The sequence below is a fragment of the Myiozetetes cayanensis genome, unplaced genomic scaffold (assembly GCF_022539395.1).
Source record: "Myiozetetes cayanensis isolate MyiCay16 unplaced genomic scaffold, myiCay2020 scf1, whole genome shotgun sequence".
Taxonomy (NCBI): domain Eukaryota; kingdom Metazoa; phylum Chordata; class Aves; order Passeriformes; family Tyrannidae; genus Myiozetetes; species Myiozetetes cayanensis.
In genome coordinates, this window is record NW_026086604.1 from 147,000,018 (window position 1) to 147,144,196 (window position 144,179).

Below are 144,179 nucleotides of genomic sequence, written 5' to 3' on the forward strand. Positions count from 1 at the left end.
CTAATATCTGATCTAACCCTGCCCTCAGTCAGCTTGAAGCCATTCCCCCTTGCCCTGTCACTCCAAGCCCTCGTCAAAAGTCCCTCTCCTGCTCTCTTGTCTTTAGGCACTGGAGAGAGCTCTAAGGTCTCCCTGGAGCCTTCTCTTCTCCAGGCTGCACATCCCCATCTCTCCCAGCCTGTCTGCACAGCAGAGCTTCTCCATCCCTTGGAGCATCTTCGTGGCCACCTCTGGACTCGCTCCAACAGCTCCACGTCCTCCTTGTGCTGGGGTCCCAGAGGTGGGCACAGCACTGCAGGTGGGGTCTGACAGGGGCAGAGGGGGAGAATTCCCCTCCCTCGACCTGCTGGTCACACTTCTTGTGATGCAGCCCAGGCTTGCTGGAGGATGAGCTGCTGCTCTCTTGATTTGTGGAGCTTCATAACCATCTAATTGCTGCTCCCTTCTCAGGAGGTATCTGCTCCAAAACAGAAGATATTAGGGAAAAGATCCCACTATTATGACTAATTAGTCACTCTGCTTCAACACTTGTAGCTGTCTCCAGGACGGAGCCGATACCTATTTTGGTGGTGAGATCCCTAAAAATGGGTGACAGCACACAAACCCAGTGCCTGTGAGATCCAGCCTGTCAGCAAGCACATCAAATTCATTATTTAAAAAAAAAAAATCACAACAAAGTGTCACAGCTGACAACCTGGTTACCAAGAAGTTAAAAGAAGAGCTTGATTTTTCTGTAAAGTTGAAATTTAGAAAATCTGAAGCAGCCAGAAAATCTGGTTCCCTTTGCTGCCTGTAGCTGACTCACTGCAGGCAGATAAAAAAGCATTTATCTCCCAGCTCCCAGAGATTTTCAGGAAAGGCAGAGTGATGTGGAATCAAATGAGGCAAGGCTGCAGCCTTTAGAGAAGATACAAGAAAAAATACTATTTGTGGAATTGTTTTACCCCGTGACGATGGGGTAATTTCCTTCCTTATCATCAGAGTGAAGGTGAGAAGTGCCTGTGCCCCAACAGCATCCAAGAAACTGAAAGGATTCCAGGAGAAACAGGATCTTGGAGAGATCAGAGCCACATTTAACATCAAGCCATTAACTGGAGTCTTTAACTGGAGCCTGACCTTTTCCCTGATACACAATGTGTCACTGTAAAGGTTGGGAGATGCCTGTCAAGGAATCTTTCTCCTTTTAATTTAAATTCTCCATATTGGCTGGGTTCCATTAATCCAGTTACACCTTCATTCTGCATCTCATGGGGAATAGGTGTTTGCAGATAATGTGATTTTTGCAGCAGAGAATGTCTGTGTTTTGCTAACAGAGATGCAGGTGTTCCTTTCAGCAGCACCCCTCAGCTCCAGCACCCCCAGGGCCCTGTGTGCTGGAGCTGCCTGTGACAGGCAAAGCTGTCACCTAGAAAAGCCAGGAATTTGGCCCAGCCTGGGATTTAACTTTCAAGGCAGCCTCCCCCTCATAAATTAACCTTCAGGTTAAACACAGGCCATTCACCCCACAGTGCATCACGTTCCCTGGTGCAGCCAGACGGGGTTTGCCTCTCCCATACACGTCTGGAAACACCCATCAGCATCTCCTGGCCCCACATTGTGTCACTGGAGAGCACCCATCTTCCCTTCCAGTCACACTGCTTTGCTGAGCAAATGGAAAAATGTGTAAAATAAAAATGGCAATACACGCAGAGTAAAAATATTCTGAGTGAGAAGAGCGGTTTTTGCTCCCCAGCACTAACAAGGAGTGGGATTTCAAGGGGTTTAGTGGGACCTCCCATCCAGATGTTTTGCACTCAGAGGAGTAAAACAATCAGCACGCAGGGAGATCTGCTCATTCCTCTAAAGGAAGGGGCAAAAGAGGGGAGAACATCTGAGGCAGAAGGAAATAGCCTGTCCAAGGCTGGATGACTCTGTGGAGCCCTCCTCCTTTACCAGGACAGATGGTCACCCCATTCCTGGGGACAGCGAGCCAGGAGGTGGAAAAAAGGTACATGGGAATCGTAGAATCAAAGAGAACAGCCCAGGTTGGAAGAGATCTGGAAAGATCACCTGGTCCAGCCTTCCCTGGGAAAGGAGCCCAGATGAGGTTATCCATCACCCTGTCCAGTCACATCTTGAAATCCTGCAGTGATGGGGACTCCACCACATCCCTGGGGAAGTTGTTTCCATGACTGACTGTTCTCCCTGTAAAAGAGTTTCTGTCTTATGCCAAGTCAAAACCTCTTCTGGTACTACTTGTACCTGTTCCCTGTTGTTTTCTGCATGACCCTTGTGTGAAGAGGGAGCCCCTGCACTCCTCAGCTGTGATGAGGTCCTGCCTGGGCCTTTTCTTCCCAGGAAAAAGGGACCTGCCTCCTTCAGTCTTTCCTCACAGGACAGGTGCCTCCTGCAGAAAGCCAAGGAGATGGGCTGCAAAGGGAGCTGGCAGCTTGGAAAAACACTTCTCTTCAAAAAACAAGAGCATGTTGGGCACATGAAACCAGGTGATGCCCTCACCAACAGGGAGGAGCAGCCCTGAAAAGAGTGGTCCATTCCCAGGTGGATGCAGCCCTTCTGGTCCAGCTTGACCCTCCCCTCACCCCCGTGCTCTGGCCCAGGTCTCACACGGCTCAGCACACGCGGCAGGGGAGCGGAATTGGCCTTGTTACACACCTGCCAGCTTGGCACCACACTGCCTTCTTCTTGCTGTTCCTCCCCCTCCTGGAGACTCAACATTTGTCCACAGTCCTCCTGATGTACTTCAGCCAAATCCCAGCTTAAAACGATGTTGCTTTAGAAAGAGAGGAAAAGGTGAGCAGCAGAGCCCTTGGAGCGAAAAAAGATTTACCACACTAGGGAAGATGTAAAGGACATAATTTAGAACTCAACTATTTGAGAAATGCTGATTTTCCTCCCTATTTTTTTCAAGTGCTGATCACATTTCTGCATTTTTGTGGAAGAAAAAAAAAATCAAGAGACTAAAATTATCAAGAATACTTACCTGTATTCAGGTGTGGGGCCACAGGTTGCTTTTGCAAAGGAAACTCAGCATTCACTGGGCAAATGAAGAAATTGCCTCTGAAAGATTTCTGCCTGAAGGAAGATGTTATCTGTGGACCCGTGGAGTGCAGCCCTGGCAGGGGATTCAGATATTCAAAGCTGTGGTGATGCTTTCACTCGAGATAACGCCTTTTAAAAACCCTCTACGGTGCCTTTAAAAGCCAGCGCTGCACAGCTGCACCATCTCGTGGCGTGACACAGCCCTGCATGGCCCGAGCCTTTAAAACCCTCCTCATTTTCCTGAAACTTGGATCATGGATGCACCAAAGCCCAGTGCACCCACTGCCCGACCATGCCATGGCTTGGCCCACCACAGTGCAGAGCCAGAAAGTCCCCTCCAGACCTCCCCCACCTCCTGCCCTTCCTGCCTTGCTCCTCCCTCTCTCCGGGGTGCAACAGGCCAACCATTTCCCAACCGCAGCCATCATCATTCCTAATATTTGCCTGATCCCTCCCGTTGCTATTTCGAGATCTATCCGGCAGATCAGAGATCAGGCCAGTGGGTGATTATTCATCTGAACCTGCTCCACCTGAGTTACAAAGATGTGTTACAGATGATGGCTGGCACACTGTTACAGATGATTCCAATTATATCAAGGCTCTGCTATGCAGAGAAAATTTTAAAAGGAGTATTAAGGGTCACAGAGCTACAGCCCCGTGATACAAAGCCAAGGGCAAGACCTGTATGTGCTCAGTCTCAGCCCTACTCCTACACAGCACCTGGCCCAACTCAGCTGTCTTTTCCAACATAAATGATTCTGTAATTCTGTGACTAAACAGGCTCAGGTCTTGACAAAAATCTTCCTCTCTTCTTCTAATTGCATTTGCTTGTGAAGGAACAAAATGGCCCAAGACATCAGGCTTTATGCCTGAACATTTCAGAGGCATAAAAACTGCCGCAGATAAATTTTGCACGAGTCTGTGGTTCTCAGCCTCAGGGTACAGCACGAAGTAGAGGCTAGGAAAAAATACTAAAGGCATTTTATAAAATCATTTTCCTGTTAAAAACACACATGAAAACGTCAGACTTCTGTATTTCTGTGAGTCTGTCTTCCAGCAAATGCTTTACTTACACCCAGCTTCTTCAGCATGACCCTTGAATGCAGAATAACTTGGCAGACACGTGCCAGATGAAAAGCACCTTGAACCAATCCAACTCAAACACAGAATGGCTCCCCCAGGTCCTCCCAATCCCTTAGGGGATGAACATTGTTTGCCCACAGACTGGTTGACCCAAAACCCGTGCCAGGTCACCAGCTCACCACCACCACGGATGGATCAGCACTCCCAACAGGCACTGCCAAAATTACGGAGACAGATGCCACTGCAGCCCGGAGGAAAGGCAGGGATGTGCCTCCTGATCCACTCTCAGGCCCCTTTATCCCTACAAACCCAGGACAGGCAGGTGAGGAACCAACCCACTGCCTCATGGGTGCTGTGAGCACCACAAGAGGGGTGCTGCACACAGGAACTGACAGGGGGTTGTGCAGGAAACCCCACCAGCCCCCAAGAGTTTTCTCCCACTTCCTTACCCGCTCCCAGAATCCGGGATCTTGCTCCTTTCTCAGCTCCCGCTTATGCACAGGCTTTAGTGGCTTTGGGAGCAGCAAGATGGCTTTATTCAAACCTCAGCAGGTTAACCCAAAAGAACAGGAACTGAACCCACCTGCCAAATAGGCTGCTAGAGGAAGGAGCCCTTGATTCTCAGCAGTCAGGGGCTTTCATCTTTACTAAAGCCCAGAAAGTCCAGAGAGTTGTGAGAGGAATGGAATGAGGAGAACTCTCTGGCCTGATTCTCTTAAGTCTTTGCTTCCCCCTCCCAGTGTTTCCCCCATGTGGGCACAGAGGGGGATTCCTGGGAGCAGCCCTCAACTATATTACCAGCCCTCAACTACGCATTATCAGACATGAAGAGGATGAAAAAAATAACACAGATAGTTTATTGTCAAACTGAATCAAAGCATGAAAAAAAAAATAAAATCACAAGGTTACACTGTAAAGAAATTTGGTTTTCATCACAAAAGCTCATTAAAATCAGACAAAAGAAAACAACCCATTGTCAAGCCAGCAACTCCTCCGAGCCTCCGAGTGCAACATTTATTGAGACGCCGGGAATTCTGAGGTGGTGACATCGCAGTTTGTAGGGACAAAACGATCCACCCTCGTTATCTGGGAGAACAGAGGTTCTGTGGGGGGGTGACGTGTTTCTGGCTGAGCGGTGACTCCTCCGTCCGCCTTCAAGCAGCAGCAGCAGCCTCGTCCTTGCTGGAGTCCAGCCCGAGACGATGGCCAAGGCTGGCGGGTGCCAGCTGCTCTGCCTGCCTTTGTCCAGCATTTTCCTGCAATTTCCATCCTGATCAAGCGTGTTTACATCCCTGAATCAAAGGGCTGTTGCAAAATTAAAGGCTGTCGGGTGCGCACACAAGAGCGGTGGGAGCTACGACGGGTCCACCGAGGACACGGACACAGGGCCTCCCAAATCCAGTTTGCTGCTGATCCAAGCAATGACCAAGTCTAACCCTTTTAACTGCTTTTGAATCTGGGAAGGTGTGTAACTGCAGGTGCAGAGACCTGCCCTGCAGAGTCAAACCCATCTGTGCGTGTCCTATGCTTCAGAGATGCCTAGTGAAGTGGGGTCAGGCAATTACGGACAACCCCGCTCCTCAGCACAGCCCCTTCCCAACACCACCCTCCTGGGAAGCTTCCCAAGTCTGAGCCTGCCAACCTGTCCAAACCAATGCATTACCTACAGATCATTTATTCACCAGTAGCTGCAGCAGAACCAGAGCAGTCCAAGGGAGCTCTGCCTGGTCTCCTGCCAGCGTAGCTGGGCTGAGGGGGAGTCTGGATGGCGAGGGTCGCTTGCCAGGAAAACTGCTGGAGACTGCAGGATCCCCTGGAGCGCAGCCCACCTGGAAGAGGCCCTTCCCCCAACCCTGCAGGGGATTTCAGAGTGGTTGGCTCTCCTTCTGAGTCAAAAACACAATGAAATGGGGGGAAAAACATGGGAGGGTTTTTAGTGTTTAAGTATGTAGGCCATGGTGTGCTCGGTTTTAATCAGCCAGGACAGGACAACAAGGATCTTTCTCACCGCTATAAATGAGCTGTTTTATGAATTTTGAGACACTTGTTTTACTGAGTGGAAAAAAAAGAAAGGCATCTTTATCCTAAGTAGCAGCTAAGGAGACTGGTACAACTAAAAAACAATCCCCAAAATAACCCCCTCCCCCCTAAAACAAACCTAAAATAAAATTTTTAAAAATCAACCCCCTGACTCACCAGTACAAAGTAAAGGCAGTCTAGTCATTCCAACTGATCACAGGACTAACTAAAAAATAATTTTAATTGAAAAACTAGTGTGCTATCTTGAGCCAGCTGCTTATTCCAACAGGCCTGAGGTTTTCTGCTCATAAAGCATCAATAATATGTGCCTTTTCCTAGAAAGGAAGGCTCTGCCTAAGTCTTATTGTGTCAGATAAAAAGTCCCAAAATAGATTTTCCAACCAAATAAAGTGTTTTATTCAGATATTCATGTGGATATGGCAGTGATGTTAAGAACAGCTATTCAAGTAGCTGAAGTAAGCCCTTCAAAAGAAGTCACACAGCTTTGAGACTTGAACAAATTATTGTATGATCTCATCCGAGAGATCTAAATAGCTGGAACATCTGTAAGAGTCGCCACCAATTTATTTAGCAGAGTTCATCAGTAGTTCATCAGCTCTGTTTGCACAAGCAGGTGCCAGGGCAGGCACTGAGGAGTCCTGCACACGACTTAAAAAGAGGAGAGGGGGAAGAGGATTGGACAGAGATGGATGATTTTATGATTTAACACGGATGTGCATCAGCAGGAATAAAGTCCCTGACAAATTAGGGTAGTGCCTTTTACTGAAGAAGTGCAGAATATTTCTTTTTCCCAGAGAAGTATTACATGCACAAGTAACTATATTGTTAAAATTTTTTATTTGTGACAGTAAAGAAACCATTCAATACCTGATTGACAACACTTCTCTCTCCTGCAAACACTCATATGGTATCTGTAGTGTTTCTCAAGTATTGCTGGATTGTTCATTGCATCAAAGTGTAAACAGCTCCATCATAAGGAAAAAAAAAAAAAGAAGGAAAAAAGAAAGAAAGAAACATTTCCATTGCTTACTCCTCTGTTAAGGAGTTCCCAGTAGACCTTTAACAAGGAAATAAAAGAGAGTCAGCTGGGATTTTACAATTCCATGTGAAACAGAAAACTGACAGCTGGTTTTGCATAGTTACCCAGAGATTCTGAAGCAATTGCCCCACGCCAGTCTCACCTGCCCCCTCCTCGCCCCACAAAGGCAAAACATCACAGCACCTTGGAAATCAGAGGCACAAACTTGTTTCTGTTTTACAAATAGGGCTGTGCGGTACTGTGGTTTATTAGGTTAAAAACAACCTGTAAAACAGAGGATTTACGTCTCCAGAACTTGTAATACCTACTATATATTTTTTTTTTTTTTTTCTCTTTTTGGATACACTGAAATTTCAAAAGCTGCAACATCAGCACACACCGGTGTCATTTAGATACTTTATTGTCCCCAACCAGTCTAATCAAAATCATGCTGTAAGAAAGTGATTTGCGAACACCGACAACCAAAACGTCTCCAGGTGTTGAGCTTCTTCCACGTAGAACTTCGCTGTTTAATAAAGGTCCAAAGGGCAAAACAAAGAGACAAATTACTCTTCCAAAGCCACCTAAATGAACACAGCAATATTGTACATTTTGCTACCACCTCCCATTCCGAGCCTGCCGCGCTTCCTGGTGGTTGTTAACAAGGACTCTGCGCACAGCCCTGGTTTACAAATGGCAATTTAATCGTTAACACCTCAGCTGAATTTATAGGATCTAAGGCAATCCTGCCTTACAGCTTAATTCAAAAAATACCTATACAGGCAAAAGAACCGTTTTTAACCCGACATAAAAAGGACAACAGAACTTCAGGCCAGGCAGCATCTCTTTAGCTGAACAGGATGGCCAACTGGAAAAAGACTTTTTAGTTAACTTCTATAATATCCAGGAATAAAATTGAAACCCAGGGTTTACAACAGCCCTGGTGACCTGCATGCACTAACTGCACTTCAAAAAATATGCAAAAGAGATTTAGGAAACAAGTATTTTTTTTTTTTCTTTCCTATTTTTAGTTTTTAAACTCTTGTATTTAAAATACAATCAAATACCCGTATTGCAAATTTTACAGACATTCCATTATCTGACTTTATGGACAGAACTATATTGCTTTGTTACAATCTAGAAACTAAATATAGAGCGTATGTGTATCCACGCAAACTCCACACTTGAAATTTCAAGTACGATGATAAGTGTCAAAATAACCAACTAGGACAGTCTGATCCCTCTGGCCAAATCTGAATAACACAGGGGAGTCCAAACTTGATTGCAGAGCACTCCAAGTGGGTTAAAAAATAAAAATAAAAAAAATTACTGAAATCTTACAGAAAATACTCTTAATACTAAGAGATCAAAGCTGTGGCTAAGTTTTTTGCCTTTGTCACAAAATGTTATTTTAATGCTGTACTAAAACTAACTTATTTTAATAAGTTGGTTTTGTTTTTGTTTTTTTTTTTTAAATTTTTTAAATTTGTGGGTTTTAAGAGCCAAAATAATACAGTTTAAGTACGGCTGTACAGAACACCATCAGAACCCTTCCTCCAGAAGCTGGTGCAGAAGTTCAGTTGCCCCTTCTATGTGGATTTTTGGAACAATACAAGACACTTTTTTTAATAGTCAACATTCATTCACAGTCTTAAGGCAACTGGTTCATGAAATCGCTGCTTTCAGAGATGCAAACGGATGCCATGGTTTGTCTCACGTACAACAGGTCACCACAGTGGGTTATTTATTGTCTGTTTGGTCTAACGCTTGCGAGAAAAGTCTTTGAGTTTTGTGTTTTGTTTTTTTTTTTCAGCCATTCCTCTCATACCTGCACGACTAACTACAACCTGAATACTTCCCTGCAAAACTGCATTTGAAGCCCAAGAAGCAGCCACAAAACGCAGTTGAAAATACTGCTCAGAGAACAACTTCTTTTTTTTTTTTTTTTTTTTTTTGGCAGCTTACGGTTTTCGTTACTCTGATAGTCAAATACAAAAATTAAACAATCTTAAACCGAAAAGTGAACGTTAATGGACTAACCAGAATCCATACGTCTCTCTTTTTCTTTTTTTTTTTTGTCTTTTCCTTTTTTTTTTTTTTTTTAAACAAAGTAGGCTTTTTTTGTTGGGTTTTTTGTTTGTTTTTCAGATTTTAGGTTTGACAGTTTCGTCTTTTGTTGTGGCACAGAATTGTACAGTACTAAGGTAATGCCAGCTGGTTAAGAAACAAAACGGTGATGCCGTACAGACTCACACAGAGTGTGATGGGACTGCCTCCAAACACCCCTGGGAGCAGCCCCAGCTGGAGCACAGCTGCTCACTTTTACACTGTACCTACAACCTACTCACTGCCTGCCCTTCTGGGAACGTTGTTAAGCTGCTTCACCAATGGTTTTAGACGAGGATCACGAGCCGAGTCCATCGCCAAAAAAAGTTGGTTTTGTCTTTTTTTTTTTTCTTTTTTTTCCCCCCCCAAGTCTTCAAGACTTTTCGAGAGAAATAGAAAAGGCAAAGGGGGATCTACAATTCAGAATTTAGCACGAGGCTAATTAGAAGCACCAAATAGTCCATTTAGTCTTCTCTGATGACAGCCAAACGCAGCTGCACTTTTTATGTTGGCAGATTTCTGGGGTGGAGGATAATTAAAAGGTGACACTGGAAAGGGGGAGAAAAAGTAAAAAAGAAAAGGTGTGCCTTTTTCTTCAAAGGCTTAAAATATTTAAAAGTTATTCAATTGAAAAAGCACCTCTGACACTGCAGAAGATGCTGAGCAGGTTCTCAGACTCAAGAGATCAATCTAACTCAACTCCAGAGCCAGAGGAGAGATTTTAGTCTAGGCTAGTAACTTGTGCCCTTCTAGCAAAGCTTGATACACCTCCCAGTCTGTACCTTACAGCCTGGGAGAAAAAGAAATACAAATCAGAGATGTGAGCAAAATGCTTTTTTTGCATTTTTATATACCAAAGAGAGGAGAAGGTTTCATCCCAATTGAAAAAAAAAAAAAAAATTAAAAAAATATATCCTTTACAGGTCACCTTTAACTGAGCTCTCTGGTATTTCAGATACCATTGGATTAATCCATGGGGGTGGGTTATGAAGCCTGCATTTTATTTATTGCCCAAGTTTGCAGCTTACAGAAAATGTTCCATAGCACAGGCACAGTGGCAAAAACAGTATAACAGCCGATGGTCAAACTCCATTTGGTGAGTATACAGTAGCAGCAATTAAAAGAAAAAAAAAAGAACTCCAAACAGCTCAACACAGATCCAGCTTACCCAGACGGGTTTTTTTTTTTAGAGAAAAGAACCTTAAACTAATAAATAGAGCTCCTCCTCCTCGCTCTCCCAAGGTAATGGTTTTCCAAAAATCGAGAGGCAATGGCAGTTGTGCGTAAGCGGAGACAACAGAACTTCATCTGTCTACAAGAGAAGGTGCTTTAGGTCTATCAGCCACCTTGTTTCCTCAATTCCACCATTCCCTAACGCTCAAACAACTGCAGATATGTTCCAAACCGCGCCCAAAATCATCATCAGCGAAACAACCAGGTAATGAACCCAACTCACCCCTCCCACGAAACGCCTGAACCTTCCGAGCGTGACAAAATGTAATGCAACTTAAATGTCGTCGTGGAGACAGGAACCCAGCATCCTGGTTTCAACTTTTTTCCTCTGTTATATATTACAGTGCTCTATAAAATTTTTTTCCTTTTTCCTTTTTAAAGCATTTAGACAATACAAGACTAAAAGATGTCTGGAAATACGTCTTATACAAAAATGAATTTTTTTATCTTTAAAATAACATTCAAAAAGGCACTTCATTCTGTAAGAAAAAATTCAGAGTCAGGTCAACTGCTCTAAGCAGGGGGGTAAAATTGTCTGCATAGTGGGAGGGGAAGAAAGGGAGAGAAATTCAACTGCTGAAATACAAGCTTCTTTTTTTTTTTTTTGGCATGTTTTAAGAAAAGCTGATCCAGTAAAAGATGTCCATTTATGAAATTAATTAAAAGAGTCCCATTTAAAATAGCTTCTTTTTTTTTTTTTTTTTCCTTTAAAAAAGTAGTCTGAACACATGACCTTAGGAGTCAGGCTTCTGAAGGCTTAAGAGCATCACTCATGATTGTCCTTCGTGTCCAATGTAACAGGAAGATCAAGAGTAGCACTTCTGACAGGGGTGACCTCCCCAAAGCTTACATTTGAAAGAGCTGAAAAAGATGGAGACAGCCTCTAGCAACTGCAATCTAGTAGCAGAAGTCAGTCAAAGTTAAGGGCTACCTGTTGCAGAGTTTATGAAGCATACTGTAAACTTCTTCCTCTTTGCTTAGTCCTTCAAAGAAAGGAATAAGATCTAGCAGCTCTGTGTCTGTCATGTCATCAAACCAGGACTGCACAGGCACCTGAAACAAAGCAACCAACAAACACTGAGAGGGTTTCATCATGTGAAGGGGGCACGTGAGTTTTGCCTGTGTGGGTGTCCTGTAACAATCATCATCATCATCATCATCATCATCATCATCATCATCATCACAATAAGGCAAATTGCTAATCATTACCATTCAGGTGGAGCACCAGGTTCAAGCCCATGTTTTCTTGTGCCCAACATCAACCCCAAAGCCAACTGCAGGACAGGTGACCTTCACCTGCACGTCCAGGTCACCTACGTGACCCCACACTGGGCAGCTCGACTTGCTCTGCCCCTCCTTAACATTCCAGAACAGACTGGAAGGAAGACACAGGTTATAGAGCTGCACTGACAATTTATTTACAGGCAAATCCTTTTTTTTTTTTTTCCCCTCTAAGAATTATCAGTGTGAGTCACCAGACACAGGAATGCAGCAACAACCCTTTCTGGCATGAGGTTTGGAGGAAATATTTAACAGCGAGTACAGAACAGAGCTCAGATTAAAATATTAGACCTCGAGAACAGGTTCAGAAAATAATGCAAGTAAAACCCTTCTTAAATATGTGGGCTGGCTGTGGGGAAGGAGTTCTGTGTATCTTCACTATGGAAGTACACTGAGGTCTTTGAAAGACTATCTTGGATCTCGTTACAAGCTCTGGTTTCTGCAGAGACTCGAATATCAGTTTGCTAGCAGCACTTTTCTATACATGATTAAACCACTCTGACAAGGCCCTTCACTTCATCTCCCAAATTTCTACAGCTCATTATTTTCTTGGCACTGATTTCTGAGATACCAAACGACGATCTGGATCAGGTTTTTAATTTTAACCATGAACATAAATTTAGAGCTTCAGCTCCTGGTTATTATAAATGGCAACTTCAAACCACGTGTGGCACCAGCTAGAAAAATGTTTTCACCACATCACTTGAGGCATCACAGTTTCAGGATCTGAACTTAAAAGCTGCCTGCTGCAAGATAAACAGCTCATGTTAAAAAAAAAAAAGGAAAAGATATTCCAGAGAGGCAGGACCATGGAAAACAAGTGCCCTTGATAAAAAATTTCCTACGCTAATTTTAACAGTTCACAAAGAAGACAGCCTAAAAACATCAAAGAAAGCACTGCACAGCCTGGTTGTTTAAAAGTCAGTAGATGTAAGGGATTTCCAGCTTCTATCCTGGCAGCTAAAAAGCAGCTGTGAGCATCTGTACTGACTGCAGCAATGCAGGGAGCAAGTGTCAGGCCATTCCATCAGAGCTTCTGGAGTCACCAAACACAGTGAAAATGCACATTGCTCCTAATTACTCCCCCCTGAACTACTACTGCTGCCTGTCTTTTATCCTTGTTCCTAAAAACTTGATGAACTTGTTGGCTAACATTTCTAATTATGAAGGGAGTTATCACGAAAACACTTGAAGGAGAAGCAAAACACAACAGGATCTTGATTTTTTTTTTCCTTTCCCTTACCCACAAACACAGATTTCAGACAGCAACCAGTAAAGCGTTCATTCTCTTGTCTAATGAAGTATTTTCATTCCCACAATGCATAAAAAGAGGAGTACAAGAAGTTGTTCAGGCAAACCATCCTATCTGTGATCACCACTGCAAAGAACAAAAGCTGTGCTGCAGGGCAGTTTTGTTTTTCAGAGCTAAGTTAGTTACTCAGGTTCCACACCACCTGGTATTTCTCAAAACTGTTGGACTTCATGCCACAAGCTGAAGCTGAAAGCCCATGAGCATTCACGGCTATGACACGCTGTCAAGATCAGTTTGCCCACGTCCTTCACCACTTGGCAGTGAATCCCAGAACCTACTACCTGCAGCCTAAGAAAATACAGACACTAATACAAGCCAGGGCTCTGAGAGGTTATTTTCTGAAATCAGAAAGTCTGGGCAAGGAACAGAAAGATAAAGTCACGCTCGAGTACTTCGAATACTTACTGCATTTTCAGGATGGAAGATGTAAGATGCAGGAGAATTATCTACTATAATAACTTTACTCAGCTCACGTCCCAGTCGACTCAGATCCTTCACATAATTTCCTCGGTGGAAAACACAGGATTCTCTAAAGAGCCTTGCCCTGAACACACCCCAGCGATCCAGTAAGTCGGCCACTGGGTCTGCATACTTAAAAATAGAAGCCAGAAACATGGAGTTAGCAGCATACAGATAAGGCTGGTTCACAGAGCCAGGCAAAGGAGGGACACGAAATAATTTCAGGCAAAATGCCCTTTCTCCGTTTTCTTCCCTGCTCCTTGTTAATTAACTTACTCGCCTGCAAACCTGAAGTGATTAATAAAGAGATAATGCAAAAGTAGGACAATTATCTTTCTGTAGAAGGCTAACTTGCACTCTAATGTTTTCTGTGATTTACTGATTAGGTTTTATTCTTAGGGCCAACTTACAGTTACTGTAAGAGTTTTCTAGGGGCTGATGGATCCAGAGATCTCAACTAACATTACTGTAAAACCAGTCAGTGCTAACAGAAAATCTACAGGAAGCATTTCCACAGCTGATTTGTTTCCATTTGCCTCTAAATATAAACTGCAAGGAACACACATCTGAGCCTGATGTGGCTTTTCCAAGTGATGCCCTTGGAGTGACTGGGTCAGTAAGACTCTAAATGTTACCAAATTGCATAACTGGGCCACAGAGGATCAGACAAAAGATGTTATTAAGAAAAACACCACAATACTAGGGAAATTCTTATTTTATACATCAGATGACACTTTAGGTGAGGCACAGCTTAGAATCCAACAATTGATGTAAACTGACCAAGGAAAAGCATCCAAATAAACCCAAACATGAATAACCACATACTTGAAAGAGGCAGTTATAACTTATTATTGCAGGGTAGGAGTTACCATTTTGCTGTATTTTTTTTTCTGCATTTAAAGTGAGAAACAAAATTGATGTTGAAATCAATCATCTTCTGACTATGAAAAATTAACAGACACCTAACTTCAGTATGAAATTGTTGCAGTATTTAGGATTATTACAACACAACTGAACAGAACATGGTAAAGAGAATTCAGGGAAGAATCCTCTGGCAGGAAGGCATTATAGATCAGTGTCCTGTCCCGTTCTACCATCACTAGGTTGGACTAAAAGCTTGCCATGCTAGAGCATTATTGAGAAATAACCAATATAACTTTACAAACAAGACACCACAAATACAATACACTGAAAGTGAGGAATTTAAGAGCAGTCCACTACTGTAACATCTACCACAAAACTACCTACGAACTACTACTGCTACTGCAGACCAGAGGGCACAAAATACTCCTGCTGACGTTTCAGGCTTTGCAAAAAACGTCTCGTTTTCCATCTCCAGATTTGCAATTGCACCTTGACAGAACCAAAAAAAAAAAAACCAAACAACAACAAACTGTGTTCCCAATTTTCAGGAAATTTCTGAGTCACCGGTCGACCGTGTGGATGGCGTTTAATTCGGTGGGTTTTATTTCATGCCCAGCTTTAAAGTGCCGCTTTTTACTCGCACGCTATTTGTTCTAATTTCTCACTATAACCATGGTAACTTGTGAGCCTTTCATATTGGCATCGTGAGCAATGCATGGAGGCTACATTATGAGACGAGCCCATATGTGATGGTGTTACCATGGAAACAACTTACCCACACACTAGCAGACAAAGTACACACTGTCAGACAAAGAAGCAGAAAAGAAGGGGAAAAATTAAGATAGTACCAACTGTGGAAGTAATTATCCATAGAAAACCCAACCAAAAAGTCCACTGACCAGCACTGAAAAGGTTAATGAGAGGAGGAGAGGAACAAACCTTGGCTAGACTGGCTGTGAAGAGTACACATTCAAAGAGCTCTCCCATCCTCTGAAGAAACTCATCCACATGTGGTCGTTTCAAAACATAAACCTGGAATGATAATGACATTTAGGTCAGATGGTGCTCAAGGAAAACTAAAAACAAAACAAATCCAAACCAAACCACTCCTGCAATCCTAATACTTGAACAAACAAAAGTTAACAGGGAAGCGGTTTCAAACGAGATGCTGGAAACAAAAAAAGAAGTGCACAAGATAGAAGTAGAGATCCAATAATGAGAGATTGGCACGCACAGGCTGCCAAGCCCCATGCTGATTATGCCATTGCAAGCACTGTGCATCATCTGGAGTGATGCTTCTGGAAAAACCTCATTAAAGGCAAAGAGAGACAGGAGGGCTTCTCGAGGAACGAGGATTCGCATCTCTCAACCAAACCCATTTTGGTGCTGGTGCCTTCGGTGCTGAAGAGCTTTACAGAGGGAATAAATTTGATGAAGACTCTGTGATGACAGGAATTGCACAACAGGGAGCTGTTCTCTCTCTGTGGCTAAATCTTTCATCTTTTAAATTCCAGGTGCTAAGTACCATATCTCACTATGGAGTGTTATCAGTCATCCAGCTCTGCAGGGAGCTTTGTTCACCCAAAACCCTTCCCAGCACCACGCAGAATGCCTAAAAATGCTGTTTTCAAAACAAAGTCTGCAGCATCTTCCACGAGGAGCTTGCCCTGAAGATGGCAAATACTCAAGATCTCTCTCCTCCTGAGCATCCTGCTCTCAGCAATGCTGTGCTGCCTTTTTGCACTGACATCCACACAGGCAGCCTGGCTGCCTACTGTCAACAACCCGATTAACAGATATTAGGGCCTCCCTGCCTCTCCTTTCAGAGCAAGCAAGATGATTTTGCATTCACAGAAAATACCAAGATAAGATAACTGCTGCTCAGAAAGCCTGGAAGTAGCTCACAACACACTGGGAAGCTGAAGAGGGGAGTCTGCTTAAAAAATATTTATCTATCTTGTTTGCAGTTAGATTAGAAGTTTGAGAGAAAACACTGGCAGCATCTTATCTCCTTTGTTTGGCAAATAATCCTCAATACTGGAAATTTCAAGTGGAGAAGTCTGGCGCAGAACTGACTGAAATTTCAGGAATTTCCTTCTCTGATATGTAAAACTCGATTAACTTTATGTGTTTTACTAGCTTCATGTTAATAAGAGGTAAAAAAATAGGGGTACCCAGAGAAAAGGCCTGAAGGACAAAAAAATACAGAAATGGCAGCTTGAACTGGAGTGTAACAATTAAAGCCTTCAGCAAAAGGAAAAAAAAGTGTGTAATTGGAAACTGAAAACCTCAATCTGAAAGCAAAGTTCTATTAACAACATACACGATGGAGCTGCACCTTAATGACTAAAGCAGAATGTTAATTACTCTTCCACTTTATGTAGCATACATATCATACCATGAAGCCCTGACCTTCTCTAAACTATTTCTGGCCTCATAAATATTTCATTCAAACTTGGATACAGATAACAATTTATAATCCATATATATATATATATATTTTAAACAACCACAGCAGCACCTCACCCATCAAATAAATGTGACATTTTATGAATTAAAGACAGTTAACAGATGCACTTCAACACCACTCTCTCCAGATAATTACAGCAATGTTTCCTGTATTCCACCAGGCATAAACCAAGTAATTTCCTCCCCTATAATAATGCAATTAATTTTTCATTAATTCTTACTACATGAAGTTGTTCTCTAGTATTTCCTCTCTAAATTCTATCTTTGAACTTTTTTAAAGACACAGATAAAAAGATAGCTGCAGGCCCCCTGCTTTTGGGTACCCAGAACTATTCAGCTCCCCAGCTGCAAGAGGAAAGATAGCAGGGTCCAAGTTACTCCATAATAATGAAGGTTTTAATTCCTTAGCCTTAAATTATATTTTTGAGGGCACAAGAGAGGCACCCCAGAGTCTTAACTAGATAGTTAGTGCTGGAATTTAACATGAATTTCCCTTCTAAAGCCCAGTGTTTTCAGCCACAGCAGAAGAAGTCTCCTCTTTGCTCTCCATCCCTATCTATGCCCGTGCTGGCAAACTATTTCCACTTGGAATGTAATTACAAACTCCCTGCCAAGGATATGAACTTTGCTGCTTGCAACATAACCCACCTCCTCCATAAGGAGAGCACACAGTAAATCAACCCTGGAGCTGCAGCCCAAGAGCTCCCAAACCACAGGCTTGTGCTGTATTTGCAGGCAAGTCCTTGCAGAAAGTGCTCTTCTGGCTATCTGCAGGTCTCCTAACGCTGCACCTCCTCAGTGTTTAGCTGTAAATACACAGCATTTTAATTGTGTTGTCCCCCAACTGCAGTTTAGATCTCCTGCTCCACCACAGGGCACCCACGACCTCCACTAGTTGAGTTTCTTGCTGTTTTGCCTTAAATCTTCCCTGCTGGGATCTGGCCAACAGATTTGCTTCTCATGTTAAATGCCTCATCAATAATAAATGTCATCTCTTAGGATGAAGTCTCAATAAACTTTCTGTTTAATTATTTCCCTCTGTAAAAGGCTTTAATTCCTTCACTCCCCCCCCCCTTTTTTTTTTTAACAACACTGATTTTCTTTTCTTTGGCAGAACAACATATCTTAATACTTTGGATAGTTATTCTCCTTCAAGTTTTCTTTGGGAAGTCCTACTTAGCCCCTGGAAGCAACTCCAAGTGTACTGGTATCCTGGGCTACAAAATCTCTTTGGTTTACTTCACATAAAAAGCTTTCTTCAGCTGACAGTGCAGCTCTTTTCTCCTCTTCCTCCTCATTTGGAATTTTTTCCCCCTTTACTTTGTTAGTGGCTGGACTTGAATCTCAATGCTGCCTGGTTATTTGTGGCTTGGCTTTTTCCTCTGTTGCCTGATGGCTTCAGTTGAAGTCTCTAGACTAACTGGCTCCTGGCATTTTTCTGAGATTTATATACTGTCTTTAGGGCATTTAAAAAAAAACCTCCATTTTTTTGGTGTATTGCACGTTAACTAATTTCTTCCTTATCACAGCAAGAATTTGGAGGAATACAGTCTTTTTTTTATTACTTAAAATGAACCCTACTCTTAACATGTTAAGCACAAATCAGGCACTAGGCATGTTTTCACAGGATTGTTACAGCTGCTAATGGCAGAACCCAAGTAATTATCTTTAATTGTTTCCAAGCATTTTGTATTTCCATACAAATTTTCTATACCTCAAAGCAGTCTCAACCTAGAGAGACTCAGTACTTGTGAAACCAGAAGAGAAACCCAGCTCAACTGAATGGGACACGAAGAATTGCCTTTCAAAACCTGCTTTACAATAACAAAACCTTCAAGTGATGACCAAAAAATCCGCCCAAGACAACCCCAACTCCCGTGGCCTCCCGTTCCGTGGGCTGGTGCATCTTCTGAGCAGAAAATAACACACGTCCTCGAGCCTCCTCGTGGTGGGTCTCCCAGTTTGTGGCTGTCTCCCAGTGCAAGTAACCAAGAATAGGCCAGTTAGAATGGATACAGCCTATCCTGGATTACTTGAACAGGGCCACAGCCCTCCGTAAGGAAATCCATGGATTTTGTGCTTTACAGAAAGGAAGTTTGTTATTCAAACAGCATTTCCCCCCCCCACCACCATTAAACAACATTTTGTACGTTACATTCAAAGTACAAAGGCAAAATGCTTCTTTAGCTTTCAACAACTAAAATAAACAATTATTAATGGAATTAAAAAACCAAACACTGAAAACTAGTTCTGCTCAACAAATTAGGAATGAAATTCCAAGTAAGACCAAATCAAACTCCTCCTGGCTGCCTCCTTTTACAGCGAGGCACAAAGGCACTGTAAGGTTGAACATCTTTCCCCAGCCACTACTTTCACCCTCAACAAGACTCCTCTCAGTTGCAACACATTTCACTGAGATTCCTGCAGTTTATTCCTCATAATTTGGTGGAGTGGGAGACCAGCTCTGGTTTCTTTTTATCCAGAGAACCAGAGTGAAATGAGAGAGCCAGCCAGAGAGGGTCAGCTCACATCAGAACTGCCCTGCTGTGTCCGTGCCACCATTCCCAGCACAAAGCCTGGGATCCTTCTCCTGGAATTCCAGCTGCCCTCAGGTGGGCACAGTCTCTGCAGGCATCTGGAGGCCCACAACACAAAGAAAGGGAGGCATTTTTACACATGATTTATTTCCTTCTAAAAATCAAATGACAAATCCTTCCTAAAGATATGGTAATTCAAGCTAGAGTAAGAAAGATGGGAGAGGGAAAAGGGGTGTTCAGAAAAGCTATTTTTTAATCTAGGAGGCTCGTTTACCCAAGTACCCTTTAGGATGATGAATTATCCTTCCTATACAAAAAAAAAGAGTTTCTCTGACCTTTGGATTATAAATTATGTAAGGGAAAGCAAACTCCCCAAACTGAAGACAGCATTTTTTTGAATACCTCTGTTGAACAGCAAAAAAATACAGTATTTACCATGAAAAAACTTGTCAGATATGTAAAGCTCAAAACTCGAAATTTCAAGTGCACAGCAACTGAATTTGCCACAACTTGTATTTCTGGTGTATGAGATCCGAACAATCTCATATTATTTTGAATTTCTCTCTGAACGGGCACTCCTGAAATGGTTGTTTCCCTGTTTTAGTTTTCCTTGGGGTTTTGTCTAAGGCAGAGTTCAAGAACAGCAATAATCTGTCAGACCATCTCGTGCCTGATAAGGTACCAGGCCCACTGGTAAAGCAGGTAGGGATATGCACTGTGGACAGGATGGTTCCACAACATTTCACATATCCCACGGTGTTTTACACAGCTGGAAGTATTTCCCCAAGGTCAATGATTAATCTTTTGAGTATATGAACTGCTTAAGAAAATGGACAAGCACTACACAGATGACAAATTCTGAGAAGTAACAAAAATTGCTCGTGTTTATTATGCTCTAAGGGACTGAAGAATTACAGGTTTGAAGCAGGAACAGGTTGTCAAAGCTCCACAGGCTGTGTTAATGCACATCAGGCTCAGCCAGAATACCCCTTTTTGCCCTTTAATTTATCACAGTGCAAAAAGAAAAAAAAAAAAAGATTCCTGAATGACAGGACGTTACTTTGCCTACAGAGATGTTACAAACACAGACTTGGCTTATTCTGTGTGCCATCAAAATTACCTTTATTTCAAGAATCACAAATTCCTTACAGTTAACTTCATTTTGACAACCCAAATGTGATTGAGGTATTTACCTATTTTAGAGATTAACAACTGGATGTTTTAAGAGATTAAAAACTGGAAATACAAAGGGATTAAGCAATTTCCTTGAAAATTATGCAGGAAGTCTCCAGCAAAGCACATTTAGAGACTCATTTCACTTGATCTCCTCTGTCAAGGAGAAGGAGATGCACAAATCCACTCCCTTTGGCCAGCTGTGGGTTTCTTGTTTGTTTAGTTTTGTTTAGGGGCTTTTTTGCTGCTGTTTTCTCTTTTCCCCCACATGCAGTCACCTCAAGTGCCAAACTGCATCGTGTTTGGTGAAGGATCTCAGAGTTTGCAGCAGGGAATGGAAAAGCAACTGGCTTTTGAAGTGCCTGACTGTAAAGCCCAGATAGTCTTTTATTGAGATTTGTTTCAAAATGTAAATATACCACCTTGACAAGCTAAGCGATGAGAACTCTGAGCCACTCAAAAATTCACTTTCAAAAGCATTCTACAAAGTTTTAGGAGAGAAAAATGTCTGTTTTACCAGCACCAAACACAACTAAAGCCCACATCAAACCAGGATTGACAGTATCACAGATCTCCCAAAACATCACTTAGTGTTTTAAGCATCAGCTCTGGTGAACATTACAGGTGTAAGTAACCCAGATATTGAGTTTTTCTACATAAAACAGGCACAGTGTAAAAACTGTCAAAGCAGCTATTACTTTAAAGCACATTTCAGTTCACTGACTGATATTTAGTAATTATTTTAAGAGTGACAATTACAATAATGGTTTTCATAACAGGAACTGAAACGAAACTATGAACTTTATGATCTATCAATTAGTCCAAGATTGAAATACAAAACTCTCTGCTCAAGTAAAAACAATCCATATAAACCCCTCCAGCATTTCAACAATTAAAGTACTTAAAAATCTCCATTAAATCACATCCAGGGAAGATTTGCAACTCAATGACTGCATTATCTGTAACCTACAACACCCAGCACAGAAAATGCTTCAAACAATTTGCAAGGTTCTTGTAACAGAAAGGCTCAACTTCAAATTAACCTGTTTAACTCATCTCCAGCAAGAACTTCGACGCCTGCCTGAAGAGGAAAATTTATGGCACGGTAATTTCTTTCATTCAGGGGTTTCAGAAATGACTACTGATTAAAGATCAAGCTAAAATACATGAAGGGGATTGATTTTCAAATTGTGGGTGTTTTGCATTTACTGAAAGCCATTTCTCAGAGCCATAAGTGAAGTTCTTAAAGAGTAAGACATAAAAATTAAGTCTCCTTGCAATTTTGTCCAGACCTTTTAAAATATGCTGAAGTACATTAAAAAAACTCCTATCAGAGGAACTTTTATTACTTACAGGAATAAAAGGGGACAGAAATTAAACACAGACTGCCACTAAAACCTGAGGAATGCCTGTTCTTCCTTAATACCTTTGTAAAGTTTGGTCCATATGAGCTACCAACAGACATTAACAAGGCAACTTACGTCCTGTTTGTCTTGGAATGAAAGGGAAATGCAGTATTCAAGTAGCTTTTTCTGGGTCTACTCATGTTTGAAACCCCCTTCTTAGACCACCTGCTGTTTGAAAATGTTTTAAAATTGACAAAGAATCCAGGATTGAAGCCTTGAGAGAGAGATTCTGCCTGATCAAACAGGGATGCCTTTCTGCATGGTACATCCCAGAATACACAGTTTCCGTGTTTTACAGAAGTTACTGAAAGCAAAGCAGCAAATGGAGGAAGAGAACACTCTGGGACACTCAGGACATGAAGCTGAAGGAGCAACAGCACTTACCTGATGTATGGTTCCATCGATTTCGACAGGAACGATGAAATCGGCATTGCTAATTGGCTGGAAAGAATGACAAGGAAATAACCAACATTAAAAACGCGATCATTGGAGGGACAACTTCAGAGCTGTAGAAGGGAAGAGCCCCTACTTCTCAGGACCAAGTTAATGAGCACTACTGACTGTACAGATTCACTCTGTGTGTGCTCTTCACACACACGAGTCAGAAGCCTCACAGTTGTATTCCTGGATGCTGCACTTCCCTCTTCTCTCATATTTTTGAGCTTCATCCAACACAATACACTCCACTGCCTGAATAACCTCCTCTACCACTGAGTGTGTTTACCAGGAAAACATCTATTTGGATAAACCCTTCCATCAAGTCTGTGTGGATACTTGAGAATCAAGGAAATGAGCTATGTGCTTCACATATTCTATTCTGGGTCATCAAGTAGTAATTAATTAAATGTAAAGACAGTGGTAAAAGTAATACCTAATGGTTATATTTGAATATAACAAGCCTCAAGTTGTATAGCTAACTGATTCTCAAGATGCCATACTTGAAGAACCAATAGCAATCAATTTAATCATGTAAAATTGCATTTTAATTCCAAAGGGAGGAGCAGACACATTCTGCCCAAGTCCTTGAATCCACTTTTCTAGCCTGTCGATCACCACTTATTTCTAAAGACTTGCTGTGAGAAACTGCTGGTCAAGTAAAACTGCTTTGGAAAGCAGGAAAGTGGCCTTGTAGGCAGTTTAAGAGCACATAATAATCTAATCTTGGCTAGACAGCAGTGGTAGTTGGGAACACACTGCTAACAATGTTTACCGGTTCAAATGGACACCCAGCTTGGCAGAAGCCTTGGGTACAGCTCATGCTTTATGTCCACGATAAAAAAGTAGCCATGTAAACATGCCTGGCTGAAGCTTCTAAGTCATTCCATCATCTGCAGCTTGGAAATGGCTGAGACAGAGCTGCCAAATACAGTTTTAACACGACTGATTAACAGACAATATGCTCCATGGAAAAGAGCCTGGAACGAGGGCTGGGAGCAGTCTGGTAACCGGTGTTACTAAGCTAAGGCTGGAAAACATCTTCACTCAGCTCCACTACACTCGTACAGACTTTCCCACCTGGTTTTCTGGATCAGACTGATCTCAGGAACCACCAAGAAGATGCCCTTGAAGAATCTGTGAGACTAGAAACAGACTTCAGACCCATTCAGGGGGGCAAGGGGGTGCCAAGAAAGCGGAGAAGCAGCCAAGGTAAAGAGCAGATCACACACTGGTGAGCCTCAACAGGTGCTCTGTGAAAAATGGTGGGAAAAGAGAATCCTGCAGCACGAACCTGACAGCACCACTTTGACCCCATTCCCTGGAGAAACGAGATTCTAACTGCACTGTGAGGAAACCTTCCTACGAGGAGAGCCAAATGACCGCAGGAATTTCTACGGAGGGCAACACCCTCTCTCAGGAGCAAAGTAATGAGGAAGATGGTTTGATCCGACACCTGGAAGTGCTGGGTCAGAGGGCAAAGGAGGGGCTACATGGAATCTACTCATCCTGACCAACCAGTATTGGCAACCAGACTTCCAGAGCAGATGATGCTGGAAAACTCCACCCTGCCATGACCCCTGTGCGAGTATGACCTGAAGAATTCCTCAAATACACACAGTTCAGTCCAGATTATTTCTTTTTAGCTGACACTGAGCAATTTCCCCTTTCTGCTTTGGGAAAAGACAGAGGGGAGGCTTCCATCTGTTCCCTAAATGGAGCCCCTCAGACAGACAGGGTACTCTGCAGCATCTCCAACAGCCCCAGAAAAAGTACACAAAAATGTTCTCAAGCTTCACCTTAAAAAGAAACCCAAATGAACTGTCAATAAGCCTCAGCCACCAGTTTTCCAGCGGGTGCCAGCTCCCTGCAGACTTTGAAGAGGCTTGCACACACTTGAAGAATTTATATATGCATGACTCCCTTAAGCAAGACAAATACTCTGCAGCAGCAGAAAAAGAAGAGGTCACTGCAAGCTACTGAGGTTTTGAAATCCACTGATAAAACTACAGCTTTTACAAAACTTAATCTTAGCAGGAGCTACACCAACCAGATGCCAGAGAAAAAGCACATTCTGCCTAAACAACTTCATTTTTTTCCCTAACAAATAAAGCTCACCCTTAGACTTTGTAACACTGACCAAACTACTCTCAACTATATATTTGCCTCCTCCACTTAAATTTCAGGTACTGTGTTGTTTTCTTGTTGGCACAAGTGATAAGGGAAGAAGGCAGCACGGGCTGGGGTTCTGTGCTTTGTCACGGTGGGGAGAGAGGAGGGAAGTCTGCAACAATCTGCTGGATGGAGGGTTCTGGGGTTGGGCACGGGAAGCAAGTACGTGGGAACCACAGAGACAGAGCCTGAAAGGAGACAATGTATTTCCACTGAAAATCTTCAGTTAGAACTGTTTCTATTTAATAAAAAAAGTCAGCATTTTAAATGTCTCTGAAAGTGTTTCACAGCCAGTTTTGAATAGGGCTGCATTCCAGACTTGTATGTGGTTTAATGCATTTTACACAAAACCATGTTTACATCTCCTTGATTTAAAAATTTATTATTTTCGTTTCTATTATTGTTTTTATGATGGGAACGATAACTATCCTGTCTATGTATTCCTTTTTTACTCTTGCCAAGGAACCCCAAACTTTATTCCTTTTAATATGCACCTAACATGAAAGCCTAGTACCTCCTTAAAGCTTCACAAAGATGCAGGGGCATAAAACAGATGAGAATTACCCTCCTTCAGATGTTGCTGCTTTCATAAAAAGCACTTTAAATATTCTGCCTCTCTGGTTGTGTTAAAAAAAAACATGTAATCTGCATTTGAAATATGAAGCCTATTTCATAACAGAATTACGAATTCCAAAGTATCAGGTGTTTTAAATAAACCCCTTTTTTGTACTAAAATTCACAAATTTATGTATGCTTTTCCAGCTTTTAAGTTGGGGACCTGCTTGGTTCGAGCAGACATGTTTTAATGGAAGAAAACCCCATCAAAAATAGCCCCCAAAACCCCACGAACTAAAAGAAATTGCAGAAGTAACCTGATTAATCAGGCAGAGCAGGGTGCACAGAGGTGTTCAAACCCCAGCTCTGCTGGAACATATTATTTTTGATGATAATTAATGGTCTTGATTCAGCTAAAGCATTTCTCTTTCTGAAACAAAACCCAAGCAGCACCACTGGACAGTGCCAGCCACTCCAACACTTGGTTTTCTCTTACACACCCCCATCACAGGGTTTTATATTAAGACAACACCACTGTAGGCAGAAGATTAACACTACAGAAACTCCAACACCTGCCTAACACTACTGACCTCACTCAAAAAAGGAACAGTTTTCTTCTCCTAACACGAAAAATTATTCAGTGCTCATCATTAAGTAGAATAACATTTTCATTTTTTTAAAATATGTATTTAATATCATTCAAATGCCCATCAAACATCCTTTGAATGTTACCCACGGCATTCAGAAACCAAACCTGTATTTCTACCTTTCAGACAACGCTAAGCCTAATACTTCATTATTATTATTATTATATAAATTTAGATTTTTTAAATTCAGCTTTCCCTCCCTAACTTTTGATTTTTGGTAAAATAGGAAAGCATGGTGGTTCCTCCCTCCCCAGTCCAGCTCTGTTTCTCATCTCCCTGAAAAACTCCCCAGTGCAAACTCAGTCTGGGTACAGAAGACAAATCTGGCACTGAGGCTGAGGGGTTCCTGTGCACCACCATAAACTGTTATATACCACCAGGCACCATAAAGACAGGGAAAAATCTTAATTTTAGTTCAAGGCAGAGGAGTATTTGTTCTAATATCTCCATATAAGGTTTTCTTTAAGCCAACAAAGACAGGCTGTTGCCAAACTCTAACCACAGCATGAATTACAGTTTGCATTTTAAATGCTGGCAACTAACTAGTGAAGGATTAAGAAGTGGTGTTCAAGTTAGCAGTGAAAAATGGAGTGCAACAACTAGAAGAATATAATAAAGGTTTTTTATAAAACTGTAGTTTGTCAGTAGTAAGGTAACTATTAATTGTTATGAATTCTCCAATCAATGTATAAAACCAGCAGATGCTTTATTGTGTATTAGATCTGCCAATCAGAAATGCTGCCAGTACAGATTATTTTTATTTCTGAAGTCTCCTAATTTCAGCCCTAAATACCTCCACTTCCACCACATGCTGAAGGGTTATAGAAGTTGCTTCTCAAAAGTGACTGACTCAATAGCAACAACTAAATGGTATTTGTTTTCCTGCTCTGAAAACTAAATACTAAAACTGTATTTTCAAAGCAACAAATTGTGTATCTGTTGAAATACAGGTTCTTGTTGAAGTACTTGAAGCCATGAAGTCAATACCTATTCCAGGCCTTGTTGCAGCCAATGTGACTGTCTCAGAGGCAAAAAATAAAAAAACAATATGTGTGTTCCTCCCCTTACAGCTAAATTAGGATGAATAATCATAGGAGTAGCAATGAGAACTCCCAGGCATCCTGGGAGAGCCTGTAAGACGAGTTCAAGTGTTAAGAGGCTTAACAGTTCCTGCAGCATTCACTGACAGATTAAAGCTGCAAGAGATCACTTTTGAATTTACTTACCTTAAATGAACTGTGCACTAAAGTTTCATCTAAATCAATGACCACACACTTCTTCCCATAGTCTGATGCTGTCAGTTCTGGCAGGAGGTATTTAGCTGGTGGCTAAAAACACAAAGAAAAGAGGAAGACAACAACAACAAAAAAGTAAAACCTCTATCCAAGGGGCACTCTTCTGTCAACATTACTATTCTAGCAATTACTGGGAGCTGGAATACATGACTCGAAATTCAATGCTTTTCTGGGATCATCTCAAGTACACACATGGAAATCAATGGCTCATGCAATTGCAATACCCATACAGAAATTTTTTTATATTATTTTTAAATGAGAGACTTGTTTGGAAGTCTCCAAAGCACTGGAAATGAAAGTGGTAAAACATCATCACTAGCTAAGAAAACCCAGGGAAAAGTAAGACATTTGATACAACAACATCTTTTTGCAGTGACCCCTTTGCCTAATGCCTGGTTTTGGTTGCTGTTGTTATCCTATTTCCAGCAATGCCATTTCCAGCCATATCAGGCTGATGGGCATTTACACAAATTGTTATTTCTGTCTGCCACAAAAGGTGCTAAAGTGGAAGAATCCATCCTGAAGGAAGACAGCATTATTAATTTTATCTTCCAGGACATGTCTTCACTTTCATTTTCACCACATGTGAGGGCACTGACCAAATTTCATGTGGATTATGCTCCCAGCCAAGGCATTAAAACTGGAGCAAAGAACCTAAACTAGGCTCTTGTACAGCATGCTGCCCTTACTGAAAAATGGTGCCAATTCCTTGAATTGACAATTTTTCTGAAAGCAATGCAGACAATCTCATATTCTTTGGACTGCTCATTTCCCACTTTAACGCCCCAGTCTGCAATAAAATCACAGTTACTTTAGGTTTTAGTACTGGATACTCCCTGAAACAACAGAAATGGGAGAGAACCCTTCCATCTGGAGCTGAAACACTGCTGCCACTCAAAGAGGGGGTCTTTTCGATGAAGGAAAAGGATCAGCTTTATGGAAAATTGTCAACAGGGAGAAGCTCGAGGCTGAGAGAGTAAATTAATTTAGAACTGGGTGCAGAACTCTAACTTCATTCTTCTGCCATCTTTTTATCTGCTCATGCAATGTAAGGATGCATCTATCATGGGTTTTGTTCCTTTCAACAGCCCTTTGGGGAGGTGCTGGCAGAGATCTGAGGCCACCCCTGTACAGGTGACACACACAGGTGAGTCAGAGACCTCCAAACACCCTCCGGCTGCCAGGACAGATTATCAACCACTGACTGAATTCAGAGCTTGTCTCAAGTTGATAGATAACTGGCCAACGATGCCTAATAAGTTCTTGTTTAAATGAAGCACCTAACAAATGAGATTCTGGACTTAAATAAGTGTTTTTAGCTAAAACAGAAGTTCTCAGGGCATTTTTAGGCGCGCTCACCGCAACTGATTTACTTCCTTACAATTAACAACGACAAACAGTTCCTTCAGCTACCAAAGCCACTTGTCTCAATGCATTTTCTCTCAGCAAAAATCTAACCACCACCTTCTAGAAAAAAAACAACTTCTGCCTAATGCCTGTAATGGATCCAATCCATCACAGTCACCCAGCTGGACTCAAATTTATAGGACACCCTTTGCAGGTTACAGAGACAGTCCCACAGCTGCTTCAGCTCCACCTCTGCTTGTTGGCAACTAGGGCCACACCGAAAGAATTTTAATTTCTCACTCCCTGATTTCAAAGCCTAAAAGGTATTTAGCACCCCACCTCAATTTTTCACAGTAAGGAGGATCCAAATTTGCAACCTAAACAGACCAAAAGCTTAACGAAAGAAAAATCCAACCCATTTAAAGATAATGATCTTCAGAACCCATGTTCTGATACTGATTTCTTGTCTTTGAAGATGAGAAAAGGGCAGGAACATCCCAAGAAACCTTAAGCATACTTTTTTTCTTTTTTGGAATAATAGTTGCATTCATTTTTGTACTCTTAGAATTGTATCTAGTTTGAATTTTTGACTAAGTTAATCTGCACCAGCAGTTCAAAGCCAGAAATTCCTTCTGCTATGCGAATTCTTTATCAAACTGAAAATATCTGTAGCTATGAATAATATATGGGAATAGATATAATCCACATAAAATTAAGCTATGAAAAACAGGAGCACTGTCTTATCACAGATATCTTTAGTTTTTAATCTGGAAACTGTTATGCTTGTCATCAGCAAAAGGATGGACATCTACCAGGGGCTGACTACAAAATGTGAGAACCTTCAGCTCTTGAGAACCTGAATCCCTTGACTGCATTTGAGACAACCCATGCCCCCATCTTCTTCAACCACCTGCACCCTTCTGCTTTCTCAAAAGCAGTGATAAATAAGAGTTTCTCTCCCTTTTTATTACTGCATTAAGAAATAATGTATAGTTATTGACCTAGCTTTACCTAACAGGACTAACCCTCAAGGTTTCTCCTGGGGAAACACCAAACCCTCCTACAAGCTCTGGCACCTTGGGTTCAATCTGATCCTGCTTCCCTAAGTTCACACTTCATTTGAAGTTCAGAAGAAATGAGTTTTCCATTTCACAACCTGTGTGTCTCCGTTGCCCTCGTTTGTGAAAACACATCTGCACCCCTGATAATCTAACAGGGATAAGGAAACTATTCTGGAGCTGAAGCCACTGCAAGTTGTGAGGCTGCTAAATAGCTGGTGTAGGACCCTGGAGCGAGGATGACATTTTTGAGGCTTTAGGAACTTAAAGGATTTGTATGTAAAGTATCAGTCCATTTGTTCTGCTGTTCAAGCTTCCTGATCTAAAGCAATTTCCATGTGCCAAGAGTAGCAAAGCTTTGAGGCAGAAACAAGCATTACTCATCACTGTATTTTAATTTCTTCATTAACAGAGACATATCCAAGAAGAGTTCTAATTACAAGATTTCCACCATAGTTAATAGTGAATTGTTATGGACCTTTTATAATTTCCTTTTTTTTTTTTTTTTCTTTTCACATAGTAGCTTTAAAGACATCTAAGATGATTAAAAATATTTAATAGTGGTTAATGGTAACTCATATTTACTATGCAATACTCTCTGAAAGGCTGCAGACTTCCACAGAACTCAGAAGAAAAATTAACACGTGGTCTCTCAGTACTATTAAGTCCTAGCTTGGTCTTCAATTCCAACAAGACACAAATTGTATACAAGTTAAACTGGTCACTGTTTGGGATTTATGCATTCCAGCCAGGTCTCATGGCTGATCAGCTCAACAGACCTTGTAGTGAAACGACTGCTGCACTGCTTCAGTCCCGTGGAAATAGTATATTCCCTAAGAAAAAAAAAAAAAAAAAGGGGGTGGTGGTGGCAAGAGAACAGGACTTTTGGTTGAAGCATAAACAGCTGGTCAACACAAATCTTTCAGAAATTTACTGTATAAAACAATCATCAGCTTTCTTCCCTGTAGGCCCATATTTCCCACAGAGACAAGTATCAGAATTAATAAGCCCTTTTTTGTTTCCTGCGCTGGCAATGCTGCCGAGCCCAAGCGCAGCACACTAATTCACTGTTCGTGTTCCCTCCAGCTCACACTTGGGGTTGCACTCCACAGAGCTAACAGCTTCTCCCTGCAGTTACACAGGCAAATACTCTTACAGAAGATAAATGATTTCGACTTAGAACACGGCTGCCAGGAGATGCCAGCTCCTGTTATGGAACAGGCAGTTCCCAAAATTTCTTCTGTAAGTTATAATGGGGAATTGTCCAAATGCATGTGAGGGCAAATGAAAATCCCAGTGCTAAGATTTAACTTCTGTGGGGATTCTGAGGGATAATTCTGGTACCACTCCTTACCAGTGGGATTTTATACTGAACAACTATTTAGGATGTTGCATGAATGTGGCTCTGTATTTCCATCTACCTCTTTATTCAAAAGAATTAAAACCACTGAAGTTGCTATGGATCTACTTTGATTTGGGGGTTGGAAATAGATCACCTTTAAAGTCCCTTCCAACCCAAACCATTGTATGATTATATGAGATACAAACAGGATGAAGTTCCTATTTTAAACCTCCCCAAAGTAATCCTGGTTCTGTTTTCTGAAGAACCTAATCTGCAGCTGGAATGTTTCTTCCTCAGCAGTTACCTCTATCAACAACCAAGCAAAAATCCACGTTAACTCAATTAACTTCAAATTAATTGCAATTAATACAGGACAAATCTGCTTAGCAGAAGATCTATTGCACTGCATTGCACATATAAATGCATAGAAAAGCAACGCAAAACGCACATAAAGCAATGGAAGCTTTCAAACAGGTGATCTCAGCAGACAGCCAGGTTTTACACAGGCACTATAAAGCTCCAAAAATCCTCCTATTTTGACTGGAGGCTTCAGCTTGAAAGTTTAATGAGTGAGGGAGCGGGCAGAGCCCTTTCACAGAGTCACTAAGGGGTTCTCTAAAAACCTGAAGTGATGACATTCGCAACGAGCCCTATAAAAAAAATAAATGTCCACTTAAATTGTGACCAAGCTCACTGTGTGTTTATAAGATTTTCCTCCTGGTTTGTACAAGACATACAGTTCAAACAGCCCAGTTCTCATCCCTATGCAGCAGAGCATCAGGAATTTCTGCCTTAATGGGTCTCAAAGCTCACAGCTCAGGGTTGTCTCAGAGGGTCCCTCTGGACAAACAGCCCTTGGAAGACTGGCAGAGAACATCACTAATTTTAGGTGGTGTTTTTTTTCTAACATAATGTTGCATTTTCCTTCCTGCCACTTTCTCCACGTGCGGCTCACTCGTGCCTTTATTTAGATGATGACATACTAATGGCTGGCTGGGCTCTGTCTGACAGCCAGGAGCACTGTGATACCGGAGAGTAAATGTCACACAACTGCCCGCGGGCGATGGTTGCTTGACAACCCTCCCCTGTCCTGCTGGAAGGAGCATCAGATGGCACCAGAGAAGGGGAATGAGCGTGTTCTAAAGTCACCTGCTCGCTGAGAACTCTACGTCACGACTGCAGAGATAAGTTAATTTTACTGCCTTGTTAAAGTGCTGGGAATATAGGTCAGCAAAATTATAGTTGAGCTTAAAAAAAAAAAAAAAAAAAGAGGGGGGAAAAAAAAATGAAATCCCCTTCTTGAATCATTCATTTCCCTACCAGTACCCAAACCTAACAGAGCACTGCTTTAACACTGCAAAGACAGTGTTCTAACAAAGCATCTCATTTCACTGCTGTACCTGTCAGAGCTGTACTCATTTATCATTTCAGAATTTTGTTCTCTTTGAATTCTTATTCTGTTAATACCTGCACTCACTCTTAGCAAAGATTTTATTCCAGGTCAGAGCACAGCCAGAACACGTTTCATGTTCAAATAACTACCAGTAGAGGAACTACAGTCACCTAACTGAATTTGGCAGGTATGTAAAAAGAAAAGTAATTTAGGAATCAGTGTTTTCATCCATCCAGACTTTTCTATTTCTAGACTTGCACATAGATAAATTCCTTGCACGTACACGTGTGTGCATTCAGACACACAAATACATGCGTGAGCCATATCAGAAATATCAGGTAAGCAACAAAAAAGTAATTCCCAACAGTTCCTAAATCCAAGAAAAAACTGGTGAGAGAGGGAAGATGTGCACAGTCATAGTGATGTCCTGACACTGCTGCTCTGCAGGGTTCTTACAGGAGGCTTTGTAATGTTGGGCTACGTGAGGAGGAAGGGAAAGACGACAAAAATTGGTATCTTAGGGAGTATCCAGGTCTTTAAAGGCTCCCAAATATCTCAGACAAGAGGGTTGTGTCAGTAACTCCACACATCAGCACTGCTATTTTCTGGAAAACTCTGCATAATAAAGTATTATAAACAGCAAAGTAGCTAAAAAAAAAAAAAAAAAAGAGGTATTTTCAGATTTATAAAGCCTAAGCCTTCATCCTCATTAAAAAAAAAAAAGTAAAAAAAGGGCAGCTTTCTGACCAAAAAAGGTTAAAACTAATTAAATTAAAAGCTTCAGCTTGAAGAACTTCTTTTTTTCCCTTCCTTTTATTTAGCCTTGAGAAATAATTGAGATGCCAAACAGCATTCCAAGTTTAATCCAGGGAAGATAAACAGAAATATCAAGGCCCATAAAACAGCAGCTGATACCAAGAGCATCATCTCAAACAAGGGCAGTAATGCAGCTCTAGTCAGTGTGCTCTGTTTTCCTAAAGTGACTTGTTTCAAGTAACTTTCACAGTTTCTAACTCTTCCTTTCAATTGGAATATAGGGAAAAACGAGAGGAAAAGGTTTTTGTAACTGAGTCTCACGTAGTGGTGACGAGTCACCTTTTGCCTCTATTAAAACAAGTAACTTCAGCTTTCAGAGTACTTCAAGCATTTCCAAAATGGTAAAAATTCAGATGAAATCCACATAAAACCCAAACTCTTCTTTTAGTCCCCGTGGAACACGTGCAGTTCAATTCATCTCTGAGTATACAACATCACAGACAGAACATAAAATCCTTTTGTTAACATGCAACACAAAACAGACCTGTTAGGACTGCAACATAAGATGAAACAAAGCAAAAGTTATGAAAATTATTAAAAGAAAAAGGGATAAAAATACATACACTTGGTATAGGCATGACCTGCATCTGGTCACCCTGGGGAAAAAGAAAAAAAAAAAAATCACTGTAAGGGTAATGGCTTTTAAAGGGTAGAACAAAGGTCTGGAGCAGTAAATGTAGCACTCAAACATTTTAAACCAAAAGTTCAAAGTATTCAAGAAACCAGGGTAAAAAAAAAAGTGAAAACAGGGTCTTGCATTTTAGTTGCTGGAATGATCTGTTAGTACACTGGCATTTATGATTTTTTTAGGAGACTGGACTGGTAAAACCCATGCTATGATTAATAAGAGATGGCAATAAGAAAGTACCTGTATTTACTGTAACTTTTTCAGCTTTAAGATCTACTAACGGGTATATTTGTCAGTTTTCACTGCCAGCAGCAAGAGGCTGAGCCAGACCTTGGCAGCAGGGCAGAAACCCACTCCTTGAACTGAACTTCACTTGAGACAACTGACTCAGAAAAAACCAGCATTTTCACTTAGGCAACATAAAAAAATGTATAAATATACAAAAAATATATAAAATATATATTTATATAATATATATATATTAATAAATGGCAATAAACTAACTCAAGAAATCTCACTTTCTTCACCCAGAAAGAGGCAACAGTATCAGAGCTCTTCCCACGGTCTCACTTTTTGTTATGTACTTGGGAGAAGGCAAGAAAGTCTTGGCCAGCTTGACTTTTTCTTCTTTCCCTGGGTCCTGATCTACAGACACAAAGAGACAGCTCCAAATTGGAGAAAGGCTGGTCAAAGGTCACTGACTCAAATATGTAAGGGACTGTGGAAAATGGGGACAAGCATTTGCTTTTTGGTAGGCACAGCACACACCAAAAAAAAATAAAAGGAAGCTGATCCTTCTAGCATAGATATTACTTAGGTAGATGATTTAATTCTTGAAGACTTGGACAACACAGGCTCTGACTTCCAGCAGAGCAATTACTGAAAGAGCTGTTTTCTACATTAGCACAGCCTCTTCCAGCTGAGGAAGTCTTGTGCTTACTTGTTTTGATGTCTACCACAGTGTTGACACATCACTGACAAACAGGAGTAATTCAATATTAAAATCCTCCTTTTTAGTGCTAAAACGTGAGAAATTTTTACTGAAGTTTGACCAAAATCCTGAGAAGCTGAAGAAGCAACTACAGAGAAGCAACTACCATGAACTATCAAAACCTTTGCACTACTAAAAGCTACCAATGATTTCTAGAAAAACACACACACACACAAACTGGCAAGAATCCAAGTTTCCCTCAGGGTAATAGCAATAAGAAAAGAAAAAGATTTTAATTAAGTACGTTGATGTTCTGTTAGTGGAACTGGCTTTCATGGGAACCCAGAACTGAAGTTGCTACAGGACTTGCATTACTGTTTGCTTTATTTTTCTCAAAGAATTTCTCAAATAATGGTATTAATAATAATGAAAAAAAAAAGGAGTAAATTTCCTAAGAGGAACCCTAAAAGTTCCTCTGCAAACATCAAAAAGGTAAAGATGAGAACAGCAAAAAAACCAAGCAGAAGGATAATTGCTCGAGTCTGCAGGGAAACTATGAGGACTCACGAACAGGGAAATGCTTTTTAAAAACAAGCCTGCTATGGGAAACTTCTGAAAAGTATCTTGCCTCAATTCCTAATGCCTTGGAACAGGAAGGGAAATAGGTCATACTGGTATCGTTTGAAATACATGACGGATGACCGCATTTATTGAAGGCTTTCCACGAGCTCCTGACGTTGGGAACAGGACAAAGCTGTTCCTAGAATGCCAAAATTTCCCTATTGTATCGCTAAAATAACCCAGGAACTGATTTGTCCAGCCATTGAAATCAGGGTTTGTTTTTTTTTTTCCATGGCACACTATATCCAGATGAAATGATAAATCCTATCTCTTCCCTTAGCTGCGTAATTTTGGTTTAGAGACACAACATTTCCAAGTACCATGTTGTTCAATGATGCTGTCTATGGTCTTGTGTGGGATCAATGAGCACCAAGTGACAGGCCACATTATTTTGATTTTTTTTTTTTTTAAGAACAGTCTGTATTCAAAGATAAGGAGCTGTTTCATTTTAGAGAAAAATCTGTTATTTTGATCAGCTTCATCATATCCATTTCTTTAACACAAAGCATATTCTAGACCATGACAGGTTCTTTAAAAACAGTAATATAGTTATTATTGGACTCTTTCACTGACTTTCAATATCAAGCTTTGCCTCTTAATATGGAGGACTTTTTGGGAGGTAAAGGAGGTCAGAATGAGTAAGCAACTAGAGAGGAACCAAGCACAGATATGCAGAGGGGGTTTTGTTTTCTAAACAGACCTTCCATTCCACACGTTGATGTTGGCCAACAGAACCAAACATTAGGAATTTTCCTGCTCAGATCAGCAAAGTTAGTTAAGCAGGAGAAAAAGCACTAGGATTTGCATTAATCTGAATTATCTTCTTTCACACTGGAAAGTGAAAGTGGATGCCACATCCATTCAGAAAGCGTGTCATTAATGGTCTCCTCCTCAAAGAGACCACGCTTGTGCTGCTCCTCAAGGTCTCCTGCATGAAGGAGAATGTGAGAATACCTCAAGAATGCGCTCCCCACAAGCTGTTTTTCTCACTTTGATGGACCATATTCATGTGGGATAGAGAAGATCCTTTTTCCTGCTCTGTGTTAAAAACAGATTCCTGAAGCAGAGAACAGTGTTGGGAGACATGACCAAAGGTCATCAAAACAGCTTTCCAACATCACCTCGGAGATGATGGTGCAGCAAAAAGCAGTGGGGAGAAGGAGCCCTGACTTTTGTAGTCATTAGGATGGGTGAGGTGGGAATTCAGTTACAGAGCAAGCAGCAGGGGCAGCTGCAGACCCCAGAATAAACCTCCTTCTAATTCTGTCTTCTTCCCTGTTGAGTGTGGATCAAGACCTTCTCCTCTAATCCAACAACTATAAAAAAAAACTTCCCTCATTCATGCTTCATCTCGTTAACACGAGCCATCTGCCTGATTTGGATCTCAGTGTGAAACAAAAGCAAGGATGACTCCGGTGGAAGTGGGTTGTGAGCGAAATGGCAAAGTGCCAATAGACTTGTCAGAGCTGCCTCACCCACCAGGGCTGAGAGCAGAGGGAACAAAAAGCTATTTTGCATCTAGCTGTTTTCACCTCTCTCTCTCTCTGGATCCCACTCCTTGAAGCCTGAGTGAATGAAATCTGTTATCTGCAAACACCTCAAAGCTCAGATAACAGACTTACCCAGAAAAAAAAAAAACTTACATCCAGAAGCACGCCCAGAAAACTGCACAAATCGAGTCAAGTTGCCAAGAGAAGAATGGGAGTTGAGAATTGAGTTTATTCAGAAGAAAACAAAAACTCTGTCCCCTAAACAAAAAAAAATAAAATGTGGCTGGAAGGTGCTGGGGAGCTGCCTGCTGCTGAGGAGGCAGGAAAAAATTACCACGGGTTTCATGAGGCTGAACATTGTGTGCTCCCAGTGACACATCTGGCTCAGCATCCAAGCTGCAGGCAGGCTGGTGTACCCACTGTCACAGACATTGCAGCTTCACAATACATCTCCATGCTGTGCTAAATGGCTGCTGCATTTTTAAGAAAAACAAATATACCACAGTTTCAGTAAATACAAGTTACTGTCGAAACAAAATGTTGTATTGAAACTTTAGAGACAGAATGGACCATTCATTACCAGTATTAGAGTCACACTTGGACAAGCAGCTGCTCTGTGAGGAGAAGGTTTAAAAGTGAACTCAATACTTTAAAGAAGTTTTTGGGCTTTTTTTTCCCCCTAACAGAACAGAAGTCAGTGCTGAAAAAGATTGTTTATTCAAAACCATGCCCGATTTGGTGTTTCTTCCAATCCTATGAAGAAGTGACATGACACTTGACATGTCAAGCATCATCAAGCCACATCATGAAGCACTGATTACTTTGAAGCACTGATTTCATTTTTTCTAATAAAGCCAAATAACAGTAATAATAAAAATTAAATCACACAATGCAATTACTCTGAACAAAATTTCACAACCGTGTTTTCAATTATTTGATAGAATACTCTCCCCTGCTTTCCCTCCTTTTGAACAGGTCAGCATTTAAAGAATTAAGATTCCTGATTAGAAGGGAGTCAGCTTGTCACGTCAACTTCAGCTTCAAGAATATGCCAGAAGCAACACAGAACAAACACTGAATTCCTGTGAAACCCGCAGTTGTCTTCCCCACTCCTTCCCCTCCTCTGAAGTTTTTATCACCAGTTTTCATGTAACAACTCCACTGAACAGTGAAGACAGAAGGAAAGTACATCCAAGCCATTTTATATGAGTTTCTAGTGGTAAATGTTTATTGTTCATTTTTGAAGGAAAGGGTCACAACACCTGAGCTGACTGGGCCATGGCCAGAAGTGAACTGTAATGTGATAATTAATTAATAAAACACATAAATGAGATAGCAGGTATAAGTAAGTGATCATTTGAGCAGCAGTTCAACAGAATTCTAACCTGGCAATGAGAAAAATGTAAAAAAGAGCTTTAATTTAACAGCAGAGGGGTTTAAGCAGTGTGTTGTCAACCTTTATTTTGTTTCCTGAAACAGGTAATTTGGTCATTCCTGGACATTTAATGTCACCAATCTAGAATCCAAAGCCCACTGTTGCATGTACTTTCCCCCATTAATTATCATTTCTGAGTCTAGACAAGATGCTCAGTGTGAAAGCATCAAACTCCATCAAATTCAAGCAGCCTGCACAGTTCTAAAACAGCTCTCCTGGCAAAAAGTACCATCCTGACAGGGTAACAATATTCCAACATATCCAAGTCTTCAACATTCTTTTTCTTTCCTTAAAGAATTTCTTATTTACACTATGTTAGCACTCAATAAAAAAAAGCACATTAAAAACACATACAAAGCTTATTAGTCCTTAATACTGCATTTAAAATAGCCACATCACAGACTTATTTGCACTGAAGAACCACCTAAAAGTTCAGCTGTACTTGATTTCTTCTATAAAGGTTTGAGTACCTGAGTGCCTTTCATTCAATTAAAGAAAATACACTCTTTAATTAAACTCTCTTCAACATGTTCCTTGAATTTTTTTTTTACTCTCTTAAGTTTTAACCTGGTAATTCTATGAATGCTTCTCTTCCAAATACCCCTTGAATTTTTTTACTCGAGTTTTAATCTGCTAATTCTACGAACGCTGTGATTTGTGCCTTGGTCTCGTGTACAAGTGTTCCACAACTCCAAAACTGCTCACCGAGGCAGTAGAGTGGGGATGGAAACTTGTGTGAGCACATGAGCCAATCACTCACTCAAGGCATAAGATTTACTTAGAAAGTAATTAAGTGTTTCACAAAATACAATCTGGAAACTACCGGCTCCAGACTGTTTTTACTCATGTTTTCTGTAGCGAAAAAGCAAAACTTTGTTTTATGGTTTTCTTTCTAATGAACTCCCATTCTCTCTCAGTTGTAGTTTTGCCAGTAGCCTCACTTCAGCCTACTTTCCATTCCCCAGCACAGTGGAAAGGGGAATTTTAATAGCTTCCCATTCCTTTTTGTTTCTCAGATGAATGTGTGCGCACATGCTACACACTACTCAGCTTTCCCTTCAGCACATCCAGGCTGGATTTCCCTCATTTCAGTCAGAATGTACCTTGGCTAGCAGAAGAAGTCTAAAAATACATGTACAATTCCTCCTCTTGGCAGAATTCTCAGGGCACTTCACCTCTGCGTGAGCAGTTTCAGCATGAACTGCTCCAGTTCAGACTTCACCTCCACACGTACTCTCAGTCTCCATCACTTTAATCTGCTTTCACCAAGCAGTTCCTCTGCTCTTTCTCCTGAGCTTTTCAGAATTCAAACATAACCAGCAAAATCCAAATTGGGATAAAATGGACTGAACAAGGTAGGTAAGGAATCAGCTGTATCAGACATGAAAAATTACGAGAAAAGCAGGAGGGTGATTCTGTGATCTCCATTTCTGCTATTATTCCCCACCATGAATACACCTGTATCTCCAATTTCAAAGTCCTGGAAAACTGCATGGAAAAGATGGCACTCCTGTGTTTGCCATACTGAACTGAAATTCTTCAGCTCGTGACACAAACGCTCTCAGCGTTACCAGAATTAAAAAGAACACATAAAATCGTTAGTGTTGTGATTTTATGAATATGGCAAAGCAATATAATTACTAGAATTCAATGAAAGTAACATTTTGCTGTTACACAAAATGATTCAAAGTGCTAAAATTTCTATCAATTGATTTGACTTATTAGGTAGAACAAAGCTTAATAATATGGAAAAAAATGGCCAAAAGCTGATATTTCTGGCTGGATTCAGCTGTATTTAATGCTTCTCCCCTGTGATGACTTGCTTTTCTGTCACTAAAAACCCCTTTGAAGTGATATTTAAAAGGTTCCACTACGCTCCAGTGGACACATTTTACCCTTTCTGTAAATCAGGAAAGGGAACCAAAGCCAGAGACAACTCAGCAGCTGGAATTTTATGAGAAGTCTACCTTATTTGAGTGTCTCAAGTCAGGTTTTAAATGTTGTTTGCTTATAAAATAGATACAGCCAACACTCTCCATGGAAATACTAGCTTTAAACTGCAACTGAATAGAAAGTATTAGCAATTCACCATCAGGACAGTGATTTTTTTTCTGTAAAGCATGACAGGTTTCTCTCGGAGGGGGAACAGTTAAGACAAACCTTTGGGAGCAGAGTTAAACCTTGGTTAAAAAAGACCAGTATGACAGCAAAATAAGATAAAATCCTGACCTTCTGAAGTCCTCCATTCTCCTCCACCAAAGGAGGCAGAGCACTGGTGCTATTGGTAGATGGTGGTTCGACATTGTAGTCACGAAAGCAGCAGAATAAGGTGCTAAAGATACTTCGACTCCTCTGCTTCTTCAAGCTGATATTACATTGGGACACTGGGAAGAAAAAAAAACACACAGCAGAAAAATAAATTCATGTACACACACCTGGTTTTCCAGACCACAACAACTGCATTTAAGATGTGTAGTTGTTGTACTCAGAAGTCTTTAGCAAGATAACCTTACAGAGGTTCTCCATCATCCTGAGACCCACTTCCATCTCAACACATTTTTTTCCCTTGTTAGACTCATATGGTGATGTCAGCCCACTACAATCATACCGAGACAGTATTCCAAGAGAGCTTTCCAAGTAATATCCAAAGCAGATACTGTAAATACAGACAAAAACTTGCTGCTAAAATGTGTCTCTGGACTGAGGAAGCAGAAGATCTAAACCAAAAGAGACCCACCGAACGCCTGCTGATGCCCGGGCATAGTTTCCTGCCAAATACAGCACCACGTGTGGAACATTTAAAACTCCTGCAAGGGTCAGGAGAAACTCTGAGATGTTCCTGAGTTTCCTCTCTTACTGTTTGACAGCGTTGCTGGAGGACAGAAAGACACAACCCAGAGGCAGCACTGGGAGCTGCACCAACAGCTGCAGGAACAAGGCTGCAGAGGGTGTTACTAAATAAACAGGAGCCCTGGCCTTGCTTTTCAGCTTGCTTATTGGTCCACCAGGACTGAAAAAAAAAAAAATAGTAACGTGGTAAAAAAATTACGTACAGCTCACTGAAAGCAAGTGCAGCATTTTTAAAGACTGAAAACTGCAGATAAAAAGCAGTTTGGAGGAAAGAAACGCACGTAGGACATTTCTAGGGATTTCTAGGGAATTTATGGATTCCACTAAGATTCAAACTCCTGAGAATTAAATCTTGAATACACACTAAAATAAAATGGAGTAATAGAGGAGAGATGAAAAAAAGTTTTAAATTATTTTAAGTAATATTTGATTTGATCACCAAATATTTTAAGGATCCATTGTTACACTTCCAGGTACTACCTATCTAAAAGTATTTGTACAAAACCAAACACTCCCTCATCCCAAAGCTAGAGGGTGAGTGGAATTCTCAGTGAGTTCCATCACACACATCAGTTTACAACTCCCCATCTTTCCTCTCCTCTCAGATTATTAGGGACTGCCACGTCTACCTGAATGTACAAATACATCAACACAAATAACACAATTACTAATACATAAAGAAAATTTCAGCGGAAGAAGAGTTGGGTGTAGAATGGAACTGATCTCCCTGGAAAACCTGAGGGATGGATTCCACCATGCTCTGAAGGTGTGCACGTTCACCCCTGTGCTCTGACAAGAAAGCCACACAATACAGATTCTGAGTGACCTTTCAAGCGCTCTCTGAAAGCAGAAACTAAATCTTCTGATTTTGCAGGCCCAGCATAAGTTAGACATCCAGACTTCCACCTCTAAAAGCACCTGCGAGGTGTCCAGCAAGTCCAACAGTGATTTTCTGATCTCCACACAGTCTGTACCCTTGGCCTTTCAGTACATAAAGGGGGCTTACAAAAAAGAGGGGGAGCAACTTTCACACAGGCAGAGAGTGACTGAACAAGGGGGAACCATTTCAAATTGAAAGGTGAGAGGTTTACATGAGATATTAGGAATAAATTCTTCCCTGTGAAAGTGGTGAGGCCCTGGCACAGGTTGCCCAGAGAAGCTGTGGCTGCCCCATCCCTGGAAGTGTCCAAGGCCAGGCTGGACAGGGCTTGGAGCAACTTGGGATAGTGGAAAATGTCCCTGCCCATGGCAGGGGGTTGGAACCAGATTGTCTTTAATGTTTCTTCCAGCTCAAACTACTTTAGGATTCTGCAGGGAGCAATGCTCAGGTTCAGTTAATAATTAAGAGGAAAGTGCACCAGTATCAAAAACTAAAAGTCTGTAAAAATTTCAACCATTTAAAAACTGCTCCAGGTAAGAGAATAAAGTCAGAATTGTGCACAGATTTGTGCGTGTCTGTGAGCCTAAGGAAGGTGTTTCATTACTTTAAAAGGCATCTGTAAACTGAAACCAATCTAACACTGCTTATCAATACTCCAGTCAAACAGAAAACACACACACAACTCTGGCCACTGCTGGTACAAGTTACAGTAAAAGACTCATTCTCGGAATGTCACATTCTGTTTGCAGCAACATGAGTTCAGAAATCCCCAAAGGATGCCTGGGCAGCTGGGAAGTACTTTTTTTAAAACAGCAAGAGAACTGGTATAGCAAACACAAGCAAGTTTGTTGCAATATAATCCAGGCAAGGAGAACTCCTTTCCGACATTAAAAATTGAAATATGCTGAAATTAGAACGGGAAGAACAATGCTGTGTGTCCTGTTCCATGCAGTTAGTGCCACAGAAACCTTCCTCATAATTTTTATTTTGTTTCCAGCCTCTGTTTAAGAATATGAGGGCAAATAATGCCATTTGAATGCAGGTACGAATTACAGCAGCGTGTTTAAACTCTTAACTTGCAGCAGATCAGTGGGAACACCACAACCATTTCAAAACTAACAGTTGTATCTTTCTCTACTTACCACAGAAAGAGGCAGTAAACAGCAAATTGTCTAAAATAAACATTCAAAAATCTCAGACAAAAGAAATACTGATTGGGTCAAACCTTCTAAGAATACTTGGATCAAATCATACATTTGAAATCTGACCACTCCCTTTCACTTACTGAAATATCTGTTCTAGGAAAAATAATCCTTCATGTTGGTTTTAGTCTTGACAATTTTGCCATTCATAACACAGTGGTGTTTTAAATAGGTCTTTCCACTAATTCAGATGTTACTTTAAAGGGATATTCTTTAAAAATAATGTATTCTAGAGGCTTTACTGTGACTTAATAAATGATAATTCTGGATGCAGTAAGGAACTGAAATCCAAGTGGATTTACGTGCAGTGCTGTATTAACATGCACAGCTATTATCATATGTAGAAAAAACTTGCACCATATCTCATTTTTAGCAACTATGACAGTGTTGTGCATCATGGAAAATATTTTCTCCTTCCTTGGTTACACTGAACCACCTGCAATCCATGTGCTGTTTGCTGGATTTGCTCTTCTTAAAGCAGTGACAGTGCAAACATAACCACCACAAAGGTGAAAAGAAGCATTAATACTGAATCACTGCCAGTAAATTTTAAAAAGGCAAAACTGCAGAGGACAAAACCTGGCATTCCTTAAAAGCTTACAGGTTAGACCAGGTAGTCATGATAATGGAAGGGTAAACTGAATTAGCTAAACTCCAAGTGTGAGTGGCGTCCAGCACACGGAATTTAGGGGGCATTTTCTCCCCTCCCCCCCTTCCGTCTTTTGGAAGTTGCAATTTCAGTTTCTGGAGCAGTCGTCGACAAATTCCACTTTCATTTCTTTGTCCCATCACATTTTGAACCTACACTGACTTTTAGTGCCCAAAGCATCCCATGGCAGGAAGGTCCACAGCTCTGCCAAGAGTTCAGCTGCTTCTTCACCCTGACCCTCCTTGTTTCTACAGTCTCTAATTCACATTTTTGAGCAGGAGGAACACACACAATTATCCAGGATGAAAGGAGAGCACCATGAATTTATACACCCACACAATACTTTGTTCTCTTACTTTCCTAATCTTTCCTAATATCTTATTTGAGTTTTACAACAAGTGAGCGCTGGGCTAATGCGATTTTTCAGATCTGATTGTAACACCAAGATCTCTTCATTAGTAGATATTTCAGGCATCACTGCAAATGTAAATCAAGAATTCTTATCTCTTCCCATGCAGAAAATGTCACATGTATCTACACTTAATTCCATCTGCTATTTTAAAGGCCAGTCATTCAGAATCAAGCTGCCCTCCCACAACTCTTCAGTTTGGTTTTAGATGTATATACAGGTGCACATCTACAAAAATGCACAAACAAACACTCAAGCGCTTCCCTTACAAATTTTGTCACCTTATTTCCTTCTCCATGTGGTTTAAGGCCACACTGAAGAGCAGGCTGCACAGATCCCTGTGTAACTGCTTCCCCAGGGATCTCATGGAGGTCTGCAAGAGCCTTCAGTGGAGCACTTTGTCAAAATATCTGAATTTGGAAAAGGTTACTTGCAGCGGGGTCAGAAAAAAGAGCACAGCTCTTCCTGTGTAGAAGGGAAGAAATCTGTACCCTCTGGTACAGATTTCCCCTAATTCAGAAGTATAGGGTCTGACCTACAATTTCCAGATGCCATTTCTAAGGACAAGACTCACTGATCATTACCCATGTGCTACCCACCCACTGCTTGTGGCTATGTTAGTTCCTGAACTGCCTGGAACCTTCTGGAATCCAAAGCTGGTCCACAGAACTGCGCTTATCAAGGTCTTCTGGCAAGTCCTCATAAACCCACTAAGCCTGGGGAGGGGTTCAAGGAAAGATAAAGGCAAGTTTTAAAATAAACTACTGTACCACGTAAGCTTAGATGGAACCATATTGGGGGGTTGGACAAAGAGAACATGAGGAAAACCACCCCACAACAAGGCCCAAATATTACAGGCAAATGGCATAATAGAAATTAACACCAGAACTCATCTACAGCATCTTCTCCAACCTCCCTTCACACAAACCATCCTTGGGAGGCACAAGGGTTGTGCTGCTCCTCTCCCACCAGGACATTTCCAGTAGCAGCAGAAGCCACACAGTAAAGGAAAAGATTTTCCCTCATGCACTGAATTCTAAAAAAGTTCAGTTCAGGGCTTCTCCCATCCAATTTTGCTGCAGGGGTGTGAAATTTCCACAGCAGATTGCCGTGCAGCCTCGTACAACCAACCCCTGGCTGCTGCAGGAAGCCACCATGGGATAACTGGAAGGCTCCAAGCCCATCTGCAGCCATGAGTGAGCTAATTGCCGCTGGGTTTTTCCTAATTAAATGAATGCAATATCCAGTTCTCCCAAATAAAGCAAGCTGGGTAATGAAGAGATTTTCCGCTTACAGATGAACTCGCTAAATGCAATAAAACGAACATCTGGGTAGGGCGAGCTCTCTGCTAAGAAGTTTGTTTATAACACAGGATGGAAAGAGCCCAGTTAGAATTAAGTGATATTAAACAAAGCCTTTCTTCAAAGGAAGCAGTTTTGAAATCTATACATGAGTAGAAATGCCTAATTTCTCAAACTTCTTAAGAGGTTGTATCTGATCTTGTTAGAAAAGTAAAATTTTATATTCTACACGCCTCAAGACAGAAACAGTAAAGTCGAAAACCATTAACTTGCTTGTACAGCTCTTCTTTTTGTGATGTATTGGCCAGGATAAAAATTGGTTTACAACACTTGGTGCCAAATGTGCACGTGACGCCCATGTAACTTTGGTTTTAAATGCCACTTGCAGTTTATTACTGAAAGGTTTAATCTCCCTTGTAAACTTTGCAGAAAATACAGAAATGACAGCACTGTCACATACCTGAAACAACCACCCACAACTGGTTTAACCTTCAATCATGTACAGCCCAGGCAAACTGCTCTTCTGAAATACAGCATGATAGACCCCAGAATTATCTTAATTTTGACTGAGGCTGGCAACCTTTTCCCCTCCAACAGAATAATTAAATAAGTGTAAGGTTTTGGTTTTTCCACTGAAATTATTACTTTGAAGGGAGGGATCCCAGATAAGTTTAGTGAAATAAAAATCTTTCCAAACCATTTAGCTCTCCCTCTCCACAATCCCACTTTCACAGGCACTGCATTAGTAGTTTGCTCTGGATGGAGCTGATCACATAGTTACGGGCAAGAAAAAAGCTTAAATATGTAAGACAGGTAAGGATATGGGGGAAAAATAACCAAATAACTTGCTTTTATTTCTGAGATAATTTCTTTAGGTCACTGCACTTGGATCTCAAAAATTGTCAATATGATTTATTTTAGGGAACTTTAGGAAAAACTGAACATTACCCTCACTAACCCATTCCATGACGTTTTGAAAAACAAGCTCAGAAACTGCGACATTTGTGCTAAAGTGATATTGTTACACAAGAACAGCTTATCCCATTCAAACTGAAGTTACCTAGCGGGTATCAGAACACTACAGTTCGCTTTCCATACCTCCAAAAGTCCTACAAAAATACAATTTCACATAGCACCTAGGACAAAAGGACAAAACTCATCAGGATGGATGTTAAGACAGCTAAAGATGTACAAAATAAAAAAAACCACCTCTGCCTCAACAAACAACGCTTCGAAAACATTTCTGTTGCAGCAGCTTAAAGCTAAAAAACCCTTCTTTTGCCCTACATGAATTATTTATTACAGTCCTCAAATCTGGGTGGATTAAATACCTGCCACTAGTTATTGGATGCTCATATTTTAAGGATCAAAAGCAGTGAAACTCTAAAGTCACTTTTTTAAGTCATGACTGGGAACTCAGCACTGCTGTCTCTGCTCAGGCTGTGAGGCTTCGTGAAACGTAGCCAGTAAATGTTAAAAACAGCAACTGTACACAGAAGCCTCTCAACTGACAAGGAGGGATAAGAAACCATGAAAAGGCTCAAAACAGCACAAAAAGCTGACAGATCTCAAGGCAAATTCCAAAACCTTAAAGCTGTTGCTACCCTTCAGTCTGCACACGGCGGTTTGGTCGGACACATATGTATGATGGTATAATCTTCATGTGTGTCAGCTTCTCACATGAGCCGTGATTTGAACACCTCTTGCAGTATCCAAGAAGTCAGGAGGGCTGCTACTGGGAAAGACCCCGTTAAGAGAAATGCATCTACCAGAGCCCAACTCCTGCATTTATTCAGCCCAAATACTGCAGGCAGATCCGCTGCTTCGGGGGCATCCACGTTTCATAACGAAGCTGGGAAGTTAAATACTGCTTTAACCACCCAATTAACCTGCTGAACCATGATGCTCTGAGTGAAATATCTCCAAGTTCAAATTAAGCAGAGCAGATTTTGCCCGCCTCCTGTCCTGCTCAAGTGCCTGACAAGCTGACAGGGCTGCACTGAGACCACTTCCAATTTCGAGGAGCAGCACACGGAGATCTGTATCTCCTAAGGACTCATAAGCAGGTCTCCCGTGATCCAGGAAGGAACTAATTAACACACAGCACTTCCATTTTTGTGCCTGTATTGCTTGCCACTGGGACAGAAGATGGATGAGAACACAAAGGAAAAGCTGGGAGATGTCCACCTCCAGTAACTCCTCCAAGCAGCACGAGCCAGGGAGCTGCTGTGCCTTTGCCTTCTACATAAACAGCTGGACAGTGTTTAAAGAGGAGCTGAACGTGCCCATCCAGCCTTGCCTGCTTTCTCCTTGGAGCTAGAGAAGAATCCAAGGCATGTTCAGTACCTGTCCTGCCCTGACATCCATCCACCTGGTCCATCCCTCGACAGAGTGTCCAGGATGGATGTGCCCTGCTCTTCAAGGCTGACCCGAGCACACTCATTGCCTCTTTACACAGGACTAAGGAGCTGCTGAACACACTAAAAAAGGTGCTGCAAGGATAGATAACATTTTTTAATGTGCATATATGCACACATATATGCATACATATGCAGTTCAGAGTCAAATGTTTTCCTACTATTTCATTTTTTTGAAGTTGAAGAGCCACAGCACTTGGTTCCAGAGGAGCCTATGGATATAAATTCTCAAAACATACATCTGCTTTAAAAAAAATAAGTAAACTTAAAAAAATAAGTAAATAAAATAAGTAGCCATGCCCCACACCCTTCCATCAGCAGATCGTCAGTCTGAAACACGTACAAAGGACCAAGACTATCGTGTGGAAAAAAAAAAAGAGGTAAAAAAATATAAGAAATAACCCCCCTCATCTCACTTTCACACTACACACAAGGCCAGGTCACAGCACTGGAGTTTGGTGCTCGCTGGCAGAAGTGATCAAACTCCAAGCTTTTTTCCCCCCCCCCCATTTGCTGAACCAAAATATTCTACTTCTGGAGTGGAACTCACACAGTGCAAAAGGGATGCTTCAAACCAGTTTAAGAGCAAAATAAAATACAGCAAATAACGAAAAAGTAGCTCCAGTGCCACGAGATTACTACGGCTTGTAATGGGGTGGTAAACCAAGCTGACTGAGGTATGCAGGCAATGCTATGGAGATGTACTGTGATACAAAATAAACATAAACCTCTTGCAGTGACATTATGGAGCCATCTCCCTGTCCCTACAGTGCTTCAGGAACCTCAATGTTTTGTCTCAGTCCACATCTATAAATATCAGAGAAGCAACATCCACGGACTGATACATTTACAGCGGCAGCAGCACAACACTAAGATCTGCTTTAAAAATTATACTTTCTGTAAAAAAAACCTGAAGAGCTTGCAGCATTTCTTGGTTGTTTGAGCAAAGGCTGAGCTGCTGGATCTGGAGATTTTCCCAGCGCCGGGGTTTGGAGCGGCAGTTGAACAGGAAATACTGCGCAGTCTGTGCATGCATTACATTCCTGTCCCGCCCCGAGCAGCCGCCAACAAACAAACCTTTCTTCTAGTAAAAGAGAGGGGAAAAAAAAATAATAAAATAGACTGCACAAAGTTCACCAGCAGATGTGGCCTGCGAATCCAACGCGGCCTTTTCTGCTGATAAAAAGAATTCCATGGATTTGCAGTGTTGGTGTAACGTCATGGTTTGGTGAAGCTGGATCAGCAAAGACCTGGGAGTCTAAAGCTGCAAAACCCGCAGCGCTGAGGTTCCACGGGGCGCTGCAAACATGGCAGAGGGTTTGCTTGAAGAAAATTTTGCCAAATATCAGTAGCAGCTTACGATCAAGCTACAGGAGTCAATCAGAACTGATTTTTGCACTGCAGAAAACACCCATTTGCAAACAAGGAGGTTGCTTTATTTCTATTTCACTCAGCACTTAAGTTTTGCCTTCAACCCTAATGCAACACGCAGTAACCAGATCAGATGTTTGCCTACCCCGACTCTTTCGAACTGCTCCAAGACTGGCCTCTTTAAAAAAAAAAAAATCTGGAAGATATTTAATAACAATTTGTTAAATACTCGGGAGGGAAGGCGAAGGGGAAACAAACAAATGGAAACAGGAGCAGCACACGGGGTCAAAATGGCCGGATCTCCGCGTTTGTCAGTCACGGCTGATCCCCTCTGGCAGCGGGAGAGGATCCCAGTCGGGATGGCGAGGAAGCAAACGTAAACAAGCATGTGTTTATAGAGCAGAAATATGTACAGTATCCGCTGGGGCTGTGCTTACGTGGGACATGGTGGGAAAGGCAGAAAAGAACAACTTGCTCAACCCCGAGCAGCTCCAGCGCAGGAAAGGCAAGCAGGCGGCACCTGGAGCCACCGCACAATCAGAGCACTCGGATGTTTGCCCCCTCACTCACTAATTCCATTCAAAGTTGGTTTAATAATAATATCTAAAAGAAAAAAAGCCTCTGAACCAATGCTGATTGAACAAAAGAGAGTGATAAAGCTAAAGAAAGGCCCTTTGGGAGAGTGTTTTCTTGTTACTCATGGTATGAATGGACAGACAGATGGACACACACAGGGGCTCTGCAGCCCAAGGCCTCATTTTCCTCAAGAAGTTATGCCATGAAATCAGTATAAGTTACTGAAAAAGCTGTAAAATCCCCTTTTGCTGTGCTCAACAGGCACCACACAGTGCGTAAAACACCCAGGTCCTCACCTGCTGCACAGCTTTTACCCAGTCCATTAACTTTCCAAGACAAACAGAGATGCAAACCTGAAGGATATTGCTGGACATCAGACCTACAATGAGCTCATTTCCTTATCAAGTTTGTTCAGTTCAATAAACACATGTTTACAAGGGTTTTAACAGGGTTTTCTTTCCTCCCAATGGCCAAATTCACAACCTGAAGTTGTGAAATTAAGCAGAGCTTATTCCAGCCTCCTGCCACACACAGGCTGACTCAAACATAGGTGACAGTTTTAGTTCTCTTTTTTTTTTTTTTTGGAGTTGAAAAGTATAAGTCAAGTGGTGCACCAAACCCAAAGGCAGAAGAAATTCCTCTAATCTCTCCCCACACCCCACCCCAAAACCCACCACACCTCCAATTAAAGCCTTAGCAAAACCTTGCTCATCTGAGGAGAATAAGCTTAATTTAATTTTCCTAAATATAGCCCTAAGATGTTCCCATAGAGACAGCAACATTCTCTACGGTACTTTGTGCAGCAAATACTTCAGTAAGACATCAAATCCAAAGAATTAGTCTATTTTTGCAAGCTCTCTCCTCTCTTTCCTAGGAACAGCTCTTCTCCAACAAATTCCTGTTGCAAAAATGTGTTAAAGGGTGCTCCTCTGCAGGGAAAAGTTTTGTTTCTCCATTTCTCCTCACGAATTTTTCATTCCCTCCCTGGGGATATTTTGGGACAGGCTACAGTTCTAATTCCTGCCAGGGAAATCACTCATTCAAAGTTTGCTCCCCAAAAGAATACATCCCTAAAAGCTAAAAACAAACTAGGACACCTTTTTCTCTGCAGCTCCTTTGATGCCTATTTCCAATCCCCACTTATTTCTCCAAAGCCATTGCTATTTTGTGGATATTCACTGCAGATCTCAAAAGCTTCACCCTGTGTGAAAGTACCCATGTAAAACAATGGTGTTTCTGCCAACATGTTTTACAGGACCAAAGCCATCTATATCATATAATTTCTGGAAAAGATTTTGTCTTAATGGAGTTCAGAACGTGCATGACTAGCTATGAAACATTTACCTTCTTTCTTTGGAAGAAAAATAGAGGTGGCTTAACTTTAAAAAGACATTTGACTTTAACAGAGCTTTAGTTATTTGGTATGATTACTGTTTTTCTTCATTCCTCCCTGCCCTTCCCCAAATTTCTCTACATTATAAAACCCAGATACAAAGGAATAAAGAGGAATCCCACTCATTTGGAAGAGGAAACTTTATCTGAATCACTGTATTATATCTGTGCTTCAGTGACTATTATAATTTAAAAGTAACAGCAGTTTTTTATGACTAAAAAAGCTCTTAAAATCCATTTACAGGCACCATACACAGCGAGTATCACTTAGCAGGTTTCCTGAATCCAGAGCAAAATAAAACCATCAGATTTTGCTTATAAACTTATGTGTTGCATCTTTAGTTGCAGGGATTTCTCAAGGAGCAGCCCAGGTTACACTGGAGCATCTGCTGGGACAGAATCCAACTTGGAGAAATTGTTGCCAAAATAATTTCTTCTCCAACTTCAGCTTCCACGGAGCAGATTTTACCCAGTCTTGGACTACCCTTCATAAATTCTTTTTTTTTTTAATACTTGCAATATTTATGGACATGTAATACAAGTGCCTATTACAGAGAGAAGAAAATGTAGTTTTGTTTGCTGCTTTTTTTCCCCCTCAAGCTGTTGCATCCGCCCTCACCAGTTAAACTGATCAAAATTCTCTCCAGCTTAGGTTTTCAGGAAAACCTACACATATTCTGTGACTATTTTAAATCTAAAGTAATTACAATATCAACCACTGCGGGTTTTCAGTTCAATGGAAGTGTCACCTGAGGAACAGAAGCTCTGCCAGGTATCTCTGACAAAAATTTGAAGCTGTAACAGAGCATCTATTGTTACACACTAAGTAAAGAAGTGAGGAAAAAACCCCACAGAAGCACATTGTAAAGTCTCATTAATAATTTGCTAAAATATCTCACCGGTGTTGCATGAGCCCTCTCTCTCCTTGTCTTTCAAACTCCAGGGTTTTTTTAATATTAACTGTATTTTCAACTGATCCCAAGAAATAGGTTGGAAAATATTCAATCCAAGCTCTTCTGACCTTGTACTTTGGACTCAAGATAATTTTACCCATTCAGCATTCCCAGACCATTAAAAGCAGCACATTCCCACCTGGAAATATGATATTCAGAAAGCTAAAACTAGATTAGGAATGAAACAAAAGATACAGGAAACGGCAAGTTTTGTATGATAAAGCAACTACAGTTTTGTACAGGAAAAAAAAAAGGGAGGGCATCAAAACTTGATGAACTTCCAGCAATTCCTTTCTAGAACAAAGACACAGTTTATTGCCTGTTGAGAAATTCAGCAAATAAGAAAGATTAATTTATTTTATTTTATTAACAGGAGGGGATTTTTTTTTTTAAAAACCAACATTTTGGTGCCTTAAACAAGTACTTAAAAGCCTCAACCAAGCTGACAATTCAGCTGCAGGTTGGAACAGCTGCAGACACGTTTAATTGCTTCTCCAAATACCCAGGACGTCAAGTACTTTTGACCTATTTGAAATATCCTAACCTTTGTACTAAAGGAATGCACAGGATTTTAATGCCCCTGCTCTGACTTCTAACAGTCCTGCAATGCTGAAAGCAACCCACTTGCTGTTTTACAGAGAAGTCATGGGAAAGCCTGAGTGCTGTATGGTAACTAATAATTATGTTAAATAACCAGTGTCTTCAGCTCTACAAGTTTGGAAAAGTTAAAAATAAACTGTTTCCTTAATTGTATCAGGAAAAAAAAACACAAACAAACAAAACCAGTACAGTAATTTTTTGTTGTTTACTGGAACAAAAATGATATTTGTAATTATGTGGATACGTTCTACAACTCCCACTCCTGTTATCCCCACAGAAAGGCCATGTATTGACCTTACCAAAGGTAGTCTGAAAGAAAGTAAAAATAGCACCTGAGCCCATTAACAAAATTAAAACTCTTCCCTAGCTTACTTCTTTGGAATGTGCCTCTGTGCTAATTTTAAGAAAGAACCCAGGCATGAGGCAACAGAAATCATTCTAATTTTGCATCTTGCCCAAGTCCCAGCCTCTCTCAGCCTACATACCTACCAAAGCTGTTTATGCAGAATATTTCAGATCAGCTGGTCCCTGCCCACCTCCCAAAAATAAAACAAAACAAAACAAAACAATACCCCCCCAATAAACCTCTTTTCCTTCAGCACTGATGCAGTGGCAGGGGTGAGCAGTGTATTTAGTGTGCCATGATGCAATACCATCCCCACTGCTTTATATCCTTCCTGGGACAGAAGAGCCAGAATTCCACCATTTACATTAAACAGATCGTGGAATCGTAGAATGGGTTGGGTTGGAAGACACCTCAAGGATCATCTCGTTCCAAACTCCTGCCATGAGCTGGCACACCTTCCACTATCCCAGGTTGCTCCAAGCCCCATCCAGCCTGGCCTTGAACACTTCCAGGGATGGGGCATGAGATCTTACAGTGCTGTTGTTCTCAGAACTAAAGAAAACCATTTCTTCCAGAGTACTTACTCTTCATCTCTTTGGTAAGTAGGAGCCTTCTCTCGTTACCAGCACTTCTAAAAGCAGAGGTCCCAGTTCTGCTCAGGGGAGAGAAGCAGCTGATGAGCTCACAGAGGAGCCCAGACCACAGGATGGATCCAGCACATTTACTGCACTTAGGCTTAGATGGGAAATCCCAGGCACAGGGACCCGCAAATGTGAACTCATATTAAAGTTTGTACCTACCCAAGCACTTAAAAAGCCATCTTGAGGATGTGTCCCTTCTCCTCTCACACGGATAACAAGCTCTCAGCTCAGTGGAGCCCGTAAGACCCAGCACTGCTCCTCCTCAGCCACTTCACCCTTCCTGTGCTGCTGTCACCCACTCAGCCTCTGCCCCTCTCCAGTTCAGGTGGCTGCACTGACTCTGCCAGCAGGTGTTCACAAAACCACCCCCCAGTAACCCAAACTGAAGGGAAGAGGGGCACAGCAACAACATCTTCTAACCGAAACCCCTCCGTGTGCCCCCGGGACCCCCAGCTGCGAGCAGCAAACCTGTGCTGAGCAAAGCGGTGCCTGGCACGGTCACACCTGCACAGCCAGGCGTGTTGTTTACCCCTGATAGCTTTAAAAAAACCCTTCTGGCCTGGAATAATAAGTATTGCGTCCTGTACTACACGGCACAAGCGATTTTAAAGGCTTTTGGCTGAGCGCTATCGGTTTGGGCAGAGCCTCTCCCTGCCCATTTGGCTCCTTCTGCCCAGCCCCAGCACATTCAGTGAATTACTAAAATCTAAACAGACTCTGCATTTGAATTGATCTCCCAAAGCTGCCCAGAGCTCCAGCAGGAAAGCTCTGTATGCGCTGGCACGCCTGCTGCAAAGCAAGATAAATACCTGGCACCCCTCCCGCTCCTCCATAACCAAAATGAGGACAAATAGCTGCATTACTGGCTTCATTAGCGCCTGTCTTAGGAGATCTTATTTTTCTTGGGAACAGAGGAAAACATCCCAAGAGAGACACTGGAACAGGCTGCCCAGAGAAGCTGGGCAATACTTCCACAGTGCCACATCCCTGGAAGTGTCCAAGGCCATGCTGGATGGGGCTTGGAGCAACCTGGTCCAGTTGAAGGTGTCCCTGCCCACGGCAGGGGGGTTGCAATGAGATGATCTTTAAGGTCCCAAGCCAAACCATTCCGTGGTTCTCTGAAATCCAATGACCAAAGAGGATTTTCCAAGAACAAAATTTAACAAAGATCAAGAGCAAAATTCTCGATCTAACTCTTACAACACTACAGAGACATGCTCCTTTCTGCTGAAGAACTCTAGTCCAGTGACACATGAGCATAAACAAAGGCACTGGTCCCCTCCCACAGTCCCCACACCAGCAAGGAATTCCAGCCCTACAAAATAAACAAAGTAAGGTCCACTGTGTTTAAGAAGTGCACTGCCAAAAATCTCCTGCCAACACCCAGCCAGCTGGTGGGCAGGAAGTCTCTGGGTGGTAACAACACAGGACAAAACTCTGGGTCTCAACACTGGACAAAACTATTATTTTTTTTTGTTCTAATTACATCATTATAGCTCCAAAGTAGTTTCTGTGGATATTCTCCTTAACCTCCTCGGCAGCTCGGCCCTCGGCCCAGCTGACCACAGCAGTGCTCACACAGCCAAGCTGATAAGCACTTGTAGGGCACAATTCATCTGATTTGCTCACACTAGAACCCACCCTAAAAATGCCAATTTTTTTTTCTCCTCTCCACTGGGATCCCCTGATGAACAGCTCAGCTGTTTTTACTGCAAACATTTACAGTTAGGGGAAAGATCACCATCCCCCACAGCGCCACTTTAGTCTTTCCTGTAAGTCCGTGGAGTTGGCCAAGACCAGAAACAATCCAGCAAAGTTGCTTATCCTAAAAATGCTGCAAAGCAACCCCTTCATTTAATCCTTCTGCTCCTCTACCCAACGCTGCTATTTCCTAACCGCCCCACACCACTAATCTGCATATCCAAAATACAAATGGAAAATGCTGCTCTGAAGAAAAACAAAACACAGGAATAGGGTGAGATTCCTTAACAAGGCTGAATTGGGAACACTGGTCACCAAACACAGCTTCCTGCACCTCCCAGGCCTACTCCCAGCTTTCAGGATTCTTGGGGAATCCTATGAGTTGTCGTCCATGATACGCTACAAGAAAAATACCACTGTACAGAAAATTCTGATGACTGCACGTTTCATGGTAGATTATTTGTCCAAAATACTCTGTGTAGCAGCTGAAAGACCACAGCACAATTCCCAAGGGAAAGAGCTTAAATAAACAGGGCAAAGCTTTTGGATGGGCTTTCACAGCAGTTTTTCTTTTTTTTTTCTGACACACTCTTCCTTCCTCCTTTCGCCCAGAGGTGAAAGTGGAAAGTTTTCTCATAGAGAGGATGCCTTGGCCACCGAGTACTACCAATCTGAGATATTCTGATTATGATGCAAACCCCTGAATCAGTCGGTCCTTTACATCAAACATCCTTTCACAGCAAACATTAAGGACTGTGGCTGGAAGTGAACACGGAAGAAACGTGCAGTTTCTCTTGGAACCACAAGTTTTGGATGCTCCCATCAAAAGGAAGGAATACAAAATCCCAGTTAGCGCCAGAAGGTTCTAAGTGCTCCGAGTGACAGCTGGGGACACGGGACTGAGGTTTCCCAAATTCTGGATCAAGTGACAAAAGACAACACCGCACTGTGCTTCTTAAGGGGATGTAGGCACTGCAAAGCACACGTGGAAAGGTCAACCCCACCCATGAGAACAACCAGTTCAAGTCTAAGGAGAACTAGACCCACTTTTCTGCTCCATTCCAAATCTCCTTTTTGTTTCTTTTTTTTGGATAAGCAGCTTCCTAACTTTTGTGCCACGGTTCCTTGTCTTTAAGAACAACTTCTTAAACCCAGGATAGAAAACACCTGCAGAACATTTCTTTCTTCATTTTTATTCTTAAGTAAGGCAGACAGCCTTTCACGAGGAGCTTGGGGCTTAATATATATTAAAAATTGAGAGGTGCTCATATAATTTAATGATAAGTTCTAGAGGAGTATTTAGCTTGTTAAACCCTAACTTTATTCCCTTATCACAGGTAGCAAAAATTCCTGTTTTATCCAATGTCTAGAAATGACATTAACCATATCTAAGAAATCCTGATAGGTGAGGTCTTGGCATTTAAGTCAAAATTTAAGTTATGCTTGTGGTGTTTGGACATTACTAATTCCAGATATTTTTCCAATTAATAAACTAATTGTTGCATAAAGTTCTAGTAATAGGCAGTGGAAAAACATATCTGGAGAGCTCTTGTCTAAACGTGCAACCTGCTATTTTTTTCCCCTTGAGTCATTTCAGGCAACTAAACCAAGCATGATCTAGGAATGGGAAAGCACCAAGGAACAAGATCACTAAAAATGATGTCACTTGGCTCCTATTTCTTGTTTATAGTGATAACACAGCAGAAAACATAATTATAAACATCAGTTTGTACCAGGTATAAGATATTCCACACTGACAAGATGGACTGTATTACATAATGCTAAATAGTTTTAAAGGTTCCTCCAACTTCCAAAGCTCACACACATTTTGCCTGCCTTAGTAAACCAACAGTGCACACAGATCTGCACGAACACCTGGGGTGCAAGTGCACACGTCTGGAAAAGCCAGCCTGACAGCGGTACAAGTAACAGAAACGTGCTTTCCAGCCCTGTATCCAAACCAGAGAGGTAATAATTGTTAAACATGGAGTTTAAAGCAACTTCAATAAACAGTCATTCTAAAAAGCACATTCTAACTGGAATTACCCTAATTTTTATTTTTTGGTTTTTTTAAGGAATTGAATTCCAGTAATGTTGTATGAATTATTCAATGATTCTATCAGCTTATTTTCAACCAAATTCTGTTTTCTTTTCCCTGAGGAAATTCCAACAGTACTTGCAATGCACCACTCCAGTATTAGCAAGAGTTAGAGGCCTTTATGCTCTTTTTTTCTATACAGATAATGTATTCTTCAAGCTCATTTCCACTGAGGGGAGAAAAAAAAGCTTTCAGCTTGGCTTTCCTCATGAATAATACATTAAAAATTTAATATTAGAGAACAAATCTTCTTTTTAAGCCTCCAGAAACAGTACTATATTTGCCCTATTACTTTGAAAAGATTCATGTACATATTTAAACACGGGTAAACCATAAGCTCCTGTTCTCCATAATTAAGCTGCAACAAAATATTTCCCCATTTATCAGACCAATTCTAAAACAATTCTGTGTAGCTTTATAACTGTCATTAAAAAAAGATAATCCCTTACCGTATCCACAACAAGGACTGTAATACATTTTGTTCCATAACTCTGCGTTAGAATATGAAGTGGAACAGATTTTTTTTTAGCCATTCACAAAAACACCCCAGTTTGTTTACGCGGAGGAGACGGGAGAATCCTGACTTCGAGCAGGAAACCGAAATCCACAAGAAAAATCATTTATGCAGCAGCAAAACTTATGTAAGGGAGGAGAGGCAGGAAGAAATAAGTGCCTGGTAAAAGGATGAAAACTTCTAGGAATGGAAGAGTCCTTCTAAGAACAGCAGCCACATCGATCTCGCGCCACTTGTTCGAGCCTCCGCTCCATGGGCTGATGGCTCCACTCTGGCCTCGGGCTTCCGATTCCTTCTTGGGCTTGTGTAAAAACAAACAAGCTGCTGAACGTGAAACCCAGATGTTTCAGAAATCAGAAAGCGAAGAGTCCAATCGCGCTGCTACGAGAGGAGTATTTTTAAGCGTTCGCATCTGGCGAGGCTACGCTACAAGGCGGTATCGCCGAGTTCAGCTCCCTGGAGGCTCCCAGCATCGTTTCCAGGAAGCCACCAGTAAGTTCATGACACTGAAGGAACTGGACAAGGTGTCCTTCGAGAAAGGAGCACGCTACAGTCTGAAGGAGAAAGGACAAATACAACCAACACAAACTCTGCTGTCGCTGCTCAAGGCTGGGTCGCTAATGTGGCCTCAGCACAGAGAGGGACTGATGGCTGGACTCGATGATCTTAAAGGGTTTTTTCCAACCTAAATGATTCTACAATTTTCATGCGCTGCCTTCAGTGGAAAGATGAGCCAAATGGGAGAGGAAGAAAGGGCAAAACATTAATTTTTATTAAGATGACCGGAAGAAATGCTGTCGACTCGACTCTAGGGCTGCAACTACAGGTTTGAGCCAACATCAGCCCAATGACCCTTTCAAGATAACTTCTAATTTCTCTTTAAGGTATCACATTCCACATGAGTTGGAATACTCTGTTATCACAAAAAAGTTTTCTTCTTTACCTCATTTATTACAAATCCTTTAAAAATTATCCTTAAGTTCTTGGCATTCAAAGACTTTACTGTAGCTTGGACTTTTACTGGGCTCTTCACATTCCCTACAGTAAGGCAAGACATGGGAATCAGAGACTCTCTCATGCCTGGTCTGCAGGGAACTATCTAGCAAACATTGTTGATCTGTTCCCAGATCACAGGTCATGGAAGTGAGCTGCAAACCCTGCCACAAAAACATTTCTAACCCAGCTTTCCAAGGAAAGTGAGGTCCTGGCAAAGCTTGGGATCAGCACTGTCAAGTCGCTTGGCTATGAAAAAAGGACAAAGCAACCTGTGGCTCTTCCACTAAAGAGCAGTTTTTTTACATGAAGTTGTATTTTCCTACTTCTCAATACGTGTTTTAGTCTTAACTATCAAATTCACGAGGAGCTCTTGTATCTAACCCCTCTCAGGAACGAACCCCCATCACCTTCTGATCTGTTAAACCCACGAGGAGCTGCTAAAGCTGCCCTCACCCAGCTCCCGCGCTTGGCTCTGCAGGGACAGTGACTGCCCCAAATGTCCCCCTGTGTCCCAGAGCAGGAAGTCCATCCAGCAGCAGCTGGCAGGCAGCACAGAGATCCACACAGCCTGTGTTTGTCCATTACCCTTTTCCTCTTGGCCGCCGCCTCGGGTTCGTGAGCTCCTCTCCCCTTATACAGGAAGCCGGGGCCTCAAGCTTAATCCTGCACATTCAGTTCTCTGCTCTTCCAGCTACCACTACAAATGTACTCTCCCAGAGAGAGGAAAAAAAAAAAAAAAAAAAAAAAAAAGCATGCACGGAAAGCTCTCGCAATCCAATCTTTGCTAAACTTCTCCACGGTGAGATTATTTCTTTTTTTCCTTTTTTTTTTTTTTTTTTTTTTTTTTTTCTGGGAGAAAACCGAAGGAAAGATTAACGAATTCCCGCAGCTGAACAAACACACTAAACGTTATTCGTCACAACAGAGAGCAGATAATCCAAGTCTGGAGGTACAAACAAACCTTGCAACCCCGCTACAGCCAGAAAAGCACCAAAGTCCTGGGATCTTTATTCATATAGTTCTGGTGTTAACACGTCAGGCATTTCATGTGAGCCAGATGAGCTGCAACTCCAGCACTTTCACTAGCTTGTGTGCAGGGCTGGGGAAGTGGCAGCAGTGATAGAATTTGTGGGAGGACGGGGAGGAAGACATGGTTGCAAGCAAAAGAGCTTGGCCACAGCAGCCTGAGAACCCAGCGCAGCAGATCCAGTGAGTAAAACGAGGAAGGAGGAGTCCACAACTCTCATTTCTCTTCTCCTCAGCCTAAAACCTTATTCAGTTTCTCTTGCACTAAGGCATCTATCCCATCTACTGCTCTGCCTGTTTGCTCCATGCCAGGCTCTGGACTCCACCAGCAGCCCTTCCCATCCTCAGAACAGCTTGTTTCCTTCTTACCCGAGGAGGGTGAACATCTCCTTTTCCTCTCTCTTGACCATAACAGCACTGCCAGGACCACCCCAGTACATTCCACGGGGAAAAACACCCAACCAAGCAAGCATCAAATTTCTGTATCTTGAAACGTGTTTTGTGATGTTATTTGTGTGTCCCCTCCCACCAGCTTCCTCAGTTCCTTCTTCCTGAACCTCAAAGCCTAAAATAGAGTAAAAAACCCTTCCTGTCATCTTTTCCAATTATTTTGGCAACTTCCTCAATTACTGACTGTAGGTAAAACTCCTACAGCACACACAGAGACATCATCTTGCAACTGCCTTAAAGGATACATGGCACTTTGGGAAGGGCAGGATAGCCCAGATCCCAGACTCACCATTCCTTCAACTGCTGACTCGGATCAGCAGCCAACTCCACTACAGCTTCTACTGGATTTACTCTAAATAATGTTACAATATTTAAGATGTAGACAGCACAGCACCAAACCACTATTGACTTAAGCACTGACTGCTGCATCCAGAGCCTCATCCAAAGGAGCTGATGTATCTCCTAATGCCTGTGGTTGGCTGAGCAATGGCAGCTGCTCATGGAAGTACCATGGGATGTGCAAACGGCACCACAAATCAGGGATGCCTTAGAGTACCCTCCCTGCCATCAGTCCTTCGAGGTATTCTGCAAAAAGCACCTGATACAGCAAAGAGGAGAGGTGCTTTCTGAAAAGGGAGGGAAGAAGAGTTTTAAGTTCCCGCTGAATTTACTTATTTCAGGTTGTTTCACCTGCTGATACCTGCTTCCAGTGGCACAAATGAACCTGATGCTTTTAACCACTCATCCTTTATTTCACGTTCAAATGCATGTAATGGTTAATAATGTAATAGCAAGAAGAGCTGGGAAGAAAGGAGGAGTGACTATAGATGGATTAACTACAGAATTAACCACACCAACACACCCTTTCTATACAAAAACCTGTGTGCCACTATCAGCACTACTGTGAGTTCTGCTTGCAATCTAACTGCTGAAATGCAGTTGTCACATCAGCCACAGGAACTAGGGGCAGATATAGAAATAAACATAAGTCAGGATTCCCTTCCACAGAATTAAAAAAAAAAACAAAAAAGTTCTCAATTTCTTCAGCCTTCCACTGCAGGTCAGCTTTTCTACTCTCATTGCTTTCTCCCTGCTCCTTGGAAAGCTCTCAGCTCCCAATCCAGCACTCACACAGAGGCTCAGAAGAGGTCTTTCCAAAACAGGGTACAGCAGGACGACTTCACCGTTCTTACAAATCAGCTGTCATGTTGGAATGTGTAAACACACACATATCTGCCTCTTTTTTTTTACTGCTACGTGTCAGATCTCACTACTACAAATACCTCAGGATTTTCTAAGGTCTAGCAACACAACCACTTGTCTTTTCTTCTGTTTTCCCAGTGGTTTACTCCACAAAATCTTGAAAGAGTCTGATCAAGTAACACGAAAAACACAAGGATATACATTTAGCTCACCCAGGCCCTTTCTATTTTTAGTGGAAACACCCAGTGTGGCTCCTATTTCAGTACCTGCAGGTTCTGCAAATGTCTTCTTCATTGCATCACCCAGGTCATCAGTGACCAGTGACAGATCTGAGCACACCAGGGCACTGTCCCACCTGCCACATCCCCCTGAAGGCCCTGGACTATTGACACATTATGCAAAGATTTCTGCGCCCATTTTACAGCAGCAGATATGCAGACCCCATTTTTCTAGTTTATTCTTAAAAGCTTTATTTCAACATGTGGTAATCCACTAATTTTTCTTTCCCCTGTTACCAAGTTACAGAAATAAGTTCAGTTTCTGTGACATGGTTTATTTTTGAAAAGAAAAATCTGCTGGGTATTATTGGCTTCCTTGGTTTCTTGCAGTATTTCTCAAGTTTATGTGTTCTTTTCTGAAAACTGAAATTAGAAATTATGAATAAAGCAGTCTAAGCACTATTTTAATTCTTATGGGGTTTTTTAGAAGCTTATTTACTCTTCCCAAGGTGTCAAAGGTGACAGCTCACAGTTCTGAAGTTGTACAGTTTCACACCAGCCATGAGGCACCCAGTGATTTAATTTGCCATCTGCTCCCAATTAAAGTCTTAGCCAGAGACTGATACAAACTTCCCTTCCCCCATTTTAATACAATATTTTAGTATCAGAGGTTGGTGACTTCCCTTTCCTGCTGAGCACCAGACAAAATCTCTTCTCTTCCTTTCACTACTACAATACTCACCAATTCTTTGCCTTCCCCACAGCCACTGCCAGGTGCAGGTTCTGGCAAGCACAAGTCAGAGAACATAAAAAATTAATTAAAAGTAATTTAAAGACAACATCCAAAAATATCAGGGAAGCAAAGATATTCTTTTTATTTATCCCTACTCAAATCATCCCTATTGGAAACTAGGGCAGACTTTCTGCAGGCTTCCTTCCTTCCTTCTTGTGCTGGAAAAAACTTCTCAACTTAGTGAGTTACTAAATTTTCTATCCTTCATTTGAAATGGGACAGTCTGTGCTCGTCTCTGTAATAAAAAATTCTGTTAAACTGCTACTTCATCTTAAACCCTCTTTTTCTTTCAGGTTTGCATCTCAAAGAACTGAGTCATGCTGCCAACTTCTCACAGATTACTGAAGTTTGCCACCTTGCAGCTCACTGATTTTAATGCTTCTGCTCTTTCTCTCTTTTCCCCCTTGAACCCCCTGATAAGTGTCACCATTTCAGTCACCCTTTTCTGTGCCACCTTCTGCTTTTGTGCCCTTGGTGCCTCCTTACTTACGGTGCCTTCAGGGATCTCTCTCAGCTGCCCTTCCTGGGTCAAAGCCTGTTGGAACACGAGGAGGATGTGCCCCCGCCACACCCCTTCCCTGACTGGTCAGCTGAAAAAAAAATCACTTCACCAGCATCTTCTGTGGTTTGAATCACTCCAGCACTCCCACAGCACAAGGCACATGCTGACTGCAGGAACTTGAGTGAAAGCACAGCAAGAGTTTATAAAGTTGCCCGAGAAAACCTCCCCAGTGCAATGTGACTGTCCTGCCACCACCAGCAGTGCTCACTTTACAGTCCATTCTGCTGAGAGACACGTTGTTTTCAGGACACTTGCCCACTACAGCAGCTTCCTGGTGCTACCATTTTGCAGTCTGTTTTACTATTTCTAACGTTTCATCTCAGTCTGTCTTTCTTGGTAACTCCATAAGTGAAGTTCAAATGTTAATTACATCACAGAGACCCTTCGATCCTGAAGGTGACACTCTAGTGAGCAAGGACAGCACAAAGGTACATTGCTATGATGTACCACAGCACGGGGCATCTTTCAAACAGCAAATGGAAATGTTATCAGCATGCTCTGGATCATCTTCAGGGCTCCTCTTCATGCCAAGTACATCTCAGTCCATCCTACAACACGCACATGAAGTATGAACACAGAGCACAGACTGTCTCCTCACGCATCTTCCAGCACCCCCAAAGTTCTCATGTGGCTCAAACATCAGCCACAACATAAGAAGGACATGGACCTCCTGGTGACAGGCCAGAGGAGGCCACAAAGATGCTCAGAGGGCTGGAACACCTCTGCTCTGGAGTCAGGCTGGGAGAGTTTGGGTTTTCAGCCTGGAGAAAAGAACGCTCCAGGAAGACCTTAGAGCCCCTTCCAGTGCCTAGAGGGGCTCCAGAAAAGCTGGAAAGGAACTTTGGACAAGGGCATAGAGGAAAGGAAAAGAGGGAATGGCTTTAAACTGAAAGAAAGCAAGGTTAGAATAGACAAAGAAACTTTACTGGGAGGGTGGAGAGGCCCTGGCACAGGTTTCCCAGAGAACCCCATCCCTGGAAGTGTTTAAGGTCAGGCTGGACAGGGCTTGGAGCAACCTGTCCTAGCAGAAGGTGTCCTTGGTCATGGCAGGGGGCTGGAACAGGATGATCTTTAAGGTCCCTTCCAACCCAAACCATTCTATGACTAAAAATGTTATCTGTCACAGGTGACACAGTGCCCACACTGACATCCCCTCCTGTGACAGACCCTGCATTTTCCTGCCCTTTGCAGATCCCCTCCTTTCACAATCACAGCTTTTACCACATCAGCCACGTGTGCCTTGCACTGATCCTTCTGCACAAACGCACAACTCATCTTGGATATTTAAAAACATAAGTGCTGTAAAAAATCCTCATGGCCAGATGAAATATGAAAACCATTTTGAGAGGAGCACATTAATCCTTAAGGGCTGAATCTTACATTCTTACCAAGCCAATTTGAGGCTGCATTTTCAGAGTTTAAGAATTGCCAGAGAGGCAGTAACACACAAAAGTGATCTCTTAATTCTGCTCAGGTCCCCATAAAAGCACCTCTTGACAGGGCATGTTTCCCCTCTGATCAAACATGGGTCTGACTACAACTTGTTCTGCCCAAATTGCAAAGCTGCCCAGCTCCTTTTAACAAAGCTGCCACAGAGACCAAGGCTTTCCCTCTGTGACTAACCACACCAAATAAAACTATTCTTGTTTGGTGGAGGGTATTTTTAGGGCTTTTCTTTGCTTGTTTGTTTAAGCATTTTTCTAAATGAATTCTGAACTCAAATGCCTGTGACAGAGGATTAAAAACAACAACAACAAAACACAAACTTTATGCAATTTTTTTTCCCGTTTCTAAATTAATCTGTGAAGACAGTGTGGTAAAAAACACAGGTCCACAGGCACAGTGGCCAGTACAACACTTATGGATTTCCTTACAGTTTTCTTTATGGGGAGGATATAAACTGACCACCAACACTTTAATCAATACTAAACATCCTTAGAAGAACAGATAAAAACTATAGTGAGGTTGTCCCAGGTTGATTTGGTTTTCCAACACACTACTTCTGAACAGCACTGGGCATGTTCAGATATTCGTAACATCAAAGAATTAAGATCTGCAGAATTCAAGGAGTGCAAATAAAAGAGGAAACAGAATATTCAAGACCAAGGATGTTGACAACTCAGAGGGACACCAGTAAGTTCCCATCATGCTTCAAGAAACAGGCACTGTCACCACACAGCAGAGGAGATCCCCAAACTTACAGCAATCTCTTGTAACAACAAATGTTTCTACCACCACACTCAATCTACACTATCACTTGACACGGGAATGCTTCAATCTGTTGCTCTGCATGTACATCCACGCCAGGCAGATGAAGAGAATCTCATTTGTAGTGATGAATGAAATGACTGCAGGCACATTTGTCATGTTTCATGTCATCGGTGACATGTTCATCTATCAGGTTTTCAACGTGAACAACCACCTCTCCATCATGAGACGCCTTATTACAGACTCCAGCAAAAGCAACCACAACAATTAACAGTCTGTTTGGCAAATTTGTCTCTACAGGTGGGTCATGAAGTCAAAAAGAGAGTGGAGAGGAGGAAAAGGAAAGCCAGTGTGACTTAGGAAGATGGTAATATGAGGTCAGACTCAACTTCCAGAGGTGGTCTGATGATCCTTTTTTAAAGAAACGGGGCTGTGACCTTGTTTAAATAAAAAGTAGGTGCACATTAAAAACAGCTTGATATGTAGAGGAATGTAAAAATAGATATCAATCACACTTCAAACATATTTGTTTTGGGAAATAAGAAGCCACCACTTCTCAGTGGCAGACCAGGATGTACAACTATCGGGACTGCACGAGTATCCATGCTGAGAGACCCCCATGTGGTTTCAAGAACTTCTGAAGCAACTTTTCCAAAATACTTCACTGTACAGGATTTCCAAATGCTTTTACCCTAAACTTCCTGTGGAGCACTGCTAGAGGATAACCCAGTGTCCTACAATTTTTGGTACTGGTCAACACGGTAATTAAAGAGAATACACCACTGATGAAAGGCAGTAAGAGAAGTCACCATGATCCATTCCACGTGGAACCACATTTTAAAGGCAAAGCCTATGGAGTAAAGAAAAAAAATCAAAGACAAACCTAAACCACACAACCCTTCTTCTACCTAACACAACTCCTGTTTAAACTTATATCCAGAAAGAGAGCCCCAAACACACCTGAGGAAACAAGAGACGAGGCTGAAGCAGTTTGTCATGTCACAGAATCACAGAACCACAGAATCATTCAGGTTGGAAAAGATCTCCAAGGCAACTGAATTCAGCCACTAACTCAGCACTGCCAAGGTCACCACTAAACCATGTCCCCAAATGTCAAATCTACATGTCTTTTAAACACTTCCAAGGATGGTGACTCCACCACCGCCCTGAGCAGCCTGTTCCAGTGCTTGACAACCCATCTGGTGAAGACATTTTTCCAAACGTCCATTCTAGATCTTCCCTAGTGCAACTTGAGGTCATTTCCTCTTGTCCTATCACTGGTTACTTGGGAGAGGAGACTGACACCTCCCCCAACCCCAGCTCCTCCCCTCAGGGAGTTGTAGAGAGTGATAAAGTCTCCCCTGAGCCTTCTTTTCTTCAGACTGAGACCCCCCAGCTGCTTCCTCACCAGACTTGTGCTCCAGACCCTTCCCCAGCTCCATTCCCTTCTCTCGACACGCTCCAGCCCCTCAACATCTTTCTTGTATCAAGAGGCCCGAAATTCAACACAGGATTCGAGGTGCGGCATCACATCAGAAAGGCATTTGTTTTTATACGCAATTCTTTGTTCCCTTTCAGTTAAGCACTTAACTCCATGGATACAACACACATGGATTAGCTGCTGTTTTTGCTTCCACGGGGCTCTCACTGACAGCAGTTTTGCTGAAAAGAGCCCCACAACAAATGCTGAAAATAGCAGCAGAGCGGGCGCACAGAATGATTTCCAGTAACATGTCAGAAATGCGCTGTCAAAGATTAACTTCGTGCCTCTGAAAGCAGAGAGTCTTTTAACTGTTAATCTCCCAAACTGTAGCTTAATTAAAGAGACCTCCATTAATCCACACCAGTAACAGAGAACACAGTATATTATAAAATATACCAAATACTGCTGATAAATCAAGAGATGACTTTTCCCCAAATTATGCAAAAAGTAGCTACATGGACTAATCTGGAACTGACACTCTGTGTTTTGCAACATTTGGCAAAAATGGGAGAAATAATCCACCTCCACGAACATGTGTTCTGCTGTAAATGCCTGAGTTTGGGTCTTGCTATCCCATAACAGAGAGAGCCAAGTCACTGACTAATCCACTTTTTATTTATTTTTTTAACTACTCTTGAATAAACTGCAAAGCTATGCCCTGCCTTCCCCTGCCATTTCACTGCACGGAGAATAAAGACTGTCTTATTATGCAGCTTAATGATATGTTAATCTTAAAGCAAAACACTGAAGGGAAACACTAATACTTTCACCAAACAAACAAACAATCAGAAAACGTGCTATTCAGTGTAATGGAGCTGTTTGCCCAAATAATGTGAGAGACCGAAGCAGTAATTAACACAAATTGTTTTGTTTGAGAGAATTAACAGCATATAAGCAACCTGCCATCACGACACAGTTTAGAGTTGGCTTCTCATGCACTAGTTGGTGTTATGGCAATAAAACAAAGGGCACTGCAAAATGTAAAGCTGAAGCTAAAAAAAAAAAAAAAAAAAAAAAGGATGCTTCAGAATTTTACTGGGAGATACAAAGGGAATTTTATATATATTTTATTTCTTTGAAGACAGGATTCGTGGGGGTTTTTTAAATCAGGTACAGGTTTTCCACAGGAGTTTCTACCCTGTAATTTTTCTGCATCTTCTGCACTGAAAATTAATGTTCATGGTATTCTGATGAAATGCTAAGATAACAATAATAATGTAGCATATACATTCTTCCCGAGGCTGTGTGAACAGCAGGTTGTATGAAGCATTAAGCTGTTTCACCTCTGCAGGGTTTGTGCTAAAATAAGAAGCTGGGTTGAAAAGCAGTACATTAAATATTGTTGTCCTACATGTCCTGGGAAAGGTAAACTCAAGCAGCAGGTAAAGACCAACCTATCCACAACAGCTAAAACAAAAACAAAAAAAAAGAAATACAAAGAACCCCCTGAACTAATACCACACACACAAAAAAACTCCAAAACCTAATTAGTCTTAACCATTGTTTTTTGTAATCTCAGAAGAGCCTTTTGCAAAGGGTAAGTTGCCCTTGTTGCAGTCTTGAACTCCTGTTCTTTCTGCAGACACAACTGCCAGAGGTTCATTTTTACAGGGAAGGAAAATCAGGGAAGCACAGAACTGGGAAGACAGGACTTACATCAGCTGCAAATAATAATACCAGTTTATTGGGGTAAAGATGCCTGCTTTGAAGGATACAAACTCCAGCCTGACATTCTCATCTCTTTTGTGACCTGCGGAATTTCCTGGTGGCACAAAATGTGACTGGCAGAGAAAAAAAAAGAACAGACAGAAGGAAAGAAGAGCTGGAAAACCTCCACAAATTGCTATGGTTTCGTATGTTACTGTTCTCTCAGAGTCCAACCTTCCCCACACGAAGCCCACAGATGTATCCCCTTGCAGTACAATCTCAAATTCTATTTTAAATCATTATACGTTGGGTGGAAAAAAATAACTAACACAAAAAAATGTAAGAAGTTGTCACATAACAATTTATTTGGAAGTGACCCATTACTTAAGCTTCTTGTTCAGGAACACTGAGCTGTTTCTGGATCATTATGTCATTTCTGGAGGGAGATCATAACTACCTGGTCCCATTAAAGATTTTTGGTAGAGCAGTGATACTTGTGCCCAGAGCTTCCTTACAATCACTCCACACTATATAAGAGCCATTCTTGTAACTGCTACTCACTGAGACAATAAAGGCTCAGTTTCTGTGTGTTTTACAGAAAAGACATCAAACTGCCATGCAAAATCGCTGCAGGATATTATCAACCTCTGAATTTTAAGACAGAGGAAGCTGAATTTTAGAGGTTAATAATCTCATCTACGTTTTAAATCCAGACAAGCTTCAGTTGACTTCCAGATTGAGTGTGAATATACACCCGTAGAAACAGCAAATTACTCAAGGAGTGAGAGCACTACATAGTCAGGAACATGTTTGTCAAGGAGTGAAAACCACACAGAATTTAGTAAGAAGAAGATCATGAACAACACCTCATGATTTCCCTTTCCATTTCTGAAAAGGTGAGCTGGTACCACTATTACCTTCACATAAATACATATCCAGAAAAAACAGTTTGTCTACAACCACTGCTGCACATCTCCAGGTGTTTTGTAGGATGGCCTCAAAGTGGATAAAAAAAGCCATGAAGGGGAAATTTTCCCTTCCTTCTTCTACTGCCCCATCCCTGGAAGTGTTCAAGGCCAGGTTGGATGGGGCTTGGTCTAATGGAAAGTGTCCCTGCCCATGGCAGAGGTTACAACTGGATGATCTGTAAGGTCCCTTCCAGCCTGAACCATTCCATGATTTCATGCTCAGAGTGTCACCCTAACACACAGCAGTCCCCACCACAACACACTCAAGACACAAACCCACAATTACACAATCTGCTACTGCTGGCAGAGCTCTCTGCCCCTGACCATACGTTCCCATCTTCTCCCCTGTGAGAAAATTAACCCAATTAAAAGGGTGTGCACGGGGTGTTAACTGTAACTCACACACACAACACGTGGGCACTGAAGTTTGCCAGCCTGAATTTTGCCTTTGTCTTTACCCTTACACAAATCAGTTTGCTGGATATCACTGGGCAAATAAAAAACCAAGACTCGTGGTTGAGCAGGATGGATTTACTGGAACACTCAGTAACTTGGGTACAGTGTCTCAAGAGTCAGTATATTAAAACTTGCAGGAGTGCTGGGGAAGAGGAGCATCCCTTTCAAATGGAGCGAGTTAGGATTCTGAGAGGGTTTTAACACACAGTGTGACTTGGTTTTAAGTGGGATTCTTGTTTATCCTAGAAAATTCTAAAAGCTGTGCATGCCAGGAGGGTAAGTGCCTTCAACAGGTGATTGTGCTGAACCAAAAAATGGCTCAGGAGAGTATATGAGAGCATGACAAAACTGTATTATTGTGTAAGGAAGAATCTGCAGCTATAGCATCTTCCTGTCTTCAGGAAACAAAGACAGCCAAGGCAAGTGCAAGAACAGGATGAAACACTGGCTTTAAACTGAAAATCACTACAACCATAATGGAAGAGAAGGATCTTTGCAGACAAATTATATTTAAGTGAACAGAGAACTGCCTGAGGAAGTGGGAAACACTCAGTAAACAAGCATTTTATTATTCCTTTGCACATCTACGTTAACATTTTAAGCAAACAGAGCTACTGAGGGGGTGACAGAGAACACGGAGTGAGATTCTTGGAGGTACATGCACAGGAACAGTAGAATAGGCAACGGACCCAAGTTGCAGCAGGATAAAAGCCTCCTAAATATCAGGAATTACTGAGGTCAAACACTAGACAGGCTGTGAAATCTCCATCCTTGGAGATACTCAAAACTTGACTGGAGAATTCTCAGAGCTCCTCAGCCCTGCTTTGGACAAGGACCTGAAGAAATCCCTTCCAACCTCAGTTTCTATGCATTGCCATGAGCCTGAAACCTCCTCTCACAGTAACAAACCCAAAGGTGAACAGCAGGTATTTACCTACAGTTTTTATATATCTACACAGGAGCACAAACTCTCAGTTAAAGAATTATACACAAGAGCTAAAATACCACTAATGGGTTAAAAGAAAATACTACTTTAAAAACAAAACAATCCCCTCCTACCAGTAGTCTGCCAGTCTTGTACGAACAATAGGCCCTTTAAAAAAAAAATTCTTTTTCTGCAGTAGAAAATTAAACCTTAGTATTTTTATCTTGAAAACCTACACTGCCAAATAAAAAACCCTAAAAGTGGCTCCTGTGACACCTGAAAGGTGATTTTTTAAAAAAACCTGACATTTACATCACACTGAATTCTTTAAAAGCTTTCATCCATCTTCCCTCTAGTTTTCTCTTAACTACCCTTTTCTCAGTTTTCTATTTAATGCAGAAATATTGACCTATTTTCCTTTTCCAGATCCTTACTACTATTTAGTCATCCTCATTCCCTTAAATTACTTCCTGGGACATTACCAGCAGAGGCAGAGCAGGCAACACCACAGTCTGCCAGTGGAAATAAAATACCACCTTGCTAATCATTGATCACAGCAAAAGGGTGAACAGTGTTAGTGTTTCACCAACTGCTAAATGCCCTGTAAATATTGCCTAAATTGCAAACTTTCATCATGAATCTTACCCTGTCAAGCTCCAGCAGAGAGCTAAATTTTATCCTTAGTGTCACAGACCAGCCCTGTTAAAAATCACAGCACTGAGCATGGAGCTGAGCTTGCAGAATGATTTAAATCTGGTCCTGAGGGAGAATTTCAGGACAGGAGTTTAAAGATGGCTGTAAATTCAACCCCCTCCCAACCCAAAACACGAAGCAAGTACCTGTGTCAGTGCCTCCCCTTCAACCAGAGCTTAAGCTCACACAAACACGGCCCTGTAGAGGTGCCAGGCCAGGCATACCTGTGGGATGAGACAAGGTTCCAAAATATCACAGCTCTGAGTTCCCAAAAGGAGAAAGACGGGTAGGAGGGAGGCAGAAGCCCTGGAACAGCCCTGCCAAGGCTTTTCCATCCTCTCAACCTCTTTCCCTCTGCTGAAAAGAGCGCTCTGAAGTCAAGACCCAAATCACCGCAAGTGTAAGTCAAATGAAATTCATTAAATAGAAAAATAAAGTCTTTGTTCCAAACAGCTCTGAAAATTTCATTTTGCTGCAAGTGCAGCTAATTAATTCTTCCTGAATATGTTAGAAGTACAGCAATTCTTCTAATGGGATGCAGACTTTGGACTTCTTTATTTCCCTTAGCATGTCCTTGGACTATCAACAAGTACAAGAGACAAATCCAGTCAGAATCCATTAAAACCACTCATGCACATGTGATCTCTACCCCTCATTCCACAACAGCACCCCATCTCCTTCTACAGCCAGTGTTAGTGATCATCCCAAATGAACCCCCACCCTTTCCAAAACTGAGTACTGATTTCCCTTTGATGTAGCAGAATTCATAAGAGTGGGAACTGAAAAGTTTCTTACGAACACTTTTCATAAATAATTACATAAAGGATCCTGATCTTGCAAATATACTTATTTAATTCAGAAACAGGCCATTTAAAACAGATTTCGTGGCCATGCTGAAGGATAAACATACAAAAACGTTGGTGGTACTCACTCAGGAAGGCATCTGACGAAATCCATCAGAGAAGGAATTAGAAGAGGTGATATTTTATGGAATTCAGCTGCAGCTTTTTGTGAGGGGTATTTGCTAACATCCTATAGAAACTGCAAAAACCGTCCGAGAGGCCCCTGGGATAATGCAGCCTTTCCATAACCCTCTATATTGTTCTCCTGGCTGCGCAGCAGACACAAGAAGTTTCTCTGCAGTGGCAAAACAACAAGCCCCTGCTGATGCTGAGATCAGGTTTGCTGCTATGGAGCAGAGCGACAGGACTTCACTGTGACACGAAACTTCCCCAGACGGCAACTGAAATGCTCTGCCTCGAGCCTGGCTCTAGTCTGCAAAAGGGGGAGCTTTGAAACCTCTTCCATTTTTACTGTACTACTGATTAAATTCAGCCAGGTGCTGGGGCTTTGGCAGCGCTGATGGGCTTCCAGCGTTACCTAACGCTGCTCCCAACGGAGGGCTTCAAACTCCAAAGCCCGTTTTAACAACCACCCCCAACGCCGCTAAACTTAGAGCGGCAGAACACCACCACCAACCACTGAATTTCTCTCGCCAAGTTTTCCCTCTTCTTCCCCTTCCCCTCCTCTGAAGAAGAGCTAAAGATAAATGGTGGGACTCTGCAAGTCCATATCCCTGGTTACACGGCAAGGCAGCCAAACACCAGCGCGGCACATACAGCGCGAGGAGCTGATGACAAAGCTGTCAAATTAGGAGCCTGAACTCCCTTTCACTCGTCTTTGCACAGAGGCAAGCACAGAAGTCAGTGAAAAACTGTGCAGGCTTCCATTGCTGTCAACAGAGTCTCCACAACACCACTCCTGTCACCCTGAAGCAGACACCTACAGCAGCAGGATCAACCGCATCCTACAAGCGCCTGCTTTTCCTGCCCCAGTTATTAAAACAAACCCACTTTATTTACCTGCACACGTGACAAAGCCACGTGGAAAACTCTCCCATGTTGACCACCTTGTAAGACACAGCAACATTTCCTCTTCTCACGCATGAAAGCGTTTCCAGCACTGCTGGCAACAGCACTTGACTTTATCAGTCAAGTCAACTACTCGACTGAAAGAGTCCTACCAGGTATTAAAGTACTTACGGCTCCTCCAAGAGAGGCAAATGACTGAACTGAAAGTACTAATGGTGGAGGAAACCTTGTTTAGGAGACAGTGTTGTCACACTGAGAGGATCAGACATGAGCCTGACACTGTCTCTTCCACAGCTGAGGCTCAACAGAACATCTGGCTCAGCTTTCCCACAAAAAAAGGACCGAAAGGCTGAAATGGATACACAGTGGTGTTTGTGAATAAACACAGGAAAAAAAACCCAAAACAAACCAACCAGCCAGTGGACAGGAGAGTTAGTGACGGACAGTGGGACATCTGGCACCTCCAGGCTCCACACAGGGCAGGAATAATGACATGTGGTCCTCCCAGTAATCAAGAAAAGTGGCTCATTTGGCCACTTGGCCCAAAAGGCAGGTCACGCTTTAGGAGCACACTGGTATTATTTCCTGTGACTGTTCCAAGGGCTGCATTTAACCTCTGGGAAGCGATATAAATAGATGGGATGTTTTCCAGAGAGAGAGGGTGTTAGTGGTCAGTTTTACCCAAACATTGCCAAGGAAGTATCTTCAGGGTAAACACTCGAGCCCTCCCTCCAGTTGATATGTTTTAATTTTTTTTCTAGAAAAATTAAGAAGTTAATTCTCTAGTAAATACTTGCTGCTCCCTTTAGAACACAAATCAAGAATTTAACATGTTCATATTTCTCTTCTCAGTACATTTTTGCTATTATTCAACATGCAAGACAACTGATTCCAGAGAAGGTAATCTCCTCGGACTTCGCAAAGAAAACCATTTACATGTGCTTTGTTGCTCAGCAAACTTGAATATATTTTTGGTTTTTAAATGTATTTCTGGATACTGGGTCCAAAGAGCTACTTTTTAGCACCTTAGGAAAAATTCAGTGTTTATTTCATTACAGCACAAGACCATCAAGTTAAATCCCATGATTAAATGTCTGATTACTTTTGATGACTAAATAGAAAGCAAAACCAAAACTGTTTTCAAAGGCATCTGCCTACTGGACTTGGTAGTCACTTCCACAACTGCAGCATTTTATCAGCTTTTTAACTGAAAACACAGGATACAGCTTCCCAGACAATCACAGTTCCTGTACATGCACAGTTTAATTAAAGCAAGAAGGCCTGTTCACTCCTGTGAAATACTCTGCAGCAGAACCAGCTGCCCATCACCTGAGCAGACATTAAAAAGGTGGAAACTGTGAACCCATTTTCCACTCGGGATTCTTATGCCTTCAAAACTGTATTGTTATTATTATCCAAGAGAGAAACCTTTATTGACCTTATTAGCAGAAGAGAAGATAAAGCCATTTGTTACTTAAAGGCTTTAATACAAAGACCACCTACAGTTGTACTTAAGAAATCATCCTCACAATAAAAATTGCAGAGTTATTTTTTTTTTTTAAAGAGCAGCATGTATTGGGCTGACAATTACTGGAAAACTACCATAAATTTTTGTTTTCCCACCTGACTCTTAACTAGTATTTAATGTAGTCAATAGAAGCATTTTATTTCAACCTTGCACCATTAGCATAGTAAAAAAAAAAAATCAAGTGTTTTTTGGTTAGGTAAGTACTATGTGCATTACTGCCTGTTGAGTTTTTATCTATGGCCTTCTAAAATGTTATCAAGTGAATTCAACATCCCCCCCATGCATAACATAAGGATAAACAAAGCCTAAACTAAACAGATATTAACCTGAACATGCTGAATTTAGGACTATCTCAAAATATTCTGCGGTAAGTCAGAGCAGGGTTATTTTACTCTCATGTGTCTTAAGTGCCCATGGAAGACATTTCCAAAACAAAAGCAGGGTTACTTCAGTGTTTTAATACAAACACAACTCACACAAACACACACACCCTTGTCCACCAGTGTGATTTGTACAGTCTGAGTGCCAGGTTACCTTGCTAGAAAGAAACTGCACTGCTGTGTCCTCCTGGTCATCAGCACAAGGTCACCTTTGAGATTTCCATTATTAGTTGCACATTCACAGCTTATATCCCTGCTAATATCACTGAGAATTCTGTTTGCTTTGCTTGGTTTTACTTTTGAGTGTGTTGGTTTTTGGTTTTTCTTGGATTTAGGAGCACCGGGAATTATTTTTTTATGTCGCAAAGCTCCAATCAATATTTTTTAGATTTACACTTTTAAGAAGATTGCAGGTGTTATTTGAACAGCATCTGGTGAAACAAATACTTTTGGGTCACGAGGGGAAGGATCAGAACCCTCTGTGGAAACTGCATTTGAAGAGAACCACAACAGCACAAGGTCAGTGTTAAAGTTTTGCACTTCAGGGACTAATCCAACATATTACATGGTGAAAAATGAAAGGCACATTTTTGTCCTTCCCATTCAGGACTTTGGCTGAAAGGACACTTTGAACAGAAACTATAAAGCCAAACCTCCTTCTGATCCCACCTTTGTAGTCACTGAGTGTGACTCTGCATCCGATGGGAAGGGCACCTGATGGATCCAGGGACACACCTGCTCCCAGAGAATCTACTGAGGTTGTTCCTTCCACCTGGGGCAGACTTTGTCTGAAAGCTCATTTTTCTCCTTTTAATATTATTACAGTTTTATAACACGAGATAGTAACAGCATTTAGTTCTTATGTTTAAGATAAACAACTGATTGACTGAAAGGTATTGAAAAGAATCCATCACTGCCACAACAGCTGAGGTGGTGGCATTTTTAAAGCCAACCTGCTCTCAGAGCTCCCTTGCCTGCCAGAATGATGCGAAACAGGTAATTTATAATGATGTGCAGCAGCAACAGCACAAGTAAATACAGGAATGAGACCTGAACAGATTCCTATTTCAAAACTGTCAGGTTTGATTTCTAGTTTTGTTCAGATTTTTGTCCTTTTTCCCATCATGACATGTTTACCCAAGGAGAAGCAGAAGCAACTGTAGGGTAATGTGATGGGCACCAACAAGTCTGAAGGACTTGTAAGGAAAAAACCCACACCAAACTGTCCTAATAATACTAGTTAGCATGTAATTAGTCTGAACAATTAGGTTTTAATAACCTTTCCAGTAGAGATAGAATTAATTTGCTGGAGTGTTTCAGATTTCTTATAGGGCAGGATAAAAAGGTATTTGAATTTCAGGGCACAGTTTGCATTAAGCTGTCAGTTTTATCGTGATAATCCAGAGCCAGAAACATTCAAGTATTCAATCCACTCTAAAACTCAGAAGGACATTTCCCGAGGTTTTTTTTAGGTTTCACTTTCAGTCTCCATTTAAACTTAAAGACACATCCTTCCTTGACATATTTAATCTCAACACAAGAGGGAATCTTCCAGAAAGACAGGAGATTCTGGCATGTGAGGAAAAAGGAATCCCACAACTATGTACTCCTGATAAACCCGATTAAACAAATCCAGTTAAAATCTCATTCCTCGGTGGATAAGCACAGACCTCTACACAGATGCAAATTGTTTTCCAGTTATGCTGCAAACCCCCTCCTTCTGGGACTTTCCAATTTATGTCAATGTGTAATTAGCAAATGAATTGCACCACAGATTGCATCCAGTATTCTTTTCCTTTTCTAATTCCCCAACTAACATAACCTTCCCCCCTCCCCACTTTCCAAACTCCCAAATCATTTGCAACTTACTGATTTCTCCACAAAATCAGCCTCGTACCATAAAAAGTAATGAGAACTGGCAGCTGGCCAACAAATGACTTGGCAGAGGGAAGCAGCTTCCAGCACCCATAACCTACCACAGGAAAACTGTGGGTCAGAGTTCAGGATCAATTTAAGCACAGACACCTGATATGTTCGGTTGGTCACTATATAAAGGAATTTTCCCCTTCCTTCTTCTACTGCCCCATCCCTGGAAATGCTCAAGTCCAGCCTGGATGAGGTTTTGAATGACCTGGTGTACTGGAAGGTGTCCCTGCCCATGGCACAAAGGGTGAAATGCATGATCTTTAAGGTCCCTTCCAACCCAAACCATCCTGGGATTCTGTGACTGATGACACACAATTCATATGCTGAAACACGATCAGTACCTTCATAATATTATTTCTCAGTACCTTCATAAAATTACTTTAGTTATAACAACTGCAAACTGCTGCCAGTTAATCCTGTTTAGGCATTCCCAGATAAACTGTTTTGGAAACCATTTCTTCAAGGATTATGCAGGTCACCTGTATGATGCACAAGCAAACACTTCCTTTACCCCAAATGGGATATTTTGCCTTTCCCTCTGAAGCCACGCTGTACTGTGGGAAGAGCCCTGGCAAACTAAAACTCTATTTTATTGGTTATTTTTGTGCATCTCCTCCCTTTAAATACACCACAACAATCACTGGAAGTGATAAAGACCTTTATCTTCCTAAATTTCAATAGGGAGTTAGGAAACACAGAGAACACCTTTCTTTGTCAGACAGCTCCTACACCATCTTGGCCAATCTCCCAGGAGACCATCTGTCCATGCAGTTACGGTCCTGGGTGCCTCACCCACGACCTCACCCCCCAAACATCTACTACGGCTTCTCATGGAACCACAAAGGCTGGAAGAGACCTCTAAGATCGAGTCCAACCATTAACCCAGCACTGACACACCAGAATTATCCCTGGAGACAGCCACCAATGCCAAACACCTCTGAGCCCCTTGAGCTTCAACAGCAACACAGCGCAAAGAGCAGCTGCTGCAGCCCAGAACTTCTCACCAGAACACAAAAAGGCAAGAAAAGCAAAATACAGCAAGGGAGAGAATTAAAAAAAACCCCAAAGGTCAAAGCTTCACTCCAAAAATCCCTGTAAAATACATGCTTTGCATTCCTCAAATTGTTAATGTATATCTTTAACCAGTTTTAGTTGACAAGTCCCACGCATCTATTTCGTTAAATTTCTAAGGCTTTTGTGGAAGTTTAGTGAGATACTTTATAACTGCTCCTTTCTCTCCACGTGGTAAATATTAGACCCCTCTCTGTGCTGAAGCAAGTATAAATGATTAAATATCTCCTAGGAACGTGCCACTATTGACTAATCCTCTGCAGAGTGCTTCTAATCATCACTAAGAAAAATTGCCAACTCAAAGTAAATCTCAGGCTGCAAAACTTCCAAATCCACACCCAGCATTTTGAACTTTTCCAAAGTGGACCCACTGGAGCGAGTCCAGAGGGGGCCACAAAGATGCTCAGAGGGCTGGAGCCCCTCTGCTGTGGAGCCAGGCTGGGAGAGCTGGGGTTGTTCACCTGGAGAAGAGAAGGCTCCAGGGAGACCTGAGAGCCCCTTCCAGTGCCTAAAGGGGTTCCAGGAGAGCTGCAGAGGAACTCTGGGCAAAGGCAGGAAGTGATGGGACAAGAGGGAATGCCTTCACACTGAAAGAGAGAGAATTTAGATTGGATATTAAGAAGAAATTCTTCCCTGTGAGGGTGATCAGGCACTGGCACAGGTTGCCCAGAGAAGCTGTGGCTGCCCCATCCCTGGAAATGTTCAAGGCCAGGCTGGATGGAACTCTGAGCAACCTGGTCTAGTGGAAGGTGTCCCAGCCCATGGCAGGGGGTTGGAACCACATGATCTTTAAGGTCCCTTCCAACCCAAACTGTTCCACGATTCCACGAAAGCTTTCCTGTAATTAGATCCCTGGTAACCACATGTACGTGCATTCAGGGGTAACCAGTGCAAGTATGTAAACACTCAGGCACGAAAACACAGAACAGCTTTTGTGGACAGAAACGAGGCAGCACTGTCTGCAAATTGTTAAACGCACGCTCGCAACGACTCTGCACAAAATTCCTGCCTTTAAAAAAACCCAAACCTTTCACCAACGTTACTTCAAAGGAACACCTGGATTCTCCTCCATGTGCCCATCGTAACAGCAACGCTGTGGCAGAATATCTTTCTGACATTTATGAAGGTGGAAACTCATCTACCTACCCCAAAGTGTTCTCTGAGATTAGGAGTTCATCCCCAAGAGCTGGAGAGACACCTCTCCCTCTTCCTCTCTCTGACTCCCAGAGGCCAAGAGAGGCAGGTGATGACCAAGGGGATGACCAAGCCTTGCAAATCATCACATAAACAAGAGAGTTTCAAATTTTGCTACCGACTACAGCAGACTGGGAAACAGCAAGATTAGTTTTACTGCCAATTCCGCTGGGAATCCTGGAATACAACTCAGGAAGCAGAGAGCTGAGGGGTGGGGGAGAGCATGGCAGTGAATAAAAATCAATACTTCACTTGCTACCAAGAAAATAAGGTTTGCAACAGTGGCAGGAAACAGCTGACCAGTTACAAGATGACTTTAAACAATATCATCGTTATACAAACTGTAACTGCAGGTTGGGGTTCATAAAATGCTTGTTTCCTACAAACCCGTCCTGGAATTTTAGAAACATTTTCAAAAGTTGCACGCACGGTAGATTTTGACAGATCAGGCATCCATCATTTGGGGCTGCTCTTCTGCACAAAACAGGTTCTGAAGTATCTTATTTGCCCATTTGTCAGGCTTTAAATATATTAATAAGCATTCAGAAGAGAGTAACAGTTTCTTGCAAAAATAAATAAGGAAAAAAATCTCATTTAAAAACCCCCTGACATCCTCAGAATCCCAGTCTACCGTACATTTATTCAGATTTAGCTCGCAATAAATTTTCTAGATAATAGAATTCTAGTTTCTAGTGCAGCCAATCACTTCTAGTAATTGGGTTCTTCTTTTTACAAATCATACTTTATTATCTTGTACAAAGAAAACAAGAAGTGGCACTTTGATGCAAGTGATCATTTTGATAACAGACTGAATAAAGCCTCCAATCTTTATGTAGGCCCAACACCACTCACAGAACTTTCTCAGCTCCTTTGGCTAAAATTGATATTTTTACTGCTAATATCTATTTTTCACAGCAGCAGCTGGTACTGAAAGGACTGGACTGTAGAGGACTCACTTGGATTTTTTTTTGTCTTGCAGCAAACATTCTAGAAATACAAAAAGAGGGCCAAAATTATACCACAGCAGACCATGTGGAACGTATTCTTACCCTGATCTATTTAGACGCTACTTATGGTTTCCATATTTGTCACATCTATGCCCATTTTATGCCTTAACCATCCCAAGTAAAAATAAAGCAGGTTCCCAGCAAATTCCAGCAAAAGCAGAATTTACAGAAGATTAACATTTCCAACACGAAACTCTTAAAAGCATCCCTGGTGGCATTAAACCAGAAGAGGCAAATTTCCTTCTGTGCCTTCCTGCAGCTCTGCAAGTTCAGCAAAGAATTTAAATCCAATGAGAAGATGTCATCCTGTTTGAGATGAGCACCGAAAATACAGCTTATATCAGTCTCTTTCATTAGAACCGACACATGAAGGCTTCAGAGATGCTGTTGAATGTTTTTGTGAGATTTTCCAGCCAGGTTTCCACTGCTGGGAGGAATCAGATGGTTTACAATCCTTACCAGCAATCCAGATGTGGTCTTTAAACATCTAAATAGGCTTGGCTGATAGAAGAATGATCAGCTGCTCTCTTATTTCAGCTTGGAAGATTCCTTCCCCTTTCTGGATATACTTTTGAAAGGGGATAAGGGAACACACACAACCCAACTGGGTGGGCCTGGACCCTCTGACTTCATCACGGGAGCACCCAACGCCCAGGAGGATGGAGAGGGTCAGGGCAGGTTGGGAGCCTCCTGGAGACACTAAAACAATTCCCATTTTCACTACCAGCCTCTGTCTGGGCTCCACAGCCCTCAAGAGCCAGGACTTCATACCCTGTGCTCTGTCCCCCAAACAGGCTGGAGCACTTTGACAGCTCTCTCCTCCTCCCTGGTCCCACACAGACCCACATTCCTAGCTGCTCTCCCAGCACGATGTATCCCCCAGGCAGGGAGGGGAAAGAGGGATGAGCCACAGTTTCCCTCACTGATTCACACAGTGGGCAAAACCTAAGGAAGAATGTAGGTAATTAGACCTGTCTTTGCTTTTCCTATTTTTCTTTTTCTTTTTTTTTTAAATAAAATGTTAACTCCTGTGGACAGAAACACTTCAAATACAATTCAACATAATCCATCCAAAATTCTGCGTTGGCTGGGGTTGAGTACTGGGCAAATTCACTCCTCAAGTTCCCATTTCCATATCCAGGATCACCTGAAACTGGGAATTTGATTGAAAACATAACACTAAGCCTCAGCCATGGTGGTTGTTGCCAACAACTCTTCCAAGTCAAAATTTAGCAGGAAACCAAAGCGCACTTGCTTACAGAGGGAAATATTTAAGATTCAACATACATAAAAATTGCAGGCCAGATCTAATTTGCATCATATTCATGTTGGAATGAAGACTTTTACAAGACAGTAAAACTCATCAATTCAGTGTTCCACGATGGAAAAATAAGCTTCCCACAGTTAAACCTTTCTGTCAGGCCAACGGGAGCGTCCTTCACGAACACTGACAAGTGAGCAAGTTTCATTTCTCTCGGCTTTTGCTTTCTCAGCACTTTAGTTTAATATCCCTTTAAAGAAACAAACACGGACCTGTTATCCCGAGGCTTATTTGGAATGTTCAGCTTAAACCCCCGAAAGCTGAAGCGCAGCATCGATCACGCCGCGTTTCACTGATTATGTCAGAAAACGCTATTTGCATTTCTGAACACTGAATTAACAAAATGTAGGTCGACTTTGGGTTTGTGGTTTGGTGGTTGGTTTTTTTTTTTTTTTTTTTTTTGAAAGGCACGTTAAACTTCTGAACACTTCAGTTTAAATCACTGCACTGAAACCGGCGGGAACTGAGGTGGCACCACGAAGAAACGATGGCGCTGCAGCTTAAAGACACCGACCGAAAATTCGACATTCGTGATAATTATCATTCCTGTTACTGCCAGGGCACTTCAGCCTGTTATAACTGCGACCCTAAATCAAATCTTGGGTTATTACAGGTTACTACACTCTCCTTGGAACATAAAACCTACTGTATGGCTACTCTGGTTTCATATAACAGCTATGTCATTAGTTAATGATTTAAAATTTTACCCTCTGCGAGCAATTCACATTCCACTGCAGTGCCCGAGTGGTTTCCACATCTTTCCCCCCCCCTTCTTAAATTGCTACTTTAACGCTAAAATTCTGAAGTTAATATTATAAAAATCTGTTGAGACAATGTCTCAGGATCACTAACATATGTTCAAATGCTTGAGTGCTCTGAATCCTGGTGATGTAATGGCAAAAAAAGGACGTTCAAAATATTTTCAGCTATTTTCAAAATGCTGCTTTTATTGAAGATGCAATTAAAAGACGCTTATTTTGGCTTCTAAATTGAGATCTTCAGAACTTCTTCTTTAAAATTATAATGAATATTGCTCTCACTGGTGGTTATTCCAACTTTACTTGAAAGAAAAGGCTAAAAAGTTTGTTTGTGGAAACATCCTTGGGGACTCACTGTGATTAAAAAACAATTACAATGGTTTAAGTTCCACTGTGAACCTTTTTCATGTAATTTATTGCATAAGAAAACACGCATCTGTAGGGACACTAAAGCATTCAGTTAACTCTAAACAACGGAAAATAGATGCCCAGCTGACAATTTTTATGGAAGTCAGGAAAGATTTATCTGAAGAAAGAAAACAAACCACCACAGCCTGAAGGAGGCACCTGAAGGACTGGACTAGTGCTGCGCCACTATTTAACTTGGCACCTGGAAACAGCCAAGAATCTGCATCGTTTACGAGGATCAAATTAAAGCATTTAGGTAAAAAAAAGGGAAATTCACTTCCTTGGGCTGAATGTCTGTTGCCCATCCGTGATCTCGCTCTCCATCCTACACTCAATGCAAGGGCCTGTCAGCATTGCTCTGCTTTCTATACATTTAACCATAGAGATCTTGCATTAGAGGTCTCTGTTCAACTAAGTAATAAGAATTAATACTTTCCTTTAGAAAATAAACAGCTGATTTTATCTGTAGAATTAATTATACCAATAAAAAAATCAGATTTTCAATTTTCATTTGTAGCTTTTACTTATATTTTTTCTTACTTGCTCACACTTAACCCTGTTACAACAAACCCCCTTTCACTTATTTATGTCTCCATTTTAATTTCAAATTACAAGTCTTGGTAATGTTTCCAACTCCCAGAAGTGCCAGATGACCACAACATAAAATATTTCTGCAAAGAACTACTATTTTAGTTACTTAAAAAACTAACAGGGAGTCAAATTATCTGTGGATTCAGTGTTCAAGATATTTTCAAGCACCTTCACATCTCTTCTAATTGGGAGAACCTAAGTTTCTGTTTCCCAGAACTAATTTAACAACATACAAAGGGACCAAAATCCTCCAGCAGCACGAACACCACAGGCATTTGAGAACATTACAATAATAATAATAATAAAAAAATACGACTGTAGCAAACCTTCCATGCACAGCTTTCATTTTGACAGACAACTAAATCCAGTGCACCACCATGTGGCAACATATTAGGGAATGGTTCACATACCAAGATCTGGTTTTTTCCACCTTCGAAAATTTCTTGCCATTCATTAAAAAAATTAAACGTTAACAAATCCATCTTGGTATCTATAAGCTCCCTTTTAACAAGGTGTCACAGCTTCACTCTTATCTCCAGACCTATTTTTTAATGCATCTGGGCTAGCAAGAAAAAAAAAAAAAACTTGGGGCATTTTTATTTGTAAAGCACGTTGTTTACCTAAAACCAGAACTGCCCCAGGACCAGAGAACCAGCTCTGTTTCTTGCCAAAGGCGCTCCCTTGCACAGGAGAAATTTGGCATGAGCCTGTGCTGCACACTGACCTCCTTTTAAAACATAAATACGTTTTTAAAAAATAAATCAGGCTAAATGCTGGACTCACATCTGATTAAAAGCTTAAAAAAAAAAATCTTGGGAGAAAAATCAAAACCTTGAAGGTATACACATGCATTATTTAGCAGCTGCTCAGTTACTGCAAAACTGCTTCTCTCCAGCTCAACAACAGGAATATAAATTCATTTTTTTCCCCTCAAGAAACAGCAGCAGAAGGGCTCAAAAACCGTAAGAAAACACTGATTCCCCAAAGCCACCACATGCCACCTAGAACCCTGGAATTTATTTCTGCAGCCAAATGCTAAACTCAGAGGAAAAAACAGGTTTTCAATAAACTGGACAGACCCAGCTCACACAGCACAGAGCTGCTGCATTTCAGACTTCAGGCTCAGGTGATTCGTGATTTCGTTAAACAAAGAGTTAATTCATGATGCCTCAACATACTTGTTAGCCATTTTGTACCAGTACATTCAGTTCACTCTGAATTAGCAGGGAGGACTCGCTCAACATCGGTCTCCTGCTAGGAACCTTATCAGTATTCCCATCTCTGCTCCGGGCGCTCTCGCAGCTCTCCGGACCTAAAGGCTTTGCTAGAAGTGTGAAGAAATCCGACAGAAAATCGGGTGACGTGATATGTAACCACGCCAGGAAGGCAGGTAGAGCAACGGGTTCTCACCAGCTCCGTACCTCGAGCACTGGGAAAACCTGTAGTGGAAGAGGTTGGAGCAAGCAGCGCTCTCCTTCCAGAGCCCTGGACGGACAGACCTGCAGTTCTCTTCCTGCAAAAGTTGCTCCGGAGTAATCTGACAGTCTCACCACAAAGCACATCGTCAGTCCGATGCATGCACTTTAACCACAATAAAAAAAAAAAAAAAAACCACGCCAAAACCAGAAAAAAAGCAATTCACCTCCTGCACGAAGACGATGCTGGACTTCCCTGGTCTCCCAACTCCAGCTCCCCCTCCTTCCCCTCTCCCCCCGCCCAGCCTTGCTAACACACAGCCTGAAAAGCCCCTGCTCTGCAATGAAGACCATTTTCTGCCAAAGACAAACCAATAGCAAGAACACAATGCACATTATGCAAGTTACTGCAGAGTTATGCAAGTTACATGCATATTTTTGCTCGCTCTACCAAGGACTCTGAAGCCACTTGTTTGATGTGGATGCTCACTCTTATTTTGAGCTGTCAAATCTTCCCTTACTTGTCTCAACTGGCTTTTTTTTTTTCCACACTCAAACTTCAACCAGCTGCTACTGATATTAAACGAAGCCCTTCCATTACTTACAATAACACAGGCCATTAAGACCCCAACAACATCTGAGCACAGTACCACGTACGTCCACCCCAAACCAAGTCCTAGGCAGAGCAGAGCACCTTATTTACTGCAGATACCCCACACTCCACATTGCCAAAACAGAGGAAAACATGACAAATCTCTTGAGACAAACCAGGCCTCACGGTGGAAGCATCACCTCACAAGTGATAGGAATTAAAAAGAGTTCCATGAACACTCCTATGCTGGACAAATAAAATAATTTTTTTTTTTCAAACAACCCCCAACCTCATGGCTTTTTTATTTTTGCTTTTTTTTTTTAATAAATATACCTTCATACTTCTGCAGGCAGCAGTGGTGAGGTGAGAAGAGAGATTTCAGGTACGGCCTCTTAGTCAAAAGTAACAGGGAACAACTTCAACAATATGGGACCCCTCCCTATTTACAAGACGAGACACACAAAAATGGAAGCTTTCTGGACACTAAACCCATCCATTTTAGGGGGAGGTACATCAATCTACCATTTTTAGAAGACCATTTGGAGGTTTTACTGTACCTACCAGGGAACATGGACACTGTTTCTAATTTCTGTCCTTTCCCCCCTATTTACCAGGACTGCCTGCAAGAAAGCATAAACTTGACATCCCAGGTAACTTCCCAAATCCACACACAACTCCCCAGAACTTGAACCCTGCTGCTCACCCCGTACCTTGCTCACCACCAGACACAAGGACACAGCCACTTACAGCCCCAAGACCGCTCCGAGCTTCCAAAAGTAAACAAGGTTAAGGGCACTCATCAACACCCAGACTTTTGAGGGAAGCAGCTCCTTTGGCCATGCTGGATTCATCTTATTCGGGAGTAAATCACAATCCAAGCACGATGCCTGACACAGGCAACAACAATTTATAAACTGAGTAAACAGAGCCGCTTTTAAAAGTAGCACAAATATCCTCCAACAAACCTGAAAGCTACACATTCTCAAATGTGAGGCAGGAAGGGACACAGGAAAGCAGAAAGAAACCTGGAATGTTTTATTTTACTTAAAAAAAAAAAAAAAAAAAAGGAGGGAAAAAATTTAAAATCTCAACAGCTGAGATTTCAAAACGTTCCAACACACCCAGCACAGGTATCCCTTCCCTGAAGCAGGGCACAAACTGCACAGTGACCACCGTACAAAGTTACCTCCCTGATCCTCGAGGAACAAGAGTATTTTATTTAAATGACCGGTTAAACTCGGCATTTAAACACTCTAACAAGTTCTCAGCTGCATCCAGCAAGCAGATTCAGAGATCTTCATGCAAATACCTTCACCCCACCAAAAAAAAAAACCAACCAAAACCAAAACCCAACCCAACCCCAAACCCAACAAGCCCTCCTCTATTCCCAACAGCCTAGAGAGGATTATACGGTCACTGAAGAATGCGATTTTAAGCGGAGGAAGAAAAAAAATAAATCATGGAGAAAAGAGAGAAGGCAGCTCACCTTTATCCTGAGTGCAGGACAGGATCTCCTCCTCTTTGGGGTTAGTCACCTGGGTGATAATGGACGGGTTGTCCATGGAAACAGAGTGAGATTCCACCTGGCTATTTCCCTCCCAGAGGCAGGCGTGTGTGCGGGGCGGGAGTGGGGAGGGGGGGAACGGGGCGGGAGGGGGAGCGGGTTTGTTTGTTTGTTTGTTCGGTCCAAAAAAAAAATAAAATCAATACGCAGGTTCGTATTTAAAAATTAAAAAAAAAACTTAAAAAAAAAAAAGGCAGAAACCCCCTCAAACTAACTCCTCCAGGAGCGAAGCCAAGGGGTGGAGGGGAAGGGGAGCACCGCGCTGCCACCGCCGCCTCCTCCTCCTCCTCCTGGCGCCAATTCTCCGCGGCGGCGGGGGTGGGGGGCTGAGCAGCGCAACCCCTTAAAAAGAAATATTAAAAAAAAAAAATTAATCGGGATCAATCCCGATTCACCCTTCCGGGAAGCCCCTCCGAGCGCTTTCCCACCCCCTCCCTCCCTCCCCTCCGAGCCCCCTCCGCCGCCGCCGCCTCCCGAGGCGGGGGAAGAGCCCCCGTCCCTGCGCTGCGCTCCGCGCCTCCCCCCGCGGCCTCACGCCGCCCCCGCATCCACCTGAGCCGCCCCTACATCACCCCCCGGGCCGCCCGCCCCCGCGCTTATCTCATCCCCGCGCCCCCCTTCCTCCCGCCGCTCGCCGGGCCGCCCCCTCCTCCTCCTCCTCTTCCTCCTCCTCCTCCCCCCGTTCTCCCGGTGGCGGGCGAGGAGGGAAGCGCGGCGCGAGGGGAGGAAGGGAGGGGAAAGGGGCCGAGCCGCTCCCGCGCTGCGCCACAACCCGCCGCCGCCGCCTCCTCCTCCTCCTCCTCCTTCTCCGCCGCCGCCGCGCCCGGAGCCCCGTGAGCACGCCCGGCCCGCCCCGCGCCGGGTCCCGAGCGAGGGGCGGGAGCGGCAGCGCCCGCGGAGCGCGGTAAACAACGGGGCGGGCCCGGGGGAGGGGACACGGCCGTACAAAGGGGAGGGCAGGGGAGGGGACGGGAGGGGAGTGCCCCGGGAGGGGCGGGCGGCGCTTGGGGCCGTGAGGGCGCGGGGCGGGCCCGCTCGCCCCGGCCGCCATTTCCCGCCCGAGGGGTGCGCGGGAAAGGATGAATCGGGGGAATCGCGGGCTTGTTTGGGTCGGGGGAGAGCTGCGGGACCGTGGGGTCCCACCCGGGGCTCAGCGCCACCGTGTTCGACTCAGCGCCATGTCCACCCTTTCCTTAAACACCCTCCATGGGTGGGACCCCACCGCCTCGCTGGGCAGCCCGTTCCGATGTCTGGTCACCCTTTCTGGGAAGAAATTCTTCCAAATGTCCAGCCTAAACCTCCTCTGAGCCCGTGTCCTCTCATCCTGTCACTTTTTACCGGGGAGGAGGGACCGAGCCCCACCTGGCTACAAGCTCCTCTCCTGGAGTTGTAGAGAGCAACAAGGTCCCCCCTCAGCCTTCTTTTCCCTAGGGTGAGCCCCCCCAGCTCCCTCAGGAGCTCCTGGTGCTCCAGACCCTTCCCCAGCTCCAGTGCCCTTCTCTGGACCCGAATGTTAATATTTTTGTTAATAAATGTTTATAAACTTTAACATTTTATTAATGTTAATGAATGTTAACACCGTACCCTTTGGGACCAGGTATAAACCGTCTGCTTAGGAGATGTGGGGAGTGAGGTGGTTTTTTTTACAGGTGGCCATGAGGTGTGTTTTTCAGAGGCAGATGTGTAGCTCAAATCACAGAATCCCAGAATAGGTCAGGCTGGAAGGGACCTAGTCCACCCTCACTCCTCAAGCAGCGTCATCCCAGAGCACACGACACAGGATTGTGTCCAGATGGTTCTGGAATATCTCCGTTAAGGGAGACTCCCCAGCCTCTCTGTTCCAGTGCATGGTCACTGCACAGTAACGAAATTCTTCATGTTCTGGTGGAACTTCCTGTGCGTCGGTGTCTGCCCATTGCCTCTTGTCCTACTGCTGGGCACCACCAGCAGAGCCTGGTCCATTCTCTGACACCCTCCCTGTAGATGCTGATAGATATTGATGATGTCTCCTCTCAGTCATCTCTTCTCGAGGCTGAACCGGCCCAGTTCCCTCAGCCTTTCCTTGTACAAGAGATACTCGAGTCCCTTAATAAACTTTGTAGCCTCTGCTGGACTCGCTCCAGGAACTCCATGTCTTTCTGGTACTGAGAAGGTACCGAGGACAGGCTTGGCTACTTCTCCGAGAGCCAGTACTCTCTGTCTTTTTCCTAAAAGTCATGTCTGGCTCTCCAGGAATTCCCAGTGCTGCTGCTTTGCTGGTGCATGAGGAGATAAATTGTGGTGTGCCTGCCCTGCTCCCGCCCTCCTCAGTACCTGCCTTAACCCAGAGCCCACCCCAAATAATGGCTCTTTTGTGGGTCTGTCATAGTGTAAAATCAAGAGAAAACCTTTGAGAAAGCATGGTGGCGTATTTAACATAAATAAGGAATTTCAACCTCCTTTCACTCCTAGAAAAAATGAACTCTAATGTATATACAAGCCTCTATTGCAACCTCGCTACAGAAAGGACAAATGTAATTTTAAAATAAACTACCTAAACTGGGAAAATCCTTTTATTGCTGGCATAGACCCAGGCAACATGAATTTTAGTAATGTTGGTTACGGCTGTCTTCCTTTTGCCCTAAAAGAGGCAAAGCTACTGCCCACGTGCATTTAAAAAAAACCCTCATAAATGTATTTAGTTACAGTTTTACTTAAAGAGTAGCAAAACCATGGCACTGACTCCCCATCCCTGGAAGTGTTCAAGGCCAGGTTGGATGGGGCTTGGAGGAACCTTGTCTAGTGAAAGGTGTCCCTGCTGATAGCAGGGAAGTTAGAAGTAGTTGGTCTTTATGGTCCCTTCCAACCCAGGCCATTCCAGAATTCTGTGATTCACTTCAGCTGCCAAGCTGGGTTGCAGAAATGACCACTGTGTTTAATTCCAGCAATTTAAGCAGCTCTTCTTGTTGCAGTGCTTTACCGTGAAGGAAAACTACAGGCCCAGCCTCGAGGAATTTCTGCTCAGCATCAGTGCCACATCCAGTTTCCTGGGGAAAACGACTTAAATCTCTGGGGCCTTGTTCCATTCCCACAGTTAACACATTTAAACATTTTGCTGGGAGTCTTCGAATTGCTGTGGTTTTTACAGTGCAGAAAAAGTGATTCAAAATCTACCTGCGCTTTCTCTCTCCAAAACCAACACTCCCTAAACAGCAGTACAGGCAGAGATACCAGTATTGCAGGTTTCTGGGACTTGTATTTTAGGTTTGCCCGTTCTATGACAAACACTTGCACAGGGAGCGAGTGCGATGCCACTGCTTGCATTGCATCCAGTTGTGCAAGTTTCAACCTGCTGTCTGGCTTTGGCTCCTCCAGACAAGAGTCTTGCTGTTCCAAACCGTCCCTTGCAGGTTGGATCGGGCGCAGATGAACAGGAGTTGGTACATGTTGGCTGATGGAATTAGCCCTGCTACCTGTGAAGGCTGGGAGCTCCTGCTCCTGAGTTATTATGCAGCTTTATCACAGCACTGCTTATGTTGTAATCCAGCAAGTGCTTGATCTTTTACCCGCCCAGGCACTGCAGGCATCTTTAATTATCCGAGGGTTAATTTGCATGGGAGCTTTTGCTGAAACAATAAATTCATACCTCTGTTATTATTTGGTATGAGTTTCTGTATCAATATTTATATTTGAGGAAAACCAAAGGAGCTTCCTGCTAGCACTAAGACAAAGGAATTGCTTCAGAGCAAGTTCAAGAGTCATCCAGCACTAAGAACATCTTCCAGTTCTTTGCAGGGGAAGAGCAATTATAACCTGTGGTGGGAGAACATGTGCTCCAGTGCCTCTTTTCTATGCAGGGATGAGGAGATAAAAATGTCTTGTCTGACGAAAAGCACGTTTTGCAAGGCTTGACAAATACAGTGTTCACCTTGGGCCAATGTGGTATGTATGATTTTAATGTTGGTAAGATTGTTTCTGCAACTCATCTTCTAAAATTCCAGTCAAGCAGCTCGCTGTGTGTGTTCAGCTGATGAAGGAATTGGGTGCTTACTTCAGTTTAGAGGGGAATCTGCTGTTTGTGGGGGGAACTAGGGTGGGGGAATGTGCCAGGAGGGGCTTTTTCTGCCTGTGCTTGTTCCTTTGCTGCTGCAGTGCAGCTCCCTCACCCCTCCAGACTAAAGGGGAGAGCAGAAAAGCAGGATACTCCAACACCCTTGGAGCTGTAGAAAGTCCACACTCTTGCAGGGCATTGGGAAGCCAAATGGAAGTGGAAGAAGCTCAGCTGTACTTGTACTGGCAGCACTGCTGTAACATCGGAAACAGGTCCCTTCCCCTGAGCATGGGTTCGGCCTCTCCACCCCCACTACTCCCATTCCCGTGCCAGTTATGAGATAGCTGTTACAATCCATGTATCCTTTCTGTTTTTTCTTTAGGAACACTGTGGAGTGTGTACAGTATCTTCTATCTGTGTTTCTTTGTACGCTACATGAACTAAATCCCAAATAATCCCATGGAGCAAGGGAGTGGTTTCGTCTCCCTGTCACAGATCTGAGGTGGAGGCACAAACAAAACAGTACTTTGCAGGGAATTACAGTACCAGCTAGAAGAAGACCCAGGTTTTCATCATGGCTCCTGACATTTGTCCTTGCCAGTAAAGCATGTCCCCCTTTCAATGCCACAGGATGTTTTATAATAGGGGAAAAGATGTTTTTAGCAGAACTGTTCTACATTAAAAGGAAGCATTTATTTTCATTGGTATCAGCTCCGTGAAGGCTTGACCCTGGGACCACAATGGGAGTTTTATCCTTGACTTTAATGGAAGAACAATCAAGGTCTCGTGATATTACATCCTAAAGAAAGGCAAATACTGCAGTTTGTATCAATAAGATAAATGTCTCACATTTAGTGTAAGCCGCTATATTCTTGCAATAAATGGTTTATTAGATTGATTAAATGTCTTAACTTCACCTCAGCTATTAATCACTTTTGGCAGCTGTTTACTGCTTTGTATACTTTGAAGTAATGGAGATTATTCCTTAATTATCTCATTGCAGTTCAATCATTGTTTCCTAAATAGTGCCATTAGAATGGTAAATTGCAACAGTAAAACAGTGTCAATACAGAGTTATGGAGTTCCCATTTTATGACGCATTCATAAAGTCAACACAATCTCCTTTAAACGCGGCTGTGATTTCCACACAGTGCCCTATTTGATATGGCAGAGGAGATTTTGATGAGGAAACACTAGAGCACTAAGTGTGCCGGGACTCTGCTTTCACCAAAGTAAAACACAGAGTATTCCCCCTTGGAATATCTGTGCACATCAGAATTTATTAAACCAGTGCTTGTTTGATCACCTTCGGTTTCACCAAGTGCTGTGAATTCCGAGAATGTTGTGCCCTTGAATACAGGGTGTTTATTTCTGCGCAAAAGGAGATGAGAAAACTCCAAGCAATGCTATCATTTAGAGGTTACCATTGTCATTCTGCAGAAGGATAAGAGAGTACAAAATCAATCAGAAGAAAATGGCTGCTTTTAATATTGTCTTCAGATCCGGCAGCAAGTCATAACGTAGCAGTTGCACAACAATTTCCATTCTGAGTCCCTTTTCCAGTCAACTGTAACTGTCCTGAACTTTAACATTATGAGTTGTCTGTTTCAGGCTGAGTTGTTTGGGAGGAACCAGTATTACTGTCAAACTGAGAAACCTTCATGAAACCTGCTTTCAAATGCTGTAACAGAAATTCTCTTCCTTCTTGCTCCCCAATAAAGGCTTTTGGGGGAAAAATAATGTTGCAAATTATGGGTAAGTCTGGGGGATTTATTCTCCTTGAGTTTTTACCATGCATATCATAGAAAATGTGGGTCCTTAGCTTGGGTTAAAGTAGGGCTGAAGAAAAAGTGAATGGGTTTTTTACTAACATTAACAATTTATGTTCAACCCCAAGTTCCGGTAGACTACTAATCCAGAAACTTTGATTAAGGAAACCAACTAAGATAAGGCCTGATTGTACCAGATATCAGACACACATGTGAGGAATAATGCCTGAAAAGCGTTCAACCCAACGTGAAGCAAACGTGTAATTAAAATTCCTGTCCATAATTCCCAGTGTTGGGCTGAATTCAGCTGGTGACCCACAGGTAGAAGGCTCACCTGGTGACCTACAAGTGACATATCCAGTCCTTCCTAATTGCAGATGTTCCACCTTTGCAAGACAGCCTGCTCTCTTTTTAGCAAGCAATCAAATCATGTTCCAGGCTTTTCAAAGGCTGGCAAAGTCTCCCATTCGTGTGCTCTTTGCATCTTCTGCTTCATCTGGCCAAGTTTTAACAGTCTCCTGCTGCCCCAAGGTGCTCATCAACGTCTGTAGCTGGAGAGGAGCTGCCACCAGAATTCAGCCAGCAGAGACCTTTGCAACAAAGCTCCCATTCAGTCAAGACCAGGTGACTGAAGACAACCAGTTAAATTATTTGGTCTCAATAAAATTGCCTCCAAAAGCAACACCACACCACAGGGCCAGAAACAACCATTTAGGAGGCAACAGCAACTTCAGGAAGGGCAATTCCTTCTTTATCTGCAGCCTTAGACCATATCTGTTCTATGGAAAGGTGGTGGATGCCCTATCCCTGGAAACATTCTAGGACAGGCAGGGTGTGGCTCTGAGCAACCTTATCTCGTTGAAGATGTCCCTGTCCACAGCTGGGCAGTTGGATTAGGTGACCTTTAAAGGTCCCTTCCAACCCAAATGATCCTATTATTCCAAAACTTTTTACTATTGGTAAGAGGTGAGAGGTGGGAATTTCGTGTCCTCAAGGGACCACAGCAGAGACATGACAACAGTAGCAGGACTTTTGATTGTTCTGCTGCCTCACTTGAGCACAGCAGTGGAATAGGACAGAACTTGGCTCTGCCCTTATCTGGTTACCCATTGTGAGCACTCTGTTCTCCAGGATCCTGCTGCAGTGTTCCTGCCAGTGTGGCTATAGAGGCTTGGTTTCCATTTCAGTTTCACTGGTTGTCAGATAGTTTATCTCTGAAACAGATATCACAACAGCTAATCTCGTGTTATGGTTCTGTGCCTGTTTATGACTCCTATTAATATCAAATGTGGAAAGCCTGGGAGAAGATTTTATAGGGCACTGGGGTAACTGCACATTCCCCTGAGGCTACGTAGCATCGAGTGTAGCAGCTTGTCCTTTCCAGACTAGGTCATGATCATCTTAAGTCTGGCATTCCCTATTTTTTGGGAATTTGACTTTGTGCTCTCGATATTCTTCCTGAGCAATGACTGGTAAGCAATTGGTTCTGAGATTTATACTTACAAAGATTCCCACTGACTTACAAGAGGCTCCATAACTAAGCTCTACCCTGTGCACCAGCTCCAGTGAGGATTTCACAGCACTCAAAAGTGATTGGCTGGCCTTTCATTGGAGGGAAGTAGGATAAGAACATGATGGTCTCATCATTCTTAGAGGTTCATACTTTTAAATGCTTCTAAACATTCAGAATTCTCGTTTTAATTGTTGTTACCCCTTTCTTAAAAGCGTGTGTTTTGTCCTCCAAATATGGGAAATGTAAACCTAATACCTGGTTCAGTGAGGCATTGACCAACACAACCACTGTCACATATAAAGCAGGGCAACAAATACCTTCTTACTGATAGGCACGTGGTGGGGTTGCTGAGTTAATAAGAGTGATGGTCGATACACTCCGCGTTAGTGACGCAGTTAATGGTCTCCCATTAAGCACAGTAAACACAGGAAGGTGTTTGTCTACCAGCTCTGGGGGAAGCTGGTAGAGCTGTGAGAAAGTCCTGGCTTTGTGGAGGATGAAATGGGATAAGAAAGTCATGACAAAGGCCTGAAACAGCCCTCGGCAAGGACTTCAGGTCATCTTGGCACACGGAAATGGTAATTTATCCCAGGAGTCACTACTGAAATCACTGGTGTGAGCTATGAAATAATGCAATAGTATGAATAAAGGCAGTAGAATCTGGCCTAATTGGGAAATAGAAAATGAGGAGTGAGGAATGCGAAAGGTCTTGTAAGTGCAGTGTCCTGTCATCTGAGTCAACTGATAGTCATGGTAAATAGCCATCTAATTTATTTTTTGAAAGGACTTCTCAGAAGAAAAACCTGCTGACTGTTGGAAAAGCAAAGTCAAAACTATTAAGAATTGCAATGAGAAATTCTGGTCAGTGCCTAATTTTATGCCTTTCATTTCAAATTACCTAAATGGTAACTTAGCTTTTGGCCTCGTGCCTAGAAGAGCACCTGAGAACACATCATTGCATCATCATTGAGAGTCTATTGGCCTTCTTTTAATTATGGGTTGGCTTTGGAAAGTGAAGTGGCATGGTTGGTTAAGGCTGATGCTAGACCTAAGTAGCAGTGAGTGACTACCTCAAAAAATGCTGGCATGGAAGCCACAGGCTCCCTTTGAAGCCTTTGGTGCTTCCACTTGGACGGTGACATTGAAATTTTGTTCACACGGCTGCTGGTGGAACAGGAGAGTGTCAGGAATGTGAAAGAGCATTCCTCATGTGGTGGGGTGGTCCGTGGGGCTGTAAGTAAAGAAATCAGAGTTGAAGTGGGGAGGTTTGAGTGAGGGAAAGAGGACAGATTTACGAAAGGAAGCCTACAATTTTCACCGTAGAATTTATATTCCAGTAAAAGGGCCATGAAAAATGTTCTCTGATAAAGACCTACGAGTAACAGAAGAGTCTAAGCATCAGGAAGAAGCCCTTAAATAGGGCAACCAGGATGAAATTGAGCTTAATAAAAATATTTGATAGTGAGATTGAGAAAATTTGATAATCTTGTTGAAATTAGTCCCATTGCGCTGGATTCTGTACAAATAGTATTGGGAAGTGACCCACAGCATAAAGGTCTACAGTTCTAAGTGTAAAAGGAAATATAATTTCCTGTGGAAAACTGAAGCATAGAAAGAGTAATTCAACTGCAATTACACAAGCAATTTCTGGAAGGGTTGGGACTACTCAGTCTGTTCCCTCCCCAGTCTAAGGTTGAAGCTATCCTTTAAGATCTTGAAAATCAACCCAACAAAGACATAGGAAGGAATATGGTGTGAAAAGTTGTGTACTACTCCTAGAAGAAAAGCAAAGTCCATAATTCCTAGTCCTATCCCCCACCCATTGGAAGCAGCAGCCCCAGGTGGATCGGTGGGATACGGGAACTCAGACTTGAAGGACTCCCAGATCATGTGCTTTCACCTCACGGAACCACAGTGCAATAGGTTGTTAAGAAGGTGCCAAGTGTGAAAACGCACCCGATGCCTGGTCTGTGGAAAACCTCCACTTGTTTCTTTTTGGCGACGCCATCCCAGCATACTGCTCTCACTCGAGCCATTCCCAACTTGCAGCCTGTCCCAAGCCACCAACTTAACGAGTGCCATGGCTGTCACGTGCAGCAAGGACCGGGCTGTGAGAGGAAGAAATAGCTGCAGCACTGTCATCTGGAGACGTGTGGGCAGGCCTGCCACAGCAACACACTTCCCACAGCCGCAGAGTGGGGAGCGCTCCGGAGGCTGGGATGCCGTGTTAATTCAATTAATTGCTCCTTCAGCTGGGTTGAGGGATCGAACTCTGAAGCATGAATACCTCAAGCCCAGCGATTTTCCCCTCATCTGCCGCGGGGGAAGCGTTCTTTGCACGCGGTTGTCTGTCAGATGCTCAGCTGCAGCACCCGCATCTCGACGCTCTCGGGTGGTTTTCTCCAGGGTTCACTAGACAGCTATTACACATTTCACTTTCCCTTGGGTCAGTGAGTGAAACACTTGCCTTGCATACTGGCATTGTGCTCACTAGGGGATGTGTATATGACTGGGTACAAGCCCAACTGGTATTTAGAGGGCTGTGATAAAGCTGGAAAACAGTGCGGCAGTGTCTTGGTCCAAGCATCGCTTGCAATGCTTTGCCCCTGGCCAGTCATCCCGCAGCTCTGAGCAGCAGGAGGGTACTGCATCCCATTTGCATGCAGGGGAGACTTTGAACTGCCTGAATTTTCCCTTGGCTGAGGGCCCTCTGCAAGATCCACGCACCATTTAAGTTCTTTATGCATTAGCTTTTACCAGAATAGTTAAATAATTAAGACAGTCCGTTGGCCAATATACTAATAAATGAATGACTTGGGCTTCCATTGGCTGCTATTTATGTCGCTGTGTGGGTTGTTATTTGCAAGTATTTACACTTGTAGGTATTTATACAGCTCCAGCTACAAGTGGAAAGGGTGGAGTCATGGAGGAATTGTACTTTTTGGGAGAGTTGGGTTTTGACCTGGAGGGGAACCTCAGCTCTGTCCCTAAGGAGGGATTTGTGACTGAGGGGTTGGGTTGTATTTGCAGAGTGCCTGGGCCTGAGACAAAACCAACAAGCAGCTCTGGGACACCTGCTTGACCTGTACTGCTTTGATTTAAGGAAATTAAACTCTAACCCATAGAGAAAGAGCTGAAATCCTGCTGCTTTTGGGAATGTTATTTCAATGTACTTGTTCAGTGAGTTGGCCTGGTAGTTTACAATTCAGAAACCCTGGAGCATTTGTGAATTGTGAGGGAAGTACACTATTCATTATCTGCTGTCAGGCATTCATCATGCCAGCGTAAGCTTCAATCCTCTCATCAGGATGCAGAACATTGCTTATGACCAGTCACAGGCCATGAATAATGGCTTAACGAAATGAACAGTTCTCCAGCAATTCAGGCCCAGGTTTGTTAATCAAAACTATTCAGAGCCAGATTCTGGCACTCCCTCATACACACTGAATAACACCTACTCCCGGTGCACCCTCTTTGGTTTTAATTGCATTTATAATTTAACAAACTTTTTTTTTTTTTTTTTTTTTTTTAATCTGACTGACCTCAACTAACAGGCTCATGGAAAAAAACTGTAGTTTGCCTGCACCAAAATAACTAGTTCTTGTCTCATTTTGCGTTAGCACTTGCTGTAGAAAACCACTTTGGTGGTGATGATGAGTCTGCATGTCTTTTCCGGATGGGATTTCCACACTGGTCAGCAGCTAAGTGCTGCCTAAAGCTAGGCAATGATTTAAACATATCTTTTATTCTTTATGTGGGAAAATTAAGTCAAGCGACATATTCTTTATGGGACCTCATGCACAGCAATAAAATGATGTGACATTATTCATCCATGTGTTGGAATAGGCCCTGCTCTGGTTGGTGTTTCACACCAACAGCAGGTCTCTCCTGTATGTTCCCAAATATACTTCAGGCTCCTGGAAAGTGGAATATAGTGGTGTATTTGCAACCCAGTCCCCAAGTATTCCTCTACAAATGTTCAAAGCAGCTGGTAACTCAAACTCCCTTCCCCATTTGTAGGAGGCTTCTTAATTTTTTTACTATTCTGATGAGACTCCCAGTGAGACTCTCAGGGATGTAGTTACCAGCTGCCATTGCGGTCAGACTCCTCTGTGTCTTTGAACAGAACTCTGCATTTTATTTTACATATTCATTTTTTTTTAAATAATTTTTTCAGGGCATAATCTTCCATAACCAGTTCTTCTTCCTTGGGATCATGTTTTGGGAAACAGCCATGGCAGTTTCACCCCTGGAATGCATTTCCCCGTATGTCGGTCCCTTTGTATGGGTAAATCAGGGCTGAAAATGAGGAAGAAAAAACTCTCTAGATCCATGTCAGAGGATCTCTCTATCAGCAACGTCTGGTGCAGGGGAGGCACAGCTTGCTCCTGGGTTTTTTTCCCACCAGATTACGGTCTGAGGCACTAGCTGCAAGGAGTGGGAAGGGAGGAGCAGGGAAAAGAGGGAGAAAAAAGAAAAGGCCCTCAACCAGAGAGAAACCAGGAGTGCTTATCTCTCCCTCTCCCTCCTCTGCCTTGCATTCACAGCCATCAGCTCTTCATCGTCTCTTTCTGCCCTCAGGGGTGCAAATGTGGGCATCTGTGGGGGAATAACCCGATACAAAGTTTCGTCTCCTCTTGGAAGTTTTCAGCATATTTTCATTCTGGCCGTTTCTTTTCTTCAGGCATTGTGTGTTCTTTATTAGAGAAAACAGAGGGAAAATGCAACCCAAACAACATTTCAGCTTCTCCAGCGAAGTTTCTATTTTGGTTTATTGAAAACTTGTCCAACTAGTTATTTATATTTTATCTTCGAAGGACTCAAAAAAATTTCATCTGAAACAGATATTTCCATGGAAACGTCCATCTTTGATGAGACGTCGTTCCTCGGATGCTTCAGCTGAAGAATTTTGTCAGTTCTGGCAGGGAAAAAAAAAAAAAAAAAGATTGGGGGACAGAACAAAGACCACGCTCCCAGGAAAACATGCAGTGCTTCAAGTTAATGGGCTAAAATGTCAGCTGGTAAACTGCCATAAAGGCAGAGAAGTCAACCAGTCGACCCGAGCCAATGGAGCTATGCTAATTTACACAGAGGATCTGGCCTTAGATTTTAATAGAACCAGCCCAGCAAGCTGTTTCTCCGCTTACCCATCCTCCTCCCTTTTTAATAAGCTCTCAGTCATACTCGGCCTATCCTTTAATAATTCACCCTTCTCTCTTCACGATCCTTCCTCCTCCTCTGGAGATAATGGGATGGGATTTTCTGCTTGCAGCCCTCACAGAAATTTCATAGGCAGGTTAAACTCTGCACAGCTGGCTACTGGCTTCTGACATATCCCTTGTGCCTCTTCCTGGACTCCAACATCCATCTTCTCTTTGGTCCTTACTTAGCCCATGCCAATGGACTTCAATGCAATTTGCCATATATTACAATATAGTGCATGGTGCTGTGATCTATAGATCCCGGGATATTGAAGTATTAAGCTCACAGGGCAATCAATTACTTTAATGGGAGTTGTGTGTGCGTCTGGCCACGGTTCTGGAAAACAGATCTATGAGATAGCTCTAGGACACAATCCAACCTCTGGACCAAGAGGCTGCTCTGCTGCAGAAGTTTCTCTTGCTCGGGGCCAAACACAATTGGCAAGGAGCTCATTATATGGGGTTTTTTGTTGTTGTTATGTGTAACTACAGCATGAACTGCAACATGTAGCTGTATGAAGTAAATACTTGATGATACCCAGTTCCAGAGTTGCAAGTTTCTTACCCCATTCCCTTGAAGCCAAGATCCAAATTACTGAATTTTGTAAGATCCACTAGGGGATTTTTCTTAATCTAGTTCTTGTTTCTTGGTGACCACGTCCCTCCTTCTCTGATACTTTGATTAAACAAAATAGGGAAGTGCTGATGCAGAAACACTCCCTTGCAGACCTCAAAGACTCGTGCATCTTGGGATATCCTCATTGAAAAAGGAATGACTGTCTACTGCAGAAACAAATAGTTTTGAGTACCCAGAGAATCTGAGCCCTTATTTTCAGTGAAATATTTAAAATGCTTCAGTTTGTTGTACCTGTTCTTGCTCAGGTGAAGGAGGTGAAGACACCATGCAGAGTCTGAGATGTCTCCTCTGCTGATTTCTCAGAAGCCAGTGGCATGGAACACACCTTTTGCACACCTTTTTCCAGGGTGGCTGAGGTGCTGTTTGATTGCCCCAGGTACAGAGCTGCATTTCCAGAGAAATAAAAAGCTTTGTGTGTGAATGGTTCCATCACTGAAGCCCTGTGGACTTTGCATTGATTAAGTCAGCGTTTTGGAACAACAGTAGTATGATTGATGTCATTTGAATTTCAGCTTCAGCATCTTGATCGGCATTCTTATTTAATGACTTCTCCTTATTTGCTTGAATTTAATTGATGGTTGTTGCATTTATTTCTAAATAACATTGCTTTAATTAAAAAAAACCTCTCTGCTCTGCGGAAATTAATATTCACATCTATATGGCACAAAAGGTGTGTGGTGAACATAGAGAATAATTAGTAGCTGTAGGAGAAAAACTTATGAGAAGATGATAATGAATATGTAATAGATGAAATAGACTACAAGGAAATTAAACCAATAAATATATGAGTGAATAATTGACCTCTGAGTAAATATGAGCATTCTCTCAACAGCCACTTGACATGTTGTTAACCACTCAGTATTTCAGAACATCAACCACCCTTTTAACTAACCAGTTCTTTGCCAACCATTCACTCTCTGGAGTTGCCTTCCTGTCTTACAGGGTGATGGCTTGCTACAAATACACGTGGTGCCAAAGCTTTGGGATAGGTGGGAGAAAGGCTGTAATCTTTTACATGTGTGTAAATCTACCCTTAGCCAAAGGAAGTGGCTTGTAGGGACTAACTAACTCTGCTTCCAGAACTGCACTCTTAGAAATGAGAGCAAAATTTTATCACCACTACAAAATAAACTCAGGTCTTTCCACCAGGGGGGCATCAGTCCAAAGCTGAGATTTTCAGAATCGATGGTGACGTTTCTGAAGCCAATTGGCAAAATTTTCAAAATTTCCATTTTCCCTTAGATTTGGTGACCAGTTAGGAATTGTGGCTCCAAAGAGTGCAGGCTAGAGATGTCAGCCTGTTCCCAAGAAAGTCCCAACATCTCCCAAATGAGAGGCCTGATAGATAACAAACAGATACATTGGCTAGAAAAACTGAGGCTGATAACATTTGTGTTTGAGAGACTGTTCCCAAGAAACACAGAGCATCCAGGAGTAAGGGCTGGGCCTTTAACCTGAATTGTGCAATGGAGTGAGTGGGGTCAGAACCCCCTGAAGGAAGACTAGCTTCATATCTTCAGGATTCACAAATCATATTGATAAAAACCAAAATGATAAAGTTTATTCACTGGGAAACTTTTGTATTACAATGAACCCTGGAGAATATGTGTATAATGGTGTATAATGGGTGTATATTGAGGATAAGGATTGTTTTCATTCCAGAGAGACAGGTTATTCCATCTGATTATGGACCAAATAAATTTGCTAAATTACTGCCAGTTTTACACCAATGAAACTGATAACAAAGATGTGATATCAGTGGAACTTTGTCTTTTCTCCTCTTTCCCATTAGCTGGTTAGTGCACCAAACATTTTTTTACATCGTAGAATAAAGGGCAAGTAGTTATCTAGAGAATGTAATGATCAACTACAGTACGTGACTGATTGGATCAGGCAGGTAGTGTGAAAGATGAGGTTCACTTGCTGGCCTTGGCCTCTTTGTTTGGCAAGGAGAGATAAGAAGACAAAGCTCAGTTTTATCAGAAGTTAACAGGTGACTAAGTAGATGAGAATCTCAAATTTGCTCTTTATTTCTTGCGATCCAATTAATTAATGGGCTGTGTTCGGAGGTGGGAAAAGACCTAACGTAATAACTTGGTTATCCTCCCCTTCATCTCTGCTGGAAGGTGGAGTGGTGCTGATGGGAGGTACTGTCTGTACCAGTGAAGACCAGGGAGCTGGGCAACTGATTTCCTCAGCTTCCTTGGAAAGTCCTCCTCTACATGGCTGTAGTCTAGAGGAGCCCATACATACAATCCCAAATCCCACCTTTGTCTTGCTGGAAGTCAACAAGTTTGAGGAGTTAAGTTTATGAGCCACAGGAATGAAATGACAAGCTTATCCCAAAGGAAAGAGGTGGACGTGCTCTGCCTCAGCACAGCTTTTATCAGCAGGGAACATTATGGTTTCTTTCCAGGAGAAGAAGAACAACTCATAAGCTGAAAGCAAGTAATCCAGAAAAAAAAAAATTAATCCAGTCCTTTTGTTTTTGGTGATGATGGGAAGGTTTTAAAGGATACATCTACAATAGTAAAACAGTGTTGAGCCTCTAGAATTTGCCTTCTATTGTTGGAATTATTCGTGACACAGTTTTTGCCCGGGCCAACCAGCGCTGTCCCAAACGGTCTCCAGTCACTGTTGGGAATTCACATGGATGGGGGATCTTTCCCCTTAGGCAGTTTGGATGAAGTCACTCTTTCCTGGAGGCCAAAGAACTTTGATAGTATGGACACAGCCAGATGCTGGTATTTGACTTCTGGACCATAAAATTCTCCCTGGCACAATTTAGTCCACCCAAAGAGGTGTAGCTGAAACTTTTGAAGCTGAATTCAGGCATTCTGGGGAGATCCTTCCTCAGTTACCTCTTCAGCTATGAATAGCCTGGATAAGTTTTAAGAGGGAGAGAGAAGATGGGAGATCTCTTACATAAATCATCCACCTTAGAAATGACAAGACTGTTTGGAAGGTCTGACACCACTTGAACTGCAGTTTAGTACTTCCTGGAGCATTCTGCTTTTTTTTAGTGTTTGTGGAAAATAACAAGGCACGATGGAGAGTTTGGATACAGGAATGGAGGGTATATTTTGAGCCTCTGTGGCTGTGCCCTGTTTCAAAACAAACAGCAGCAAAGACGTAAAGGTCAAGTTCAAAGTGGGGGCAAAGACTAATATGCAAAAGGGAGGAGCAGCAGTGCAGACTCCAAAAAAACATCCTTATGGACCTCTTCTTACAGGTAAACACATATTGGTCTGGATAGGTGAGCATGGGTGTACAGGCCTTGTAGAGATGAGGACAAGCTCATGCAGAACTAGAAATCTGATGCATGATAAGTTTGATTCTGAACTTTTTGAGAAGGACTTCTGAGGAGGAGGATTTGGCTGCATGGGCAGGAAAGTTAGAAACTTCATCAAAAGATGAAAAGAGATTATCCACAGGAAGAGATCAGAAGTACAGGTTAGCCTTGTTTAATCAAGGGTAAGGATTTCTGAGTATTTAGTTACTGTCTTAAATGTTCTGCATCCTAAAGCGGTGTTAAACATAATGGACCCAGTTCATTTTTACTGCCACAAATGAGAAATAAACCTCTCCACTCACTTGAGCTTCTACTGCATGCAAGATCAAAATCAGAGCCAGAGGCATTCAGAGTCTGAAAGAAATGTTTTTGGTTTTGATGTCTATTTTTGCTGCCTCTATTTAGAGCAAACATAGCCAGGACTGGAAGTGAATACAGTGTCTCTGAAGAGGTGAATTATTCCCAGCCAATCTGTAGTGGCAGAAATGTGGTACCTTATGGGCTTGAAATAGACCATCCTCATTAACCACATGTTGGGCCAAACTCCATTAATTTCTACAGCCCCTCAGGGCTGAATTTAGCCCATTAGAACAAAGTGATAATGTTTTTGGAAGCTATTTTTGTGCCCTGTGCTGTAAGTTGGATATCGAGATACAGCGTAAACTAGCTGAAGCCAAGATGTTTTATGCTTTTGGGCATTAAGTAGTTTCTTAGTGTTTGCCCATGCTTTTCTCAAGCGTTCCCAACAGTACTAATTAGTGTACATTTAATGATGGCTGAAATTCAGGGAGAACTAATGCAGCAGGTGTGTTGGGGGTACTTGTGGTGTCTCCAGAGCCGTGTCTTCCTAAACGGGTTTGAATGGAGCTGTGTGATGTGGTGGTGTGTTGGCCAGCAATCGGTGGGACTTCACCAGTGGTAGTGATTCTGGGAGTGCCAGTGACATGGAGTGAAGGAAGAGTAGGCAGGACTCTAGGCAAGACTGCTGAAGTCTTTGTGGTGGCCCACCTAGGGCTGTCGAGCTGCATGCTGACCCTTGCGTGTTTTAAACTGAAACAAGAAAGATACACATAGCATGTTAGGAAGAAGTTCTTCAGTATGAGGGTGGTGAGGCCCTGGCATAGGTTGCCCAGGGAAGCTGAGGATGCCTCATCCCTGGAACTGTTCCAGGCCAGGTTGGATAGGGAGCAACCTGGTCTAGTAGAAGGTGTCCTTGCCCATGGCAGTGGGGTTGGAATTAGATGATCTTTAAGGTCCCTCCCAACCCAAACCACTCCATGATTCTAAAACAGGTGGACAGACCCCTTCCCACAGGGGGCACTGGGAAGCCAAGAGGCAGTTGACATGTCTGGTCTATGTGCTACCTCTAATCCCTCCCTGTCCTTCCACTGGTCACTTATCTTGTGACTTTTGACCATCTTAAATGTCTGGTACACACCTCCCGAGCTCAGGAGCGTCAGTCACTGCTGGTGTTTAACAACACAAACAGGACTCGTCAAACCTCTACCAAACATCCCCAAATGCTCCCAAATCACAGTCCCCTTCTCCCACTGAGGTGAGGCAGGTGGACACGGATGCCCTGCTGACATGTGACAGTTTGTTGTTGCATGATGCTCCTCTCCCGTGGCAATGCCAGCAATGATTCCACACATCCCCCTGCCTGAGTCACACCCGGGCTGTGCTGCGCTGGCGTTAGTTGTCTTTACACCTGCTGGATAATTACGCTCTCGCTGCCTTCAAGATCGGGCGTGTGAGCTTCAGCCACTCTGAGAACAGCTCCACTGGAGCAAAAAATCCTCTTAAAGGGAGAAACTGAGCAGGCAGGAGCTGCTGAGTCATTCCACAGCCGTCCTCCTCGGGTAGCCTTACACCAACGCATGGGATCAAAGGTGAAGTGACCTTGTGCATTGGAGGTGAGGCAAAGTCCTCCACATGAGCTGGAATGTGCATTAGCTCTGGAATGCAGACAGGCAAACACTGCCTCTATTAGCAGCTGTAGGCAGGGGTCTAAGATCGTCTGCATCTAAGGGGAAAAAGCTCCACATGTGTCCAGAAGCCAGAGAAGTGGATGGAAATATTCCCACCGGTTGTGATTTGGTGCTCAGAGAGAGTACTCTTAGATCTGTTCTTCTGGCCGGGACTGTGGTTAGTTTGGGTGATGCTCAGTTTTGGAATACTGTGTTTTGAAGCTGGATGAAGTTCCAGGAAAACCTTAAAACCTCTCTTTAATTTGCTAAGTAAGAAACTTCCATCTCATCCTGTAATTCCACAATTCTCATTATAATCTCCAGAGAAACATTAAAATGGTTTAAAGGTTACTATTTCTCATCCCGTATCCAGCCCACTGTTTATTTCAGTGGACTAAATATCAAGGGTTTTTTTTTCTAGGTGTGAATCCCTGGTTCTGCCCTTGCTGATTTCCATACCCCCTTCTGGCCTTGGTAATTAAACTAAGCAACCTTTTGGATACTTTCAGAGGATTTTCTGGCATGTCCTGTTTCACTGCCTTGTCACCTGGATCCAAAGCAACAAAGAGCCCAGTGCTGTTTGCCACCTGCTCCTCCATTGCTCTGAAAGGTAAAGGACAGAGAACACAAAGGTGTTGGCCAAGATGACAGTAAGACTGTCAGGGGAGGCCCTGGCACAGGTTTCCCAGAGAAGCTGTGGATGCCCAAACCCTGGAAGTGTCCAAGGCCAGGTTGGACTGGGCTTGGAGTAACCTGGTCTAGTGGAAGGTGTCCCTGCCCATGGCAGGGGACTGGAACTAGATGATATTTGAGGTCCCTTCCAACCCAAACCACCCTGATTCTGTGATGTCCTCATGAGTCCATTTACTTGCAGGACAGGAGGGCCGCATCCAGATCATGCCTTATAACACACCGTGATGCTATATAAACATAAAAATACCTCCATTGATTATAAATGACAGGGAAAGGGAAATGTGAGATTTAAAGCAGTGCCAGCTCTGGTCTAATCACAGATAAGCAGCACTGGGGCTGTTGGTCAAACGGTGCAGCCCACTCTGCACTGCTCATGTTCAGACAAACTGTGGGAAGGATGTTTTTTTCCCTCAACACCACAGAGATCTGAGTGTTCCTATATGTCTTTCCTACAGCGATAAAGACACGGACTCTGCTGACATGCTATATTCCTCTTATCTGGGGTGATTGTGCAATCCCACTGGTGTAAATCTCCTGCTTCCTAGAGCGATGCAAGGAGCTCTGCCTCTGCAAAGAGAGGGAGCAGTCTGGCACAGCCCTGCCCACCCCAGAGCAAGAGGTGTGACTTGTCAGCAGGAAAATCGTGGAAGTGATTATACAGAGGGTGACACAAGGTTGGAGGTTAAAGCAGGGACTTTCCAGGAAAGCACCATGCAGTCTCCACAGCAATTCCTCCTCTGCCCTGTGTCTTGTGTAAGGTAACAAGAGACTGACTTACTCATCTGGGCAACCTCCCGAAATTCCGGGCAGGGCTGTCATGCTGCAGGTTGCTGCTACATGATCAATCTTTGGAAATACAGGCCCATCAGGAGTGCTTCCAAACTGTGTATTTCCAATTCCTGCCAACCTGAGGACTCTGGGAATGACTTTCACCTCGTGCGACTTCAGGGGAATGAGTCAGTGATCAGGTACTGCTTTAGATGCCCCATGTCAGCAGAGACAGGAGGCTGGCAGGTAAGACATGGGACCTGTACAAGACCTGAGTCCTTCTAGAGTGACAGCTAGAAGCTAGGTGAGATGCAGCAAGGGCTCCTCAAAGGGCTGCAGATGACTGTATTTAGGCACCTGCGTTCCTTCCTGCACATCTGCACCTTCAGTGTCTCCATCAGAGCTGGGCTGTTTTTGCAGCAGTGATGTAAATACTTTGGAGGTGTGGTTTAGCCAAACTGTTTTTGACACCTCTTTCAGTGAGTTGTTCCCAGACACCACGGCCTGTCATAACTAGATTCCTGTGACTGCAGAGGGAACTCAAATTTAGACATTTACATGCAATCAGATGAACTTCATCCAGGATCTGGTCTGTCTCACGCTGACATTAACTTAATACCAGGGAAACAGCAATCCACAGACCTGATTTTCCTTGCAATTACAGTGGTGTTGATTAGATTAGATACAGAACCACCACTTGGCTGTTGTGCCCCAAAGTAAGCTCTGACAGAACTTCATTATGGTAATGTCTTCATGGCTCCTTGTGTAAAAACAGGAGTTTCAGTTAAGAGTTATTTGTTTGGATTCAAACCAGTTGCAAACGGCTTCAGTTTTAGCAGGTTGTCCCACGATGCTTTCGATTACAAGGAGGTGAGTAAGAGATGTTTTGTTTTGCTGGAGATGCTGAAAGATAATTACACACGTCTGTATTGTTCCTGATCTAATGAAGAAGTTTCGCTCCATCCCGGAGAAAACATTTCAGTTCACTTTTAAGCATTTTTCATGTTAAGAAGAAAACCACAGTGAAAGGAAATCTCTGAACAAAGAGACGTTTCATAGTGAAATCCGTCTCAAGCAAGTTATGTTTTTTAATTCTAAATGAATTCACTTGACAAAACTGACAGAAATTCACAGTGTTGTTGTTTTGTTGTTTTGTGTTTTTTTTTTCACCAGAAAGAGCATTTATCCCCCCCCCCCAAAATACACCCACGTTGTTGCAGCTGCAGCGTTCAGAAAGCCACAGGGCTTTGGACCTTTGCTGGCAGGGTTTGGGGGTCCCTGCAGGGCGGTGGCAGCAGGTTGACAAAGGGCCCTTGGAAACCTTCCCTCCATGATGCTTCCACAAGGTAAATGTTCCCGGTATTATTTGCAACACAGTCATATGTCACAGCAAATGCCAGGTACAATAAGACCCAGACAGCAAAACTGAGTATAAATAGATGAGGGAATTCCTGGCATTAGTTCTGGAGCAGTTTGGGACTGGAACAAGTGAAAAATACAATTTCTCATAAAAGAAGTTTCCTGTAAGTAAAAGAAAATCTCCCTCATTTTCCTCCCCCTCTTCTTTCTCCAGATTCTACCTTTTCACCAGGGAGAAACCGACTGCTTCAAGTGAGTTCAACCCGAATTTCATTTTGCTGAACTGGCCTGATTTGGGATGCAGGCCGACCTCTGAAAGGCTGAAATTTCCCATGGGAGCAGAAATTTTCTGAGTTTTGCTCATCTCTGGTTACTGCTTGCCCAGAAATGGCCTAAAGCAAACAAACAGCCACTCTCCTAGAGCAGAGGAGAGCAGCCTGGTAAGTAGGTTAATTTGGTTGGGGTTCCCGGGTGGCAGCTCCTCGTCCTCTCTTCTGCCCAGGGAAAACTGTGCAGTGATCAGCTCTGCAGGCAGGGCAGTGGCAAGCTTCCCTTCAAGGCAAAAATAAACTTACACTTTCATAAACTCAGAGGTCCCTCCCTACAGGAATTGTTTGCACACCAGGGCAGGCTGACACAGCTGACCTCAACAGAGCACCTTGGAAAAAGGATCACCTTGTTCTACCCATGATAATATCCACTTTCAGAACAGAGCTAAGTCCCTAAAGGATTTTTTGGTGGGCTCCATGAAGCAGCTGATAGCCCAGATAGGACTTCATAGCTGTGGCTGGATTCTGAAAGGCTGCCAGCTGGTGATGCATCCCCCATTCGTGAGGTATCAGCACGTTACTGGTGAGGATCAGCAAACCTGCCAAAGCTGGGAGCCTGGGGGGATGTGAGATGGACATGTGTGAGTGGCTCTGGATGGAGGCAGCTGGTTCCTGCTCATTGTCTCCACAACACAACTGCAAGGAGATGTCAGCCTCCATAGCTGATGAAAGGCTGGGGCAGGGGGGCCTTGGGGCAGCTGTGGGGAGAGCTGGACCCTTGGGTGCAGCCTTAGTCCTGAAGTGTTTGTGACTTTCCATGCCAAACTTCAGCTTTCCTGCAGCCATGCCATAGAAAAAGTCCTTTACTTCTCACCTGGGGAGAGAAAAGTACCCTGCAAACAATTAACACTCACAATCCCCCAGCGAACTAGGGAAGAATTATTTCCTCATTTTTACCTGTCTGGAACATGACAGAAATTAATTGACTTCTTCAAGGTCACTCAAAGAGTCAGTGGGAGATTTGAAAATGGGACCCAGGAGTCCTGACTGCTCTTCCTTTCTAACCACTAGATACCCAACTTCAATCGCTAGAGAACCTTCTCCTAGGCTTTACAATTTTGATTAAGGATTCAAACAATATTGGAGCTTTAAGGGAAAAATAATTCACTACAACTTCACCGGGCGATGTGTGACTGGGCACAGCCCCTCTGGGAGTACAAGCACTGTTTAAGAAGAGCTGCTCTGCTCTGTGCTCTGCATGCACATGAGGTCTCAGGCTCGATGCCAACTGACATGGGCACAGGTCTGGCTCCTGCCATCACAGACAGCTCAGGTGGCTGCCAGGGCTCTGCTTGTCCATGTCCAGAAGATGAGGTCCTGAACTGAAGCAGCAGCAAGCTGTGGGTTTACACTTTACCCCCGGCTTCTGTTACATTATGTGTTCCAAAGTGTGTAGTTTGGCTGCTAAAGACGAGCAACCCTGGCTTTGGGAGTAACACGTGGAGTTCTGAGGGTGCACCTCCTGCTCTGCACCCAGAAACAAAGCAGGGAGTTGGCTCTTTGCTCAAAGTCATCCTGTGTGGGGCAGACAGCACCTTCCACCAGGCTCATTATCCCCTTCCCTCGGCTCCCACCCCACAGCCCTGTGCTCCATCAATGCTCAGCGACACAGTTCCGATGCCACCTCATTTCTTCTCCCACCAGTGCACAGGGACACCCCCCAGCGCACCCACTGCTCTGTGCTTGGTGCAACCCAGCCCCACAAGAGCCCAATAGCCAGGCCAGTGAGGGGAGTGCAACCTGCCCCTTCATTTGCTCTTGCCTGCTCTGATCTCCCTGGGATCACCACTTACAGCCCTCCATCTCCAACCAGCAAGACCTGTCCCAGCCATGCGGCCCAGCAGCCTGACTGACTCACTGTTACCCTCTAGTGCTGGACCAGCCAGGTGACACGAATCTCCCCAGAGAACACAGCACTTCAGGCAGCACTGGGTTGTCCTCTCCACTCCCAGACACCCCAAATCCAAGTCCTGGCCCCAGTGACTCATCGTAGGGTGCTGGATTCCAGCCCCTGCATGGTTTGTTGAGCCACTTTCTCTGCTCTTGCATCCCAGACGGGCAGATTTGTCACACGGATGTTGGACAAGCTTTTTGGTTCACTTGATTATGCATCTGCTGTGGGTTTTGTTGTTCCTTCCTTCCTTTTTATTTGAGACTCTCCCTGTCATCTGGAGTTTTGTTCTCCAGACCTCGTTTGCTGTGGTTTTAGTGGAGGGACCAGTAGCAGGTTTGTCCACAGAGAGGCTGATGGTGAAACACCTGCCAGGAACATTTAGGGAAAACTTGTTCTGTTGGAAACTCCTATTTTTATAGGGAAAGCACTGCTGGTGGGAGAGGTCAGAGTTTGCTCCCAGTCTGCACCAGTAAGGGCTCAGACACAGGAAGATGGTGAAAATGCTCAATCCCTCTTCTACTTTCCCTGCGCTCTCTGAGAATATTGTCATCGCTTTCCAAACAACCAGGATTTTCTCTCTCTGCTGGGAAAGGAGGGTTGAACATCTTAAGAGAAGCCTTTATGGCTGAAGATAGTCTGTGGGGCTGGGAGCAGAGCGCTGGGATCTGGTCAGGGTGAAGTGGGGAGCTTGAAAGGGGGATGGATTTCCTGGGGAGGGTGGAGGAAAGGAATCCCTTGCAGCAGCAGAGCTCTAACCTTCCTCCCCTTCTGCTCCCAGGGGAAGAGGATTAGCATTTTTAACTAGTCGGATTTGTCAGTGTTGGGCACCCAAATTAGATGTCATCTCGCCCTAACCTGGCCACAGCCCTGAATGCCAATGATTCACCACTGGAAATACCAGTAAAGCTACTTTCCTTTTCATGGTTTTCCGTTTCTTTTCTTTCTTAATGAGTGCCGCCAATTCCTTATTTCACACATGCCAGCATGGATTATAACTTGCTCCTCGGAAAAGAGGCCAATAGTCACATTGGCTGTGGGCTCAGTGCTGTGTAATCGAGAGCTTGCTCTGGCCCCTGCCACATTTGGACCTGTTTTTCTGATAAGCTGAGCTTGTTTATGGCCATGCATGAAATGCAGCTTGCAGTTCTCTGTCCCAGTGCGTCTTGTTTGACTATGTTTTAACTGCACAGAGTGTTCCCATTGATAGAATAAACACTGATAATTCATATAAATCACTCACCCTTTCAGATCCTGTGATAAAGCACGGGAAAAGTGTCTTGCCTACACCAGTGAACTGAGCAAAGCAAACATCTTGGACTATCGGTAAGGAGCATTTAGAAACTTTATGGCCAGAAACAAACTCTTTGAGTCTGAGCAGTTTTACACACAGGCCACAAAAATCCACCCCCATATTCCTGCAATGTGTCCAGCAATGCATTCTTGAGCAAGGCATCCGTTCCTGGGAAACATACAGGGCACTGTTCAGTTGCCTAAATGGAAGTGTAGGGGGTAGGTTTTTTTGAGACGGTGTGAGAAATCTGAAGCATCCACACAAATCTGGCAGGAAATGATGCAGGCCCACAGGCTCCCTGCCTCGTGGACCAGCTGCTGAAAGCTGGCCAAGATACCCCCAAGACCCTCAAGAAGTGTGGGATAGAGATGTGTTGACAAGGGAGTTGAGTTCCCTGTATGATATGAAGGGTAGAGTTCAGCTCAGAGATGGAGACAGCTAAATTCCAGTGTCTGCAGAGTGGTGTCCATGTGAGCAAAGGGTGCCTGTCAATCCAGTCAAGGGACCCCAGGGACTGATTCATTTGGCCAGAAGAACAACTCTATTGGCTGCATTAGGAGAAACTCAGTTTTCTAAGCACTGGCATCTTCTAATTTGTGAGATGCTCCAGCCTATCCCAGACCGGCATATGTACCATGGACACCTGTGGCACCTGCAGTGGCAGACACAACAAAGGACTTAAAGGAGGCTCAACATCAAATTCCAAAGAGATGAAGGTCTTCATGGGACTTTTATCATGTCTGCCAGCGGGTATGTTGGCAGATATCCAACACATCCAAAGAGCACTAGGCACTGAGTTTGGAAACTGAGCTGACCGCCAAAACTGGAGTTCATCTCTCCTAGCCAGACATTTATAATGTAGTTATATCTAACACGGCCACTCCCAGCTCCCTTTACCACAGGTGGTAGGAAAGGTGCACTCCAAGGACATGATTCATCTGCCCAGTTTTAGATGTGTCCTCTGGGAAGACAAGAATTACCCTTTGGCTCTCCTGGCCACACAGACTAGATCTCTACAGGGTCTAAAAGGAGCACAGCAAGATAGGGCTGAGTGTTGGCTTTTCCCTGTAGATAGAGACATTAATCAGAAGAACTGCATCTTCAGGAGATAGGCAGTCCCACAATTCCTCTGATAGATTTTCCCTGTGACTGGTAATTGTCTCATCTGAATTTGCCTGGCTCAGTTTATGTCCCGTTTCTCTTCAGTAAATTGAAGGATCCTTCAGCACTGCAGTGAGTCACATATTCTGATCTTCCCATTGATAAAATAAAGAGCTGGAGCTGTTCGAGGCCTTGACGGATTGCTTCAAATCCTTAAGAACTGAGATAACACAAGGTTGAGCACATTGTTTCCGTCAATGAGGACAAATGGAGCAAATTATTAAGTAATTTTGTGTTATGAGATAACTGACTTAATAACATCATCGTGGCACAGCCATCTTACAACAAATCAAAGTGATGTGCAAGCCACCCCTGAATGGGAGAGTTTAACTGTGTATCAAAGTGTGTGTGTGTACAAAGAGATTCAGAAAGACCAGAAAACTGGAGAGAGAATATCCAATGGATTTAGTCACAGGACTGCTGTTAGCATTTCCTGAGGAAACAGAGAGAGGTAGAGCAATAATTCATTTGGCTTTCATGTCTTGAGTTATCTGGAAAATGGATTGAAGCTGTGAATTCAGCAAAAAAAAGTTCAGTTCTTTTTCCACCATTTCCAGAGAGAAATAGAAAGGGACTTTCTCAGTGGAGGGTATTGCACTGCAGAGATCTTGATTCTACAATAAGGTCTCCTGGTAGAAGCAATGCTGAATTTTGACAGCTGCTTGAATAGATGCCTTTCTTGCAGCATTCTGACTGCTTTCTTCAGAATGTGTTCTTCTATCCCAGATTTTGGAGTAGGGCAATGAGTCTTCTCTGTCTGCCCCTTTGAAACTGCTCAATGGCTTAGAATAGGTGATGGAAGAGTTCAGAAGAGGGGGGCAAGAGGTAATTGTGTGGCTAGCAGGTGGTCTTATCTCCTTCAGAGTGGGTCCAGACATCATGACTAACCTCACTGGTCATGATCTTGGCCTCATATCCCACCAGAGAGATGCTAAAAAGGTAGGCATATAGGATACCTGAGGTCAGTGGGATTTGAGGATGAGTGATAGAGAGGTGCCTTGATGCTGGAAACAAGAGAAAGACTTGAACTACACCCCAGAGAAGAGTGCTAAGGCACCACAACTCACTGAATCCCACCCCTGCAGCAAAACCCACTGCCAAATCTGGGAACAGGAGAGGGACTTCCTTCCTAGAAACACCGTAGTGCTGCCCTGGGGGTGAAAAAGGACAGAAGACCACGTGCCAGCCTCTTTCCAGGCAGAGTTAAGTTGAATTCTAAACAGCCTCACTCCAACCTCCCCCCATGACAGCAAATGTCACTTGTAAAGTGTGTAATTTGTGCCTGCAGACTCGTGTCACCCAGGTCACACGCAGGCGTGTACTCCCTGCTGTTCCCTTCCCTGCTCTGAAAGGATGTGGGTTTGGTTTGGCATGGCCTGGCATCCCAACGAGGCACCCACAGATCCAGGGCCTCTCTGTGGCACACGTGGGATGATGGGCTTTGGGGAGGAACAAATGTCCCTGCTGCCACTGTGGCCACCTCTGTGTGCAGCTCCCTGCACGGGGCTCAGGGCACTGCTGGTGCTGGGTGTCTGCAGCACCCAAATCTCCAGCTGCTGGGGGCTGTGATCCTGCAGGGTCTGCTGAGGGGGAGAGTTCCTGCATCTTCTGGGGCAGATATCCCTGCTTTTGGCCTCGGGCTCGTGTTCTTCCCAGCTGACAGACCACTTCTCCCTCCCTCGTTGTCGCTGCGTTGGCAGCACAGACGGTGCTCTCAGTACCCTGTTTCCCAGCCTGACCCTGCAGTGGTCTCTTCTCTCACTAGAAAGCTGACTCTGCTGGTTGCTGTGCCTCCTACAAACCCAACCTGTGCTGGAAGGGAGCTGTGAGACCCGTGGGAAGCCCTTGGCACATCGTTTTGTGACCTGTTACAACAGGAGACCCTTTGCAGATCTTCAACGCCGTGTTGGCCGCACGGTGACAGTGCCAGGGTGGGCAGCTGTGATGCCCAGTGTGCTGCACACCCCCTGGTTTATCCCAGTGTTAGGCTTCTTCTGTTGGAATTATTCACTTTTCAATAATAATAATAATAATTTAAAAAAAAGAAAGGCCCTGATCACGCTAGTCCTCAACTACTTTGTCTTTTCTCATAGTGAAACCTTGGCAGGGTTAAATAACTTCATGGCACCATCCAGCTGAACAACTGTTAAACAAGTGCTTCATCATTTTGGGAAGTGAAACTTGAGCTTCTCCAGTGAGCCAGCCCAGCAAACGCCTACTGAAGCCTGTTTGTAAACTAAGCAGGCACACAGCTCTCCTGGAGGTCAGGGAGAAGTGAATGTGCACTGATAAATGAGAGGCAGGAACCACAGGTGGATGATCCTGTGAGGCACCTCAGTTACTGGCTGAATTTCAAAGACAACATGAATGAAAGGTGCTGTGGTCATCTCTAGACGCTCCTGCCAGGGTTAAGGCCCTATTTTCCAATCAAGAATAATAAAATTTTACATCTTTTAGAAAACACTTCAAGACCTGCTTGTGCTTAAGTGCCTTAGAGAAGCTAAATATTGCTATTATTATTTATTCAAATGTCAGATATGTGTCCATACCTCACAATCCCATCATCCAAAAGATGGCAGAAAGGGAATATCCATGCCCCCCTAGCTGTACAGTGTGCATCTAAAGGAGGTTAAGTGACTTACTCAAGGCTACACAGCAAGAAGTGGGAGAGGCAGGACTGATATCAGTGCCACATCACTTGGGGCTGTGCCTGCAGTAGAGCTCAGCTTAGCAGAGCAAGGCAGTCCTTACAGAGAAGGCTCATGGTCCCCTCTGGTTTCCATGCAGAGCTATGGTCATGCTGGAGCATGTGACAAGTGAGCTTCTCTCTGTATCCCTCCCAGCAATATTTTGTTCTTTCTTCAGCCCACTCATAAGCTTTTGAATCCCTGCTGGAACCCAGCCCGTGGATGTAAACACCTGTGACAGAGAAAAAGTTTCCTCCAAAATATTTCTGGGACCTAAAGCACTTTTTATAGGTTCATTTATACCCTCTTCTGTCAGGTGAAATGCACACTTTGAACTTCTGCTGGGAGAGGAAGAAAACATTTCTGTTTGAGGTGAAGGACATCGGACTTGCCCAGCCAGCGAGTGTGTGAACAGCACAGGAACAGAGTCCCCATCAGATCTAACGCCTGCCCTTAATTAGACAGGCTTTAATCTGTGGTGATTAAGTAAATTAGAGCTCAGTGGGAAGAGGGAAGGTGCTCAGCACCTTGGTGAGTCATCTCCTCGGTGGCTGCACCGTCGGTGCCAGCCTGAGGGCGGGAGGAGCGGATGCTCCTGTGTGCTCCTGTCCTCGAGGCAAGCTGGCAGAGCAGGCCAGAAAAGCTTGTCTTGTGGAGGGTTTGGTCAGAGATCGAGACAGGACCTCAGTTTTCAGACATGTCAACCTCATGCTTTCTATGAAGGGCAGTGAAAATGAGTTTCGTGTCCCAGGGCTGTGCCATGCAGGCCTGCCACTGAACTCAGGTTCACCAAGACTTGCAAATTCCCTGATGGATCTGCTCCTGCTCCCACTGAAAACCTTTGACACCAGCTCAGCTGAGGTCAGACCTAGATTTGTAGAGGGAAACCAAGCTGGGTTGGGGTTTTTTTTTTTGGAGGAAGTATTTTTCCTAGAGATATTTTTTTCAAGTGCTTCACATTTGTCATTACATTGCTGAAGCCCTTCTTTTAAAACAGACCTATGAGCTAAGCAGGGACTCTCTTTGCAAGGCTCTTTTCTATTCCTCTTTTACCCTGCTTTGTGCCACAGGACTGGTCCTCAACGGGTGCCATTAATAAATAAATCCTTCCTTTGTCCCCTCCTCCTTCGAGCCAAACCAAGGGAATGGGAGAGCACTTTAGCAAGTCACTGTTAAACTGATGGTAAATATAAACCCTTGTTGGAGAGCTGTGGTGTAGGAACGGATTGCCCAATTTCCTTGGAGCGATGGAGACATGTGTGTCATTAATAAAACATCTTATTATATGGTTCTTAATTATTTTTCTCATCTCAGTGGAGATCGTTACCTCTGCTTACATGAAAGAGCAGATAATTTGATGAAGGTTCTTGTAATAAGCATTGTTGGAGCCATCATCTGCCAGAGTGTCTTGGTAATTAATGGTTTGTTTAAATTCCAGCGCATAATTGTCTTTGCGTTCTTGACTGTGACTGTTGCTCGGATCCTAATGGGACATTTGCAGAGAAAACAGGAGGGCAGTGGGGGTTTAATTCACCACGAATGTTCATCAGCCAGGTGTGTTTCAGTGGTGTCATGTCCCAGTGGTGCCTCTCTGAGAGTGGCTGTCGACGTACAAGGAAAGGGCACCTCTTTTCTGGGCACCCAGGCTGGGATCTTCCAGCAATTTACAGTGCCTGACACTGAGGTGTGGATTTAGGAACAAGACTAAACACTCTACGAGCTGAGATCAGTGGGATTTTCTCCTGGTGGCTTCTGCAGGCTCTGAGCACCATCCTGTGTGATGGCACGAGGTGTCTGTACTGGAAGGACCAGGAGATCTGATTCTATTCAATATTTTCTGGACCAGCTGGCATCGTGCCCTTTCAGCCCTCAGTCTGGCTATGTCAGGGCCCCAAACCACTGCACTCACTGGGCTCCTTCTCCTCTACAGGACAGCATGAGAAGACCTTTCTCCCTGTCCTTGCTGCAACCCTGCAGCTTATTTGTGCTGCTGTCTCTCCTGATTTTACTGTGAGACCTGAAATACCTGGGCCTTGTGTTCCCCATCCCCAGACTTGGTGCTGACTCTGATGCTTGGTGAAGCAAGTAAGCGTAGACATAAAAAAGGGCTTTCAAGCCTTGTAAATATGGAAGAAAATTTGAAAACGTGATCCAGGCTCAGCTTAAAATTCTCAGCAAATGTAAGAAAAGAAGTATCATGCTAAAAAAATAAAAAATGATTATGACATATACCTCAGTAGATGCAAATCCTGAGGGGATGAAGGGACCAAGGGCTCTGCTCACACTGCTTTGAAGCCAGTGGGTCATGGCATCAGCTGTGTCGGGACTGTCACTTTGCCACCAGTAGAGCACTTAGCAAAATTGCAGTTTGACAAATCCTGAAGTGCAAAGCTAATTTCAGTCAATGCCATCCCTCTAGGACTGGTGGATGGGTGAATGTCCTCACTGAAAAGGTTAACGCTGTCAGATGAGCAATAAAACCATTGCTGAAAACATCACCCTCTCCATGCCTGGAGAATAAAAAGTGAGAAATTCCTACTTGGAAGGTGTCTGTGCCACAAGAGGCAAGGACTAGAGCTGGGGTCTCAGTCAGTAAATAGAGGTTTTTATACCTCAGTGACTTTATGACCTATAATAGCTTTCGTGGTTCTCTGCTATAATCAGATCTCATGCTTCAGGACAGAAAGCATCCTGACACTGGGAAGGGAATCTCTCCTCCACACGCCACAGATCCCCACAGGTGACCAAGGACAAGGTGCATCATGCAAGACTCCCCTCTGGAACACCCACTACCAGTGCCTGCTGGGTATTTAATTTATCAACCAAAACGTTAAGTAGCTGCTAATTACAGTGTGACAAACGAGTGGCTCGTAATCCTATTGTTGATTATTTTTGGGAAGCCCCCCTGTTACTGTGGTGACAGCCTAGAAGGACTGAGTGTGGCAACTTAGATGCCTTTGGGCACTTCTACTTGTGAAAACATGCTGTCTTCCCAGCTCCTCTGGCATCAGGTGGATGGGCTGCTGCCATCCAGCCGTGGCCCTGAGCCAGTGGAGCAGCACAAAGCAGTTCTGGGGGATGGTCGGGAAGAGGGTGAACATCACCCATGGTGACCATGGGTGAACATCTCACCAGCCAGGATGGACTTACCTGAGTTGCTTCAGTCAAATTATTGTGGATATCCCTGGGGAAATTTTGAGCTGTGGACACTTTGGGAATGGTGGGAATGAGGAGAAGTTCTCTCTTCCCAAGGTCTTGTCTTTTGACAGATCGTCAAGCCAGAATCCCTTTGTGAGCTACCATGGCGGAGCCAGTTTGCAGAATAAGGCCTAAATTTATCTGCTTTTGAATAACAGAATCCTAGAACAGTTTGGGTTGGAAGGTACCTTGAAGATCACCCAGTTCCAGCCCACTGCCATGGGCAGTGACACTTTCCACTAGACCAGGTTGCTCAGATCTCCGTCCAACCTTGCCTTGAACACTTCGAGGAATGATACGAAGCAGCAGCAATCTCTCTCCCTCTCAAGCACCCGTGTCTTCTCTCTTGTGTTAACTGTCCTCCTCCTCCTGTTTCTGCAAACGCTGTAATTCGAAAATAGAAAAAGGAGAAGAATGAAGCAAAGCAACTGTTTAAAAAGCCCTGTTTAAAAAAAAAAAAAAAAAAAGGGGAACCTAAGATATAATTATGCCTCTTGGATGATATTTTCCTCTGGAAAAATACTAAACATGTTCATGTGATGTTCTAGTGTGCAAGTATCTGCAGCACGTCTCCCTCCTGCTCGCTCTCTGCCTCCTTCTCTCTTGCTCTGTGTTCCAGGAGCTGCCAGCACGTCCTGCAGACAGACCTAGTGACAGCTCAGATGTGAATCTGCAGCACTGCTGGGCTTGGATTTAGGGATCGCTCTACGAAATCCACAGCTACACCATTTGACTCCAGGAAAAAAAAAAAAAAATTACCTTTTGAACCCTCTTTTTTTTTTTGCCATAATTTGGGTCTGTAGCTCGTTTCTGAGAATTTTCGAAGGAGCAGAGGTGCTAAGGGAGTCGGAGATGTCGGGCCATCCCCGCTCCCATCACAGCCCCGGACAAGCACCGGGAGCTCAGCAGGCAAGGCAGGAGCAGCTCCCTGCGGGCTGGGGGATGGATGTGAGCGGTGGCAGCGATGCCTCAGCCCGGGGGTTAAATTCGGGGGACAGATCACCACGGTTTAAGTGAGGTCTAAGCAAATACAAGCGCCAGAGGCTTTTGCAGCTCAGTGGCACATGAGCCAACAAATAATACCCCCCCGGCTACGTTCGCTCCTGCTCCCGTTCCCTGCCCGATCAAGCCCCGCTGTTAATTGTGCTGTCAAAGCTCTGCGGGAAATTCCCGCTGCCTTCCTATGGAGGCTTCTCCTGACACACTCCTGGGGTTAAAGGATCCCGGGCTTAATTTATTCACTGTTTTCAGGCTCAGGACCTGCGCTTTCCCTTTCACTTCTCCCCTGAGAGAGGTTTGCAGTAGCTGAAATTCAAACCCTGCAGCAAATCACCGTGTTTTGCACTAATTTAACACGAAGCTTCGGGTACTTAAACATTTCTGCAGTCGTTGAGTACAAAAGTGGCCTTTTTTTTTTTCCCTTTGCCACCATCCCCTCTGTTATTCAAACCCTGCTCCGAAAAATGTGAGGAATGAGCCATGTTGCTTATTCCTTTCTGGCACATTTCATGTTTTTAAGACCAGTTTTTTCCCCATGTTGCAGAAAGACTCATCACTGGGCACAGGCCTTTGCAGGCTTTCGACAACCCAGGCTGGATTTAATGCTGGTGAGAAAACCTGAAAGCAGGTTTGTGCCCCAAAGCCCAGAGTCTGAGTGTTGGATGTTTGCACATCTCAGCATTTGGGGACCTGATGGCTGATGCTACCCTGTGGGGTGAGACCTTGACACAGCAGGCTCGAGTCCTCCACAGGGGTTAGATGACCCCATAAACATATGGTGTGTGTATAAAGCTTTTTTTTCCTCTTAAAAACTGAAGCCTCAAGTCTATCACAGCACTTCTGAGACAGCATTTTCTTTTAGATAACTCTTAACCTGTCAGAAAAAGAAGACGAAGAAAGAGCAGACCTTTCACCAAACAGGGTGTAGTTGAGTGAAAAGAGAGCTGAAAAAAATGGAGATGCCAATAAAAAGTGGGAAAATTAACGTTTTCATCTCTTTTAAATTACTTTTTTGACCTGTTATTTTGAAAAGGTGCTCAAAATCAACCAAAGGCTCTTCTTTCCTGCTTGCGAAGGTGTTGTCCTGAATTCAACCTCCCATGAAAATTCAAACTGCCTTGTCCTCATTGGGGTTTTAAATTGAATTAGTTAACTGAATTAGGAATGCTCTTTGCTTTTCTGTGTTTGGTAGTGGCTGATAAGCCTGCAGCTGCAGAGAAGCCTGGGTTTGATCCCAGCTGCTGCCTGGACCTGAGTGTGGAATCGGTTAACCGTGTGCAGGAGGGCCCTCCTGAGCCAGACCCATATTTCCTCCATAAATGATACTTGTGACAAATACCTGGTGTCATTGATATTCCATTAGTTTCCTTCAGTGAAGGATCAGACAGCTTTAAAAAGCCAATAAATTCCCACAGATTGTCTCTGAAAGGGAGAGAAAGGATTCCTTGGCAGGCCACACACCATTAAGCCCGAGCAGCGAGCGGTGTTTTATGGTTAGCAGAGCTGAGGTCACTGCTTTTGGACGGGTGCAATTAAGATTCACTGAAGCTTCCAAACCCCCACTATTCTTCAGGTGCTGGGGCAAAGACACCTTGTTCAGGCAGCAGCAGCCTCGTCTTGGAGGAGGAACTTGCTGCAATTCCACGCTGTGCTGGTCCTGGGAGCATCCCCCCAGTGTTTAGAGGTACAAATCAACACGGATCACCCTTTCAAAAAAAAACCAAAAAAGCTTTATGAAGAGCCAGGGAAATGTCTTTGAAGGCACAGATTCTGCTTTCCCTGCAGAAGAGAGGCCATATCTATGAAAGCCATTTTTAAAAAGGGGTTTTGGAGTGTTGCTAAACTTCTGCATCTGACAGCATGCCCACCTTGTGGTCAGCACATCTCTGTCACTCCAGAAAATGTCTCAACACATGTGGCTTTCTTTTTTTATATGCAGATGATCCGTATTTGTGGTATGAAATTGCAGCAGGTTCCTCATTGCCCGGCATGCTCAGGAAATCTGGATACTGTCAGTTTTCGGGTGCCGTTTCCTGACATTTGGGTGTCCTTACATCCATCTGTCTGTTGAAATGATTTCCCCAGAGCTTGCTCTAGCTGTAATCCTTCAGCAACTCCTTTGTTTCCACTCTTCTGCCTATGGCTGGAAAATTACGTTATTCATGCCCAAAATATGTCTTTTAGCCCATTTCACCCAGACTTTGAATTTCAAGAAGCCATGGGTTGGGTTTTTGGGTTTTTGTACATTTTTAATTTTTTTTTAATATAATTTTGTACAGGTAAACCAGATCTTTTTAGCCAAATACCAGAATAAATGAATATGCAGATTTTTTTTTTTCCCCCCCAAATGCATGCTTTGATGAATGACTCATTCCCTTTGTTACAGGAGCATTGTTGAAGCTCTGGTGTTTTCAGGCTCTGAGCAAGGCAAGGTTGGGAGGAGGAGTTATTGTCTTTTATTAGACTAGATGATATAGTTGGAAAAAATCAGGCAAGATTTCAGGCACGAGATCCTTTCCTTCAGGTTTGAAGATGCTTTTGCTGCCTTCAAGCTGCCTGCAAGTTAAAAACAGTCGTTGCAATATTTGACTGAGTTTAGCCAAAGCGGCTCAGTTTTCTTCAGCTTTTCCTTCTGCCCTGGGAAAAGAGTCCTGGAGCTCTCTGCCAGCTTCACCTTAAATTCAACCTCATGCTAAAGCTCCTTATCACTTCACCCACTAAATGATAGCAGCCCCTTTGAACTTACTTGCCCACAGGTCTGTTTAGCTTCCAGTTGCTCCTTTAGCCCTGATAAATAAAAGCAATTGGAGATAATTAATGGCATTTTTGCCTTCTCCCTCCTGACATTTGGATGAAATCCCAACTTTCAGGTAATTCCAGTCCCATGCAACAACTGTGAAGGAGGAAAAGGGGGTGGGGGGAGACACTTGCTGTAATTTAAAATTTCTGTCTGAAACAATTTGTGGAGGGAAAAAAATCCCCAAATTGACAAAAGTCTGAGTAAATTTATTGGGGACACTACTTTTCAGAGCAGACCCAGGGTTGGGAAAACTTTTCCATGTGCTCCAACCTCGACACAGGCTGGAGCTGGGGAAGGGACAGCACAGCAAGGGGACACCCTGAGGTTGGGGTGGTTTGGGGCAGGCTGTGCCTGGGCCAGCAGTAATCTGACTGGTTTGCACATCTCTGGCTGTGAGGAGGAAAACCTCCAGCCCCCACCACGATTCTGCACTGACACGAGGCTGTGGGTGATGCTGCCTCCAGGCAAGGTGCTGCCCGATGGATCTTGTGGGAGACATAACCAAGCAGACCCCAAAATCCCTAAGGGTTTGCACGGGGCAGTTGTGTTTATCAGGTTGAGATGTCTGCTCCGGGCCAAGCCAAGTGCTGCACACTCTCCAGCCTGTTTGTTCCCGCCTGGCTGGCTGTGGGAATGCTTTCCTCCTCCCCTCCCACTGCATCTGACTCAGAGAATGTTTGAAAACCCCAGGTTTGTGCCGTCTCCTGCCTCTCCCCCTGTGGGTAACAGGAGGCTGAAGGAGAAGCAAACAAAGACGTCCTTATGCTCTGAAGAACTGATGGGTTGTGGAGCGGCAACTCCTCCTCTCCTCCTGCAGCCCTCCCAGGGATCCCGCCTTCCCATTGTCTGCAGCGGCTCCAGGCACTTTAAAGGCTTCCTTGGTGTGGCTCTCACATCCCAGCCAGGGCCAGGGCTGAGACAGGGATGTTGGTACTAATTATCCCAAAGGCAGATTGTGTCTGAGTCCTTTGCTGCTCCCGTGGTCCGTGTGTTCACTGGTGTGGATGGGTGAAGAGGTTATAAAGCCAGGGAAAAGGGCTCAGCAGGTACCTCGTTACCCTGTTGCTTGCTGCTGTCTTCAAATGATCTTGCAAGTTTGTTGGAGCCAGAGTTTCCCTTTCTTATGTTTGTGTAGCACTGCAGGATCCTGCTCCGTGCCCAGGGAGCATCACCTTAACTGGAACACTGCCACTGTACAGCTGTGGATCTGAAGGAAAGGGAATGGCAGGCGGTTTGTTTCCAAAATCCATTGGAAAAGCAGCTACAGCTTCCTCACAAGGGGAAGTGGAAGGGTAGGCACCGATTTCTCCTCAGGACCTGAGGGAACAGCATGGAGCTGTGTCAGGGGAGGTTTAGGTTGGATGTTAGGAAAAGGGTCTTCACCCACAGGGTGGTTGGGCACTGAACAGGCTCCCCAGGGAAGTAGTCAGGGCACCAAGACTGCCAGAGCTCAAGAAGCATTTGGACAACACTCACAGGCACATGGTGGGATTCTTGGGCATGGTCCTGTGCAAGGCCAGGAGTTGGACTGGATGATCCTTGTGGGTCCCTTCCAGCTCAGGATATCCTGCCATTCTATGACCTGGATAGCTCAGGTCTGGATCCACCACCCTGGCTGTGGCTCCCAGCCTTGTACAATCACCCTTAGAGGGGTAGAAATGGGAGGAAGGGGGGCTGATGGGGCAGAGACACCCTAATTGCTGAACCACCACCCCACAAACAGCAGCCAGGATGTTCTGCAACCAGAGCTGGTCACAGAGGGTGAGACTGCAGGAGTGGTGACTTCAAAGAGTGATGAAACAAACACTGGCCCCTTGACATGGTGAGAATGGATTTAAATAAAGGGAAGGACATCCAAGGTGTGCACAGGGCACACATATGAAAGGCAAAGCAAATCTGTGATGCCTTTTCTCTGCCTTTCAGGGCTATCTGCAAGCAAGGGATCAACCAACCCCTCGCTATTTTGCTTTTTTTTTTTTTTTTTTTAATACTGACTCAGATGCATGCAGAGCCACATTGGAGCTCCTGCTGCAGCACTGGGGTGTCATAAGAACACAGGGAAAAAATCACAGAGGTGGAGTCACTGTGCATGTGCAGGTGGGCACCTGGCTGAGATGAGGAGAAGCATTTCCAAGGGAGGGAGGTTTTTGAAAGCGTTTTCAAGCCCATGACCTTGTCAGTTGAGCTTCCAAACCCTGTGATGGTCAGCAAACCTTCATCCCTGTGTCGTGTCCTCATCTCCTTTATATAAACTCAAGCCCCAGGCAAGGGCAGTCGGCCAAGAAAAGATACACAAATTCCTTCCTTCCCTCCTTCCACCCTCCACTCTGCTCAATGCATGGGCCAACATGGGGCCTTGGAGAGAAAGGTCAGGACCATTTGGTGTCCTCTTACTTTGGCTAGTGAAATGTGTCTCTGGCTGTGCAGCCTTCTAAAAATAACCCAGGCTTTGCAGAGCGGTTTTGCTCTCCACCACGGACAGGAATAACAGGGTAGGAAAAGGCTCTGGTGAGGGAGGTGTCCCAAAGTGCCACACAGCTCTGCTTCCCTGGCACACCACACGTATGTTTCCTCCTCCATGTGAAAATCCTTCGTGCTGAGAGCAGGTCTGAGAGGGAAGGATAGACCTTGGAAAGCCTCTCTTGCCACTGGCACTGTTCTCACGTGGGAATGCAGACCCCCCTGGAGCTGGGCTGGAACAGCTTTTGGTGGCTGAGCAAAGGGATCCCTGATAAAACCTGACAAAAAATGGGCTGTCAGCAGGGTCTGGGGACACTGGCACTGTGGCTGTGAGCGGGCAAGGTGCCACCCTGCCAGATGGATGGGGTGGGGATATGAAGCAGGCAGTGCCAGGGTGCTGAGAGGGGCTTCAGGTGGCCACAGTTTGGGGGGGGATGGTCCCTCCTGCAAGAGGACCTTGGGCTGCTCAGGGCAATAACAAACAGCTCCTGTGCTGTGGAGCTGCTGGATCAGGGCACTGCTTGGACCAGGGGGGAAAGATATGGGATATAATCCTTTTGGAGCAGGTCTACCTGCTGGAGGCAGCCCCTAGGAGAAAGCACCAAGGGAGATTTAAGGTCTTTGACTCCATTCAGGACTCTGAGGGGACCAGCAGCACAGAGTGAGTTGCAGAGGTGGCCGTAGCATTGACCTTTCAGGTTCTGGCAGGGATTTCCCACCATCAGAGCTCGCCAGTATAGACCAGTTCACTCAAGTGTTCATCCTCCTCAATTTTTTTTTCCTTTGGCTTACTATGAAAATATGTCCTGTGACAGCCCTTCTCCTGTGATTTTGAATACTGACTCCAACTTGATGTTCTGTGGAAGGCATTTCTCACTTGACTTTTCCCAGGCAATCCTGCCTTGACCAATTAATTCCTCATCTAAGCAGGTCCACGAAATGTGACAAAGTCAGCAAGAGACAGCAAAAAAATGTGCCAGAAAAAACCCAGAGATTTGCCCTGGCTTTCCAAATCAGGAGAGTGTTTACATCATGCTTATGGAGAGCTTGGAATGCTGCATGTGGGTCCTCTGGGTACAAAAAGGGGGATTTCAGCTCAAAGGAGTGTGAAGAAAGTATCTGTGAGGAAGGTCGGAGGAGTGGAGAGTCAAATTTGGGAGAAGGAACTAAATCCTCCCGGTGTTGTAGATGGATTTTAGTCATTATATGAGCAGTATTATATTTTATGGCTGCCTGAAACAGCTGATTGTGGGATTTGAGAAATCGCTGGCCGTATATTCTACACTGTAATCAGGAATTAATCTGGCCAATTGCCCACAGCTCTGTGACTGCATCTCTCCAAAGAGACAGCAGGGCCTTATAGTATTCCTTGAGGTCTGGAGGGAAGGCAAATACTGGGAACAGTCATCAAGGAAGAGCAAGTGATGGTAACAATAAATAACGAGGAGGTTAATAGGATTTCCTTTGATGGGCCATTTGTGAGAAGGAAGGGGTGTGTCTGTGTGTGAACCACCTGGCACTGTCCAGGCAAACCACTGTATTAACCATCCCCTCCTCTTTCAACCGGTGAGAGTGTAAAACCTGCCTGTCCACACCCCACTGGGATTTTACATCCTCAGTGCAAGCCAGGTGCAGGAGCTGTGGATGTCAGGAGCACGGGGCAGGGCTTGTGTCCCCCACTCCGTGATTGCAGGCTGGATGTGTGCACACCAAAACCTGGGGGAAATTTCTTTATGGGAGAGGCAACTAAGAGCTCTTCACTCAGTTACTTCAAGGAACAGCTTTGGGTAACTCCGTGCTGTAGATCAAAGCTGCCTGACAGCACAGGGCTGGGGCTTGCACTGGAGGACAATTCATCCAGCCTGGCTGAGCTGAAAAATAATAAAAAATAAAAGCTTTGGGAAGGCTGTTGTTTCCCCAGGAAAAAAAAAGAAGATTCAGCTAAAAACCCTCTCATCCTCCTGTTTCCTACATGAATCACCAGGAAAGGCACTGTGCTGGGAGCCGTGATTTCAGCGCTGGTTCCGGCTCTGCGCTTGCTCCGCTCCTTTCTGCATTTCACTGTCTCCTCTCTGTAAGATGGGGAGACTCATTAATGGTTTTAAGCTGAAGGAGGGTAGATTTAAATTGGATATAAGGAAAAAATTCTTCCCTGTGAGGGTGTTGAGGCCCTGGCATAGGTTGCCCACAGAAGTTGTTGACACCCCATCCCTGGAAGTGTTCAAGGCCGAGTTGGACAGGGCTTGGAGCAACCTGGGATAGTGGAAGGTGTCCCAGCCCATGGCAGGGAGGTTGGAACAAGATGGTCTTTAAGGTCCCTTCCAACCCAAACCATTCCATGATTCTGTGACTCTATGAATCATACTTACAAAACATTGCAGGGTTCTGCAACAGGCGTTTGGCAAACACGGAATGCTCTTACTAAATGCGAGTGTTGGATTGGCTTGGATGATGTCCCAACCGACATCCATCTTCCAAACAAATCTGAGGTGAGAAAACTCTTCTTCAGGCTATAAATGAGCTGCGGTGGGCAGGAAATAATCCATGTAACACCTCCAGAGCACTGCTCAGCCGTCACTTGGAAAACACCTCTGGTCACAAGCAAAGAACGGTCCCAAGTGCTGATCTGACCCCTCTTGGCTCGTCAGCCTCTACGTGCTGCTGGAAACCCGTTTGTGTTGGGCTCTGCAGAGAGGGGAAAGGCAGCCAAGGGAAGCAGTACAAAATCTGCCTCTGGAGGTTCCTTTTGCAGGGAGCTGCAGGGGCTTTTACACACGTATAGAAACTTATTAATAATAAACAGAGTCGCCTGGAACGTTCCTACGTCCCGCGTGGGGGTTGGCGCTTCCAAGTCAGGGAAGTCTTGCAGATGAGCGAAGAGGGACTGCAGGGGTACACGGGAATGTCAGAGTAGGGCTGTACCCTGAGGAATGAATCTCTGGAGGAGGGCATGGGGAATTGCCTCCCCCTGATTCAGAAGAGCCAGCCCAGAAACCAAAGCCAAAAAGGCTGTTATTGCTGGCAGCTGTAATGAAATTAAAGAGATGTTTCGCTATCCATCATCAGGTGTGTCAGTTTTCAACACTTAATGGCTGGAAGTTAAAGCCTCTCTCGGCTGCATTTCCAGTCATTGGCTTTTAATTTCGGGCACAAAGGAGGGAATGACGTTGGAAGTACTGCAGGTGAGATTTCCTCCCTCCTGCCACACATTTCCGTGGCAATGCATCAGTAGTGAGACTTCATGTGTAACGTCTTCCTTGCCAAAACAGAATAATTAATTCAGTTCTTAACCGAGTTACTTGTCCAAAACCGCTCTGAGATAATTGGACAGACACTTCAGCCAGTCCTTTCCCCTGGTATGTGACAGCCACATGCCACACACCACGTCACATCACCGCTGGGGATATCCGAGGGGCAGAGCACTGTGCTGGGATCTCACCAGGAGTCCGGGGGCTGTGCTCAGCCTCTCCAGGTGTGGTCCCGAGGCTGCCCAGACTTTCCTTTAGAATCCAAGGCTGAGGAACAGATACATGGGGCACATGTCAACTCAGTTCAGCTCAAGTGCTGTTGGAAAAACCCTTGTGCAGCCTTTGCAGTTGGTTCAGTCCCGGAGTGAAGAAATGAACAGACCCACTCAGCGTGTGAGAGAAGCAGCATGTGGAGCACGGGAGGACTGAAGAAAAGGAGCCCCTTTGCTTTTCACAGCCCCAAGAATGTGTGTCAGATAGAGATACAGGCTCCTTTTTGGCGTTTGTCAGACAACAGCAGTTTTTCAAGGCTGCTCCTGACAGTGTCATATGGATTTTCCTTTTATAACCATCTCTCTCGTGGAAATCCCCATTGGTCCCTGCTACTCCAGCAAAAGGAATATAATAATTCAGCTCATTTTCCCCCCAGGAAGATCCAGCTGATTATGCAATAGCAATGTGTACCAGCACGTTAATGGCGCTTGGCACCTTCCTGGGCTGCACGGGAGGCAGGGATATTGCTGTCATTATGGAATTAGTCACGCTGGAAACACTGCAGGGTTTGTTTAATCCAGGGAGAAAAGGAAAGATTTGTTGGGGTGGGGTGCAGAGAGGCAAAAATCACAGCTTTTGAGCCAGATGGAGAGGGAGCCAGCACAGGACCCAGCACCTTCAGTGGTGAGGGGGTGTCCCAGCACCTCCCTGTGTTCCGTGTGCCTGCGGGTTATTAGTGGGTTTGAACGAGCTGTGGGCTGGAGTTTGGGGATTTTTCACCGTGCTGGACCCCAAGAGCTTTTTGGCTGCATTTTAGCAGGTATAAATAGTCAGGTCCCTGCAGACCCCCACTGGAGAAGAGGTCTGGAGGGAAAGACCCCTCTGCTGCAGGGGGTCACTGAGGGGGATGTTTCTGGAGAACTGGTGGTCACACTCTGGGGTTGCTCTTATCCTGCTACTGAGGACAGGAGGGGTCCAGACCAATTCTCCTGCTCTCCAGCTTTCATTGCAACACTGCTCCCAGGTCTGGCACAGGTCCCCTCTGCCTCCCCAGGCCTCTTGTGCCTGTAAGGGGTTAGGTGCCATTGCCACACTTCCCCCCACATCCTCTCCTTTTAAACCAAAAACCCATCCCGAGGGACCACCAGCCAAGTGAGCTGGGTCTGAGCCCTTGTGCCTGACCATCTCATGGACAAAAGAAGAGGTGTGTTGGCTGCAGGTGTCCCATGAGGGGCATCCAACTCCTTTTGACCGTTCAGGAGACATCACTGCAGGTGACTCTGCAGCTGAGACCCACTCTCACTCTGCTCTGCAGCCCACCAGGGCCTCAGGTACCTCTGTTTCACAGCTGCATTTGTGTGCAAGCCTTCCCCATACCACCAGCTGTGTGCTCAGTGCCAAGGCACAGCTGGGATCACGCCAGCTGGAGATCATCTGCCTCCAGTCCCTTCCTCCCAAGCCAAGGTTTAATGCTTTTGCAGCAAACTCAGTGGCTGCTTGTCCCCCACCCCTGCCTGTGTCAGTGCTGCTTAGAGATTTCACCTGCCATCCAGGGGCTTCAGCTGCTTCCAGCTGAGCCAGCCCTCACAGGACCTGGAGAGGATTGATCCAGACTAAATTAATGCACAGACAGGTCCCTAAAGGTGCTATGAGCAACTCAGCCCCGAGGAAACACTGATGCATGTAATGCCACAGGGAACCTGGCCAGAAAACTCAGCCCGAGGAGAAGGGATGTCTGTTCCTTCTGCAACCAATCACCCACAATGTATCCCAGCTCATGGCTTTTCCTGCTGGGTGCGAGGTCCTGACAAGGGATATTTTCAGCCCTGACAAGCCAGGGGCTTCTGGTACCACAAAAAAATGACTGCAGCCAGTCTGACAGTGTGGTGGAGCCTGTTTCCCTCTCCCATCTCCGTGGGACTTGGAAGGGAGCTCCCTTTGGCGGCCTTCATCTCTCACTGCTGGTGAGGGGGAAGCAAGATGTGGTGGGGAAGTGTTCTCCCTGCTGGGTACTGCTAATTAACATAAGAAACAGTACCAGAGGCTACAAGGCATTGAACTGGAGTGTAATTAGCTACATGGGATTTGCTAAGTGTCTCAGTCTGGACAACAAGCAGGAAAAGAACCTCAGGGCCAGCCCCTGTCAAAGAGCTGCCCTGTGACGGCAGAACCCTCGAGGGGTGGTTGGTGCTGCTGTGGGTCATTTTGTGCCTGGCTCAAGGCCGTGCTGGGATGTATGGAACAGCCCAGTTCCTGCTCCCTGCCCTAGGATGCCAATAGTGCAGACATCTCTCTCCTTCTCGCTGCAGCTTATTTAATATTTATGCACCCAAGTGCTGGGAAATATCCTAGTACTTCATATACTCAAAAGTCCAGAGCTCTGCTCTGGTGTTTTGCTGACCGTGTCTCCTTTCCTTCCTTTTCTCCTTTGCACCTGACTCTGCTTACATGTTGCCACTGGATCAGTCTGTTCTCCTGCATGGGGAATGGGGAACAAGCTCCCCAGATGGTGTCTGGGTGTCTCCTTGTCACCTCCCAGACACAGAGGGAGTGATCCCCTGTGTGGGATTTCACCATCTCAGCTCCCTTTGCAGGCCATGGAGATCTAGTGATTGATGTGTGCCCAAAACATGCCGGATGAGTCACCTGGTTTTGTCCACTGAACACCCAGTGGCATCCACAGGTGTCCCTAGTCAGACCCACAGAGATTGTCACACCCCCACGGGACTTGTGGGCTTCAGGAACTGTGAGCTCAAGGTTGCAAATGTCTTATGCTGCTTCTGGTCTGCATGGTCACCCTGTGGTGGGCTGAAATGAAACTTGCCTGGTTTAGCCTATCCTTTACTGGGATAATAAACCCTCCCATCCTAAACCCCAAAGGCTTCGGAAGCCATGGACAAAGGGATTCGTCCTCAAGAGGCTGTAGGACAACCCACCTTTTGGATTAGCCAAAAGGGGACAAAAATAGCCTCAATCCCAGTGGAAGCCTGAGCCTGGGCTGTGATTCACGGCCTGGCTGCCTGCAAGGTTTGCACAGGACCGTGCGAGTGGAGCTGTCGGGTTCCTGGCCCCGGCCGTCCTGAGCGCCTGCAGGGAGGATGAACCCTCTCTGAAACCTGCCAAGACTTGGAAAGGAGCATCACGTCACACCTGGCAGGAGGAACCTGCTCCAAACAGAATGTGGCTTCTGTTCAAGGCTCCCTTTGCTATTTTTACGCGTGTGGATGGCGTAAAATTTGCTTGTTTTGTTTTGTTTTGATTTAAAAAAAAAACCAAACAAACACATGCAGTGAACACAAAGCAAAGGGCACTGGAGCCATGCTGGAAAGGGGGTGATGGGGAAAGGGAGAACAAGGCAGCAACTGAAAAATTGTCTTCTGCTGTTGATGCTAGAGGAGATCATTAGTTCCTGCTTCCAGCCTGGCAGCCCTTGCCTGTGCTCTGTGAAAGGGAGTCAGGATGACTCACAGGAGTGGTGAGGTACAGACCTGGTGACCCCACTGAGCAACACCAGTGGCTTCATGGTGAGGATGTGGGATGAGTGTGACAGCCCACGTGGCAGCTTTGGCACTGAAAGAATCCTCCTTCCCCGGGCTGCTCACCTGGAAGGTGCTTTCTGCACTGACTTTAGGCATCTTCTTCCCCACCTTGATGGAAGAAAAACAGACCTGTACGGCCTGAGATGGAGAAAGCCAAAAATGAGGGGGAAAAAGATTGTATTCAGTTGCTTAATATTTGATAAAAGGCAGTTCTGTGTGAGCCCAGGGTGGTTGGGTTTAGCTGCAGTGCAGAGGAGAGGTTTCTTACATGGCTTTGCAGACAGAGGCTGAGTCTCTTGGGTTATGCTGTTATCTCATGAGAAATCACTCTTGTCCATGTTGGGGAAAATGAGAAAAAGTCTGGGATGAGGGAAGGGGCTCCAGGTGCAAGGGAGACCCTGGGGATGGTTCTGCATGGCAACTGTGATTGCCTGCACTGAGATTTGCCCAGAGGGCACACACGAGTGTTCATCTCCTTCTCAGACAGGGTGGGAAATTCTCTAACTGTCCACCTCACATCTCAAAAAAATTAATAAAAATATTTCCCTGGGCAGGAAATCTTCATCTTTCCCCCTTGCCTGTGCTTGCAGTAAATAAAAGCTGCTCCCTGCTGCTCCTCTCGGCTCTCTGGTCTCCTGTGTTCCTCAGCCCTGGTCTCACACTAGAGTTCTGCAGATGAAAGCAAAGAAGGTGGGAAGGGGCTTTCTTCAGGGCAGATGCAACAGGGGAAGACAGTGTGTGTGGCTGGGGTGGGACTGCAGGGCTGGACTCACTTTTGAACTGCAGGCTTGGCTTTGGGGCCCCTGTTGGGGTCTTATTCAACCCTCTTTGCTGCTTCTCTTCTTGGGACTTTCCTCTGGAGGGTGAGATGTCACCTGGGCCCCCCAAGGTGATGGTCACCCAGATGAGGGCAGGACCATGCCTTGGTGTTTTGGTAATTAATGGCTCTTTCTGGAAAGACAGAGAGAAGAAGACAGCAGGGAAAGGAGGGGCTCCTCTGAGCCCTAAAACTTAGACCAAGCTCTACTTTGGCAGATCAGTTCTCTGGAGAGAGAGATCTTCCTTCAGCTGGGAAGGTTCTCTGACTCTTTTGAAAGTTCCACCCATGTGGGGTGCTGTGATCTCACATGGGGCTATCACAGAACCATAGAATGGTTTGTATTGGAAGGAACCTAAAAGATCATCTTGTTCTAACACCCCCTGCCATGGGCAGGGACACCTCCCACGAGTCCAGGTTGCTCCAAGTCCCATCCAACCTGGCCTTGAACACTTCCAGGGATGGGGCAGCCACAGCTTCTCTGGGCAACCTGTTCCTGTACCTCACCACTCTCACAGGGAAGAATTCCTTCTTAAAATCTAATCTAATCCTGCCCTCTGGCAGTGGGAAGCCATTCCCCCTTGTCCCATCACTCCATTTCCGTGTCAAAAGTCCCTCTCTTGAAGCCCCTTTAGGCACTGGAAGGGGCTCTAAGGTTTCCCTGGAGCCTTCTCTTCTCCAGGCTGAACAACCCAAACTATCTTAGTTAAAGACAGTTAACTAGCAGTGCCAGTTTCCTGCCCTTGCAAACTAAAATAATGTTTATCTACCTTAACTTGCTGCTTGAAATATGTTTTCACCAACGTGGGTTATCAGCATCTTGCAGAGTCAAGCTCCCTTATATTTATGATAAAAGAAGATAAAATAAGACCTTGAGTCAAGGTATATTATCCTTCTAAAAGAGGCTGTCATACCCCAAACAGGCCATGAGCACCAGGTGGAAGTTCCTGCATGGTGACCACTTGAAAGTTGGACTCAGTGACTGCAAATCAATCTCTAGCCTTGACAAGGCCTGTGGGGGTCTCTCTGCTCTGCCCCTTGGCACTGGAAAGTGGGGAGCAGGGATTGATTAAGTAGCTACAGCTGAGGATGATGCTGCAGCACTAAAGGGATTAAGTTTAAATGATAATGTTCAGGCAAGTCCTGAAAAGGCCTATTTATATTGGCTTTTAAAGACTTTTGTCTCTGTCTTAAAAGCACATCAGCTGTGCCTGTACCATTTACCCAAAGGAGGCCAAGGCTGGAGCATGGGCTCCTGTGATCATCCACAGCACGATCCACGGCACATGTGTTGTCCCAGAACAGGTAATTCTGCCACAGAAGGTACCCAGCATCATTCCCAACACTCAGGCAGGACACTGGAGCCCTGTTTGGGATAACAAGAAGGTGAGTCAAGTAAAGATGCTTGATGCAGACTCACCCCCATGTGGGAAAATAACACCCTCCCCAGAGTGAGCCAAGGACATCGTTCCCCTGCAGACTTGCCTGGGCTTTGAGGGGAGATGGATGTTTTGGGTACTGTGAGCCAAGGCAAAAATAAGCTGGAAAAACAGCCTGGGAGCCAAGCCCAGTGGAGTTCCTCAATGCCTCATTAGCCTCCTGAATGCCTTGTCCAACCTGCCCAGAAACACGCAGAAAATGTCTCCTCTGGGCTGAGCACAATCCATAAAACTCCTGGCAGGGTCCTGGCCACCAAGGCTGGCTTTGCACTGGGACCTGTCCTAAGTCAGTGGTGCTGAGTTCCACTCACATGCCTCATGAATCAGCTTTTTTTTTGTTGTTTTGTTGGTTTTTTTTGTGTTTTGGGTTTTTTTGTTGTTTTTGTTTTTGTTTTGTTTTTGGGGTTTTTTTGTTTTGTTTTTGGGTTTTTTGGGGTGTGTTTTTTTGTTTGTGTTTTTTTGGTGGTTTTGTTTTTGTGGTTTTGTTTTTGTTTTTGTTTTTTGTTTTTTGGTGTTTTTTTTTTGTTTAAAAACCCAAACAATAACTGGAATAAACTGATTAGGTCCAGGTTGGGTTGATGCAATGAGGTGGGAGTGATGGGCAGAGTGTGGCCAGCTCCTCTGCTGGGGCACTGGGGGCCAGGGATGCATCCCACCATCCCTTCCCATGACTGAGAACTGGGCTCTCAGGAGACACTCCAACCCATGTGCAGCAGCAGCAGCAGTCACCACCAGACCCCCAAAATCTTCTGTAAGAGACAATTTTTAAAGGGGGATCCTCATGGGAATGCAGGGCCCTGAAACAAAGAGAGGCAGCAGAACCTCCAGCCTTGCTCTTGGAGGAGGTTTGACCTCACAGCCTTCAGGGCACTGCCAGCACCTCCAGGTGCCCACACAGCTCTCACCTCCTCCCTCCCACCAAGCACCAAGGTTAGGATATTTGGGAGGCTCCTCTCTTGCCCTGTATCCTCCCCCACTCCTTCCCCAGGGGCCCAGGGCATGATTCAGCTCATCCCAAAGCAGGGCAGATGATTCACATCCTCTCAGGGCCTGTATCTCCCCATCAGCTCCAACAGGAGTCTGGGATGCAGAGCAGAGCTGTCTTTGGATGCTGGATCAGGCTCTTTATACTCTGGAAAACTGAGCAGCATCCTGGCCTTGCAGGAATTCAAACTAATGGAGTAGAGGGTGATCCTACAAGGTGCAGCACGTGGAGCTGCTGCTGGAAAACCACCAGTTCTGCTGGACATGGGGCTGCTGCATGTCCATGTAACCTGATGGGACATACCCTGTTGGACTCTGCTACCCAACTTTAATTTTTCACATTACTCCTGCTGCAATTTTTTTTTTCCTGAGAAATTATTTAAGCAGATGGCTGAACTTGATATTAATACACTTATTTCAACATTTGCATAGAGCATCTGTTAGTAAAAAGAAAAAAAAAAAACAGCCCTCAAGTTTTGCAGGTTTTAAAAAAATAAATTTTTTTCATCTTTGACTTGAATTCCAAGAATCTCAGAAGACGACCACCCCTTCCAAGAATGTAGAAAAGCCTCTTTTATATACCAGTAAGATGGCACTCCACTGAAATGTCACTCACTGGCAGATGATTTGGGAGAGGGAAATGAATGTGTATGTTACAGAACTGATCAAGTCTAGACAAAAAAGAAAAAAGGGAAACTTTTAAAATCAAGCTCCCAACCCAGTCTTTTGCTATTGTTTGGGTCAGTCAAATAATTTGAAACCAAATTGCCTCATTTTCCTCTTTAAATAGTTCCTCACTCACTGAGCTGTTCTGCCTGCACGACTGATTTGGCATGTGGTGGTGATCTCCTGACCATGTCCTGAGTCCCACTTCCCAGCTCCTCCTGCTCCTCTCTTCCTCCCTTGGAAAGGGAAGCAGGGGCACAGCCCAGATGGGATCAGGAATGCCTCACTTCCATCCATTTCTTGGCTGCTCAGAGGACCAACATCTCGAAGAGCACGTGGTGTGCCCTCAAAGGGAGGCCTAGATGAAGCTGTTGAGCAATTCCATGTTTTTGTCCTGGAGAAGATCTCTCAGTTTGTCTAAATCCCCCCGTGTCTCTTTCTTCCCCAGTAAAATAGTCCCCTACAATAATTTTGGATTATTAATTTTTGGACTAGCCACAATAAAAATAAAACCTCATGAAGACCATGTGCTTCATCACTGCACATGAGCAAGAGCCACTCCCTTCTGTCCAAGCTCTCTGGGTCACCTCCTTGTCAGACTTTTAGTGCCTGTGCTCTTCCTCCATCAGGACTGGCTTGATGTTGAGTTTATTTCTCCTTTCTTTTTTGATTGTATGCAGCAAAGTCAAACAGTAAATGTCTTCCTGCTGTTTTCAGCTGGCCTCCACAGCACAGGGTCTGGGCTGATGAGCTCTAATAACAATGTCTGTCCATCACTGAGCGCTGCAGGTCAGGCCCAGCTCTCAATCCATACGTGCATTTGTGTAATTGCCTCTGACACAGGATTTCTCTCTGGTTTAATGCTGTATTGTTTTAGAAAGGTGGCTCTTTGTGCCTTCAGTTTTAATTCTGTCTTCCTCCTGATTCCCACTGAAGGAGAATGGAGGATGCAGTCAGGCAATCAAGACCCAGTCAGGCAACCAAGACCCACTTTTTGAGTCGTGGTGGAGACCCTGATCTCAACAGACCTCAGCTGGAGTGGAGTCACTCAGCCTGCAGCAGTGTTGATTCCAAGTAGCATCTTTGATCTGGAGTCTTTCTGGATTCAGGGCTTCCCACTGGGAGGGCAAGAACAGCCTTTTCAGCTGCACCTCAAGCTGGTTTTCACTTGGTTTTCTACATCCCAGTATCCAGTGGCACTATGGTCTGGGGTATTACAGGGAGAGGCAGCATTATAAATCACAGCATATACACGCTTTAATTATTTTGTCAAGATGATTTATAAGCTCTGACTTACTGGAAAGCACCAGGCTGTACCCACGGACCATCTTTTCCTGGTCCTAAGCTGTGTTAACTCTGAGGGCCTGCTCATCCCCTCTTCCTCCCACCTCTGTGCTCGGGGGAAGGTGCTTTCCCGGGTCTGGCAGTGCCTCGCCTTGGAAGCAGCTACGGAAATGGACCTGTGGACTTACACAGATATTTTCCAGCCAAGGTGCCACATGCAGCCCCTGCCATGCACCAGCCTCCCACCCCACATTCCCACCCCGGGGGTCACTCAGTTTATCCCACAACGAACTTTTCTGGCAGGGTGTCAGCTCAGCCTGAGAGTAATAAAGATTTACAGCCATGACTGGAGGCAACGCCAAAAATACCTGGCATGAAGGACCACCTCCAGCAGGTAAGGGGGCTGGGATTGAGGTCCCTCGAAGTGAGGGAGGAGGGAGCTGAAGGGGTGCTGCTGCTTTTTTCAGCATTTTTTTTTTTTCCCAGTGTTTTGGCTTTTTAACGACCTACTTAACCCATGGCTGAAGGGTGTAATTTATGGCTCCGAAATATAACCAGGGGGTTTGTGGCCTCCAGGCTTTGGCTCCCACTGCTTTATCACCCGGTTCATTCCTCACAGTTTTGCATGACAGCACAAGGGCTGAGTGCCACGAATGGCATGCAGATAAAAACAGGGGGGAGAGGCTTTCCCTCAGCTCCTGGAAGGGCAAAGGGGAGGGGGGATGGAGGGGAATGTGCAGGGGGAGGCTCTGGAGAAGCTGTGAAATGCCTCTGGAGTAGGATGTAGGAGATACGTAGGGCAAAGTCAGAGATGGAAACCAAGGGCTGGATGCAACCCCATGGACACTGAGGGGTAGGAAAATCACGTCCTGTGGCATTGGAATGATGGGGTCAGAGATGGTGGTGGTCATACAGGGGTATTCCATCTTCCAGCCTCTCTGGGCAGTTCCTGGATGCCCAGACTGAGCCCAGGCACGTCTGTGGGTGAGCACAGGGCTCCTGCTCCCCTCCTGTGCACCAAGGGGTTTGCTCTGGGCTTGCCTGGCCTTGCCTGCTCCAGCCTCAGACCCTGGAAAGCGAAGAGATCCTGCAGGAAAGCTGAATGCTGTGCATGAGAGGGCAAGGAGGCACCCCTACACCTTCCTTCATGGCAGCAGGTCCGAGGAACAGAGTGAAAACGTGCCCTTTTCCCTCATCCTTTGGTGGGGATAGCAGGGACTGGGAACTCTGCAGGCCCTGCTCCGTTCTTCCACGCTGAACTGCCTTCCCTGCAATTCCAGAACTAAGGTGAGAGGGAAGGTGAGGAACTGGTGGCACGGCAGAGGACATGTTTCCTCCTGACTGGGGTTTGGGACCAGTTATCTTCCTGTAGGCAGACCCAGAGGAGGCTCCTGCTCCTGTCTGGAGGCTGCAACTGAGGTTCTGCAACTCTTCAGCTTTCCAAACTGGTGGGATCCAGGTTTTGTCAGCAACAGTGGGACCAGAGCTGCGTCACAGCCCCCTGCTCTGAGCTGAAGGATGAGGTTATTTCTGAGTTTCTCCTCCCAGCTCCACCACAGGTACAATTTAATGCTGCTGGGAAATGCTGAGTTGTGGATTCCCTTTATGACCCTTTATGGCCAGGCTGTGGAGAGTCACCCATGCCCAGTCCTCTTCCTTATATCTTCCTCTTCCATATATCCACTCAGAAAATAAAATCAAGCCACTTTGCCTCCCTCATGCTTTTCCTGGGAGCCTGTGCCCAGAAACTTGTGCTCCCTTGCTCTGTCCATTTCCACAATTAAAGCAATAAGCAGTGGATGTGATTTAAATCAGGCCTGAGCTCTTGAAAAGCCACCTGTGGTGTTAAAAGCGAGTCAAAAAGTGTGTTAATAGAAGCGTTAACATTTCAGCAGTGCACAGACAGTGTTAATTATAACATTCCCCATCAAGCAGGTCGTTTCAGTGTCCCTCGATGAACAGGCAGTGGTGATGGGTTTTGGGTCTGAGTGTTGGGCTCAGCAGCAGCACAGGCCCTGAGGGGAACAGTACCAGGCTGGGCAGGCAGAAAGTATGGGATAAGTGGTCTGATTTTCTAGTTAGACCTCTTAAATGCAGGTTGGTATCCCACCCTGGGTCTCAGAGCCACTGGCTACCTGCAGAATAAATAGGATTCAAACACATCTTTGGCACACAGGCAAGGGCTGCATTGAAATCATCCCAAGGACAAGAGAGTGGACTAAAAGGATCCTTTTCATGACATCAGGACCACCACGCTGGGAAGAAATCCCTGCAGGCTCTTGGTACCCTTTGCCATGTCTCCCACAGATTGTTTCTCCTGCTGCAGGTTCCCAGTGGTTTTCTCTGGCATAACAGCTGGTCCTTTGCTCATGAGGTTGAGACCAAGTTATTAATTCCATTTATCTCCTCCTTAGCAGTTGGTTGTCCTCTCTGACAGGCATGAGCCACTGAATATGCAGAGAGGAGTTTTCCAGCACCAGAATGAACACAGGACCCTCTGCCATCAGTCAGTGTCATTCCAGGGCTGGTGCTTTGAGATACTTGGGAACAATTTGGACCTATCCTGGCTCCGGAAGCAGTGCAACTACAGGTGTGTGAAGATGTGCTGGGCCACAAGCAGCTCGATATTGATATTGCTCAAAGTGAAAAGCAGAGGAAAATGGAAGCGGGAGAGTTTTACATTCACAAGTGCCAAAATGTTCAAACCAAATAAGCTTGTCCTGAATTTGCTGTCTGGAAAAGCGTTTCAAAATGCTTGGCTTTTCCAGACTGTTGTGATGTGTCTGCTCACATGTGCACAGGGACGGGCTCCAAGGAGAAACAATAACACCAGCACCTTCTCAGAAAAACCCTCAATTAGCGAGAGGCTTGGCACATGTTTAATAATAATCATGTGCATAAATCCATCCCCCAACAGCACAACCTTTAAACATAGTGGGGAATCCAGTCTGGAGCCAGCCAGTAACTGATTCTCCAGAGCCATCAGCGAGGACTTAAAACATGTCCTCAAGTGCTCTGCGAGGCAGGGGCCGAAGTCCCACTGAGTCAGCTGAGCCTCTGTCTCTCCATTTTTAATTAAATTTCATTTTTATAGTAGGAAAAAAGCGCTCACAAGCAGTTGATTAGAGATTTTTCGGGTTTTTTGATCAGCATGGGACAGAGGACATGTTCAGTCTGTCGTTAAACATCCTTTGATGGCTTCTACAAGTCGAATACTTGTCATAAAAATGTGTTATATTAGATTTCTCTCTCTTCCACGCTCACTGCTTCATGGTTTGGCCTTCTCCAAGTGAGCCCTCAGTGTGTATGGAGGACAGAGCAACATTTCTGCTTGCTCTGCCCCGCACAGTATGTGTTCTGCACAGCAGAGATCCTGTTTCTGCAGAGCTTTGGGTAGGTGGCATCCTCACCCTCGTTAGATATATGGAGAACAGGGTGAAGAGTTGGAGAGAGTAGTCCAAGGGCATGTAAAAGCTGGCAGCACAGCTGGAAATTGGGATACTTTGACAGCAAAGCCCACTGCCTGCTCCTTCCCTGGTGTCTGCCTGTCCCCATCACTCATCTTCATCCAATACCTTAAACTACCAGTTTTTCTTGCAGGGAAGATCTCGTAGGAAGTTTAGATCCTGGTACTCTGGTCTTTGATTGTTTCTTTGGTGTTTCTTTACCATGACTGGTTAAAGCCCTGTGATAAGCCATGCCCTGCCACTCACCACAAAGGCAAACTCGCTGTTTCCACCCTGGCAGCTTTGCCTGTGCTCAGACTCTTCAGGCATTTCCTCACTTGGCGTTTATCACTCCCAGTATATCTACACGGACTTTATTCCTCAGGCTAAGACAGATTGAAAAACCATCAGTTTCTTGACTGCTGTCCCCTTGGCCTGTCACTGAATATTCATCTTGGGATATGCTCTCGAAAAACATGTAGATTCAAGTCCTGACTCTCGTGGCTGCCATTTAGCAAAGATCTACGTGTCATAATTCATCTCTCCAGCCTCTCCTCAGGAGCCCATCCTGCTCACCGCCGTGGCTGGATTCCCCTGGCACACATAACGCCTGCCTCTTCCCTGGATGGAGATGTTATTTATTGCCTCTTGCTTGCTTGGCCACAGGGAGAATAAAACCATCCCAGCAGTTACCACGCTGCTCTGAAAGGTGCAGTGGCCTCATTCCTTGGGGCTCCAGCCTGAGCTGTGGCTGCCAGGGAACAACAACAGCAGAGATGAACTGCAGACAAGAACCACCCCAGACCCACTGAGCTCAGCAGGTTTTCTCAGGAGATCTGGAGGAGATGGATCCTGGTGGAGAGCATGAATCACCCTGAGGGGGAGGCAAGGGCTGATGGTGATGGCAGGATGGGCAGCAGCACCAGAGGGAATTTCTGACAAAGCGAGTGTGAGCGCTCACACAGGTGTCTGATCATCAGTTCTTTGATCTTCACTGGTGTGCAGCAGTAAATTCACTCAACTCAGCTCAGTTATTACATTTCTGGGACCCCCTGACTGCATGTGCAAGGATTGTGGACCATGTATGGCGGTTAGAAGGTGAACCCACCTCCCTTTCTCTCCCATTTGATCCAATTATCTCCTTAGTACCTCCACCTGCAATGGGGGAAATGTCAGCCCAGCTGCAGGCAGTGACTCCACAGGGACTTTGCTCCAGGCTTTTCATTGCAGGAGGAGGTGGCAGATGGCTGGGAGCTGCAGGGGCAGCAGAGCATCCTTGTCTCAGCTCTGGGGTAGGGGCAGTACCCAGCCCTTCCTCTGCAGGTAGAAGGAGCAGACATGGGCACGGCCAAGGGCAGAGCACCAGCCCCTTCTTCTGCACGGGGGACCTGCCTGGTGCTGGGTGTTTATTTAGGCATCCTGCCATCTCCCAAACTTCACCAGAAGCCAATTCATAGGCCTCTTCCTGCCTTCCTTCCTTCTCCCAGAGGGTTTGAACCGCACCAAAATTGTAAGACTACACAGCATCTTGAGATTAACTGGAGGAAAAACATCTCCATCAAGGTTTTTTTAAAAACCAAGATACGTGGGGCTCTTTTGCCTGGCTGACTGCACTACACAGGGCTGGGCTGTGTGGCTCTTTTCACTTTTTCAGTGTTCCTTGAAGGAATGGGAAACTCATAAAATCATCTTAAAACCCAAAGAGATATGTTGCACATGGTTTTCGGCTTCAGGATGCCTTGACTAATTTAAATAAAAAGCCTAAACAGATTTCTGACATGACTGGGAGAGCTGGTAAAGCAGACTCCAAGTTGTACACGGGCTTGTTATCAAATGTCACCATCACCAAAAGAGACAAAGAGAAGGAAAACCCTGTGAAGAGTTAAGTCCCTTTGGCAGAGCTGAGAAAGCCAGGGCTGCAGAGCCCCTTGTTCCCCTAGTACCTCGATTTGGGATGAATATTTGGAGATCCAGTCACTTTCCTAAGAAGGATTTCAGCTCCTTAACGCTCATTAGTGCTAATGAAAATCATACAGCCAGAGGTTGTGCTGCAGACAGGAATTCCTCCAAGTGCTGCCATTTTCACTGTCATCTGAGGGAAGAAGCCGGAGCTGAGCCTGAGATACTGAACTTTAAACCAGTGCCAGTTTTAAACAAAGCAATGCCATTGTAGAGAGGTTTATTGGGTTGCCCTTGAACTTTATCCAGCTGGATAGGAAGGGACACAGGCACCTGCCTTTATAATAGTTCTAATAAAAATAAAATGGAAGCGCAGAGTTCTCCCCCAGACTCCTAGGGAAACTGCTGTGCGTGGGGAGAACTCTCATCCTGTCACGTGCCTATGGGGTCCATGTCCCACCATCCCCTACAGGGCTGGTGACACACCAGCCCCCTGCTGCTCCCTGCATGGGCCAGTAAAGCTGCTTCTCCGTGAGAGGGTGGAAACTCCCCCTCAAAAGCGTGACTCAAACCTTTCCGCCCTCTTGCCGCGGGCAAGAAGCCAGGCTAAGGTTTTGTTGGTCAGGAGTGTCCAGACCACAAAGATCACACATTTCCTATGTGATCTTGGCCAGTCTGTTCACCTCTCGGCCTTGGCTTCCTTACTTTTAAAGTCTAGGCAATAACAGCCTCTCAGAGGAAGGAAGTGTGAGGATTCGTATGCTAATATTTGTAAGACACTCGAGGGATAAGTTGAGGAGGTCCATAAAAATGTCTAGCAGAGATGAGTGATGTCTTTTCTGGGCATATCTTGAATCCAGTCCAGGCTGCTATTGTTCCCAGAGCACCTGTGGGTACTGAGCCTCAGGGACACGTTTCTCAGCTGCATAAAGACGGAGAAAATGGGAGGAAAAAAGAAAATCTCACATTGCTCCATTGGGCAGAGCCTTCCCTCAAAAATACGTGTATCAGTCCTGCACTAAAATCTGGATTAATTCCCAAAGATTTTTCCATTTTTGGTCTATTTCTTCAACGTTTCCTTTGGTGACCATGTTAGTAGCTGGCTGGATCCGATGTATTCCCTCACTTGTTCCGTGATTAGCAATCTCTGGAGTGTGTGGCTCTCCTGACAGGCCTCAGCAACAGCTTTCATTTCACCCAGGAGTGGGGCTGAGAGTCCCCCTCGCTTTGGAAACAGAGACTGAACAGCAAAGGCGT

General features: G+C 44.2%; 1 protein-coding gene and 2 long non-coding RNA genes across 5 annotated transcripts; 2 read left to right on the plus strand and 1 right to left on the minus strand.

Moving 5' to 3' along the window:
- Positions 1–4,956: 4,956 nt before the first annotated feature.
- CTDSPL (CTD small phosphatase like) lies at positions 4,957–87,472 on the minus strand. Of its 3 annotated transcripts, XM_050320831.1 has the most exons (9): positions 87,262–87,472; positions 40,415–40,569; positions 33,644–33,676; positions 30,309–30,362; positions 27,056–27,157; positions 22,405–22,461; positions 15,375–15,467; positions 13,518–13,703; positions 4,957–11,572 (listed from the first exon to the last, which is right to left on the minus strand). In XM_050320831.1, the coding sequence occupies exons 1-9, from the start codon at positions 87,335–87,337 to the stop codon at positions 11,447–11,449; spliced, it is 882 nt and encodes a 293-aa protein (XP_050176788.1). In that variant the 5' UTR covers positions 87,338–87,472; the 3' UTR covers positions 4,957–11,446. The 3 variants fall into 3 exon arrangements, with proteins under 3 accessions (XP_050176788.1, XP_050176799.1, XP_050176810.1); XM_050320842.1 differs by lacking the exon at positions 30,309–30,362 and having other exon boundaries at positions 87,262–87,469; XM_050320853.1 differs by lacking the exons at positions 30,309–30,362; positions 33,644–33,676 and having other exon boundaries at positions 87,262–87,469.
- Positions 87,473–88,038: 566 nt separating this feature from the next.
- Positions 88,039–93,646, plus strand: LOC126642859 (uncharacterized). The gene is made up of 3 exons (XR_007629617.1): positions 88,039–88,243; positions 90,291–91,260; positions 91,752–93,646. It is a non-coding gene; the product is annotated as an uncharacterized LOC126642859 (long non-coding RNA).
- Positions 93,647–108,392: 14,746 nt separating this feature from the next.
- LOC126642871 (uncharacterized) lies at positions 108,393–120,175 on the plus strand. Its single transcript, XR_007629619.1, has 3 exons — positions 108,393–108,555; positions 108,783–109,008; positions 119,748–120,175. It is a non-coding gene; the product is annotated as an uncharacterized LOC126642871 (long non-coding RNA).
- Positions 120,176–144,179: the final 24,004 nt, after the last annotated feature.

What these genes read in the sequence shown, in the direction of transcription:
- CTDSPL (XM_050320831.1), bottom strand. Translation starts at nt 87,337, where the DNA reads ATGGACAACCCGTCCATTATCACCCAGGTGACTAACCCCAAAGAGGAG. An exon ending in AGAATGGAGGACTTCAGAAG is followed by an intron (nt 33,677 to 40,414) that starts GTCAGGATTTTA and finishes CTTTTTCCCCAG; the next exon opens with GGTGACCAGATGCAGGTCAT. An exon ending in TAGTGCACAGTTCATTTAAG is followed by an intron (nt 22,462 to 27,055) that starts GTAAGTAAATTC and finishes CATTCTTTCCAG; the next exon opens with CCAATTAGCAATGCCGATTT.